This window comes from Nothobranchius furzeri, chromosome 5 (assembly GCF_043380555.1).
Source record: "Nothobranchius furzeri strain GRZ-AD chromosome 5, NfurGRZ-RIMD1, whole genome shotgun sequence".
Lineage (NCBI taxonomy): Eukaryota > Metazoa > Chordata > Actinopteri > Cyprinodontiformes > Nothobranchiidae > Nothobranchius > Nothobranchius furzeri.
The window spans coordinates 11,178,580-11,306,297 of record NC_091745.1 but is presented as its reverse complement, the minus strand read 5'-3'; the positions used below and the strand labels follow the sequence as shown (position 1 = coordinate 11,306,297).

At 42.0% G+C, this 127,718-nt stretch overlaps 3 protein-coding genes and 3 long non-coding RNA genes across 15 annotated transcripts; 5 read left to right on the top strand and 1 right to left on the bottom strand.

Moving 5' to 3' along the window:
* The first annotated feature begins 9,742 nt into the window (after nucleotides 1–9,742).
* znf281a (zinc finger protein 281a) lies at nucleotides 9,743–26,075 on the top strand. 2 transcript variants are annotated; one of them, XM_054740243.2, is made up of 8 exons: nucleotides 9,743–9,871; nucleotides 11,655–12,105; nucleotides 14,039–14,056; nucleotides 18,113–18,214; nucleotides 18,508–18,634; nucleotides 21,344–21,427; nucleotides 22,195–22,313; nucleotides 22,384–26,075. In XM_054740243.2, the coding sequence occupies exons 2-8, from the start codon at nucleotides 11,704–11,706 to the stop codon at nucleotides 23,917–23,919; spliced, it is 2,388 nt and encodes a 795-aa protein (XP_054596218.1). In that variant the 5' UTR covers nucleotides 9,743–9,871; nucleotides 11,655–11,703; the 3' UTR covers nucleotides 23,920–26,075. The 2 variants fall into 2 exon arrangements, with proteins under 2 accessions (XP_054596218.1, XP_015804306.1); XM_015948820.3 differs by lacking the exon at nucleotides 14,039–14,056.
* An 18,993-nt stretch (nucleotides 26,076–45,068) lies between these two features.
* si:ch211-198m17.1 (mucin-13) lies at nucleotides 45,069–82,183 on the top strand. 6 transcript variants are annotated; one of them, XM_054740242.2, is made up of 15 exons: nucleotides 45,069–45,251; nucleotides 69,917–70,747; nucleotides 73,107–73,295; nucleotides 74,440–74,538; nucleotides 74,617–74,723; nucleotides 74,807–74,865; nucleotides 74,970–75,100; nucleotides 75,178–75,312; nucleotides 75,868–75,910; nucleotides 75,984–76,021; nucleotides 76,111–76,198; nucleotides 80,320–80,509; nucleotides 80,757–80,789; nucleotides 80,859–80,974; nucleotides 81,091–81,195. In XM_054740242.2, coding segments are annotated over exons 1-15 (2,112 nt in total). In that variant the 5' UTR covers nucleotides 45,069–45,199; the 3' UTR covers nucleotides 81,092–81,195. The 6 variants fall into 6 exon arrangements, with proteins under 6 accessions (XP_054596217.2, XP_015804302.3, XP_015804301.3 ...); XM_015948816.3 differs by lacking the exon at nucleotides 80,859–80,974 and having other exon boundaries at nucleotides 80,323–80,509; nucleotides 81,091–82,183; XM_015948815.3 differs by lacking the exon at nucleotides 80,859–80,974 and having other exon boundaries at nucleotides 81,091–82,183.
* A 4,761-nt stretch (nucleotides 82,184–86,944) lies between these two features.
* LOC139069962 (uncharacterized) lies at nucleotides 86,945–88,376 on the top strand. The gene is made up of 2 exons (XR_011520627.1): nucleotides 86,945–87,341; nucleotides 88,191–88,376. It is a non-coding gene; the product is annotated as an uncharacterized lncRNA (long non-coding RNA).
* A 5,979-nt stretch (nucleotides 88,377–94,355) lies between these two features.
* LOC129163506 (uncharacterized) lies at nucleotides 94,356–99,127 on the top strand. The gene is made up of 2 exons (XR_008563375.2): nucleotides 94,356–96,087; nucleotides 96,176–99,127. It is a non-coding gene; the product is annotated as an uncharacterized lncRNA (long non-coding RNA).
* Nucleotides 99,128–103,025: 3,898 nt separating this feature from the next.
* Nucleotides 103,026–104,353, top strand: LOC139069959 (uncharacterized). The gene is made up of 3 exons (XR_011520624.1): nucleotides 103,026–103,317; nucleotides 104,018–104,079; nucleotides 104,168–104,353. It is a non-coding gene; the product is annotated as an uncharacterized lncRNA (long non-coding RNA).
* A 262-nt stretch (nucleotides 104,354–104,615) lies between these two features.
* LOC139069958 (spectrin alpha chain, non-erythrocytic 1-like) lies at nucleotides 104,616–108,893 on the bottom strand. Of its 4 annotated transcripts, XM_070551421.1 has the most exons (8): nucleotides 108,757–108,893; nucleotides 106,988–107,094; nucleotides 106,290–106,412; nucleotides 106,002–106,219; nucleotides 105,486–105,578; nucleotides 105,271–105,375; nucleotides 105,058–105,198; nucleotides 104,616–104,851 (listed from the first exon to the last, which is right to left on the bottom strand). In XM_070551421.1, exons 5-8 carry the CDS (start codon nucleotides 105,549–105,551, stop codon nucleotides 104,774–104,776), a joined length of 390 nt encoding a protein of 129 aa, XP_070407522.1. In that variant the 5' UTR covers nucleotides 105,552–105,578; nucleotides 106,002–106,219; nucleotides 106,290–106,412; nucleotides 106,988–107,094; nucleotides 108,757–108,893; the 3' UTR covers nucleotides 104,616–104,773. The 4 variants fall into 4 exon arrangements, 3 of the variants coding, with proteins under 3 accessions (XP_070407522.1, XP_070407523.1, XP_070407524.1); XM_070551422.1 differs by lacking the exon at nucleotides 106,988–107,094; XM_070551423.1 differs by lacking the exons at nucleotides 106,988–107,094; nucleotides 108,757–108,893 and having other exon boundaries at nucleotides 105,058–105,093; nucleotides 105,166–105,198; nucleotides 106,290–106,968.
* Nucleotides 108,894–127,718: the final 18,825 nt, after the last annotated feature.

The window sequence follows — 127,718 nt, the reverse complement described above, 5'->3', positions numbered from 1 at the left end:
TGCTTTGTTGGAGAATTCTAGAGAACCTGTGGTTCAAAAGGAGGCACGGACTCTTAACATCCTGAATCATTGTATGACAGGATGTATTATTTATTATCCTTTTGGATTGAGGTCATTGTTGGTTTTAACACAAACGTAAAAAGTTAAAACTTTTGTTGAACTTCAGTTTTAAGTTTTAATTAAAACTGACTGTTTTTTACTTACCTTTTGTTGGCATCTATCTATCTATCTATCTATCTATCTATCATCTATCTATCTATCTATCTATCTATCTATCTATCTATCTATCTATCTATCTATCATCTATCTATCTATCTATCTATCTATCTATCTATCTATCATCTATCTATCTATCTATCTATCTATCTATCTATCTATCTATCTATCTATCTATCTATCTATCTATCTATCTATCTATCTATCTATCTATCTATCTATCTATCTATCTATCTATCTATCTATCATCTATCTATCTATCTATCTATCTATCTATCTATCTATCTATCATCTATCTATCTATCTATTGTCTATCATCTATCGTCGGTCTGTCTCCATGGCAAAATAAGAGGAATTCTGGTAATGTAATTGCACTTTGATTATAAAAATCTCTGATCTTCTTACTCAAACCTAATCATCGGGTGAGAAATTCAACTCTTTCTACATTTTCAGACAATTGTGTGACTTTTTGTCCTAATTAGAAGTTAAATATTTCACTTGAAACTTTTTCAGTCCTGTGAAGAAATATTCCTAGATAAGACTGATCAGATAAAAGTCTAGCACTGACCCCAGCATGAGGCCTTAATGAGAACTTGAACTTGGAAGTGACTCAAACTGATGCAACAATCATGTAAGAAACATTCTTTTTTACATTTAAGCGCACACTGTTTCAACATGAAAGAGGTTTTTCCATGCTGCTAAGATGTAACGCGTAGCTCAAATGTTCTGTCATTAACACATTTCCTGCTTGTAGAAACAAGGATAAAAACTACCAATGAACACTGTGGCTCTGCAAGGTTTGTCTGGTAGCACATGGTTTTTTCTGGCATGGAAATGTTTAGTTTTGGACTTCATGAACTTTCTCATTTTCTAGTACAATATTTTTTAAATACTATATATACACACTCAACAAAAATATAAACGCAACACCTTTGTTTCTGCTCCAATTTTTCATGAAATGGACTCAAAGACCTCAAATTCATTCCAGATACACAATATTACCATTTCTCTCAAACATTGTTCACAAATCAGTCTAAATGTGTGATAGTGAGCACTTCTGCTTTGCTGAGATAATCCATCCCACCTCACAGGTGTGCCCTATCAAGATGCTTATCTGACATCATGAGTAGTGCACAGGTGTACCTTATACTGCCCACAATAAAAGGCCACCCTGGAATGTGCAGTTTTGTCTCACAGCAAAAGTGTATTGACCTTTCTTTACAATTTCTAGTTTTCAAAATGCCATGAGTGCTGTCCTGACTTTACATGTCATTGGGAAGCACCTACAAAGTAATCCATCACTATGAAAACATGTTGAAACCATTAGATTTTGTGACCAAAGATGCTGGTGTCCTTTTGACAGCACTGACACTTTGATAGACGTACTTGCTTTTGATTAACATATTATCCGTTTTGATTAAGGGACTTGCTTTTGAGGCATGAACTACCCATTTTGAGCTACTGAGTTGCTTTTTCAAAAGGTGACTCACTTTTGCAAGTTATCCACCATGTTTTGCAGTTTGCATTAATTGTTTTGAGAAGAGCCTTAGCAGTGGTGCAAAGTTCAAATCTGTTGTGAGAAATGCACCAAAGACACTGAGAAAAACTGTAACACCATCACATCTAAACATTATTTACTCTCATAACCAATTTTAGACATTTGTCCAGTGGTTTTTAAACTACAGAATTAATTTCAAGTACTTCTGTAGTTTATAAATCACTTAGTGGCATGGGGCCAGAATGCATCTCGGCTCTCCGCCCAGCAGGGCTCTAAGATCTTAGAAAACAGCTGGTAGAACCTCGGGTCAGAACCAAACAGGGTGAAGCTGCTTAGCTACTATGCTGCACACAGATGGAACCAGATTCCTCATGGCCTCAAATGTGCCCCAACTCTAGTCATTTATAAATCAAAGTTGAAGACTTTCATGTATTCATCAGCCTATGAATAACTGTTTCTTGCTGCACCTTATGCACTGTAACTGGTCACCCTTTAATTTTGTATTTTTTTCTGTTTCCTTAATCTCAAATTAATTAACTTAACTTGATCATAATTTATTTGTGTATTTTAATGCTGCTGTCACCCTGTTTTAATGTTCGTGCCATTCTCGCTGATGGAAAGCACACTGAATTGCCTCTGTGTCTGACGTGCTATACGAAAAAAGAAACTCAGAACATTAAATGGCTGTTGCATATGTTTAAACGAGAAAAGTAGTCTTTAAATTTGAAATTATTCACTCAATACTTACTCTTTCAATAAATGAGAAAAACGTTGCACACTAGTTAAGGTTTCTAACGAATGAATGTTTTTGTGTAAAAGCCTTTAAATGTTAAAGAACACCAGCCTAAAAAAGATATAACATTTTAAAAGTGGAAAATTAATAAACACACACACAGCAGTATAATGCAAAAAATGTATCTTTTTCAGAGTTAATTTGTAATTCCAGTCACTTAAAACATGATCCGCTGCTCAGGTAAGATAAAGATGAGAAAACGGCAGCTTAACAGGTGAAACGACTTGCTCTTTGAGATGCTTCCTCTGACATGTTTCATGTGATCTTGTTTCTGGTGATAAAACTCAGATCTGATACTTGCACTGTTGCTGGTGGAGATGATAACATTACATCATAAATCCAAATGTCATAGGAAATATGATCTAACATCTGACTTGGAGGAAGAAAATGACAGATCTGTATTGTAGATACATGTTTTCATGACACACAGAAGCAATTAATTTTCAAATTTTCCAAGAAATAAGAATACATGAAAGAAGGATAAACAGCATTCTTGTTTTAGGTGCTGTCATGGTTTAGTTTTGAACGTCACTGCATTTAGGCTGGTAGAAATCGGTGCGCTGATTGTGCACAAAAGACTGACACCCCTGTGCACAGCACCTGAAGAGGGCCTTGTTTTTGAGCAGAGGACACTCTTACAGCTGTGATCCCCTGAGACTGGAGGTTTAACGTGCAGCAGGATTGCCATCTGTTACACGGACAGCCACCAGGCTTCCTCTGACAGAGGAATCATGATTAGCATAACACAGAATTCACCAAACCTCGGCTTGTTGCTGTGCAGGTTTCTGATGAAACAAAGGAGGGACACTAATAATATTAAATTTGTTTTTGTTTTTTTAATGGGATTGGGGAGGAGGAGATTAAACAAGGACATGAAATATTACAGGATTTAGAACTGATAATCATCTTTAAATTTTACAAAAACCCTCTGAGATGAAATTTATGCTGGTTTTCCAGCTTTATGGTGCAGATCAATCGTCCCTTTCAGGCGGTCGCTGTAAGTCGTGACTCCAGCTCATGCAGGAGTCTCATTGTCTCTGACATTCATACCTGCAAACCCAATTGATGGGAAGTTGAGACAAACATTGACTTACTTAGCTCTGTTTGATATTGAACTGACACTAAAAGGACACCATGGCATTTTATAAACGTAGAATCATTAATATAAATGACCCAATATGGTCAGCTGGTTTTCAGCACATAAATAATCACAGATGACCTTCAGCGTTTGTTTGAGATTACAGATTACTCTAAATTATTCTTATCTTTATCCTTGAAGATAGAACTCGCCAAGGATAAATTAGAAACTTGCAGACGAGGTTACAGCCACATTCAATCCCACCTGTGACGCTGAATGATAGGAACCTGATGGTCATTTAAACCATTGATTCCTACAGCTGGGGTGTGGAGCCCTCAGTGGGCCGAGCTACAAAGATCTAACTAACTTAAAGTGACAGACAGTTGTATAAATCAGCCCTAACTGCTGAAAAGAGAAAATAGTTTATAAAAAAAAAGGTATAAAGTTATATAAACGGCCCAGTAGGGAATGTTTGTATAGTCAAGTCACTGACTGTGACTTTTATGTGTCAAAAGCTTAAAGATTTGTGAACCACACAACCAAATTACACGAGTGTGGGTCACACTTGTTGGTGGGCGTTATGTCCTCGTGGAAAATAAACAACTGAACTAAAAGTGCTTTAACATGAAGCAAAAGTGTAAAATTCAGAAGGACTTTCAGAGATTTGCTGCTTGAAATAACTTTTAAATCTTTGTTCAATGGGAGAATTTTTACACATCACACGAAATGTACGGCTACTGCATCTCACTTATGCCTTGTTTTATTTATTTCTTTTTATTTGTTGCAATGGCTTTCAATGCATTTTAACAAATGCTTTAAAGGTGTGGTTTACTTAAAAACTGTTTTTAATGATAATTTCTGGTTATAATCAGTGTCTGAGTTTTTCATGCAGGCTGAACATAAAAATAGTCTCCGACACCGATCTCCTACATTAGCTTCTGATAGAAAACAGAATAAAAGATACTTTATTGATCCCACAGTGGGGAAATTCACTTGTTACAGCAGCACCAACACTTAAGAGAATAATTTGAAGAAAAATAATAACAAGGTACATGTTTACACACATAGGACTGTAACCTTCGACCACAAAAAGCCACAAATAAAAAAAGGAAAAAACTTGGGTCCAACACTGTGCAGCATACTGCAATAGACAAGGACACACTATGTAAGTCTGGTATTGAACGAGTATTGAACACATAATGAATATTGCATTGATGGTATTGTGTAACAGGATAATGCCAGTGCAGCTGAAACTGAGGAGTTATACACTCTCACTGCAGAGGGGATGAATGACCTACGGTAGTGTTCTGTTTTACATCTGGGATGTCTCAGTCTGCCTTTGAGGGAGCCGTCCATGGTCTCCACAGTGGAATGCAGTGGGCGGGGGTTTATTTTTTTTTTAAGATGGAGGTCATCTTCCCCAGGATCCTCCTTTCACACGTCTCCTCAACTGAATCCAGTGGGCAGCTCAGAACCGAGCTAGCTTTGTGAACTAGCTTGATCAGTCTCTTCCTGTCTCGGTCAGAGCTGCCTGCACCCCAACAGACCACAGCAGAGTGGATAGACAGTGAAACTCTAGGACTAGAAAATCCTGACAGATCTACATCACACTGTCACTTAACACAGTGGTTCCTAACCTGGGGGTCCCAACCCCCACAAGGGGGTGCCAAAGCCTCTCAGTGGGTCACCAGGACCTCTCCACTTTAAGGGGCTAAAACTTCATTTATTACTTGTTTATAGCTAACATTTTGCTCACATTTTTTTTCATGAGTGAAAACTTTACGGATATTAAGACAGGAAATAATTAGTTCAGAAAAAGTAACACACTTTTAAGAACATTTTGCTCAGCTCACTGTTTTATTTTCAAGTGTCAAAAGTTCATCAAAGATAGGACTGGTTGATTAATCACAGCCTTTACAGTAAATAATCTAGTATTAACAGTAATATACACATTTAAGTACATTTTGTTCAGTGTATTTTTTATGTGTCAAACGTTTATTGAAAGGAATGATTGATTTAAGTGGCCGATATATGTTATTGTAGTGTTAATGCTCCTATATTGGTAATGAGATTTTGAATTTTACACATTTTGTAACCTTTTTAAATGTGCCATTAGCATGTTAATAAATACATGCATGAAATTGGAATATTCAGTTTTGTGTTTTTGATGAAAGTGTTGTTTGTCAGCAAAATGTGGGAAGGACAGCACAGTTGAATTAGTTTATAGAACTGAATTCAAAAGTTGATTCAACTTACAATATTAAAGCAACTGGCTGCAAACCCTTTTTGAGTTCAGTCAACTTTTTGCAAGTAGAAAGTTGTGCCAACTTTTTATTTTAAGTTTATCTGGCCATTGACTCAACTACTTATTCTAAGTTTAGAGAACTATGAATCCCAATTTTGCCAAACTTATTATTGTTAGTTCAGTGAACTCTTTATTCCTGGTTGTACAAATGTTAAATTTCAATTTGGTTGTATTTATTATTAAAAGTAAGCATAAAATGCACATATAAATTAGGCCAACTTAAATATGAGACTTGGCAAAGCAAGCACCTAAAAAGTTGACTGAACTTAAAATTGTATTGCAACTGGTTGCTTTACTTTTTTAAGTTCACTGGACTTTTTTTTTTTACAATGCAGTGATTACAAGAAACAATGTGTTCAGAAAAGTAATAGAAACTGTCAAGCACATTATGATCTGTTTGGTTTTGTTAATGACTTTGTTCTGTACTGGAGCCTACTATTACTGTAAACTATTGAATCAAAGCATATTAAAATGTGCTTGAACAATTTTATCATTTCTTAATACTGTTTGTACTGGAAGAGAGAATGGGAGGGGGTCGTCAAAAATTTTACTGGTAAAAAACGGGGTCCCTTATAAAGGTTGGGAACCACTGACTTAACATTCATGGACTCACCCATCTTGGCTCTCAACGGTGAAGGCTGTTGTGGGTTTAGTGTCCAGGGGTCTCATTTATCAAACATTGCATAGAATCTTTACTAAAACCATACTTAAAGGGGCATTATGCAAGTTTAAAAGTCAAAACATGTATAGAAATAATAAATGTCTTCTTCATACATTCTCCTGCAATGCCCTGATCCTGTAGAATGAGCCCTGGCATTTTTACTGTGATTGCCTGTTTTTCTGTAAAATCACAGAAAAAGAGAGCTGCTCGGGTCGAGCAGGCTGCTTCATGCGCGTTCACGCTCAGGCATCGCCCGTAGCATTTGCTATCCGTAGCTTTAGCAGCAGAGAGAGAGGCAGTGCCACTTTGTCGCTGTTCCTAACGCCCAGTGACAAAGCTAGCTACATTTCTGAGGACCCTTAGCTACTTTCTGAAGAACTTTCTTCTAGATATTTCCTGCAAATTAGCAACAAAATAGCCATTTTCGCTCCGAACCGTTCTTTGATCATTGTTTCAGCTGTCATCAAGGATATAAATCTAACAGTTAAGAAGCACATTATTGGTGCTTTTGCTCACATAGTAAGACATTGGACTCCCATGCAGAAGACATGGGTTTGATTCTGGCTGTAAACATAGTTTATTTAGAGTTTCTTTTTTACTTTAATGGTATATTTTTTTACAGTAAGATGCCCAAATTTTTATTTGAGACCTGCCAAATGGCATTGAATTCACAGATAAAAAAGATGTGGGTTCAACTTTCATTTTGTAACAGAGCATACAGGAGGACTGACCCATCTTAAACCTTTGTCAGCTGTGCTGAAGAGAAAGGTACAGAACCAAATTTTTAATTACTTAGCTGCGCATTCTCCTGTCCTCTGTCCTCCGGGCCACACACACAAGGGACTGTCTCAGCTGTTATTTTCGTTAAGGAGTGTGCACGTACAGCATGCGCGCCTCGTGCACGAGCCTACTATTGAAGCTGCCGTTACACTTTTGGCCTGAGGGGGCAATCGCGAGCATAAAAATTCAAAACTCCGTAAAGTCCCTTTAAGCTCAGCAAAAAAAAAGTACTTACGTCAAGTAGGTTTGTGATCTATCAAACATGGAGTACGCACAGCTGCACGCAATCTCCGCTTCATAAATCAGAGACCATCTAGAAAGGTTCTCAGCTGCTTTTTAGTCACATCCCGCCCTCATCATGCCCACTTACTGCCATAAATAGTCAATGCAAAGTGCCTTGTGGATCTCATGCATATACGTAAGCCGGCTTGTTGCAGCATTTCGATCACGACCGCAGATCAAGGAAGCGCTATTTCACAAGCAGAAATTGAGGGGAGGTGGAGAAATGAAAGGAAGTGCTTTTGCAAAACAAATAAGAGAAAATCCACAGAGTGGCACAGCGTTGCTGAAGCCGTCAATGCTGAGTTCTTCTGTGGCGGATATAAAAAAAAATGATCCGGTCAGGATTCAATCCCCAGACTCCTGGGTGAAAGCCACGCATGCTAACCAGTCAGCCAAACTGAGATCTCCCTTGTCCAAGTAGCCAGGGTGCATGTTCAATCAGGTCACAGTGACAGGACACACACTATCACAGACGCATGACATTCTGTCTCAGTCTGTCCCCCTGCTAATATTCTGCATTTCGTATTCTGCGCTTCAGGCTGTGTGTGCGCACGTGCGTGTGAGTATGCGCACATGTGTGTGTGTGTGTGGGGGGGCTTGTTCTGTGTGAAAATGAAGCAGTACAAGTGATAATGCTGCAGGATTTCATGATTTTATTCTTCTCAGCAGCAGCACTGCAGGTTCTCTCCATGTCCAAAATGTGCGTAAGCAAGGTCCTTAGTCAACTTAAAGTTGCGAACATTTTTCCGCCAAGTTTTCTTTCATAAACCCCAAAGTTTGTGTGGAAAGTTGCTTACGCAGTTTTCCGACCCCGTTTTCTGCGTAAGTAAGCTTGATAAATGAGGCCCCAGGAACCAGCAGAGAACATCTTGGCTAGTAGACTCTAACCGTTAGCATTAGCAACTCCACCACATGGCAGAACTTGGCTTGTGTTATTTGTAGAGATAAAACATCAATGTTGAGGAGAAAACAGAGCCAGTGGTAAAGTTGTGTTGCTGTTATCCAATCAGAGACAAGAAGTCCAAATGTCAGGAAATAAGACTCCAAATCCTGCTGTCTGAAGCTCAACTCTGATGTGGCTCATTTCTAGTTCCCAAAACAGGTGCGCCGGGGCCTTTCTCCTCCAGAGGATGACGTACAAATGATTCATTCCTACTAGAGACCACTGCTAAATGAGTTATCAACACCTTTAATGCAGGGGTTTCCATAGAGAAGTCTCGGCCCATTTGTGGTTCTCAGATTGATTGTGCATGATAGCAGATTAAGATGTTGACTTTCAATTTGAGATTTCATGGTGTGTTCCAACTACAGGGGATCATGCATAAGCCCCAAGACACACTGGAGGGACTATTATTCTCGGTTGCAGGAAACACCTCAGGATTCCCCCAGAGGAGCTGGCCCAAGAGGCTGCTCTGTGCCCCAGATAAGCAGGCCATTTTAACTTGGCAGCTTACAGAAGGTTGAAGCAGACAGAAACTAGTAAACATTTTATCAGAATCAGAATCAGAATAGGTTTATTGCCATTGTTAGTGAACAAACAATTCACAAACTAGGAACTTGCTTCGGTACTAATGTGCTACATATAACATGAATAATAAGATTAAAAATAGAATAAAATATAATAAAAACACTAGAATAAAAACTTTCAGCGATAAAAAATGGCAAAAAAAGTTATGTTACAACTTTTAATAATACTGATTTAATGTGGCAAAGGGTGGAAAGGTGGAATGGTCAAGAATAATGTATTTTACAGGCACATTTATAAATAGCATGCATGTATTCTGTTGTTGCTTGATTCATTTTGGTTTCAAGAACATTAATTAGGCAAGCACATAGCCTACAAGACTCTTTTTGTTTGGGATTAACACATTTTTTTCTGCAAAATTCATATTTAGTAATTTCATTTAAATTAATTTCCTTTTCTGTAATACTGATATATTTTCTTTTATCATTAAAAACACATTTTGAATTCAGCCTGTAAACTGTAACTCTGGAAATAAATCAACAGCTTATATTAGTTGACGGTAACTCAGCAGACTTATTACACACACCCCCCCCCCCCCCTCCCACCACCCCCACCCCCACCCCCGCGCGCGCAGACGCCACTGCGCTGCCTGCGGGACCCAGAATCCTCCGCGCCGAGGGAAGATGGAAGAACCCAGCTGCTGCGGGGCAACAATGTTTTGGCTTTAGATATTGAAACGGGAATCTGAGGCGGAACCACACCGACCACAGCAGCGGGTCATGGTCCAGCACCGGTAAGAGAATTTTATCCCGTTGCTGACGGGCTTTGGGACGCGGTTAAACATCCTGTGTAGGACAAAAGAGAAGGGAAGCGTTGTAACGTTACCGCTTGTTAGCTGCTAAGTTAGCCACCTCAGCTAATCGGGACGAGCATCATTGTTCGCTGGAGTTTGTGTGGGCCGTTTGTTGTGGCTCGTTTCTTTTTTCAGTTTCTCCCTCATCCTTAACCCAATATTCTCCGCCAAAGCAAAACCAACAACCCGAAGAGGGCATTTAAGGACACCGTTACGTTTCTTGTGTTTTCCAACCAAAGCATTTTCCATCTCGCAGATTTTAGATAAACTTTTTACTCAAAATAACAAATTTCAGGACAAAACCAACGTTATGGCGTTAGAAATCTGTTTTTACAAGATGAGGCTGTTTTGAACCCTGCTCGGTTTAGGTGGTTTTGTTCCCATCAGCCCTGATCCGGTGCCTTTTCTGTTCAGTCACATTAATTATTGGCTGATCCTGCATCACAAAGAAGACGGGCCAAATGGTTAGCCGGCCGCTAATTCCACTGCGAGCCAACGCTTTAGTTTACCTTCATGTTTTGTACAACTACCCCCCAAATAAACCAGAGAAAGCTGCAATAGCTCAAATAAATAGATTCATTTAAACTTTCTTTTTTCTAATAAAGTTGTAAAATTCTCCTCCATCAAAGTGGACGGCAGCAGCAGGACTCATGAGTCACCTTGTTTATTTTACTTTGATTCTTCCCGGATCCCTTTTAGTTTCAACTTGGTGAAAAATCCACTCTTGATTTTTTTTAATTAAATATGGCGTTTTCTACTTTTGCTCTTCACAAGCATGTCATTTATGTTTCATTGTCTACATGTTCACATACATAATAACAACAAACAAAACCAGAATAACCTGGTTCTTTAATTCCACCGCCACTTTGCATAACTGCTCAGTTTTCTCCCTTCCAAAATCAAAAAACAAAAACAACCAGATAGTGAAATGGCCCCATTGTCCTCCAGTTCGTTTTCAATGGTTCAACATTTAGCTGGTGTTTCAGCTCTTCACCATTCATCTCTAACATATCTTTTGGTTTAATCAGCCCAAAATTGAAAGTTTTAGACTTTGAACAAAATGAGCGTTTGTTGACTTTTGGGTTTCAAATTCCACGATTAAACCAGAAAAACAAAGTCCAGAAACACGAATTAAATTTTCTGACATGCGATGAACATCTGATAACATCTACAGATGTTTCCAATGGTCCTAATTCAAAGCGATTATGACAGTTTGTTTGTGCTGCAGCTGCGTACGTACACAAACAGCCATTCTAATGCAGCATGTGTGCACTCTCATTGGCAGATAAGCTTGTACAAATAGGATGACTGGGTCACACAGCGCCATCAAAAAGATTAACACACAATTTCCATCCCCTCATTCCTTGCCTTATGTTGTCTAGTTTGGCGGTCGCTGTGGTCTTTTTGCCCCCAAAATACCAAACGTACAAACTGCATTCAACCAGGCAGAGTTTAGTCCTGTGATTCTTCACCGTGCATTCAAATGTTCCACACTGCAGCCCTTTTGTTGACCTACAAACCATCAGTTTAATCCGACTAAGCACCTAGTTGAGATCAGAGGCCATGGCTGATTCCTGAAGACCAAATTTAACTGGCTCATAATCTTTATCTATTGTTTGTTTTTTTATAAACTGGATTTAAATCCTTTGAGATGTTTTTTTATGTGTTGAAACATGTTATAACACTGTTATAACATGATCATCTGCCATTGTTTCCTTCACAGGATGAATTTGATTTCCACCTAATAGATCAACTGCCCAGCAGCCTTCAGCATGAGCATTATTCAAGACAAAATAGGGAATGAATTCCTGCGCTCCAGCGGCAGCATGGACACCAATTTTGGAGGTGGCATGATCATGTTTAGCCACCTCCCTCCAGTGACCAGCTTCACTCGGGTGGCCGCTCACACTGTCATGCAGGAGCTTCCAACACATGATTTGATCCTGAAGAAGGAGCGCGACTCTCCTGACTGCAGCATGAGCACCCAAGATGGCAGTCGGGCGTGTGTGGTGGGCGACTATGTTCACGCCATGGGCATCAAGCAGGAGAAGTTGTCAGAGCACGATTATCGCCTGCCGCTCTACCCTGGAGGTCTGGGGAAGAACACAGAGATGCTGGAGGTGACTGTTGGTAACAGCCAGAAGCTGCTGGTGCACAACCTCAACATGGGCGGCGTAAGTTCATTCTGCTGTATTAGAGGTCAAAGTCACATCTTCTAATTAGGAAGCTTGGAGCAGAACTGAGTTAACACATTTATTACAAAGTTTTGACAGCAGCTGCTTTGGTAATCTAAACATCTTATATTTTATTTCCTTAACCTTTACGTGATGTGGGAATACACTCGTTATTTCATTGAATTAGCTGTTGTCTTGAGTACGAATGGAAGCCTTTGATTCGTTCTCTGTGGAAAATAAAAGCTCTGGCGCTCCTGTTTTAGGAAATAGAAGTTGGTCAAAGGAGAGAGGGGTGGTAAACGGCAGGATTTGGAGTAATTGGTATTAAGGATGGGTACCTTTGACATTTGAATCGATTCGGTACTAATTACCGGTACTTAACGGTACCAATTTTCGATACTTTTGAGTGTTTATTATTTTAATTCTCTTTTACAATTAAATATATATTTTCTCAATATATAACAATATTTGATAAATATCACGATAAATAACATTCAACTGTTTATATTTTAACATCGTCCTTGTAGTTTTATAAGCTGATAATTAAACTGAAGCAAACATCTTTACTGTGAACTAAATTTAGTGTGTATCTTCATTCCTTTTGCCGTCCTTTTTCATTTGATTTTTCCTACTGGAAAGTTAGAATTTCCGAGGAGAAAGCGAACGCACCATTAGCTGATAACAATGGTGGGAATGGAAGCTAACATATCAAGCTAACGTTATCTTAAACAGTTTATTTAACTGCTGGAGCAGATTGAAACGATGATGCCTCACACTTAGATCGTTGTCACTGGTTTCATTTTCATCCGTCGCATTTAGTGAAGTGAAGCCAAACTTTAGAGCGTGTTCATGTTCTTCTAGTCGGGAATTCGGAGTTCCGAGGAGAAAGCGAACGCACCATTAGCGAAACGGAAGCTAACATATCAAGCTAATTATATTTACCTACCGGAGCAGATTAAGATGAGGATGCCTTACTTAGATCGTTGTCGCTGGTTTCATCATCACCCAGTTACCCATCACATTTAGTGAATTGGACCCAAGCTTTAGCGTGCGTTCTTTTTACCATGCTGCTCTGTTTACAACTGGCTCGCAGCGAGCGATGACATAACGCTCTTGCGCATGCGCAGCTGTCTAGGCAAGTTCTCGTTATGAAGGACGGGTACCGAAACGAGGCACCGTTTCAAATGACGTGAATCGGTGCTCGGTCGGTACTGTGGAATTCGGTCGGTACCTTTAAAAAGTACCAAATTCGGTACCCATCCCTAATTGGTATTCATGATTTTCAGACGTCTCGCCTAGAACTGGGAGATCATAACGTTGCACGTAGTGATCACAATTATTTTCTGTTCCATCACTGTGATCAGCTGTGAGCCTACAGCCACGGCAAAAAAGATTAGGCCCTGTTCTGATATTGGACCGTCCAGGAAATTTTACCTGACTTTTGTGGCCATTTTACAGGAGAAACCCAAAACGACCATTTTCCCAACCGTTTCAATAACAGAAGTACCCTGAGCTGGAGTGTGTTCTCGGAATAGTCTGGTAGAGTCGCTGGGTGGGACTTGTGGTTACCTCATGCTGATTAATTGTAACTCAGTAGAAAATGATGTCAGCAGATGTCGCCAAAACAACCGGCCTCTTGTAAATTTGGAAGAGTTGCTGGTGAAGCGTAACAGTAGGAAAAAGCAAATAAGCAGCATCCACATTAGTTGAAAATATCAGTTTCTTAAGTCCCAAAGCCAAAAGATGCAAGGGGACCCTTAGATTTGGTTAGCTCCTACTAGATGTTCTCTGGTCTATCCTTGACACTAACCCAACATCAGCCTTCCCCCTCACGAGCCAAGATGGATGAGTCCATGAATGGTTATTTACAGCGTGACGTAGATCTGAGTGGCTTTTTAATCCAAGCTTTTCCCCGTTTGTTTTCTTTTGGCAGCTGATGCAGGAAATGCAGGTAGAAGACTATTTTCATGTTCGGCATGCATGTTAAACTCAGAGTGACTGTATTTTGAAAAGAACACGTTTATACTTTTCTCTGTGAAATGACATTTACACAATTTACACTGTGCTGCTAATTAAATTAGCTCCAGACAACCACAAACAATTAATTGACAAAAAATGTACGTTGTAAGAGTAGCAGTATGTCATTCACATTAAATGTGTGCCGATATTTTGAGAAGTCGCTGTTGTCGGGCTGAAGCCTTACATCATTAAAATGTCTTTTACATCCAGTCGGACCACGAGCTCCTTTTGATATTTTTTTACATGAATTGTCATCCATAAACCATTGATCAAAGCCTACTGGTTGTGCAGCACCAGGCTAAAGACCAAAGGTGACAGATCATCTGCTGCTGTGGCCCCCAGACTCTGGAACTCTCTCCCCCTGAGCCTGAGATCAGCGGACTCAGTGGTCTCCTTTAAAAAACAGCTGAAGACTCACCTGTTCAAGCTGGTTTATGAGTGACCCTCATCACTATCCTCTCTTCGTGCTGCAGTTTCTACCAATTCTGCCTTTCCCGGGACCCACTCATTATACCTCTTTCTTCTTCATTTTCTCATTCCATTTCTTCACATTTTTATCGCAATTTTTTATTTCTGTCATTTTTATGATTTTTTTTTGTCAAAAAAAGTTCTTGCGCAGCGCCTTGTGATTTTTATCTTGATGCGCTATATAAAAGATTTGTTCTTTCTTCCTCTAAAAGCAGACCCATAGTCAATTTATTCAACAAGAAAAAAAGTAGAAAAACTTCAGACCTAAACTAATGTCTGAATGTTACAAAATTCTACGTCTGAAATAGTCCCATCTTAAACAGGCTTGAACATTTTATGGTAGTTTCTACTGATGAATTCAAATCATTTAACAACTCAACTCTGCCATCTACTGACATCCTTTAAAATAGATTAATTATGTTAAATAATCGTGATTTTTGTGCTGGTCAAAAATAACTACATTTATATTTTTTGCAAGGAAGCAGCTTTACAAAATTGACTAAATTAATATGAAACCTGAAAAAACTGAATCAAAAACACAAAATTCACTACAAAAATTGACGGGCTAATCTACAGCATTACATAGTTGAAAAAAGAAAAATGTTTTTGTTTATCTCTATGCTGCTGAGTTCTTTTCCAACCTGAAACACTTTCTGTCTTTTTGGACCCACAAACCAGAGTGAATCGGTCCAGAACAGAGACCTTCCTATGAGCGCTGGATCATGGCTTCCCAGTCTCCGATATAACACAGTCCCTCAACTTCAACAACGAAGCGCATTACTTCACTGTTACTCTCATCTTGCATTAGCATTTTTTATGATGGATGCTATTTTTAGATCTTCCTTGCTGCAACACTAAAAAATGCTGATCTGCATTTGGAAATGCTGAGTGTTGCTGCAACGAGACGGGCTTTGAAACCGCTTTTATAAAGACAAATAACTGTGTGTGAACTGAGCAAATGCCACCTTGCATCACTGAAAAGGCTATCTTGAAATAAGTTTGTTGGCTTGTCTGTCACCAGATATGGCTCAAATTGTTCAGAAAATGTTTAAAAGAGGCAGCCTCTTGACAGAAAATGAAAAAAAAGAGAAAAAATAAGAATCCTCATTAAAGCCTTTGTCCTCATGACACTTAAAGGGACTATAAGGAAGTTTGACAGCCAAAACATGTATAGAAATAATAAATGTCTTCTTCGTACATTCTCCTGCAATGCCCTGGTCCTGGAGAATGAGCCCTGGCATTTTTACTTTGATTGCCTGTTTTTCTGTAAAATCACAGAAAAAGAGAGTTGAGCTGAGCTGCTCGGGTCGAGCAGGCTGCTTCATGCGCGTTCACGCTCAGGCATAGCCCGTAGCATTTTCTATCTGTAGCTTTAGCAGCAGAGAGAGAGGCAGTGCCACTTTGTCGCTGTTCCTAACGCCCAGTGACAAAGCTAGCTACATTTCTGAGGACCCTTAGCTACTTTCTGTAGAACTAACTTCTAGATATTTCCTGCAAATTAGCAACAAAATAGCCATTTTCGCTCTAAACCTTTCTTTGGATTGACGTTGTTTCAGCTGTCATCAAGGATATAAACGTTACAGATACATTAAATGTCACTGGCGCTTTAGCTCACCTAGTAAGATGTCTGATTCTCATACAAAAGACCTGGGTTCCATTCTGGGTGCGAACAAAGTTTATTTGGAGTTTCTTTTTTACATTAATGGTATATATTTTTACAATAATAAGACGCCCACATTTGTGTTTGAGACTCGCCGAACGGCATTGAATTCACGGATAAACAAGATGTGGGTTCAACTTTCATTTTGGAACAATTTTTCAAGCAAGGGAAGTGAATGATCTGAGCATGCAGGAGGACTGACCCATCATAAACTTTTGGCTGTGCTGAAGAGAAAGATACAGAACCAAATTATTTAATTAATTAGCTGCGCGTTCTCCTGTCCTCTGTCCTCTGGGCCACACACACACACACACACACACACACACTGCACGTTCGGCCGGCCGACGAGCAAGTGCAGCTGCAGAGACAGAGGCACATTATTTTATTATTTTGCTGTGCTCTTCTGTCCTCCGGGACACACACACACACACACACACACACGGGACTGTCTCCGCTGTTATTGTCGTTAAGGAGCGTGCACGTACAGGATGCACACCTCATGCACGAGCTTACTTTTGAAGCTGCAGTTACGCGTTAGGCCTGAGTGGCGATCGCGAGCATAAAAACTTCAAACTTCCTTACAGTCCCTTTAAAAACTATCTTGTCTCATTAAGCTTTTGGTGCCGATTTCAGCCATTTGTCCTAACCAACAACCCTAATCTAGTTTGGTTCAGGCTGTCATCTGAGAAGGAATAATTATGAGCCACAAGCCTCACTTTGAGCTACATTCTAGGTTGCATTGTTGTTTTAAATCCTGTTGTGGGGGGCACCGTGCAGAAGCTTATGTGAAACCAGTTATGGAGATATAAATCTCCTCACAGCTTGAGATGCAAAATAGTTTCTCTTTTTTGGGGGGCAGAAGGGTGATGTCATCCAGGCTCAGAGTGAATGAGAACGTCTCGGAAAGGACACAGCTGTCTTGTTTGAGCTCGCACTTCATTTCAGACATCTTTTGTACTCATTCAAATAGAAATAAACACGTCCACACTCTGCTGACAATAGCAGGCCAGCAGAGGTCAGCAGGCCTGGGTTTAGAAAAGGTTCAACCAGCCTCATGTTTGCTTCTTTCCTGTTTTATTGTTGGTTTTTAGGCATCTTTTACATATTTTTATCTTACTGGAGAGTTACTTCTACTTGGCTGCATTCAGCTGTCTTTGTTGTGTTTATGACTTCATAAACGGGTTTAAACGCATTTTGGTAGCCCTGGATATGAAATGTTCGGAGGATTAACAATTCCATAAAAGGGAGCGAAGCTTCTTGAGTTTGTTAAAAGAGAATAATTCATTAGAAATATTTTGCTATTTGAAAGTTGATCGTTTTCTCCACAAGTCCAACTGCTCTGCTGGGACTTGTGCTCCTTATTTTGACTTGATTCTTCCCTGTTTTCACTCTTAAACATTTGGTGGATGTTTGGATCAGCAGGTGCACACACTGGTGCCGTCAGCCTCCCATCTGGCAGCGAGGGGCAGTCAGCACACTGATAAAAAAAAGCAGAGTGGGATGACACGCAGCATAAAGAAAATGGGAATTAGAGCCTCTGTCCTTCCGTTCTGGTTTAATACTCTTCAGTGGGACTAAACGCTTTCTAGTGACTGCTCCTTCTGAATGCTTCAGTACGTTTCAGAGACACAAACCAGCCAATAAATTTGTGCTTTGTTGCACCGCCCACTTGAACCGCGCTTTCTTTTCTCCCCCCAAACAGTATGCACACGTTGTTTTTCATGTTTCGTTTGTTTGCATGAGTGACTACCGTCGACCTGTTTTCATGATCATTTCCAACAGGAGACCCTTGAATGAAGCAGTTTCCTCGTTATAGCCTGCTCTCACGGCTCTCCGTGTCCCCCTTTGTCAACCCCACAGCTGTCAAGTCCGTTTGAGAAAGAGGCCACAGGGAGGAAAGGTCAGAGGTCAAACAGTGATGGACAAGAGGGTAAACCAAGGAAGAAGAGAAGTGAGGCCAAGGTTTGTTTCACATTCATCTATTCCTGAATGCACTACACGATTATTAAATGTTAGTGTCTAAAAGTAAAACTCAACATGTTGATGTGACGCATTTTCTACACGTCTGTAATTGTAGTTCTACTTGGAACATTAAAACATACCGATTTTATTTGAGATTTGGGCTTTTCTGAAATACCGTATTGAGTTGATTAATGACTTATTCTCATTCATAAGCTCCTCTGGGGATAGAGATGTGCTTTTTAGATCCTAAAAGCATCCATGTGACTGACTCAGACCTCTCCTCTGTTCTGCAGCAGTCACTGATGCTGGATGCAGATGGAGGCAGTCTGTCTCCAGGAAGCAAACCTCACATTTGTGAGCACTGTGCTGCCTCCTTCAGAAGCTCCTATCACCTTCGCAGACATGTTCTCATTCACACAGGTAGAAATCTGTCCACAGTTTTATTTTTAGGCCTAACACTCCTTCTTTTTGTTCTCCTTTGTTTCACTATTTTTAAAAGCACAACCTTACGCTGTTCCATGTTGGGTACATGGACAATAGAGCCAATGTATGAAGAACCCCTTTAGAGTTATCGATCAATGACTACGTTTACATGCAGCCAATATCCGGGTTATGATCGGGTTAAGGTCGGGATTCGGGTTTCTGAGTTGATCAGAATAACCCGTTTACAAGCATAAATAGAAAGAGTTACCTCTAACTTGCATAACCCGATTTAAATGAATGCGTTGGGGTAGCGTCAGGACGTATGGACTACGTCCAGACGCAATATGCCTCATTTCCGGTTCTTCTTGTTCCGGTATCCGTGAAAACAACAACATGTTTCCCAGTTCGGAAGAGATAGCGACCGCGTTTGTTTGCGCTTTAGTTTCCTCGTCACTCAAAGTGTGGTGCTGTGCCGCGACTCGCCATGTTGCTCCCAACTTGTTGTTTACTTCCGGTGTTCTGGCACATACAAGACGTCTCGCTACTCAGAAGACCAAGATTCCTTGCGAACAGAGCATGTGCAGAACACACTCTTTGATGGGGAAATCCCGATATGCGTTTACACGACCAAACATTCGGGTTAGAAAAGGGTTACCCCAGGTGTAGTAACCGGGTTTTTAAAAACCCGGTTATGAGCATATCCGGGCTTTTGGCGGTGTTTACATGGACCTGCGGAACCGGGTTATTGTGAATATTCGGGTTTTAAAAGGGTTACTGGCTGCATGTAAACACACTCAATGATTACGAGTGTCTAGAAGCATAATGTAAAGAGGCTAGGGGTAGTTTAAAGCTTTCGCAGGGTAAATCCTTGTGGGTTCAGTAAAAATGGCCGCTGGGCTTTTATGGTTCTGTGAAAATGTTTTGCTTCTCCCTCTAAACTATTTCACAAAAATAAAGTCTGGTTGTCGTTTTTCTCTGAACCTGTAATGATGCTCCTTGTCGTCATCCTTTAGCGTAGAACTGGATCTGGTCTAGGGGCAGGGCCTGATGGATGTCCAAGTATTTAAAAACAAAAGTATGTGGTCACTGAATGGTGGTTTTTGTCTGTTTTCTCCATCGGGTTAAATAGTTCTGAACACAAAAAGGTGCCTTCCCTCACACCTGTGCCTTTATTTAAAGGGATCATAAGGAAGTTTGACAGCCCAAACATGTATAGAAATAATAAATGTCTTCTTCATACATTCTCCTGCAATGCCCTGGTCCTGTAGAATGAGCCCTGGCATTTTTACTGTGATTGCCTGTTTTTCTGTAAAATCACAGAAAAAGAGAGCTGCTCGGGTCGAGCAGGCTGCTTCATGCGTGTTCACGCTCAGGCATCGCCCGTAGCATTTGCTATCCGTAGCTTTAGCAGCAGAGAGAGAGGTAGTGCCACTTTGTCGCTGTTCCTAACGCCTAGTGATGAACCTAGCTACATTTCTGAGGACCCTTAGCTACTTTCTTCTAGATATTTCCTGCAAATTAGCAACAAAATAGCCATTTTTGCTCTGAGCAGTTTTTTGGATTGACGTTGTTTCAGCTGTCATCAAGGATATAAATGTTACAGATACTGGTGCTTTAGCTCACCTAGTAAGATGTCTGACTCTCATGCAGAAGACCTGGGTTCAACTCCAGTTGTGAACATAAATTTGTCATTTAGAGTTTCTTTCTTACATTAATGGTATATTTTTTTTTAAATAATAAGATGCCCACATTTTTATTTGAGACTCGCTGAACGGCATTGAATTCACAGATAAAAATGATGTGGGTTCAACTTTGATTCTGGAACAATTTTTCAAGCAAGGGACGGGAATGATCTGAGCATGCAGGAGGACTGACCCATCTTAAAACTTTGGCTGTGCTGAAGAGAAAGGTACAGAACCAAATTATTTAATTAGCTGTGTGTTCTCCTGTCCTCTGTCCTCCAGGCCACACACACACACACACACACACACACACACACACACACACACACACACACACACACACACACACACACACACACACACACACACACACACACACACACACACACACACACACACACACACACAGCACGTTCGGCCGGCCGACGAGAAAGTGCAGCTGCAGAGGCACATTATTTTATTAATTTGCTGTGTTCTTCTGTCCTCCAGGCCACACACACACACGGGACTGTCTCAGCTGTTATTGTCGTTAAGGAGTGTGCACGTACAGCGTGCACACCTCATGCACGAGCTTACTTTTGAGGCTGCAGTTACGCGTTAGGCCTGAGTGGTGATCGCGAGCATAAAAACTTCAAACTTCCTTACAGTCCCTTTAAGAATATTTGATCATTTTCTGGACCTAATCTCCTATTTCCCTGGTGTGAGAGTGTTAGTTTGGCTTTGGTGTGCTTATTGCGTTGTCACAAAACTGCCAGTTCAGTGATCTAGAAAACTGATGTTAAGAGTTAATAAAACCTGGAGGCCATGCACTATTGGTCACATTTAACTGTGGTGTGTAGTCCATATTTTACATGTTCTTTTTCCAACGTGTAAAGTCAATGCAGCTTTACACATTTTGTACTGGAATATTTAAAAAAATCTTTATAAAGGTTTACATTTTAATGGGAGAAAAGGTTTGTCTTTCAAGAAGTGCCCTCAGACTTGTGACGGATACACACCCATCACTTTGTATTGTGTGTTTAAGGGGAAAGACCCTTCAGGTGCAGTCAGTGCAACATGAGCTTCATTCAGAAATACCTTCTCCAGCGGCACGAGAAAATCCACAGCGGTGAGTAAGAAACGTTCAAACACAGTCGCAGAACTCATCATCCCTGGGCCACGCCCCCATGTTATGGGAACACACATTGTCAACGGATATGGCTGGGCGATATGGCCTAAAATCAATATCACAATAAATTGGTGGATTTCACCTCGATAACGATAAATGGACGATAACTACAGGTATGCGCAGAAACAAAAGTTGTCCACTAGATGGGGCTGTCACATGAGGTGGTACAGCTTCTTAAAGGGACATGAGCGTTGCCAACCTACACACTTCTTTTTATTTTTTTATTATCAAATTTATTGACATGGGAAAAATTCTCGGTAAGAGTCAGAATTTTTGATAACGATAAATTTTTGATTCATCGCCCAGCCCTACCAGAGGATACGAGTTAGCAAGTCCGAACGTATTTTGTTGTCCGTAACTCAAATGGTGAGTTTGTTTTTGAGTTGAAGTGGCAGCAGCCGGCCGTTTCTCCTTCTCTGGTATTACTGAGGGGATTTTTGTTTCCTTTTTTATCTCCACAAAGTAATTATATTATGTTAGAAATGGCATGAAAAAAAACAAACAAGATGGCGCTTTTTTTTTTTTTTTTTAATCTTTTATTTCATTCACAATGTATAAAATAAACACAAACAAATACAGGATACATTAACATATTGAAAAAAACCAACATTTTTGCAGATTTGCCATTGTAGCTTTAGTGGTGGTCGTTTTATCACTGCTCCCGCCTGAGTTGTGATTTAAATGTGAGCTTTGCTGTTGTCCTGCAGGAGAAAAGCCCTTCAGCTGTGATCAGTGTAACATGCGATTTATTCAGAAGTACCACATGGAGAGACACAAGAGGACACACAGTGGAGAAAAGCCGTACAGATGTGAGACCTGCCAGCAGGTTGGTAAAGCCGATAGATCTCCATCTGTACGGATTAAGTATTTACTAACATGGTGTTTGTGCGCGCCAGTATTTTTCTCGTACAGATCGACTTCTTAAGCACAAGAGAACCTGTGGAGAAGCCATAAAGAAGGGCATGAATCCTGGTATGATGGACCTGGGCTGCGATGACGTGGGACCGGGCAGCTATGGAATCGCTCAGGGAAACGTTGGGAGTACTGGGAGGAAAAAGGGACGGTCCAAAAATTCTACAGAGGGAGGACAGCAGAAGAAGAAGAAAGGAGGTGGAAAACTGGGCAATAAATTGCACCTGCATGGAGATGTATCTGGAAACTACAGTATCCATGATTACTCTGTGGAGAACCCAACCGTGTCTTCATCTACTGGGCCAGGACTGAGCATGCATCAGGGCCACCAAGCTCCAAAGATGGCCTTCAAAAAGGCCAACCGTAAGAGCCTGGAGAATGCAGCTCTGGCCAAGCCTGGATCATTGGAGCAGGAAGGCCTGGGCCTCATGCAGGGTAACGAGGCTAAGGTGGAGTCCTCCAGCAGCAACTATGATGATGCCATGCAGTTTGTGAAGAAGCGACGCTACCTTAACGCAGTCAATAATACATCCACTTCTGGGTCTGTGGGGCCAGGAGGAGCCAGCACTGAGTATGATGTCAATGTCCACTTATCCTCGCAGCCTTCAGACCTTCATGGTGGGGTTTCCAGTGTGATGGACAACGATGTTCCCCTCAGTCTGGACAAGTCCGGGATTCCCGATGAGGTGCTGCAGAGCCTCCTCGAGCACTACACCCAGAAACCCGACGGCTCACATCACGATGTTCACTTTGACATCAGTGACCATCATGTGGAGCTGAACCCCGACCCCGACGCCCCTAGCCCCTCAGGAGACAAGATGCACGAATACTCCCGCTTCCTCCTGCAGGCCCTGGAGCGCACCAGCCATAGTGTCAGTTTCTCCCTTGGTCCTGGGCTTCCTCCTTCAGGTCCCTTCAGCAATCCCCACCCAGGAAACCCTCTTTACTCAGACAAGAACATCTACACTACATCCCCACTGGACTGTGGGTATGGTCAGTCAGTCGGCTCGCCCTCGCTGCCCTCCTCTGTGCCAAAGTCTCACTTTGCTTTGCTAACGGGCTCCTCTCCACAGCACAGCTTCAACCTGAGCAGCCTGGAGGCCTCCACCCACCAGCAGCTCACCCCTTCTCAGGAGCTCACTGAGCAGATGGAGAAACAGCACTCTTCCACCTCCCCGTCATCCTACCAGATCAGCCCATCCGACCTGAACGGCCAGAAGGACCAGCCGTCACTTAAGAACGGCTCGGTGACGGTCTACCCTCTGGTCCCCTCGCAGGATCTGGCCTCTCTGGACTCTTCTAAAGCTTCCTACCAGATTGAAAACTTTGTCCAGGCGTTTGGCTCCCAGTTTAAGTCAGACAGCCACGGTTTGTCTTACGGCACTGACTCTGGTGGGGAGGTGGATCACAGGATACGGACGCCTGTGTCTGAATTTTCAGGGTATAGCAGTTTGTTGTCTGATGTCACTGAGCCAGTAAGTACTGGTTCCAAAACACCAACAAGCCAAAGCTACAGATGAAAGCCTGTCAAAGGTCTATGTCCTTGTCCTGTATTTTTTTTTGTGCTATTTTATTTCTAATATTATTTTTAGGTGACATCTATGTATTAATTATTCTGATGCTCAGTCTTTATGCCCACTCTCCTTCCTGCAATAAGCCTGCGAGGCATCCTGCTAATGCAATATTTTACTACTTGTTTTTGTGACCATAGTTCTCGTCGGTAATCATAAACGGAGTACATTTCAAGTGGGCGGAGGCAAGCACAGGACGTTTCTTTTCCATTGAGCGGACCATCGCGATGTGTTTGAGCAGATCCGTTTTGGAAGCGTAAAAGTGTCGTTTGAACGAAAGACCGCCCGATGGCAGGGAATGGCCCAGGATCGAGATGATGAAAAACACAACAGGAATGTCTGTTACAGGTATTACTCAGGAAAAACGGGGGAGAGGAGCTCACGGTGGGCAGTGGGCTCTCTTTTCAGACGAGTATGTTTATGACTTCTGAGGATTTTTTTGTTTGTTTGTTTTCCTACTTGTTGAGTGAGTGTGACAAAAACAAACTTCTGCCAGCTCATTTGAACACTGAAAACACTTTTTACTTGGCTATAGAGATTATGGTACTGTCATGTCAATGTGAAACTCATGTTTTCTTCAATAAGGGCCATAGAAATGAATATCTATATATATTTATAAGAATATATATTATGTAAAATAACAGGTTTAAACATGATGGAGGTTTGCCATTTGAAGGTGAGGAGAGTGAGCTGGTCATGGATTTTATTTTATTTTTATTTCTTTGATGAACTGATGTCCACGCTTGTCTTCAGCCTCTCGTTGTTGCTGTTGGACAGCAGTAGAATGGCCTTTTACATTTCCCTTTTCCTCGTTATTTATCTAAAAATGTCCGCCGAGCTGCCGTCTTAGTTGGATCGAGCTCATACGTGAGGACTGAACGGACTTTCTTTGTTGCTGTCGGGGAATTTTTAAAGTTGAGCTGATGATTGGGGGGGGGGCTTTTGTCTGAGTAGTATGGTTTATTATGGGATGAAGGAAAGGAAGGGTTCATATGTGAAGTGTTTTCTTATAGGGAGGGATTAGCTTAGAGTCGTGGGAGGGCGTTTTAAAGTGAGGTCAACTTTAATTGGGATAATGTAAATGTGATTCAAACCCCTAGATTTAGTTGCCTTGATGCCCGTTTTAGAGGGTTTGCATTTTATTGTCTACGAGGACAAAACCTGTTGATGCGCATATGTTTCTGCAGCCGTGTGCTGAACGTGTTTAAAACCGAGCGTAGTCTACGTTTAGATCGGTTTGCTTCTATGAGCATTTATCTCCCTTTAGAAACTGGGTGCCTCTTTCTCTAAAGAACAGATGCAAAATCTTTTAAAAGTTAGGTGTAACTTCTTGCTGACTTAGTTTTTTTGTAAGGAAATCAATACTTGCTGTCTTCCATAGTAATAACTGGCCTTGAGTGCTGGAAATGATCTCTGCTGCTCTGAGTGAGTCTTTGAACCTCTGTGCCCCGATGGTCTGCTACTTTAAGCAATCATTAAAATTGGCAGAGTAAATGCAATGCTGTCATATCAAAAATGAAACTTTCTGAGGAGCGAACCAATAATTAGCTTCTCGTTTACCTCATCTCAGTAAACCAGGGACAAAGGTGTGAAGGTTGCTATGTAACAGAAATGCGTGTGTGTGTGTGTGTGTGTGTGTGTGTGTGTGTGTGTGTGTGTGTGTGTGTGTGTGTGTGTGTGTGTGTGTGTGTGTGTGTGTGTGTGTGTGTGTGTGTGTGTGTGTGTGTGTGTGTGTGTGTGTGTGTGTGTGTGTGTGTGTGTGTGTATAAAATGTCATTTTTCTGTACGATTGTATTTAAAAAAAATGTGTACGTGACATTTGCGTCTACATGTCTCTTGCCAGTCAGTGTTTAGTTCATTCGGTTTAACCTTCTCTGTCCTCCAAATGACATCCAGTGTGTTCTGTCCTGTTTACAAAAACACTACATCTAACTTGAATGAGTCATTTTACTGCATTTCATCCACACACACTTTCTATGTCACCGCCAAATGTAGTAGCTCTGATCTCTTTTGTTATTTTAGTTTTGACACATTTCACACAGTCTGTTAGCAAATGAAAGGATGACAGAATGAGAGAAAGACAATAAAAACTGCTGTTGCCTCGATTTGTTTGAGATTTTGATGGTGGGAGTCCTCGTCTGAAACGTGCAGCTCTTTTTTTCTGCCACTAGATGGAGACAGGATCAGTCTTAAACCTATGCTTAGTTCTGTTTGGATCAGACCTCTGCTTTTTAATTTGGAAACTGGGCTAGTTTTTACTTATTACAAAATATGTTTGTGTCCATTTTATTGTAAACAGGATAAACTAGGCAACTCCATTTTATGAGATGCATCTGTTCAGTTGTTTACACTGTTTTCTAATTGGCCAATCACATGGCAGCATCATATGGGCCATTCCCATCTGTACCGGGTCGGCCCGGGCCGGGTAGCCCCAGTCGGCCCCAGCCTGGCCCAGATGATTCCACACATCCTTGTCTTAAGCCCATGTGGGCTGATTCTACCCACCAATCAGAGGCTTGCTCTAATGGAAGGTGTGAATTTGCTGTCAGCAGTGGGTGTGTTGGCCCTGGTCGGCCTGAAGCAGACCCCCTCGAGAAGAGGGCTGAGAATGAGCCTTGGTTGGCCCGGAAAAATACCAGGCCACCCAGATATGTAAACAACCTACGCTACCCGGCCCGGGCCGACCCGGTACAGGTGGGAATGGCCCATTATTAGACACCTAGACCTGGTGAAGAGGTGTTGGTGAATGTCTACGTGAGCGTCAGCATGGAGAAAGGGAATTGAGCTTTGGAACATGTGGTGGCTGTTCATTCATCTGGTAGGGACGGTGCAAATTAACAAACCTCTATAGAAGAATCTGTGAATATGCCATATTATAAATGAATGGGTTCCTAGGCAGGACACAGGAAGTTGAAACCAGTCTGGACAGCAGTTACAGAACAAACATCACAGATACTTTACATTTCTTACACGAGCAATTGGTCAAAGGTTAATAATGGTTACATGACTGGCTTGCTTTCAGCAAATGTCTGAGTAGAAATTTGAAAGTTCCTCTAAACCATCGATCCTGCTCAATGGTCAACTTTCCTCGCGGGGTCACGCCCATAAAGACATGTGGGAGGCTTAAAGAATGCAAAATAGAAATTTTAATACAGAAAAGATAAATAAATAAAAACACTGGCTAAATATATACCTTATGAATTCAATCACTTCTGAGCTACATGTTTGTATAGAAAACTTGTAAGCAAGATTAATTAGGTAAATAACAAAAACAACTTTGTTTATTTTCTGGGGAGGTTTATACTGCTTCCTGAATTTTCTCCAACATTCATTTAAATATTTTTTCCTTCCACAACTGTGAGCTCTGGGGAGGCCAAAGAGAAATGGTCAGACTGACTCAGCATCTGGGAGCCATAAATGAGTCTCAGTATTTAAACCCATGAAAGAGGAGTGGTACAATAAAAGGACAGATTCAAGGAATAATTTACATCATTTACCTTGATTCATATTTACTTTTAACTCAAATTTCAACATTATCAAAGCTCCCTCCTTCACTTTATTGCTTTCTGTCCCTGCATTTGCTACCGCCCTCTGTGCACAGCCCAATATGTGACCATTTAACAGCTCTGAAGATAAGCACATCATTCACGTCACTCTCACATCCACCCTGCCAACAGAGTCAACAAAAAGCACAGAGAACAAAAAACTCACACCCCGGGTTCACTCGGTGTCTGTGTGGTGGCCAGAAGCGGCTCTGTGACACTGTTCTATAAAAAAATAACAATCAAGAGACGGCGTCACATTACTGTCGGTCACACCTTTAAATTTTACAGACATTTTCACATTTCCAGTCAACAATGAGAACTTTCAACTCACAAAAAAGGAACAAACACGTCAGTGGCAACAAAGATCACAAGAGGTTTATTAACATGAAGAGAGTGGCAAGGCTTCAGGGGAGGAACGATGATGATGTAGAAGGCTCCATTTGATCCACCTCTTGTGTTTTATTCCACAGTGGTGAGGAGGCAGCCTTCGTGGTTCTCTTTTCTTTGAGGAAGTGTTTTATTTCCCCAAACAGGCTGAAAGGCAACATTGGTTTCAAAGGACTGATGTGGGACAGAGTTAAACGTAAAAATGTGCTGATGAGGAAAAAAGTGCACTCTGGTCCTGTTCAGTGCTCTCTGTCAAGGAAGCAACCAATAATATAGAAATTAGTACGTTATCTAAAACAGCCCACAAACGTGGTTTTAACCAGATCTTCAATGTTTTGAAAAAGAAACTCTGATTTTAATAAAAAAAAGGTTTTTAAAAAGCTTCTGTTGAAGACAGAATGTAGTTAGGTTAACATTAGAGTAAACAAACAACCAACTCCAAAGTTATCCGGCAGTTTCACTCACGCTTTAAAGCCTCGTTTACTTTCACAAAGTGTGCTTGATTTATCTTCCCTCGTAATAAATAACTCCTTTAACACACAAGGAAAACCGTGTTGAGATAACCCCGTCTTCAGACTGCAGCTCTGGGGTCGGTGTTTTATTGGTTGTGATGTGATTTTAATGGAGTGATTGTGAACCGTTTAGTTCGTTAAGAGACCCACATGAGAATAGGCCAACACGAGACATCTGAGCAGTCCGTTTAATCTCAAAATGTGGTGTTAAATGACGGATGAGTCCTTGATGTCAAAACAATGCGTAAGACTCACCAGCAACTTTATTAGGTGCACCCCGCTAGTACCGGGAACTCGTCCTGGCATCATTCTTTGTGGCGCAGATTCAACAACGTGTTGAAAGTATATAATTTGTTTCACCACATCCCAAAAGTTCTGGACCGGTCTGAGATCTGGTGACTGCGGAGGTCGGTGGAATCCAGTGGACTCATCATGTTCTAGAAACCAGTTATGGTCTGTGCTTTGTGACATGGTGCTTTATCCTGATGGAACTGGCCATCAGAAGATAGGTCCATGTGGTCATGAAGGGCTGGACATGGTCAGCAGCAATACTCTGGTGGGCTGTGGTGTTTAAACCAGGCTCAGGTGGTACTAATGGCTTCATAATGGAACAAGAACATCTTTCCAAACCATTACACCATCATAGATGTCTCAAGCATTGATGCAAAACAGGATGGGCCCATGCTTCCACCAAAGTCTAACCTGACCGTCTGAATGTTGCAGCTGAAATCCAGACTCGGACCAGGAAACATTTACCAGTCTCTTCTAGTCCAGGCTGGTGATCCTGCATTAATTAACATGATAGGTAGGTTCCTGTTCTTAGCTGACAGGAGAGACACCTGGTGTAGTCTCCTGCTGCTGGAGACCATCTGCTCCAGGGTTCAACATGTTGTGGTTCAGAGATGTTGTTCTGCAGAGCGTGGTTGAAGCCACAAGTTATTTGAGACTTTTATAATCCAGATTCAGTCTGCCTGACACTTTCACTCACGGAATATCCTCTTCTTGAGACCATCGTGTGTAAACCCTGAAGGTGGTTGAGGGTGAATCAGCAGGTTTTTGAAATGTGCAGACCAGCCTGCTTGATTCAAAACTCAGCTTCAAGAGCCACACTAAAGGAATATCTAATACCGTGAAATTCAATGTACACAATTTTAAACACATGTACCTTTTCTAACATTTGAAGCTGCTAAACTGTGTTTACATTCAAGGACCCGTCCCACATTGAATGCTGTATCACACATCGGTCTCTGACAGGTGGACATGTATGCATAATAACATAATCTCTCTAAGTCATTGAAGATTTAAAACATATCTTTGTCATTCCTCACGTAATAATTTACTCAGCACAATATAATATAGATGTCTCATGGTCTTGCTCCACAACCCATGTCTGACTAGGTAAAAAATGGATCACAGCAGGTCTCAGGACTCTTCTAGAGCGGACTGTGAGGTCCCACATTAATAAGATGTCTTCTAGAGGGGACTGTGAGGTCCCACATTAAGAAGATGTCTCCTAGAGGGGACTGTGAGGTCCCACATTAATAAGATGTCTCCTAGAGGGGACTGTGAGGTCCCACATGAATGATATGTCTTCTAGAGGGGACTGTGAGGTCCCACATTAATAAGATGTCTCCTAGAGGGGACTGTGAGGTCCCACATGAATGATATGTCTTCTAGAGGGGACTGTGAGGTCCCACATTAATAAGATGTCTCCTAGAGGGGACTGTGAGGTCCCACATGAATTATATGTCTCCTAGAGGGGACTGTGAGGTCCCACAGGACTAAGATGTCTCCTAGAGGGGACTGTGAGGTCCCACATTAATAAGATGTCTTCTAGAGGGGACTGTGAGGTCCCACAGGACTAAGATGTCTCCTAGAGGGGACTGTGAGGTCCCACATTAATAAGATGTCTCCTAGAGGGGACTGTGAGGTCCCACATGAATGATATGTCTCCTAGAGGGGACTGTGAGGTCCCACATTAATAAGATGTCTTCTAGAGGGGACTGTGAGGTCCCACATTAATAAGATGTCTCCTAGAGGGGACTGTGAGGTCCCACATGAATGATATGTCTCCTAGAGGGGACTGTGAGGTCCCACAGGACTAAGATGTCTTCTAGAGGGGACTGTGAGGTCCCACATTAATAAGATGTCTTCTAGAGGGGACTGTGAGGTCCCACATTAATAAGATGTCTCCTAGAGGGGACTGTGAGGTCCCACATGAATGATATGTCTCCTAGAGGGGACTGTGAGGTCCCACATGCATGATATGTCTCCTAGAGGGGACTGTGAGGTCCCACAGGACTAAGATGTCTCCTAGAGGGGACTGTGAGGTCCCACAGGACTAAGATGTCTTCTAGAGGGGACTGTGAGGTCCCACAGGACTAAGATGTCTCCTAGAGGGGTCTGTGAGGTCCCACATTAATAAGATGTCTCCTAGAGGGGACTGTGAGGTCCCACATTAATAAGATGTCTCCTAGAGGGGACTGTGAGGTCCCACATTAATAAGATGTCTCCTAGAGGGGACTGTGAGGTCCCACATGAATGATATGTCTCCTAGAGGGGACTGTGAGGTCCCACAGGACTAAGATGTCTTCTAGAGGGGACTGTGAGGTCCCACATTAATAAGATGTCTTCTAGAGGGGACTGTGAGGTCCCACATGAATGATATGTCTCCTAGAGGGGACTGTGAGGTCCCACAGGACTAAGATGTCTCCTAGAGGGGACTGTGAGGTCCCACAGGACTAACATGTCTTCTAGAGGGGACTGTGAGGTCCCACAGGACTAAGATGTCTCCTAGAGGGGACTGTGAGGTCCCACATTAATAAGATGTCTCCTAGAGGGGACTGTGAGGTCCCACATGAATGATATGTCTCCTAGAAGGGACTGTGAGGTCCCACATTAATAAGATGTCTTCTAGAGGGGACTGTGAGGTCCCACAGGACTAAGATGTCTTCTAGAGGGGACTGTGAGGTCCCACATTAATAAGATGTCTTCTAGAGGGGACTGTGAGGTCCCACATTAATAAGATGTCTTCTAGAGGGGACTGTGAGGTCCCACATTAATAAGATGTCTCCTAGAGGGGACTGTGAGGTCCCACATTAAGAAGATGTCTTCTAGAGGGGACTGTGAGGTCCCACATGAATGATATGTCTCCTAGAGGGGACTGTGAGGTCCCACAGGACTAAGATGTCTCCTAGAGGGGACTGTGAGGTCCCACAGGACTAAGATGTCTTCTAGAGGGACTGTGAGGTCCCACAGAGAAAAACTGGAAAAAATTGTCTTACTGCAAAGGCCAGTGAATTCTGGAAGTCTCCCACTCCCATAGAATTTAAAAAGCCTGACAGATCCATGTCACACTGTCACTTAACATCAATGGACTCACCCATCTTGACACACAAAGGCTGTTATTTGTTTAGTGACTAGGAAACTGCAGAGAACATTTCAACTGTTAGAAGCTACCTGTTAGCAGCTCCACCACACAGCAGAACTCCTCCAGGCTTAACATCCATGCCTTAGGGCAAGTGGAGTCAGTGAATGAGTCACATTTTTGTCACATCAGGAAAGACTCCAAATCCAGCTGTCTGAAGCATTGACATGAATATGTAGATGCCCCGTTGGGCACTGGAGAGCGTACCACCATATTAGATGGGTCTCCTCACTCTCCAAAGTCAGTGCAGGGTGGGCAACTATGCCCGTTTCTGTGCAGCCTACTGTTGCTACAAACAGCGTACTGTTGAAAACAGATCATGTGGGAAGACTATTCACTTTTCAAGCCTACCTGACTGGATTTTATATTTGAACATTATATTTATATTTTACTTGTCATGCTATACCATGTGTCTGATTCTGTGAAAAAGCTTGATGAAATGTGTTTTTTAGTTGGGTAAGCCCCTTCCACAGTTGAAAATAATGCACTGGAGCCGAATGGAGACCCATCTAAGATGGCTGCCGGCCACTACGGGAGCTCCAACCGGCAGCGCCAGTCTCCGAGGCATCTACGTATGCCTGTGGTTTGAAGAATAACTCTGATCTGGCAAACTTCTACGTCCTGAAACAGGTGCACCAGGGCTTTTCATACTCATAGTACAACTTGAAAGGCATTCATTCCTACTAGAAATGACTGCAAATGTATTGATTAAATGAGTGAACCACTCCTTAAAGTTAAAATAAGCAATTTGTTATCTTTTAGAATAATGGTTAAGAAATATATGAAGTTTATTATTACTTTAGGTTGATAAGGAAATAGACGAAATTATTTAATGATAGTTGTAGAAAATTAAATATTTAGGCAAAATATTATATCCTGTGATGAAAATTATATGTCTATATTTTATTTCCCGTGTCCTGTCCGGCCGTAAATCAATCAGAATTGATGTCTGAGTGTCGAAGACAAGCCTTACAGTTTTCCTCTCACAGGTGGAGCATTCAGCTGTAATGCCTCCTCTGATACTGATAGAAACATTTTTGGTTGTTTTAAATCCCAATGGACACAAAGACAGAAATGAAAGATGAAGGGGGAGAAGAGAGGAAGAAGTGGGGAAGAAAAAAAGAGTTCACAAAAATAAACAATAAAGGATGTACAAGAATGCACTTTTGGATCTGCAGAAAAAAAGAGAGACACACAAAAATATATCACAAGCAAAATATTACTGCTTCACCCGCATGAGGATATATAACAGTAACAGTCTTTTGAAACACATGGCAATGATTCATAGTGCATTTAGTGCCAACCATAGCCTTAGGTTGTATGTAAATAGGCCCTAGTCTGTACTTGTGAAAGCACCCTGTGAGCACCTGTGTGCATAAACGCACTTGTGTATGTGGAGTTTCTCTGTAGGAGTGTTCTATGGTGAGTATGAGGAGCCACAGACCTGCCCCCAAAGATATGGGAAAGATGGAGGAGCTCCAAGCCCCAGAGATCTAGAGGTCTCCCCCCGAGCGCAGAGATCCCAGAGAGACTGCCGCTGGAAAAGCCCCAGCCACCCTCCTGAGAGCCGCTGAGGGTCACCTTGAGGCGGCCAATCAGCAGCAGTGTCAGACGCCCAGGAGATAATAACAAGCCCCCAGACCTGCCTACAGCTGCCCACTCCAGGACAGGCTGAGCTCAGAACTTAGCGGGCTGAGACCCAAGGGCGCCCAACCCCAGTGGAGACCCAACAGAGCCCATGGACCTGGACCTCACCAGGCAGCCACTGGGGGTGAGGCGGGAGATGCCAAAAAGCTTCCAGCAATGTCTAAATAAATGTGGAAAACAATGAAGGGAGGTTGTATTGACCCAATTCTTACCCATATTATAACAATGATTGTATTTTCACCCAAGAAGCTGGCTGTGCACATTTCCTACCTGTATCAGGCATCAACTTAGACCCAAAACCCGGTAAATGCATGCAGAAAGTTTAAACATGGACCCATCAGCATGTGGTTTTACCTCCATAGATTTTAATACTGTCCATTTTAAGCCTGAACACAACAGAGAAGTATGTAAGTAGCTGTGAAAACATGCAGGAAAACATGAACATTTTCAGAAAGGTCTTCTCCAGATTCCAGCCATGAAAACAGACACAACTGTATCGACGGTGAAAGGCCTCAGTGGCTGCCGGGGTGAAAACGCACACGAGGGATTGAAATATGTTGCAACGTTTGCAACTATTTGCACGAGATAAGGGTGAGGTCAGAAAGGTGTATGTGTTTATATGGTGCTGGGTATTTGTTCGGTCTATGATAAAGGAGTGCTCCAGAACAGAGCCATAAAAACTGTGCCATGGCAACACATTTGCCTGGAAGAAATGCTTCATGCAAATAAATGAACCTGTCAATGATGATAACTGTTAAACAATAACACAAGCTGTCATGTATTCTTTAATCATTTGTCAATGCGTTTACTCACCTCAAAGCAAATTTTATCTTTCAAGCATATTTAAAACAACTTTCGCTGACCAACAAGCAGAAATAGCAAATAAAGAATAGCAACAATAATAACAATTAAATCAATCAAACTGGATTAAAAGCCAAAGAGGGAAAATGGTGCAATCAACGCTGTGCACTAGCCTCATCTTTAGAGCATCTAGGGAGGAGATCACGCTCAGGATGGAGCATGCACTAGATCCAGCATGGAGACTTTAGTCATTTAACATGTGAAAATGCAACAAGAAAATCTCCAACTCGATTCTAAAACCACCTGGGAGCCAGTGGAGTGCAGCGAGGAAGCGACTAGCGTTGTTCTGAACCTGCTGCAGACGAGAGAGCGAGGCCGGACTAACACAAGCATTCAGTAAGTTGCAGCTGGCAGGTGATATGACTCACCCTCTCAAAATCGCTGAAATGACGTTGTTTTGAATAAAAGTCTCGGTTTTTTTAAATTAACTAGAGTTTATCTGCCTCTCAATGTTAAAATTAGAATCTAAAAACGCGTCTAAACCTTTCACCTGTGACTTTCTAAAAGGTTGTAAAACACTGAAATTTCATTGGGAACGTCTGGATTTAAACACATGACCTCAGTCGTGTCCTCATTAAAACTGAAGGAGCGAGCCAGGATGAAGGTAGTAGTGATGCTGTACAGGCTGAGATCTTTTCAAGCACTGCATATTTTCCCTGTTGTTTTATCAGTAGGGAAGTAGGTCAGCCAGCCCGCATCATCGACAATTGAACAAATGTAGAAACAATCCATTTTGTTCAACAAATGAGTGATAAGTTCTACATCCCATAATCGTTTCCTGTTTTAAATCTTCTTCCTGAGCTACCAGACACTGACAACACTGCTGTGTTTACATGAGAATTTGTGTGTTGAACCAGGATCTTCAGCTTCAGCTCCTATTAGACATTTAAACAAGGGTTGAAACACTTGTGGTATTCTGGCGATAACTAACAAGACATTTTCAGTGATTACTTTTCACCTCAGATGCTGTTAATCAATGCCAGCGGTCACTTCCATAGCTGCTATTGCACCAGTCAGGATTTTAAACTATTTTAAGAAGCTCCTTGCGTTATGTTTGACACTCAAGGTGCTTCACATGAGCGGTGTGGCATTGATCAGTCAAATCACTCCATTTTCCCCTCACTCATGAATAAGATCCTGAGATACTTAAACTCATCCACTTGGGGCAGGACCTCATCCCTGACCTGGAGAAGGAATTCTACCCTTTTCTGACTCAAGACCATGGTCTCTGATTTAGAGGAGCTGATTCTCATCCCAGCTGCAAACCGCTCCAGCGAAAGCTGGAGATCATGGTTCGATGAAGCCAACAGGACCACATCATCTGCAAAAAGCAGAGACCGAATCCTCAGGCCATCAAACAGATCCCCTCCACACCTTGGCTGCACCTAGAAATCCTGTCCATAAAAGTTATGAACAGAATCGGTGACAAAGGGCAGCCTTGGCGGAGTCCAACTCTCACTGGGAACGAGCCCGACTTACTGCCGGCAATGCGGACCAAGCTCTGGCACCGGTCATACAGCGACCTAACAGCCCGTATCAGGGCCTGGTACCCCATAATCATGAAGTACCAAAGTGCCCCCTGAGGGACGTGGTCGAAAGCCTTCTTCAAATCCACGAAACACATGTAGATTGGTTGGGCGAACTCCCACGCACCCTCCAGGAGCCCCCTAAGGCTATAGCGCTGGTCCAGTGTTCCACAGCCAGGACGTTTGGCAATCCGATGGACCCTCCTCTCTGAATAGACCTTACCAGGAAGGCTCAGGAGTGTGATCCTCCTGTAGCTGGAACACACCCGGCAGTCCCCCTTTTTAAATACGGGGACGACCACCCCAGTCTGCCAGTCCAGTAGAACTGCCCCCGGTGTCCATGCGGTATTGCAGCAACCAACACAGCCCTACAGCACCCAGAGCCTTAAGGAACGCTGGACAGATCTAATCCACCCCCTTGCCACCAAGGAGCTTTTTGAACAACTCAGTGTGTAACTGCAGTTGCTGTTTATTTCTTCATTTATTTATTTTCCCATTTGTAAGACACTGGGTTAGTTGTGTTTCCTGTAATTTTATTTTGAAAAGCGACATGAGCTGCTCTGCCAGCCACACCCTTGATTTGATGGATACAAGCCAGGTGTGAGGAACACAGAACCTGGATGAAGTGCTAACAAGCAGACAGCTAATGGACTGCTAAAGAACTAACTAGTAAAAGGACTTAAAGGAAACTAGTAAAAGGACTTAAAGGAAGATGGATTCCCTTTGTGTTTTAAGCAAACAGCCAACGAGTTTCACGGTTTAAGAGAGGTCTAAGAAAGGAGGACAGAAGAGGTCCACAATGAAAAGACGTCCAATAAACCCGTAAAAGAAATCACTTGCGTCTGTGTTGCTTGGAGGGAATCATAGTGAAACTCGTCTGTTGTCAGCAAACGCCAGTGAAGTAACAAGGACCAGATGATCTTCATCTCTTGGACAACAGTGCATGGACTGGCAGATAAGTGGCCTATTCACACATAATTGAAGAAGACAATAAAGACTTTTGGTGGAAGACTCTTTTGCAACAAGAAACTTGGTTGATGAAAAGATTGCTGATCCAAATTGATGTTACCAGTGATTTGTTTGAGTACATATTGAACTGAAACTTGCTTTATTGTTGCATGTTATCCAAAGGTCAAAGGAAATGTAATTTGTTGCATATTTAATACTTGAAAGGTCAAGGTGTTTCAGTAGAGTGTAACAATTGAGTTTGAAATTCTAAGCAAGTTTATTTCATTCTTAAAATCAACATTTCCTAGCTAGATAATTGTTCAGCCATGTCAGAAAGAAATGAGCCTGCAGATGAGGATGAAGATAGTGCAGAGCCACTGCGAGAGGAAGAGCAGCTGCTCAGACGTGGGGCACGCCAACGTACTCTAACAGAGAAGGGCAAGGCACTACAAGAAGAGAAAATTAAAGCTCTTACACAAAGATTTAACTACATTTACAAAAAATGGAAAGCACATGTTAAATTCTTTAAACATTCGTCAAAACAGTCCTCAGAGCCTTTATCAGAGGGTCTACTTAATGATATCTTGGGGGAGGTTAAAGGGCTTTGTGCCGACATCCAGCGTGTTTATGAAGATCTGCGCAAACTCTCAACTCCAGATCAAGAAACACGGAGAAGAGTAGATTTGTGTGTGGAGATTTCAAACTTCATCCTTTCTAAAGCTTCACGTCACCTGGAAGGACAAGCGCAGGAAGAGGAGCAGGTTTGGCCAGAAGCTGGCTCCTTTTGGAGCACAAGTAAAAGTGAAACAGAATCCATCACCTCCGTCATGAAGAGCGCCACCTCTGAGCATTCAAAAACTTCTTCAGTAAAGAGGCAAGAAGCAGCTGCGGACGCTGCAGCAAGCCAAGCTGTTCTAAAAGTGTTAAAGGAACAAGAAAGAGAACAGTTGGAATTACATCGCCTGGAAGCAGAAGCCAAGAAGAGGATAGCAGCTCAAGAGGCAGCAGCTAAACAGCGGCGCTTAGAGCAAGAGGAAGAAGAGGTGAGGAGGAGAAAAAAGAAAGAAGAGGAAGAAGCTACAATGACAGCTAAAGTAGAAGAAGAACACACAGCTCTACAAATGGCTCTAGAAGAGAAACGAAGGAGAATCAACCATCTAGAAACCATGAAAGAGCTCAGCGCTGCACAGGCAAGAATGCAGGTATACGATCAAGGATCTGACATTAAGAAAGGGGTCAAGCGACCTATAAGCCATAAGATGGCAGTACATGTTAAGCCATCAAGTCAAACAAGCTGTCAACAATCATCTATACCCCTTGTTCCACAACAACCTCTGAGTTCTTCCTCAAACCAAGACACTGCAGGTTTAGTTAAGCTACTTGCAGATGCTTTAAATGCAAACAGAATTCCACTACCCGAACCTTCAATATTCAGCGGGGATCCGTTGAAATACAGTGATTGGAAGCTGTCGTTCCAAACCTTGATTGATCAAAAGAATATTCAGAATAAAGAAAAGATATACTACCTTCGTAAATATGTTGGTGGACAAGTTAAAAACGCACTAGATGGTTATTTCCTGCTTGGAACCGAGTCTGCCTATGTTTCAGCGTGGGAGATCCTGGAGGAGAGATATGGAAACCCATTTACAGTTGCAACAGCATATAGGGATAAACTTCAAGCATGGGCCAAGATTGGACCTAAAGACAGCACCGATCTAAGAGAGTTTGCTGATTTTCTACGGAGCTGCGAAGCCGCCATGGCTCATATCAAGGCACTGGAGATCCTAAATGACTGCAGTGAAAACAGAAAGATTCTGGCAAAGTTACCTGATTGGTTAACTGCAAGATGGAACCGAAAAGTGATGGAAATGGAAGAGGAGAATGGCCAATTCCCTTCTTTCAGTCAGTTTGTAAGATTTCTGACCAGAGAATCAAAAATTGCCTGTAATCCAATAACATCATTGCAATCATTAAAGCTAAGTGATAAATCCAAACAACAAAATGTCAAAGTCAAAACATTAGTCACACGTTCTAATGAAGAAACTATCAACATATGTGTTTTTTGTAAGAAGCATGGACATACTTTGCACACATGCAGAAAGTTTATGCAAGATGAAGTCTCAGACAGAGTTAAATTTGTCAAGGCTGAAAAGTTGTGTTTTGGATGCCTCAACTCAGGTCATTTCTCAAAGAGCTGCAACTGTAGGAGTGTTTGTAATATATGCAATAAGCAACATCCTACTTGTCTGCATGAAGAGCGAGACAAAAGAGAACAAAGGGCAGCACAAGTTAAGCAAAGTCAAGTTCATGAAACTTTTACTCAAGGAAATAATACAGTCAACCCACAAACAAGGCTAGCAAGAGACATTGTCACAGCTTCTACCTTCAAGGTCAATCAAATTGAAGCTACTTTCCAAACAGCTGCAATAATTCCAGTTTGGCTTTCCTATGCTTCACAGCCAGTTCCGGAAGTGCTTGTTTATGCACTACTAGATTCTCAAAGTGACACAACATTTGTGCTAAGCGATGCAGCTGACTCTTTGGAGGCACCCAAGGAACAAGTGAAGTTGAAGCTTTCTACAATGACATCACAAACTACTACAGTAAGGTCTCAACGAGTAAATAATTTACGAGTTCGGGGTTTCTACTCAAATAAAAGAATCAATTTACCACCAGCCTACACACGCGATTTTATTCCTGCCAACAGAGCTCACATACCAACTGACAAAACTGCAGAGGCTTGGTCCCACCTAGAGCACCTGAAATATGACATAGCACCCCTACAGGACTGTGAGGTAGGCCTGCTTATTGGCTACAACTGCTCACAAGCCTTTCTACCAAGGGAAGTTGTGTCTGGTCAAGACAAAGAGCCCTTTGCTCAACGCACAGATCTTGGATGGAGCATTGTTGGTCATGGCAATCCCTGTGTCGAGTATGGAGATGCAATTGGAATTAGTCATCGTATAGTTGTCCGTCAAGTGAAACCAAAGGTTGACTCTGCTCTCAATCTAAAAGGTGAAGTTCACTATGTGAACAGATCAAAGGTTAAAGAAATTACACCTTCAGACATTATAAAGATTTTTGAGACGGATTTTTCAGAGAAAAATAACGAGGACTGTGTATCTCAAGATGACTTGAAATTCTTGTCCAACCTTAAAGAAAACATAATTCAAAAGAAGGATGGACATCTTGAAATGCCATTGCCATTCAAAGGAGAAAGACCAAGGTTGCCAAACAATAAGATGTGTACTATGCATCGCTTACAGTGTCTGGAAAGGAAGCTAAGAAAGGATAAAACCTATTATAAAGACTATGTGAACTTCATGACTGACATGATTGCTCGGGGAGATGCTGAAAAAATTCCAGAGGAGGAAATCAATAGCAGTCTGGCTTGGTATATTCCACATCATGGAGTCTACCACCCACAAAAACCGGGCAAGATACGGGTTGTATTTGACTGCTCAGCTAAGTTTCATGAAACATCTCTCAATGATCATCTTCTCACTGGACCTGACCTAACAAACAAACTTGTGGGTGTCCTGTGTAGGTTCCGGAAAGACCCAATCGCTGTAATGTGTGATATTGAGAGAATGTTTCACCAGTTTCATGTAAAGGCTGAAGATCGAGATTATCTGCGTTTCTTATGGTGGGAAAATGGTGATTTGGAAACCAAACCATCCATCTACAGGATGAAGGTCCACCTGTTTGGAGCAGTTTCCTCCCCCGGCTGTGCCAACTTTGGCCTGAGACATCTGGCAACTCTAGGGAAAGGTCAGTACTCTGAAAGCACCATACATTTCATAGAAAACAATTTCTATATAGATGATGGTCTTGTAAGTGTTCCTACAGAACAAGAGGCCATTCAACTTGTCAGAGAATCAAGGGAGCTTTGTAACACTGGCAAGTTAAGACTCCACAAGTTTGTTTCAAACAATGATAATGTAATGGCATCCATCCCAGAAGGGGAACGCACTACTGTCAAAAATCGAGACATAAAATTTATTTATTCACACATCGAAAAGGCACTTGGAGTGGAGTGGTGCATCACACATGACACTCTTAAGTGTAGAGTTGAAGTCAATCCCAGACCAATGACAAGGAGAGGTGTCCTTTCTACTGTAGCCTCAGTGTATGATCCACTCGGATTCATAGCACCTTTTGTTCTTTCTGGAAAGCAGATTCTTCAGCAAATGTGCAAAGATAAGATCAGCTGGGATGATGAGCTTCCAGAAAGTTTAAGATCACGATGGGAGTCATGGGTCAGAGAATTGCCCACTCTAGTTGATATGGAAGTCAAAAGATGCTACTTACCTTCAGACTTTGGAAACATCAAAAGGTATGAACTTCACCACTTCTGTGATGCAAGTACTGTAGGTTATGGTGTATGTACTTACCTCAGAGCTATCAACGAATTCAATGATATCCATTGCGCTTTAGTAATGGGGAAGTCCAGAGTTTCACCAAGTAAAGTAACAACAATGCCGAGACTGGAACTCTCAGCAGCAGTCGTTGCAGTTCGAGTCAGTGACATGCTTCGGAAGGAACTGGAAATTGAAGACCTGAAGGAATACTTCTGGACAGACTCCACAATTGTCTTGGGTTACATAAGAAATGATGCCAGAAGATTTCAAGTATTTGTCGCAAATCGCATACAAAGAATCAAGTCAAGTACAAAGGCTGAGCAATGGGCCTACATTCCATCTGAGGATAACCCAGCAGATCATGCTTCTCGAGGATTGATGGCAAAAGAACTAAGGAAATCCAACTGGTTTTCAGGACCAACATTTCTCTGGCAAAATGAACTACCTGCTTCTAAATACAAGATAGAAGAAGTACAAGATGATGATCCTGAACTCTGCAGGGCTTCAGTGTTTAACACAAAGGCAAAGGAGAGCAGATCACTTTTAGAGCGCTTTGAGAAGTTCTCTGACTGGTCAAGATTAGTAAAAGCTGTTGCCAGATTGAAGAGACGAGTCGCGGAGCACAAAAGGTTGAAACAAAGAACCAATGAGGGTACAAGCTTGGAGGAAAGAAAAGACGCAGAAATTGCTATCGTCAAGCTGGTTCAAAGGGAAGCATTTCCAGATGAGATACAAAGCTTAAAAGCAAAGGAAGGTGTGGTTAAAACCAAGTACGGCAAGCTGAAAGGGTTAAGTCCCACCTTGGATGAAGATGGAGTTGTGAGAGTAGGAGGACGTTTAAATCAATCAGCGTTACATCCTCACATAAAACATCCAGTAATACTACCAAAGGACAGCCATATATCCTCTCTGCTTGTCAAGCATTTTCATGAAAGGATTCATCATCAGGGACGTGGAATGACCGTAAATGAACTCAGAGCAAATGGATGGTGGATCCTAGGAAGCAGTGGCATTGTATCATCACACATCTTTAAATGTGTTAAGTGTCGAAAGTACCGAAGATGTACTGAAACCCAAAAGATGGGTGACTTACCTCAAGACAGAATGGAAACAATGCCTCCATTCACCTACACTGGCATGGATTGCTTTGGACCAATCTATGTAAAAGAGGGAAGAAAAGAGGTTAAAAGGTATGGACTTCTACTCACCTGTTTATGTTCAAGAGCCTTACACATCGAAATGCTTGACGATATGACCACTGACGCATTCATCAATGCATTAAGAGCCTTTATTGCTATAAGAGGAAATGTCCGTCTACTTCGATGTGACCAAGGAACCAATTTCATTGGTGCAAAAAGGGAGCTTGCAGAACTCATAAAAGGAATGGAAGAAGAAAGGGTCAAAACTCTAAAATGTGAATTCCTAATGAATCCCCCAGCAGCAAGCCACATGGGTGGGATCTGGGAACGACAGATTAGGACTATTCGAAGTGTTCTCACAAGCATTCTGGACAATTCAGCTCAAAGACTGGACAGTTCATCTCTAAGAACTTTGTTTTATGAAATTATGGCGATTGTCAATAGCCGACCGCTTACAGTTGAGAATTTGAATGATCCATCTGCACCTGAACCTTTAACTCCAAATCACATTCTTACAATGAAGTCAACAATTATTTTTCCTCCACCTGGGCAGTTTGTCAAAGAAGACCTGTATCTGAAAAAAAGGTGGCGCAGAGTCCAGTATTTGGCCAATGAATTTTGGATTCGTTGGAAAAGGGAATATCTGCTGAGTTTACAACAAAGACAAAAATGGCAGAAAACCAGAAGAAACATGAAGGTGAATGACATCGTGCTTTTACAGAACGAGCAGGCACCACGAAATGAATGGAAACTAGCCAGAATAGCCGAGGTCTATCCAGGGTTAGATGAAAAAGTAAGAAAAGTAAGATTGTTGGTTGGTGATACCACATTTGACGGAAAGGGTAAACCTACGACTAAAACAGTGTTCCTTGACAGACCTGTACATAAACTTGTTACATTGATTGAAGCAAATGAAAGTAATTAAGTCTGACCAGCCCCTAAGTTTCCTTAGAAATCCCACACTGGGTTTTGTGTGATTTGGTGGGAGTGTAACTGCAGTTGCTGTTTATTTCTTCATTTATTTATTTTCCCATTTGTAAGACACTGGGTTAGTTGTGTTTCCTGTAATTTTATTTTGAAAAGCGACATGAGCTGCTCTGCCAGCCACACCCTTGATTTGATGGATACAAGCCAGGTGTGAGGAACACAGAACCTGGATGAAGTGCTAACAAGCAGACAGCTAATGGACTGCTAAAGAACTAACTAGTAAAAGGACTTAAAGGAAACTAGTAAAAGGACTTAAAGGAAGATGGATTCCCTTTGTGTTTTAAGCAAACAGCCAACGAGTTTCACGGTTTAAGAGAGGTCTAAGAAAGGAGGACAGAAGAGGTCCACAATGAAAAGACGTCCAATAAACCCGTAAAAGAAATCACTTGCGTCTGTGTTGCTTGGAGGGAATCATACAGTGACCTCAGCACCAGAGATTGGGGAGCCCAGCCCAAAGTCCCAAACGCTGCTTCCTCACTGGAAGACGTGTTGGTGGGATTGAGGAGGTCTTCAGAGAACTCCGCCCACTGATCTACAATGTCTTGAGTAGAGGTTAGCTGCACACCTTCCCCACTATAAATTGTGTTTGTATAAAGAACTTCTTTCCCCTCCTGAGGCGCCGGATGGTGTACCAGAAAAATCTAAATTAACCCTATGAACTAAAAGAGTACAAACAACATTATATACTCAAAAACTTGGGAATGGGGGTGGAATACTTGAACTAACCAGGGAAATCCAAGTGTGCAATGTTCAGTAGAAAACTTTAAAATACTTTAACTGGAATAATAGGCAGAAATAGCATTTTTTTTAAGCCAAAGTTTTTTGAGCGGTCCAACTAGTTAAATAACAACTGCAGACCTACGTTTATGTTTTTCATATCCTGTCAGAACTACTTTTGCATCAGTGGACAATACAATTTATTGGTACACAATAACAACTACAGAAAGGTTTCTGTGTTCCAAATGAGTTAGGACTACTCATGCACTTATTCTCTCTGGCTGATGTGGGCTGAAAAAAGACCTATTGAGACCAAAAAAAAAAATGTCTACACACTTTTAGAAACAAACCATAAAATCACCATAAGAAGAGACACAACCTGAAACTTCTACACCCCATTCTTCAGCATTAGTTACACATACTTGTTCAAATGCCAAGAAACCAAATGAATTTTAAAGCCTGCTGGTCCACTCTGTGATGACGCTGTAGCGGGACAACCTAATACAAACCTGCTGCTGTAAATCTGACACACAGAAAACACAGCAGGTTGAGCCTGCACCTCGAGGACAGGATGAAGGGATTCAGAACGTATAAAATAAAGGATAGAACCTCGTCTCAGAGTTTTGGGTTGACATTCTTTCTCGGTGTGATTTATGGATGGTAAACCCAGTTAAAAAGTCTCTTGTTGATCCATAAGAGCATCATAATGTTAGTTTTCAACTCTTTCTCTTGCAAAGTATGCTCTTACACAAAAGAACCGTATACCTGATTTTTTTTGCACAATATTCAAAAGATCTAGTTTGCATCTTTCGTTTGGTAAGAAACTAAATTGCACCTATTGTGTCCCTTTGTGTAAACACTGGGCTCAAAATAGACCATTGTACAATAGACGCTTTAGTCGCGGTGCTGGCAGGTTTCTGACCCACATCACTGGTCCATTGGGTTGGAGGCGGAGCCTTGCAGCACACCAAGGATGAAAGACAGGAGGAGTAGCCAATCAGAGGAGGCGCTGAAGCTTCGGCCCATCAGAGGCTCCGGCTGTGGGTCTGAGCCACCTGTAGCAGTCCGGTGGAGACGGCGTCTGAACGGGACCGTTATACTCACCACGGCGGCACACGGTGCTCCGCAAGCGGCCGGTCCTCCTCAAGAAGAGCCACAAACTCACCTGAAACATGTTCCTCAGATTTCTAATGGTCGTCTCCCTCTTTGGAGCTGTCACCAAAGGTGAGTGGAGTTTGGGTTTTACTCTGTTGTTACGCTAACAGCTGAACCCGTCTAATACACGTTTGTGTTAGCATGCTGGTTTAAATTCATTTAACCCCATTATTAATGCCATTATTATACCGTCATACGTCATTAGTGTGCAGCCACTGCTTTAAAACGGTGTTATATAACAGCAATTTGTGATTTAATTAGTAACAATGCATCACATGAATCCGTTTTAATCATTAACACTTAGCTTTTTTATATGAAAACTGTTCACTTTTATAAAAGGTCAAAAGGGTGTTTTATGTAAATGCTTTTAACACGATGCCCAAAAATCCAGTTACAGGTTAGAACATAACACACACACACACACACACACACACACACACACACACACACACACGCACACACACACACACACACACACACACACACACACACACACACACACACACACACACACACAGAGAGAGAGAGTGAGAGAGAGAGCGAGAGAGATCTTCCAGTGACCAACCCTGATTGCTGCTTTTTGGAGATATTTATTCACACACACACACACACACACACACACACACACACACACACACACACACACACACACACACACACACACACACACACACACACACACACACACACACACACACACACACACACACACACACACACACACACACACACACACAGAGAGAGAGAGAGAGAGAGAGAGAGATCTTCCAGTGACCAACCCTGATTGCTGCTTTTTGGAGATATTTATTCACACACACACACATTCACACACTGATGGTGATGAGATACGATGTAGCCACAGCTGCCCTGGGGCGCACTGACAGAGGCGAGGCTGCCGAGCACAGGCGCCACCGGTCCCTCCGACCACCACCAGCAGGCAAGTTGGGTTAAGTGTCTTGCCCAAGGACACAACAGCAGAATTCTCTGTTCGGAGCCAGGATCGAACCTGCAACCTTCCGATTACTGGACAACCCGCTCATCCTGTTGAGCTGCTGCTGCCCGTATTACCAGTGTGAATAGTTGATGGTGAGGTTGTGGACTGGGAAAATGTCAGATTATTTATTTATTTATTTTTTAGCATTGGTGTGTGGACAGAAGATCAGAGTTTGAGTTTGGTTAATCTCCGACTGAGTCGATCTTAATAAATAGTAGCTGATTCCAATCAATAGATGCTTTTTTGCGCATCCCTAACTATTTACATAACATCCGGAATCAAGACTAAGGAGAGTGGTCCCCTGTAGTTGGAACACATCCGGCAGCCCCCCTTTTTAAATCCACCCCAGCCTGCCAGTCCTGTGGAACTGCCGCCGTGTCCATGCAGTATTGCAGCAACCAGCACAGCCCTACAGCATCCAGAGCCTTAAGGAACTCTGGACAGATCTCATCCAGCCCAGAGCCTTGAGCTTTTTGACCACCTCAGTGACCTCAGCACCAGAGATTGGAGAGCCCAACCCAAAGTCCCAACCGCTGCTTCCTCCGTTTGATGAGGACCTCAATACAGACTCAATAACCAAAAAGTAGAAATAAACAAGCGGATATTTTCACAAAAAACAATTATGTTTTGATAAGATTTTACACATTTAAGCAGCAATTTTCCCACATTTGTGCTAATTATGAAAACAAATCCTATTTTTGTCACACTTCACATTTATAAGGGGTTTCCTACAACAGTCAGTGTCCCTTCAGAGAGACTCAAAGCTCTGTGAGGGCGGACAGATGCCAGCGACGAGGCATGGGTCAGAAAACCTCCTGCTCCCCTGAAGCGCTGCACGCTCTGCTCTCAGACTTTACTCTCTGGCCTCTTGACAGCCTTAAGAAGCTGCTTGGGGAATTTTGAGTTACTCTTCAGTGTGCACTGTGTCACTTAACTTCTCACAAACCCATTAGTCACTTCTCTTTCTGTTGTTATTTTGAGCTAAATGTTTCTCTGTGTTGTAAAGCCTCTCAAATGAAGGGCCTGTCATGTGCTGGAAGCCCCCAAGCTCCATGCTTCCCTTCCTGTCATGTGTTCACTTGTATAGAAAGTGTTAAACAGTGAAGATTCAGTGTTTGTGTGTGTGTGTGTGTGTGTGTGTGGAGGGGGGGGGGGATCTGAAGAAGCAGTAAAGAGGTCCAGATGAAGAGAACTCCTAAGGGTTGTGCTTCCCTTCCTCCTCTGAGTCTGGCGCCACACTTTGAGGAGCCCCCTTGTAATAAAAGTCACTCATAGAGGAGCAGGGCTCTCCGTGCGCCCGCCTCGTGCGCCACATGCTGAATCATGACTCCTCCACATCCAATCCAATCCCAATCCAATTTTATTTATAAAGCGCATTCACAAGGCATTACAACCAGACAAGGCGCTGTACACTAAAAATGTTGGTTAATTAAACTGGCGTTATACAAACATGTCGAACACAGATAAAAGATAAAAAGGAAATACAACAAAATTCCCAAAAATAACAGCTAAAAATCAATAAGACACAGGGTGAAGTAAAAATAGGAAAAAACATTTTACAAAGAACCTCAATAATACGGAAGCCGATAATTGTGGAGTCAGTTTATAAACAGTGCAGATGTCAGTGAGGTTCATAATTATGTTGTATAAGCTAGGTTGAAGTAGTGAGTTTTCAGGCGTGATTTAAAAATGCTAGCTGTTGGTGCTAGCCTCACTAGCAGTGGTAATGCGTTCCACAGCTGTCGTGTTTGTCAGCCAGTCACCATGAGCTCATAATCAGAGCATGAATGACCCAATCAGGCTGCTGCATGGGATCTAAAAAGTCAAAATTTTAATTTTGATAACAAAATAAAATAGGGCTGCACAATATATCGTAAACATATCGTTATCGTGATATCAGCGTGTGCAATATGCACATCGAAAAGAACAGATAAATATCGCAATGAAGGGTCAGCTCAAATGTTTGCTACACATGATGCATTCTGTCAATCAAACGGAAGCATGATGTTTTTTTTAACAAATCAAATAGAGCTCTTCACGCATTTGGCCAATTGGGTGTGTCCTCATAGGTCAGATGCCCGCCCCCGAGGCGGATGGTCTTTAATTTTGATGGTTCGCAAACACCTGAGTTAGCTTCGTTCTGCTCTTTTTTACTGATTCTGCTTTTCCTGGGATCCACTGATTGCATTTTCTTGTTCATTTTCTTTTTTGCTTTCCTCATATCTTTTGCTTTTCTCATTTTTATGATTTTTTTATTTCTTTGTTTTTGATTATTTTTGTTCCTGAGTTAAGTTTTTATTTATCACAAGTGATTGTGTCATCGCAACATGAATCACTGTTATCGAACATCGCAGGTTTTCCTGATATCGTGCAGCCCTAAAATAAAACATTTAAATGTTTTAACGTGCATGCTTTGATTTGCTTTACTGGTGTGAAACGCAGTATTTTGGCTCTCCATGCAGAACTATTGAGCTGAGTTTCTGTTTCTGAGTTCCTCCTCCTCATTTCTGTGAAACTCTGATTTTTGTTCCCCTGTCCTTTGAAACTTCCCCGTAAATATTTACCTATCTTCCTTGTTTCCGTCCCACCTGCTGAGCTTTATTGCCTTTTTTTTTTTGACATTTCATACAAACTTGTTGCTGTTTGTCCTGTGCCTTCCTCCCCTCTATCTGCTGCATGCTGCTGGATTAGACCTGCTTCAGGGCAGTAAATCTCATCCCGTAATTGGAAAGCATGTGCTGGCGGAGCTCTAATTGGATATGATATGTGCAGAGTCTCTGCGAGCGAGCTTCTGCTCCAGGGAGCCATCTGTTGCCTTCGGGTTACAGTAAAGGAGGTTTGTTTACTCCTTTGGAGAGACGACTTTGACCTCTGGAAGATGCCGCTTACGTCAGAGGCTTTCTGATGAGCAAAGAGCGAGGAAAAAGGATATTTTGAAGTCATCACTTAGAATTGATAGAAATGGTATGAGAAACCAGATTAGCCGTGTAATTGTGTCCTCTGTATTCAGACGGCCTGTGTTTGTCTGCAGATGTGTGTTTTAGGCATCAAGCCTAGCTTGTCTGCAGCAGGAAGAGCCAAAGTCCAAGTCAGGGTCGAGTTTGTGACTATCCAGATGGATCACAGCACAGAGCTGCTCTACTTGAACTCAGCACCCATCAGCACTGACAATTTATTCTGCTTATAATACAATTAGGAAGATTTGATTTATGTTTGGATAGAAGAATAATCTGTAAACAGGGATCCAGTGAGAAAGTTTATAATATCATATTAATAATAACTTTTTTTTTTTTGCTAGACATATTGTCCCAAATCTCTTTTTACGTCTAAGAAATCGAATAAAAACACAAAGAAAAAAAAACCCTGTTGGAATAGAAGTTATGTCTCCTTGGCAAAGAGGTAAAATAGCAACATGGACTGCTGCAGCAGTCGTTAGCTCAGTTTCTTAAGCTCTCTTTCTTTAACTGGAAGATTAGCAGTTTAATCCCCAGAGTGGGATGCTCCGTTTTTATTTTTATGACAAAGGTCATGCATTTCTATTGAAATACACAGCAAAATAGGGCTATACTGCATTTGAAATGTAGTTCACTGTGTGCAGAAGATAAGTTTATGTTTATTATCTGCACTAAAGTGAACAGCTGCTCCTATATTATAATTTGTATATAAGCCATAAAAAAGATTATTACAAAAATAAAGAAAACTAATGTTTTTTTTTTTTTTTTTTGCTTTTATGCATCTTTTTGTTTCATAGAAAATATATGCTGACAGAAAAGATGTGATTGAAAAAGGATTGAATTAGCTAGTGTTTTTTTAATGGGGGGGGGGGTCATTGAAGTTGTCACCCTTGTCACACCCACGGGTTTGCAAGTCTGAGATTTGCGCTTCAGACAGCAGGATTTAGCCTTGGATTGGTTAACAGCAACACAACTCTACCACTGACTCTGTTTACTTAGCATCACTGATGTTTTATCTCCACAAAAAACGCAAGCCTGGAGGAGTTCTGCTGTGTGGTGAAGTTGCTAATGCTAACTGTTAGCTTCTACTAGCCAAGATGTTTTCTGCTGTTTCCCGGACGCTAAACCAACAACAGCCTTCCCTGTCGTGAGTCAAGATGGGTGAATCCATGAATGTTAAGTGACAGTGTGACGTAGATCTGTCAGGCTTTTCTAATCCTAGAGTTTCAACGTCTGTTTTCTATCAGAAGCTAATGCAGGAGATAGGTGTAGGAGAATGATTTCAGGTTCAGCCTGCATGAAAAACTCAGAGCGACCTATTATAATCAGAATTAATCATTAAAAAATGGTAAAATATCATCAGGCTTTTAGTATCACAACATATTTGTGTTGTATATCATGTCACCAATACACACCCAACACTAGGTTTCAGTTGTTTTTATTTTTAGATAAAATACAATTAGCCAAATTTGCATCTGCGTTTCAGAGCAATACAAGTGTCAGAAATCTGTATTGGCCCTCAAAACCAGAATCAGTATCAATCCTTAAGCAGTTGACCTGTGGATTTGTCTAGCATACAAATCCGATTTTTATTCAACCTTTGGAAGATCTCATAGAAATAAAAAAAAACACGTTCTCAAGGGAGACCTGACCAATAAAGACAGCAGCAAGGATCAAAGCAAGGTTATCAGAATAACAGTTAAGAACAGAGTCACTGCAGTTTAAATGAAACAGTTTCATGTTGAGTCAACCTCAAGGACAAATGACCCAGTAATAGAATAGCATTTTGTTCTTCCAGTGATAACAAGGTACAACCTGACCCTAATTTCAACTAAAGAAGTCTAAAACAGCTTTGTATCATAATAAAATCCCCACCATTGGCAATAGAAAATGAATTAAGATGTTTTTTTCTGTGCTAAACTGCTTTATACTTTTGTTGTTTGCCCACAGAAACAAAAAAACGGAGGAAATTATAAAAATGTGATTGTTTTATTCAAACATAACTTTGATTTTAAGCATATGTGGTCTTTGCTGAGGCGTTCTGTTCTGATCAGGATAGTCAGGAGGGTGATTGTCCTCTGGTTAATGGAAATCAAACCTTCCTAGAATTCTGTCTTGCGAGGACGTTTCTGGTGAACCAATGTCTGGTGAGGTGCTTTGATGTGGCATCCCTCAGGCTTGTGTCACTTACAGCACTAAAGTACAAGCAGTCGCTGCGTATCTGTTGGGGCACAAGCTCTGATACACAGGAATGAGCTCCTTTAAACACCAGAATGTCATAAATCCGTCTGGTTCAGTCTGACTGTGCGGTTATTAGCTGAGAGGTGTTGCCCGGTGCCTTTTTGATCAGCGTGTTTTAGTGTGATACCGGATGGTTTCTGAAACACCAACACACACGTCAATAGGCCACCGCTCCACATGAATCTTTCAATTCAATTCAAGTTTATTTATATAGCACCAAATCACAACAAGAGTCATCTCAAGGCACTTCACAAAGTAAACATTCCAATACAGGTCAGCTTATTAAGCCAATCAGTAAAAAGTTTCCTATATAAGGAACCCAGCAAATTGCCTTAATGAGAACCTGCCTTTTGGCCCCAGGCTGTTTGGTCACAAACATGTCAGTTCATCCCCTGCTCTGTGTGCAGGATTTAATGGGACACCCTGTCATGCTGTGCAGCTGGATGCGATAAGAACTGCTTGCGAAATGACATTTTCACCATAGTTCAACTGTAATCTTAAAATATTCCGGAAACATTTGAGGAAATATGATCACTTGTGTTATCAGACCAAGTGGGATTTGCTCTGTAGGAGTGGCAGCTCTGATGGGAAGTTCAGAGTGTGTTTGGGGAATTGGATCTGGCAGTCAGTGTGTGAGCAGGTACTTCACAGGAGTGCCATTGTGTTGGGTGTATAGAATTCCCCTGAAGTGATGTGCAGAGCTGTAACTGGAGTACTGCCGACTCTTTCTGTTTCCGTTATGGCCAGTGACTTCGAATGAGTTGAAACGTTGGTGTCTAGAAGAACAACAGCATCTATGTGTGAACATACACAGTCCCTTAATCAATGTGTTTGAATTTGCATCCATTAGTAAACATAGGATTGATGCCCCCAACAGAATTGGATCAAAGCCTTACTCCTTCTGAGGGGGTTTACCACTTGGCCTTGGACCCACTTGTCCCTCTGCCTGACTCAGTCATCCCTTTTGTGTCTGCAGGAGATTATCCGGCTGTAGGTTAAATCCTTAAAGCCAAGGCTCTCAGTGAGACGTGCAGAGCACAGTGTGCTTTTAATTATTCCTCTGTTTCAGCATCACAGCATCTTGGGGTTTTTTAGAGGTTACCTCATGAACTTCTTAGATCAGCTAATGAAGCTCCTTGGATATGGAACAAAAGCAAAATCAAGATAATTTTGGTCAATTTTGAAATTAGGATTACTCAACTATTGACTGAATTAGGAAACGCACTATATATTTCTCTTCAGGTGAAAAGACACCAGGAACACTGCCGAGTGGTACAACTTCCAAGTGTCACCATGCCTGTTTGGCCGTCTTGCACACAGAACAAATAACTCCGTAGGATGAATGCCGGCTATGATATGATCTGTGATCACTACTACCCGAAGTTTTCCATCCTCAACTCGGTGTAGACTATTGTCTTAATTGATTCGACTGATTTAGGATTAGTACTTTCATCATAAATCAGCCACATCCAGTCATGTACATGTCTTCTGCCCTCTGGTACAGGTAGCATAGACCTTTATTAGTATTACATTGCTGTATAATTACATAGAAAAATAAAACAGATTATTAGGTAGTTGTTTGATTAACATCAGGCAATACACAGTTAAGTTTAAAAACACATTTTTGAAAAAAATCTTGTTTTGAAAAGTTAAATACTGTCAAAAAATTTACATCAAAACTCTTTGTATTGAAATCAGGGCTCTTCTGATTATGAGAAGCCTGAAATAGGCAGAGTTCACATTTTAAGGAGACTACAAAGAGAAACATAGTTTAGAAAATGTAAAAGTAGCTGTTTAGTGTAGATTAAAATTTGAGGGTGTAAATTATGAGACCAGAGTATCAAGGGGTGCTGCTCGTTTGCCTATATTTCTTTAACCGGTTATTGGCGCCTCTTAACGGTTAATAGCTGGTGAGCTGAGCAGAGACTCCACCTGGTTTTGGTCACAAACCTCTGCGACCAAAGGCCCTCCTATTCCCTGGGGGGGAATCCAGTCGATGCACCAGCTAGCGTGGGTTGATAGTAGAGACCAAAAGTAACAGAAAATACAAGACAATCCGGTTGTGGTAAAAGTGTGAAATTACATTTGTAAACTACACTTAAATGCAGATTAAACACAACACTTATACACTGTTAGACGTTACCTGTCCAGTTTACCGTAACAAACTGGCGTCACTGTTGCCAGCACCATACCGTGACGCATGCCTTATGGCCGATACCGATTTATGTATCGGTAAAAGTTAACAGATACCAGGAACCGATACCAAAGCAGTTGCTTGAAAATTGCTTCAATGTAACTTGTTATTTCTTTTCACCTAATATTTTAGTTTTGTGATGATGATCTGCAGAGAAAAGAAAGATGTTGAGCACAAAGCTGGAAAAACACTTTTTTAACATGTATACTTATCAGTCTGGACTCAGGGTGTCCGCGGGGTTTTAAAAAGTATTAAAAAGTGATAAATAAAAATAGTCAAATTTAAGGCCATTAAAAGTGTTAAATTTGGTCTCAGAGGTATTATTTTTTCCAAGTTAGGTATTATTTTTTTCAGACTATCAGGTGTCGTATTCTGAACATCGACATAGAAATATATTCCGAATGAAATGTTTTGAACGATTATAAAAATAAAACAAGCCGATTATTTGCTCCTCCCACTTGAGCTGCCCTGAGTTACAAATGAAGCGCTCCGTTGCCAACTTAGCGACTTTGATGCTATTTCCAACAGCTTTTCAGACCCCCTTCTTGACTTTTTAAATCTTAAAAGTACCTAGCGAACACCTCAGAAACATCTCTGGTAACTCTTAGCTACTTTCTGGATAACTATCGTCGACATTTCCTGCTGCAGGTTAGCTAAACACTCCGCCTGCGCTCCGGACCGTTCTTCAGGACATTAGGAAAGGGAATGATGTAGTGATGTGTCAGTCGCTAAAGAAACGGCTCTCGGAGCCGGCTCCTTGTTGGAGTAACCAGAGTGAGTGACACACACCGTACCTGCGGGCTCCTGAGCCACTAAAAACGGCTAAGTGTGCGCGTGCGGCGCGCTAAACACACGTGCAGCTTGCCCCGATTGCTGTGAGACCGGGTTGGGCGGTGGGGGGTGCAGCTGTGGTTGGGACAATTATTACATTAACTGATGGACTTGTAAATAAATAGTTTATAAATAAGGTAGAAATAAGTTCCTCACGCTGATAACTAATAACTAATCTCTCTGAGGACACTGTGCTGGTGTATTCTCCTACAGCACCTTGACATGACTAAATAAATATTATGCAACATTTTGTGAACATTAATTTATTTGCATTTATTTGTTATAAATGCCACTGTATAATTCTTGCTGTCAGTATTTGCAAGATATTGGTATTTGGGTCTGTACTGGTTAGACTTAAATGAGTTAAACCAAGGTCTATAGCCCTTGGGTCATAAACTATGAGCTATAAGTATATTGGTCTTTTTATACTGGGAATCAGGAGTTCTTTTAGTGATCATCTTGTTTCTTGTTTATTTTTGCCCTGATTGTGCCCTGAGCAGTTTTATGACTGAATAAAAATAAATAAAAAAAATCTACATAAATTGAAAAATCGTCTTAAATAATCGAGATCTCAATTTCAGTCACAATAATCGTGATTATTGTTTTTGCCATAATTGAGCAGCCCTACTTTAGCATATCCGGTCACATTATGATGACGTCATATTCAGCGGTCGTTCTGCATCATTTCAGGCCTCGTGCTCAACTGTCTGAACCGCTGAAAAGAAGTGCCTGGCACATTTTCTAAGTAAAATAAATATGCGCAATACGTTGTCAACATCAGTGAGTCTCTAAGTCTATGCTTTTTGTATGTTATATATGTTAAAATATGTGTAAATAGGTCGCTGATTAACACTTGCAATTTAGTGTTGTGATGGTTTTAAAAAAATTCTGAAGGTAGTAAAAAAAAGTATTAAAAAGTAGTAAATTTTACTTAAGGATTGCTGTATATACCCTGGGACTCTAATGTTCTGCAGCGAACACAGTTCAGTCTATATTTACATGAACAGCCTTACGTACCATTTGAACAGAGCTTCTGTCTTTAACTGCCTTTGTATGTAATAAAAATAACCTTTAGCCTAAAGTAAGCTAACTGCTTTATTTATTTTAGAAGATAAGAACAATTACATATTTTTGTAAATATTGGTCTTCTGTCACATCATCCTACTGTAATACTTTGTTTAATTTTTCAAAGTTGTAATCTAACCAGTTCAGACCAGTCATTTCTACTAAGCTAAATTAGCTTCTAGCTTAGCCTACATTGGTGATAAACAGCATCAACTCACTTTAAACTTAACACAAGAAAATGTTCTTTTTGTTGTCAAATTTAACTCAACAATAAATTTAGTTTTGAAAGTTTGGTAGATGAGATTTTTTGATTCATTAAACAAATAATATGCTTCACAGTCATTACTTACGCTCAGATTGTCCTCCATCTTGGAAGAGGTGGTGCTGTCTCAAAAACAATAGAAGCTTGAACCTGCAGCAAGTGTGAATCTGTGGTCTCCTGGTCTGCAGCCATACCCTTGTCCAGCAGGAGGAGTGGATGAAAGTCTAAATAAACTGTTAAAGGTTCAAGCTATTTGTTGCACATAGCATACCTCAAGATCTGATTTAGAATAAACCAAAAAAGCACCGGAGAGTACAAACCATGGACGCTATTTATAGATTATACTATATATTACTGGACACTGAGAATGTGGCCTAGTGGTAGAGTGTCAATCCTGGGACTGGGAGGTCAGGGTTCAAATCTGTTTAGGTCAAATTAAAGACTTTAAAAATGGGACCCAAAGCCTCCCTGACTGACACTCCGCTTTAAGGGGTTGGATTGGGGGTTAAACCACCGAATAGTTCCTGAGCGCAGCCACTGCTCACTGCTCCCAACAGGGAGGGGTCAAATGTGGAGATGTAATTTCATCAGTGTGTGATGATGACTAGCGGGACTTTAACTTTATAAAGGATCACTGGCATCATGTCAGTTTGCTGACAAGAATATGACATTTTTCAAAAATAAATCTATAAGTCTAGGCAGATATCAATCATTTATTTTTAGACAGTCAAGAGTTTGGACTGATACATCTGCACTGCTGTGACAGAGGAGAGTCTTTCTAGGCACTGGTGCCAAAAGTCCCTCTGACCACCACCGGCAGGCAAGGTGGGTTGGGTGTTTTGCCCAAGAACACAACAGCAGCATTTTCTGGTCGGACCCAGGATTGAACCTGCAACCTTCTGATTACTGGACAACCTGCTCTACCTCCGGAGCTACTGCTGTCCGTTTTACTTCAGCCTTAGTTAAAGTCTTCATTCTTTTTTCTGACTATAATTAAAATATTTCCAATTTGTTTTAAGGAATTCTTACATGTATTTGATAGCTCAATAAAAATATACATTTTGTGGCTTACTCTCTTTAAACATCTCAGTACATAGTATAGTTTATCTATCTTGCTGGTCTCACAAAGAGTAATTTTGTAAAGCAGTCTGAAGGACTTGTCATTTCTCTGGGATCTACTGTGAAAAAAAAACAATGGTGCTGACTGAATAGTGTCTGAATAATTCCCAGTTGTTGTATCTGCTGTATTGTACATGCTTCCATTAAAACAGTCAAATACTGTTAAAATTCTGTGATGCAATTAAATATATTCAAACCTACATGAAAATTACAGTACTACCCTAAACATGTTTTAGAGGTATTTTACAGTAATACGACACAGGAATTACAGCTAAAGCTGAACTGTGCTGTATTTTACATCAATTACCATTACAACAGTGACATACCGTAAAAACTATGTGATGCTGTTCAATTGACTCACAATTACATGAAAATTACAGTACTGCACTGAAAACACGTTTTAGACGTATTTTACTGTTGATTTCACGGTAATATGCAATGGGAATTACAACAAAGGCTAACCGTGTAGTCTGTATGATGTATAGATGGTTTTATTTAATAATCATGTTTTTATACATTTTTTGATTCCTATCTTCTTCCGGTGAGACTGTTGGGGGGTGGGGGGGGGGGGGGTGGGGGGGGGGGGGGGGCTCAGAGTCCTCTATGAACGACAAGGCATTCATTTATATTAGATCACTTCAAATGTGTTGAAAAACTAGTGAACTTAGTGAGAGTTTATGTGTTTGTACTGTGCTTGTCTGAATGTTATTTATTGCTGGTATGTTTATGTGAAACAATATGGAGAAGCAGCAGTAAAACTGACAGCAGAAAGAGAACCAAAGTGTTTGTTTTTGCCTTTGGATGCACGTCCTTATTTCTGCTACCTCTTTGTCCGGTACTTCTCCTTGTCTATATATAGGCTCTGTTAATGATGTAACAAAGCATCAGTTTTAACCTTCAGATCAGGAAACCTCAGTGTGTCACAGCTTCATTACCAATTGTGGTGCATAATGTGTCGCCTTGCATAACAAATTAAAACTGTAAAGGCTTTTTATTGTCTCACAAATGTTTGTAATTTAAAAGACGATCACCTGCAGCAAAACAAACATCTTCTCCCCGTTTGTGTGGTTTTGTCTGCGGTTTTACTTGTATTAAATGTCCAACCACACAGGCACTAAATCACCCAAAACATATCCTAATAATGGTGGTAAAGAGAGATATTTACCAGTTTTCACTGAGCTGATTGTATTTGACTTGTTGTTTAGAAATGTCCCTAAAATCTGAAACTCTTCCACTGCTGCCCTTTCTTTAGCAGCGGCACCCATCGATACCAACACCAGTCTCCAGATTTACTGGAACAGCTCAGACACCTGACTTATCTACTGGATGGAGAGTAAAGTACAACTCAGTGTCAGAAAAAATCTAAAAAATGTCAGAAATGGTATCACACGCTGACAGAAACTCTGCTGTAATATTTTCCTAAAGCTGTGCCTGCATGTAGCATGGAATGAAGGATTTCACTTTTGAGTGCTCATGCGGGTCTTTGCGAGTGTAGCAAAGACAGAATGGTCTAAACAAAGCCCGGTCAGCTAGATATGATCTAAGAGGGTTTTCATTCATCTCCTTATCCAGCGTGACTAGTCTGATTAATTTAGAAGAGTCGGTCTCAAACTGAGACAGGTGTGTTTTATAGCAACGATCTCATCCATCATTTACCAAACAGTGCTGCTTCTATGCTTTATGACCAACAAAAATCTCAGTCATCAATGTTTTTCCTCCTATTTTTACTTCCTTATCTTTCATCTTGATAGCTGAATTTCGTCTTCTACTCCCATATTGAATAAAATACAAAGGCGGGTACAGCTGTGTGTGTGTGCGTGTGTGTCAACAAGTGTATCATGGCCATAAATTTGCACTGTCACAGGGTGTGGGGTTTTTCATCTATCAATGAGGCTTGGTTACTAATTGATGAAGATGTAAGGTCAAACAGGGCTGAATATGATGAGACCAAGCTCCGGATCTGATATTAATCGCAGTAATTCAACCACTTCCTTGGAGGAAACCTTCTGGCCGATTGTTAGCTCTCTGGCTTTTGAAATGTGTTGATGCATATAAGGAGTTGATGTAAACTGTCATGGTCTGCGTCCTGCATCTCCCTCACATGTCTCCCTGTGTTCTCCATCCTTCTCTAGGTTTCCCTTATGTGCCTCTTTGTGTCCTCATGTGTCTCCTTGTCTGCAGCCTCCTTCATGTTCTCCATCCAGGTATCCCCCAGGTTCTGGCCCCTTTAGTTCTCCAACCCCTTCAGGTGTCTCTAGAATCCCCCCCTCACGTGTAGCCAGCTTCCTGTGCCCCTTCTGTCCTCCAGCTCCCACCAGGTTTCCCAGCTTTACTTATTATTTTTTGTATCATCTAGCTTATCTTTCCCTGTAGTTTTCTTAGGTTCAGGTTTTTTTCTTCTAGGTTCCTCCCTTGGTCCTTCCCTCTGATTTATTAGTTCTCCTTAGATCTTTAGTTATTTGTCTTTCTAGTCTTTAAGCTTTGTTATTATTCATAGGTCATGTTCTATTTCTCCCTCTCAGCTTAGTTTTCCTCTCCCCACTGGTTAATTGATTTCACCAGGTTTCTCTCCCCACCAAGCCCGCACAATGCCGGTCAAATATTGACGCAAACGCAGAAGTGAAATAAATTGCAGTTCCACCCTCATCCGCTGGGGGCTGGTGTCAGAAGCGAGCAAATCCTCATTGACTCCCATGTTAAAAATACCAATTTCACAGCAGAAATAAACATGTTTACAGCCTGGTACCAAAACATGTTTTTGGTTTAAATTATCTAGTTTACACTCATGAAAACTTCGGGGGGGGGGGGGGGGGGGGGTTGAATTTTTTTCTCACTCTTCTGCTTAAGTGTATTAAATGTGTCATGGCTGGGGGAAGGCGTCTAACTCAAGACATGCAGAACACAACACAGAGCAAGAACGGGGGTAAAAAATAAAATCATTTACAGAGAAGGAAACTGAGGATGCACAGAATTGTCTGTGGCTGGTACGGATACAGGAGCTCTGCGTCTGGAGGAGGAAGAACACTGGTGAGCATATGTTAGTTCCTGAAGTCCATTTCTTGTCCGAACTAGTTCAACAGAACTTACTGTAAGATGTGAGTTGCTAGCTGGAGGAGGGAGCAGGTTGAAAGCCGGGGGAGTGCAGGAGAGGGAGCACAGGTGGAGATAAGCAGGGTGTCCTGGTGGATGGGAGACACTGAGCCGTGATGTCTGAGGAGAGTTATGGAGAACAGTGAGTGGGTCCAGTCGGTTCTGAGTATCCAAAATCCTGGAGTCCTGAGGCAAGTATCCTAGAGCTCTGTGACCAGAGGGAAACACAGGAATCCTGAAGGAGACAAAGAATCCTGAGTAAGCTCCTGGAGGACTTAGCAAAATTTCCAAAAAGGTTCCAAAAACCCTAGAGTAAAGCCAAAAACACTCCACAAATAAGTATTAGCCTAGAGTAGACATGAGTGGCTGGGTACTACCAAGCTGAGGCAGTCTTTTGGCGTTGAATTGTGTCCTCCATCCACCTTAAGTAGGAACCACCCTGCTGATTGCTGATCAGGAACAGCTGGGTACTCCCTCTCCTGGCAAGAGACTCAAAGATGTTAAGGTGAATGAGGAGTACTCACCCCGGCTCATGACAAAATGCCTAAAATTCTGTATAATTAATGAGCATCAGACCCACGTGACCGCAGAGCTAGCTCCGTGGAAAGGCCTCAGTCTGAGCCTCGGCCTTGCCTGAAAACTGTTCGGTCATTTTCAGTCTCTCAACTTAGACCAGTAGTTGTAGTATTACCATTTCGCTCAAACATTGTTCACAAATCAGTCTAAATGTGTGATAGTGGGCACTTCTGCTTTGCTGAGATAATCCATCACACCTCACAGGTGTGCCACATCAAGATGCTGATCCGACATCATGAGTAGTGCACAGGTGTACCTTATACTGCCCACAATAAAAGGCCACCCTGGAATGTGCAGTTTTGTCTCACAGCAAAATGCCACAGATGCCACAAGCATTGAGGGAGCGCACAATTGGCATGCTGACAGCAGGAATGCCAACCAGATCTGTTGCTCGTACATTGAATGTTCATTTCTCCACCATAAGCCGTCTCCAAAGGCGTTTCAGAGAATATGGCAGTACATCCAACCAGCCTCACAACCGCAGATGACGTGTAACCCCACCAGCCCAGGACCTCCACATCCAGCAGGTTCACCTCCAAGATCGTCTGAGACCAGCCACTCAGACAGCTGCTGAAACAATTGGTTTGCATAACCAAACAATTTCTGCACAAACTGTCAGAAACCATCTCAGGGAAGCTCAACTGCATGCTCGTCGTCCTCATCGGGGTCTTGACCTGACTCCAGCTCGTCGCCGTAACAGACTTGAGTGGGCAAATGCTCACATTCGATGGCATCTGGCACGTTGGAGAGGTGTTTTCTTCACGGATGAATCTCTGTTTATATTGTTCAGGGCAGAGGGCGTATGTGGCGTCGTGTGGGTGAGCGTTTTGCTGATGTCAATGTTGTGGATCGAGTGGCCCATGGTGGTGGTGGGGTTATGGTATGGACAGGCATCTGTTATGGATGAAGAACACAGGTGCATTTTAATGATGGCATTTTGAATGCACAGAGATACTGTGATGAGATCCTGAGGCCCATTGTTGTGCTGTACATCCGTGAACATCACCTCATGTTTCAGCAAGATAATGCACGGCCCCATGTTGCAAGGATCTGTACACAATTCTTGGAAGCTGAAAATGTCCCAGTTCTTGCATGGCCAGCATACTCACCGGACATGTCACCCGTTGAGCATGTTTGGGATGTGCTTGACCGGCGTATACGACAGCATGTACCAGTTCCCACTAATATCCAACAACTTCGCACAGCCATTGAAGAGGAGTGGACCAACATTCCACAGGCCACAATTGACAATCTGATAAACTCTATGCGAAGATGTGTTGCACTGCATGAGGCAAATGGTGGTCCCACCAAATACTGACCAGTTCTGAGTCCCCAGACCCCCAATAAAGTAAAGAAAACTGCACATTCCAGTGTGGCCTTTTATTGTGGGCAGTATAAGGTACACCTGTGCACTACTCATGATGTCAGATAAGCATCTTGATGTGGCAAACCTGTGAGGTGGGATGATTATCTCAGCAAAGCAGAAGTGCTCACTATCACACATTTAGACTGATTTGTGAACAATGTTTGAGAGAAATGGTAATATTGTGTATCTGAAAGGAATTTTAGATCTTTAAGTCCATCTCATGAAAAATGGGAGCAAAAACAAAAGTGTTGCGTTTATATTTTTGTTCAGTGTATATCCCCACAGCCACGCCCTGGTGTGGGGGGTGCGTCGACATGGTCGGGACATAGAAAGGGGTGTGCGGCTAAATACGTTTGGGAACCGCTGTCCTATGGGGACTTGGAGTATATTTAATGTAATAACAAAGAATTAGCAGCAATCCTGTCAATTTTTTTTTCATAGTTTAGTCAAAAAGTTTATCTAATTTTTGCCCATTTTGATTGTCATGAACTGAATTGAGAACGAACACGTTGCAAATGCTTGCAATGAATCTGTGACAGTTTTAAAAGGAAATTTGTTATGCAAATGCCCACATCTGAAATTGAGGCATTTTGGAACCTCCCATACAAATGCCATTAGCAATTTGTCACCACCAGTAAAATACTGGCTTAATGGGAACACAGATGACTGTACCTTTCTGAACAGTGCCTCACCTTAAGTTTTGGCTCATGAGGCTGAGACTAGTTAGTCATGCCTTTGTGTTGGTAACAGACAACTTTTATGGTAGTTCCAATCTGCTGAGTCACAGCTTCTGTAAACTTTTCTGCACACACAATGGTGCCAAAACCTTCAGTAATATATTTTTGTTTGAAATTAACCTTTTTTAATGTTAAAAATGGTAGAAATGAACATTCCAGATATCAATGAGAACATTCTATATTGCAAGACCAATTTATCTTATATTCAACAGGTGTTTAATTGGGGTGTGTATCCAGAGCTTTGGAAGGAGATAAGGATCATTCCACCACCCAAAGATACCAAATCAATTTTATTGTTGTCCAAATAGCAGGCCTATAGCATATTGCCAATTCTAAGCAAGCAATTGAAAAAAAATTGTCTTTGAGCAAGTGCAAGATTACTTAACCAGAAACAATTTGGCTACCATTTCTCAGCATGCATTCATGTCTGGTCACTCCACCTGCACTGCACTGACTCAGATGGTGGATGTAACTCTATGCTAGTGGATTCAATACTACTAGACATTACAGGGAGTGCAAAATTATTAGGCGAGTTGTATTTTTGAGGAATAATTTTATTATTGAACAACAACCATGTTCTCAATGAACCCAAAAGACTCATTAATATCAAAGCTGAATGTTTTTGGAAGTAGTTTTTAGTTTGTTTTTAGTTTTAGCTATTTTAGGGGGATATCAGTGTGTGCAGGTGACTAGTACTGTGCATAATTATTAGGCAACTTAACAAAAAACAAATATACCCATTTCAATTATTTATTTTTACCATTGAAACCAATATAACATCTCCACATTCACAAATATCCATTTCTGACATTCAAGAACGATACAAAAACAAATCAGCGACCAATACCATACCATGTGTGTGTTCGGATTATCTGGTGACATTGGAAAAACCAACCTGACTACTTATATGGACACGCTGTTCAAAGATTTGTTCAGAGGAAAACTTATGCGTGAGCCAGAAGTGGAGTTGGCACACTGGATTGGACCTAGGAGAGACACAGTAGGAAGAGTGATGATGGTGCGGCTGCGGAGGCATACAACAAAGGAGGAGATTATAAAGATTGCCAGAGAAGAACGTGTTTTCCAACTGCGTGGTATGAAGCTGAAGATTTTTCCAGATCTGACCAGTGAAATGGCAAAAAAACGAGCTGGCTTCCGGGAAATAAGGAGTAAGCTGAAGAAGGCTCAGGTGAGACATGGCCTGATTCATCCCGCTACCCTGATTCTGACTTTTAAAGATGAGACGAAAAGGTTCAATGAACCGAGTGAGGCTGAAGCTTACTACAAGACCGTGATTGAACCAGGGATGAAGGATGGAGAATAATATGGACCAATTAAAAACGTTTTAATGAGTGTGAAGATGGACTGTTAGATTACTGTTTAGGTTATGTGAGGATTATGTTTAATTTTTATATAAGTATTAAATAACATCGCAAGATGGAAATGATAGCCCGCATTTTAAGAGTTATATAATTTGGTTATTTATGTGTCTAGAGCTGGTGTGTAAAAATGTTTTATTTCATTACAGTGTTTGAGTTTGAGATGAATGACAGTATGAATGTGTTTGGTAAAATTATAAAAATGTTACAGGAAGCTCAGTATGATTTTTGCAGGCAGGAATTTATTCTAGATTTTGGATGATAGATCATGTTTGGTTGCGGGAAAAGGGGTTTAAAATAGCTCATTTGAATGTGTGCAGTTTGAGAAAAGGTGGCGGATATTCAAGAAATTTTTCAAAGTTATAATTTACATGTGTTAGCAATATCAGAAACACATTTAGATGACACAATTAATAATGAAGTAGTAGAGGTTAGGGGCTATAATATTTATAGACTAGATAGGAATTTGTATGGTGGAGGAGTGGCCTGTTATGTCCAAAATCACATTCCAGTTAGAGTAAGAACAGATTTCATGGTAACTGGAGTTGAGACACTATGGTTAGAATTGCAGATTCCTCATTTAAAAGCTGTCATTATTGGATGTTGATACAGACCACCAAATGCTCCTATATACCACTTGGATCAGATAGGAGGTATGTTGGATAAGGCATGTGATCTGAGAAAAGAATTTTTTTCCCTAGGTGACTTTAATATAGACTGGAAATCAGGAAATTGTCCATTGAGGAATAAATTGTTTTCATTTACCAACATTTGTAATTTATCACAACTCGTGCAGGCTGATACTAGAATTCAAATGAAAAGTAATGGCAAATTTTCTACAACTTTGATTGACTTAATTTTTACCAATATGACAAATTTATGTTCTAAAGCAGTTTCGATTCCAGTGGGCTGCAGCGACCATAATTTAATTGCGGTAACAAGGAAAACAAAGATGCCTAAAAAAGGCCAATTATTTGTGTGCAGACGGATGTTTAAATATTTCAATGAAGATGACTTCATAGAAGATGTGAGGAAAATAAGTTGGACACAGGTTTTAAGCGAAGATGATCCATGTCAAGCAGTAGCAGTTTTCAATGAATTGTTCACAAAGGTGTTAGACAGACATGTTCCTGTAAGGAAACGTGCTGTGAGAAGGGTATCTGCTCCATGGTTGGATGAAGAATTAAAAGAATATATGAGGCAGAGGGATAAACTTAAAATGAAGCAGTAAAAACTAATAGTCCAGACAAATGGAAAGAGTATAGTAGATTACGAAACTTTGTAACTAAATTAAATAATCATAAAAAACGGTTGTATTATCAAAAAAGACTAACTGATGCAAAATCGAATAGTGCAAGATTATGGGGTACATTGAATGAAATGATGGGTAGGCATAATAGGTCAGCTCCAACTTTTTTGGATGTAGGGGGAACTTATCTCACTAAACCAACAGAAATTGCTAATTATTTAAACTAGTTTTTAACTAATAAAATTAAGTTGTTACGAGATTCTATGGAAAATAGTCAAACCAAAAATATTTCCTATCAACTAATTAAACAAAAAATAATGTTAAATAAAAACTGCCAATTTCAATTTGATAAAGTGACTGAAGACAAGGTTAAGGAGATAATATTAAAAAGTAAAAATAAACCATCTGGCATAGATAATATTGATATAAAATGGTTAAAGTTAGTAGTAGATTTTATTTCATGTCCTATTGTTCATATTATAAATGGAAGTTTTAAAGAAGGTATTTTCCCATCTCAATGGAAAACAGCAAAAATAATACCTTTAATTAAAAACAATAGAGAACCACTGTCTGGTCAAAACAGTCGACCAATAAGTTTGCTACCAGCTTTAAGTAAAATCATGGAAAAAATTGCATATGACCAAATTCAAGATTATTTTGAGGTAAATGAATTGAACACAAAATATCAACATGCTTACAAAACAAATCAATCACTCAACCACTACTGCACTTATTCAAATAACTGATTATTGCTTAGAGAATATCGATAATAATAAGCTAATTGGTTCTATATTTCTTGATTTAAGTGCATCTTTTGATGATTTAGATCATGATATTTTATTACGAAAACTTAAACACTATGGATTTCATACATCTGCTCTTAACTGGACTAAAGTTATCTTATTGACAGAGAATATCAATTTTATTTCAATGGCAGTTTTTCTGAAAAGGGTCTCATGGAATGTGGTGTTCCACAGGGAAATTGTTTGGGACCACTTTTGTTTTTGTTTTCTATTTTTTTGAATGATTTTCCGTGGGTGCTGCAACAGGCAGTATATGCAGATGATATTACTGTTTTAGCTTCAGCACATACGGAGAGTGCATTGAATGAAATATTAAATGAAGAGTGAAGAACAGTCGAGCAGTGGATAACTGCTAACAAATTAGTGATTAATGCAGGAAAAACTAAATGCATGGTAGTTGGCTCCAAACATACTTTACAGACGATGCCAAAGTTACATTTAACCCTGAGTAACAACATAATGGAACAACTAGAAGAAGTAAAATTACTGGGAGTAATAGTTGATTGTAAATTATCATGGGCAAGCCAGATTAATTATGTTTTACGCAAAATGGGAGAGGTATGGGCATGATTAAATTTTGTTGCAAATTTATACCACAATATTTACTTAAATGCCTTGTTCAATCATTAGTGCTTTCTTGTGTGGATCAAGCATCTATTATTTGGTCCAGTACAAGTGAAAATAATTTGCATAAGCTACAAGTAGCACAAAATAAAGCTGCTCGTATTGTTTTAGGCTGCCCTTACAGAACGAATGTGGGAACCATGCATGAAAAACTTGCTTGGCTTGATGTGAAGAGTAAATTGAAGTATTTCTTGGTAACAACTGTGAGGAAAATAATAATTACAAAAACACCAAAAATTATACATAGCAAATTATTGGTTTTTTTTTTCAGATAATCATACTTCTAATACACGACAGATAAATGAGATGAAATGTGTTTTACCACGCAATAGAACAAATCAAATTCAACGATCTTTTCACTATAAAGCTATGCTTGCATGGAATGCATTACCTAGATTTTTAATTTTTGAAAGTAATAACATTTCTTTTCATAAGAAACTGAAATTTTTTTTGTTTACACACTTAATTGTGTAGTGACTATGAACTCCGCAACGAAGGATTGAGAATCTGTGTTTGAGGTCGAATACTGGATATCGATGAACTATGATACGAAACAATGGACATGATGTCACCATTCTGTTATATTTTATTTTCAATCTTTATTGGTGTGATTAACTCCTTTCCCGATATTAGTTTATATATGTAATTTTGTTCTAGATAAGTGATTTCATCTTGAGCTACTGGTATTATGAGAATTAGGGATGTGTGTGCGTGAATGTGTGTGTGTTTGTGTGTAAAGGGTATTATCTCATGTAAACAATTGTATGAAAATGTATGAGACCCCAGGAAGACTAGCATCTGCACTTAGGCAGAAGCTAATGAGGATCTCAATAAAACGAAACGAAATGAAACGAAACCATACCATTTTATTTATAAAGTGCATTCAGCAAGGCATTACAACCAAACAAGGCGCTGTACACTAAAAATGTTAGTTAATTAAACCGGCGTCAGACCAATATAGCCACCTTTCATTGCAAGGACACTCAAAAGCCTGCCATCCATGGATTCTGTCAGTGTTTTGATCTGTTCACCATCAACATTGCGTGCAGCAGCAACCACAGCCTCCCAGACACGGTTCAGAGAGGTGTACCGTTTTCCCTCCTTGTAAATCTCACATTTGATGATGGACCACAGGTTCTCAATGGGGTTCAGATCAGGTGAACAAGGAGGCCATGTCATTAGTTTTTCTTCATTTATACCCTTTCTTGCCAGCCACACTGTGGAGTACTTGGACGCGTGTGATGGAGCATTGTCCTGCATGAAAATCATGTTTTTCTTGAAGGATGCAGACTTCTTCCTGTACCACTGCTTGAAGAAGTTGTCTTCCAGAAACTGGCAGTAGGACTGGGAGTTGAGCTTGACTCCATCCTCAACCCGAAAAGGCCCCACAAGCTCATTTTTGATGATACCAGCCCAAACCAGTACTCCACCTCCACCTTGCTGGCGTCTGAGTCGGACTGGAGCTCTCTGCCCTTTACCAATCCAGCCACGGGCCCATCCATCTGGCCCATCAAGACTCACTCTCATTTCATCAGTCCAGAAAACCTTAGAAAAACCAGTCTTGAGATATTTCTTGGCCCAGTCTTGACGTTTCAGCTTGTGTGTCTTGTTCAGTGGTGGTCGTCTTTCAGCCTTTCTTACCTTGGCCATGGCTCTGAGTATTGCACACTTTGTGTTTTTGGGCACTCCAGTGATGTTGCAGCTCTGAAATAGGGCCAAACTGGTGGCAAGTGGCATCTTGGCAGCTGCACGCTTGACTTTTCTCAGTTCATGGGCAGTTATTTTGTGCCTTGTTTTGTCCACACGCTTCTTGCGACCCAGTTGACTATTTTGAATGAAACACTTGATTGTTCGATGATCACGCTTCAGAAGCTTTGCAATTTTAAGACTGCTGCATCCCTCTGCAAAATATCTCACTATTTTTGACTTTTCTGAGCCTGCCAAGTCCTTCTTTTGACCCATTTTGCCTAAGGAAAGGAAGTTGCCTTCTTCTTCTTCTGGTGTTTTATTGGCGGTTGGCAAACAACGAATGGTGCATTACCGCCACCAACTTGTGTGGAGTGTGGTCTGGAACAGCGCTCATAAAACAAAATCAAACAGGGGAAAGAAAGAAAAAAAATACATATATATATATACACAAACATACACACACATACATAAGGAAGTTGCCTAATAATTATGCACACCTGATATTGGGTGTTGATGTCATTAGACCACACCCCTTCACATTACAGTGATGCACATCACCTAATATGCTTAATTGGTAGTAGGCTCTCGAGCCTGTACAGCTTGGAGTAAGACAACATGCATGAAGAGGATGATGTGGACAAAATACTCATTTGCCTAATAATTCTGCACTCCCTGTAGTGCTGCCTTTGATGTGATCGACCATGACATTTTAATCTCCAAATTAATCAGTTATGGTTTTACCTCCTCTGCTATCAAGTGGTTGACAATTTGATAGTAGATAAATCTCTCAGTATCTCTCAGAATTGCTTTTACCATATGAACCCTCGCTGCCTCTGCGCTCCTCTAGCAGCCAGCTCCTGGCTATCCCTAAAGTCAGGACACATACTTATGGTGTGGCGTCTTTTCAGTTTTATGGCCTTCGCCTCTAGAACAGGCTGCTGGAGGACCTCAGGGCCGCAGAGACCGTTCATGTTTTGAAGAGCAGGCTCAAGACCCACTTTTTAGCTTAGCTTTTACATGATTATTATTTATTGTAGAAGATTACTTGCTTTGCGTATTTTAATTAATCATTGTTATGTGTGTGTGTGTGTGTGTGTGTGTGTGTAAAGCACTTTGAGTTGCATTCCTTGTAGGAAAAGCGCTTTATAAATAAAGTTTGATTTGATTTGAACAAAATCAAACATGTGAAAGGCCGCAGGTCTGCATGTTTCAGTTGTTCTGCTGCTCCGACACACCTGGTTTGCATCAGGCTTCTACAGAAGAGGTTTAGGGCATAAGTGTTGAATTGGATGTGTTGGAAGACAAAAGACTACATCCTGTAGGACAGGTACCCATGAGGACCTAAGTCTGAGTAAAGTGTTAAAAATTAGTTGTATGTGTTCTATTGGGTGTGTTAGACTGTTGTGACTGTGGTAGTAATTCACTGGACAGATGAATGAATGCCAACATTAAATAGTTCCTGTTGTGTTTGTCACATTGCAGATTTTGACCACTTGATATTTTTATATGAGTTGTGTCAAACGTTGAAGGGATAAAGAGCTGACTTCCTGTGCTTTTGTAGTTCTTACAGACACAACAATAACCACAGAAGAAAGTATGCTCCCCAGTTCTACAGCTTCTGATATCACAACCTCAAGCAGCGGTTACTCAGTCAGCACTTGGTCGACTACAGCAGTGGTTATTACAACCCCAGACTATCCAACAAATACATCCACAACCGTGATGACATCTACTGTAGGGACAACCGATGGCTCTACCACTGCTGCGAGCATCACCACAGGAAGTCCAACTGACACATCATCAGCTTCTACTTCTGCAACTGCATCGGCAGAAACAAGCACTGCACCTTCAACTACCCACACAACCACGACTAGCTCACCAGTCACAACCACAACTACAGAAACGTACACAAGCAACAGCGTTCCATCAAGTGGCTCAACTGCAAGTGTACCCACCACAACCATAGGCAGCACAACTACGAACAACCACACGACCAATACACAAGTCACATTTACGAGTGACCACACAACTGCAAATGCATCCACAAGTACCAGCTCAGTAATCACAAATACTAACAGCCCAGCTACAGCCACCACTGCACCCAGCAGTGGTGCAACTATAACTACCTCCGTTACACACACAGACAACCACTCCACTATGGCTGCAGCCACCACACAGCCAACCATCAGCACCACTCCAGAGTCCCTGCAAACCAGCTCAGAAACTGCTGCACTAACTACCACTAACCTTCCTGAGTCCACTGCGTTGACTGTCTCTCCATCCTCCATGGTCACGGCTAACACAGGACTCCCATCCTCTTCACCTTCCTCCACCGCCAGCTCCCCAGGTGATAGCACCATTCTCCCTGATGGAAACACCACCAGCCCTGGAGGTAAAACCAACCTCATGATTAACATTCGTGTGTTCTAAATCTAATCCAACAGCCAGGTGAGATGAATTTTAAGTAAATCAACTTTTGTAGAGTTTGAACCAATTTTTAGAAGCTCTGAGGAAATTGTAAATAATTTGATGACAGGACAATATTTGCATTTCATTGGCATAAACATAATTAACCCTTTGATGCATGAATTATGGAATCTTCAACCATGATTTTTTTAACATTTTTTTTCCATTCGTCTTTAGGTGTGAATGAAACAAAATTTCAACAAATATTTTTTTGTAAAATTTTATAATTTACAAATAATTTATTACATGTCCACTTCAGTGGAAAACGTGCATTCTGAGCATGAAATATGTTGGCTTGGCTTACTGAAGTCCAAACGGAGGGGCTCGAATGCAATAAAGTCTTCAACAGCTGTGCTTAATAGCAAAAACAAATAAATAACAATTTTGAGTACCTGTCCACTGTAGTGACCATTATGCATCAAAGGGTTAAAAGTTTTTGTCTGTAGCCATTAGACTTTGTCTTTTCTATTGGAACATATACCAGCCTATAGGGAGCCTAAGTCTCCCCCCTTTCCGGTCGGCTCATGGCATTCTTGGAAGAACGAACAAATGAATGCAAGTCAACGGGGCTAAAAGAGCTATTTTCTACTCCGCTTTGCCTTACGACCTGGATCACACATATGTTGTTCTGCAATTTCAATGAAAACTAGGGTGTTTTGACCACACCAGTCACGTACTTTAAGATTTATCAGCTTGTAAAAGTTTGTAATTAGCATGACTACAAATTAGATATCGGCACCTCGCATATGTGACATCACAACAGAATCTCCTCTCCTCTAGCGTAGCTTCTACTTACCACACGACCAGATTTATGGTGGCCTTTTTCCTCCTGAAGGAAAGATTTTTAAAGGGACTTTACGGAGTTTTGAATTTTTATGCTTGCGATTGCCCCCTCTGGCCAAAAGCGTAACGGCAGCTTCAATAGGAGGCTCGTGCACGAGGCGCGCATGCTGTACGTGCACACTCCTTAACGAAAATAACAGCTGAGACGAAGCTCTGTGAAGCTGATGGGGGTCAGCTTAACAGAGCTCTGAGAGCTGACAGTCCCTTGTGTGTGTGTGTGTGTGTGTGTGTGTGTGTGTGTGTGTGTGTGTGTGTGTGTGTGTGGCCCAGAGGACAGAGGGCAGGAGGACACGCAGCTAAGTAATTAAATAATTTGGTTCTGTACCTTTCTCTTCAGCACAGCCGACAAAGGTTTAAGATGGGTCAGTCCTCCTGCATGCTCAGATCATTCCCGTCCCTTGCTTGAAAAATTGTTCCAAAATGAAAGTTGAACTCACATCTTTTTTATCTGTGAATTCAATGCCGTTCGGCGAGTCTCAAATAAAAATGTGGGCATCTTACTGTAAAAAAATATACCATTAATGTAAAAAAGAAACTCTAAAAAAACTGTTCTCACGCATAATCGAACCTGGGTCTCCTGCACGAGAGTCCGACGTCTTACTAGATGAGCTAAACCACCACTGGCATTTCTGGTATCTGTAATATTTATATCCTTGATTACAGCAAAAACAACGTTCAAAGAACGGTTCGGAGCGAAAATGGCTATTTTGTTGCTAATTTGCAGGAAATATCTAGAAGAAAGTAGCTAAGGGTCCTCAGAAATGTAGCTAGGTTTGTCACTAGGCGTTAGGAACAGCGACAAAGTGGCACTACCTCACTCTCTGCTGCTAAAGCTACGGATAGCAAATGCTACGGGCTATGCCTGAGCGTGAACGCGCATGAAGCAGCCCGCTCGACCCGAGCAGCTCTCTTTTTCTGTGATTTTACAGAAAAACAGGCAATCACAGTAAAAATGCCAGGGCTCATTCTACATGACCAGGGCATTGCAGGAGAATGTATGAAGAAGAAATTTATCATTTCTATACATGTTTTGGCTGTCAAACTTCCATAATGCCCCTTTAAGTTTGCCGAACTTACAGCCAATTTCCCTCAGCTTTTCTCCTTGTCTGGTTCGATGACGTCACTTTTGTGATGCGCATTTGTAGTCCGGGACTTATTTTCACCAAAACCTAAAATAATGTTTCCCCCGTTCAAAAATAAACACGTTCTTGGTATCAAAATGCGTCTTTAAAATTCACAGACGTCATATGTGAACTCCTTGGTAAAAAAGAAGCGGAATTAGAAAATAGCGTTTTTAGCTCCGTTGACTTGCACTCATTTTTTCGTTCTTCCGAGGACCCATGGTCCGGAAGTAGGTGGGCATGACTTAGGCTCCCTGTAGCACTGATTCTGTTATTTTCTAAGCCATTTTTGGGCTCACTGTCTAATTTTTATTGATGTAGTGACCACCCAAACCACTACAAACATCACAATAACTGATACAACAGCAGCCACACCAAGCAGCACCACTATGACCCAGCACACCATCACAACTGGGACCACCATGGCTGTCACCACCTTACGACCAACAAATACCACCACCATCATTACTCCATCTACAGCAGCTCCATCCACTCTGAGCCCAGTCTTAGGTTTGTACCACTTTGTTTTTGACAAGCTGATGCTTTCTTTAGGTCCAGAAAGAAATGTTTTAGCTGATTCAAACAAAAAACAACATAATACTTGTATTACCCACATGTGATTCCATTAGTGGCAAGAGTCAATGGATTCAGCTTCTGTTACTGATCATATAGCAACAGTTTGAGCCAGGAAGCAAACAATCATGTTAGCTTGTTTTCTTAGCGCTCCAAAACGAACAAGATCTTCTATTTTTAAATATATTTTTGTGCAGGTGGAAATAACACATTTAAGTCATTGTTTTCTATTCTTTACTCGGTCATCAGCAGAGACAAAAGTAAGAGTATAAACTAATATTAATAATAATAATAATACATTTTATTTAAAAGCGCCTTTCAGAACACCCAAAGTCACTTGACAGAAAATACATTAAAACAGCAATAAAACGCAAAGAAGAGAAACAAAGAGAGAAACAGTTCAATAAAATCAGAGGTCGTAGGCAGATTTAAACATGTGTGTTTTGAGTCTGGTTTTGAAAAGGGTGAAACTGTCGATGTTCCTGATGTCTGGGGGGAGTAAGTTCCGGAGACGGGGAGCAGTGTGGCTGAAAGCTCTGCTCCCCATGGTGGTGAGACGGGCAGAAGGAACAGCAAGATGGATGGAGGAAGAAGATCTGAGAGAACGGGAGGGGGTGTGAATACTTATAAGGTCTGAGATATATGGAGGAGAGAGGTTATGGATTGCTTTGAAGGTATGGAGGAGAATTTTGAAGATGGACCTGAATTTAACTGGGAGCCAGTGAAGCTGCTGGAGAACCGGGGTGATGTGGTGAAAGGAAGGGGTTCTGGTGATAATACGGGCTGCTGAATTCTGGACCGGTTGCAGTTTATGAAGTAGTTTGTTGGGGAGACCATAAAGAAGTGAATTGCAATGATCGAAACGGGAGGCGACGAGGCTGTGGACGAGAATGGCGGCAGCGTGAGGGGTAAGGGAGGGGCGGAGACGGTTTATGGAACGAAAATGGAAATATGCTGACCGAATTATGTTATTAGTGTGAGCTTGAAAAGAAAGTGAGCTGTCGAGGATGTTAGAGCATTAAGAATTAGTGCTGAAAGCTTGTGCTAAAGCTGGTGTTTTATTTCTGTATTCTGTTATCAGTGTGTCCTGCTGTCCCATGTCCTGCTGTAAGCATCTGTCTGAATGGTACTTGCCAGTGTCTCTCTGGCAGCTACATGGAGAACAACATCTGTAAACCTGGTGAGATTATTAACATTTGTAATGTGTTACTGATAAAACCGGTGTAGCGAGGCTGAGTCTGCTGTTTTGTCTTTTCAGCACAAGTGTTTCCAGGCAATCTTCACTTAAAGTTGAAGTTTGAAATGGAAATGAGCGACCGGTCCTCCAGTGTTTTTCAGAATACATCCTCCCAGATCTCAGCAGCAGTAAGTTGTGAGGTCCGGACCGAGTTGAGCTGCTCTTATAGATGCTCCAGTCTCACTCGTTAAATCATGTTTATTCTCTGTAGCTCAGAGACATCCTTAAAAGTGAGGTGGGGTATATACGCTCAGACGTTGTTCAACTTAAGTAAGTTTTCTCAGTTTTTTTATTTTTATTTTTTTTGCTGCTGTACAATTCAGTTCTGAGCTACAAATGTGGCCCAGCTCAGTTGGTGATCTCTATTTCTCCAGACCTGGAAGTGTGATAGCAACTGTGAATAACATCTTTGAAGACACTTCTGCCACTCAGCAATCTGTTGATCAGATCATTAAGAGCAGTTTAAACAACACAAGTGAAATTCTGAGGAACGCCGTCTACACAGGCGAGAACCAACTCGGCACGATCCAGTGGGTCAGATTAGATTATTTCTCTTAGGTGTTTGTTTATGATCTGTTTTAGGCACAAATCTGTGTGAGATGCAGCCATTACCATGTGATAGTGCCACCACACGCTGCACAAACAACAACGGCCGAAGTGTTTGCTCCTGTAGCGACGGCTACATCTCCATGGTCTACTCAAACACCAGCTGCAAAGGTAACTGCTGATGTATGCTAAAGTGTGTGTTGCTGTGTTCTTTCACAGGAATAAAATTTCATATGGCTGTGAGATATTTCCAGCTGATCTACAGTCATAAAAACTGTAACAAGACCTTCTTATCCTCACTCAAGTGTGGGAATGAGGGGCAGAAACAACAGGGAGCGGGACTCACAGACGAGGTCAAGAGCTGTAGCCTTTTCTCTATGCTGACCTTTGACCCTTTCTCCATTTATCTCTCCAATCTATTTCTTGTTAACTGGGATGTTACCTTGGAGACATGCAGAGGAATCACAGCTTTGCCTCTTGAGTGCACGGCTGTGACCATGACGATCAGCTGTAGGAAAAGCCATTAAAGAATACACTGCAAGCTGATTCTGCACACGGCTCCTCTCCCTAGAGAGGCATATTGTACTGTTGTGTGTTTGTTAGTAATCGTCTTTGTGCCGCCTCCATGTGGAGAGACGTGCACTCAGGCGTAGCGATTCTAAAACTGTAGCCTGTTCTGTTCTCATTGAACCAAACACAGTGTTAATGAGTTGTTTCTTTTTGCAGCCTGTCCTAGTGGGCAGCGTGCAGTGGGGGCTTCCTGCCAACCGTGAGTTCACTTGTGTGTTGATGGGTTTCTAGCTCCCTCTAGTGGACTAATCTTTACTCATTTTATCTCCTAGCTGTCCTTTTGGGTATGCTGGCTTCAACTGCAATGACTGTAAGTGACTTGACTCTATCTGATCTGACAGTCAGACATGTTTTGTTGTGCAGAACTCTAAATGTTTGTTTGACTCTCTCTCTCTACAGCGTCTCTGCTGGCAGTAGTGGTGGTCTCCTGCGTACTGGGAGGGATTCTGCTCATCCTTATTCTGGTGTTGCTCTTTCAGTGCTGCTGGTGAGAATCGCCACTAATCCTCCCCATTTTTCCAACTTACAGCTAACTTTCCTTTATTTCACACCCTTCTGCTTAAACGTTTGCCATTCAAAAGGTTATTTCCTAAAGAAAGAATAAAAAAGAGTTTAATGCAATTTACAAAGATTTTTATCAAGCATGATGGCCGGAGCTGCTAAAAGAGGCTTTTTGAGGAGCTGTGCTATGTGGACAGCTCTTGATTGGAGTCATTTTCATCCTCCAACAGGATAATGTCCTTAAACACTCCTTCAATATCTGTATCGTAAGGAATTATGTTAAAAAAAAAAACATTCAGCTACATTTCTGACCAGATTAAGACTCCCATCAAACTTGTCCATTTTGTGGGAGATGCTCTAGGAATTTTAGAGTGAAATCCCATCAGATTACATGTTTAGAGCAGGGTTGTTCAAAGTGGCCTATTACTTTCAGATCATACTAAAGATATTTGTCCTCAAATCCTGCATTTAGATGCACATTTGATGCTCCAATCAACCAATCAATCAATCGGCCAACCAAAGTTAGTTTATGGAGTGCTTTACCCAGCCAAAAGAGGCGACCAAAGGGCTTCACAGTAAGACACTAAAACCTGTTTACCAAAAAAAGCAGTAGAAATGAATATAAAAACATAAAAGAGCTCAGTTTGACCATAAGTCAAAAGGGTTTGGCATCTCCAGGGATTTATTCTTGTGATTTTTATCTTGAAAGACCATTTCTTCCTCTTCTACAAGCCCGATGGTAAAGGTATGTTTCAGACCTAATTTTACAGAGGGACTGATCTGTAGTGGTATGTAGATCAGGGGGAAGTTTGTTCCACAGCTTTGCGGTCGCCACAGCAAAAGAGCGACCACCTCACTCGCTGTCTGGATCTTCATCTGAGGATATCTAGGAACGGTTGACCTGACGACCTTGATACTCCGTTTTGCGTTTGTAATGATAAAATGTCGGTGATGTAAGAGGGAGTAGTGGCGTGAGTACTTTGAAACATGAACATCAACATTTTGATCTGTATTCTAAAACTCACAGAAAGCCAGTGGAGTGAAGACTGAACAGGTGTAAAGTGCATTCTTCCGGCTCTTGGAGGGTGCAGACGCTTTTTTTCCTCCTCTCCTCCATATCTTATCCTCAAGGCCTTTGTCTGTCTGTGTGTGCTGGGTGCACGACTGCTTCTGCATTTTTCTGGAAACTGAAATTCACTTAAATGAACCTTGTCAGTTGGTCTCTCAATGCGATTGATACAATTTTTTCAACAATGAGAACGGGAGAAGGGGCTCCCGGATACCCCACCGGGACAGACCCAGTTGGACACATCATGGACTCCTGGAAACAGTGGAACTTGATCTGTCTATCTCAGTTGTCTGTGGGGGACTTTGAAGACGTGTGGATATTCGTGGTGTTGGTGTCAGGTGTCCTGCTCATTGGCCTTGGAGGCTGCCTGGCTTACCGGAAAATTAACGAGCTGTTGAGGAATATTGGCCTGATCCCGGAGCTCAGAGATGGTTTGCACCGCGCTGTGAATTCACAGACTCACATAATTGTCGAGATGAATCGTAAGCTTGGGACTTTGGCCGAGATTCATTATTGGCACAAAAGATGCCATCAAGGAGAGAGTGGACGAATCAGCACGGATTGGGATAGATTAATGTCCATTATTGGGATTTTGAGAGGTTGAGGACCAACAAACTGTAAGACAGAGAGGAAATGATCTCTGTCTGGCCCCAAAACAATTTCTAATCGGAATCTGGCGTCCTTGAGCCTGCAAGGCTACAACGAAAACTTCCCCCTCAGAAGATTTGAGGAATGTGCCATCGCTTTGGCAATAGGGCTGCAACAAACGATTATTTGGATAATCGATTAATCGGATGGGGTCTCGACACGATTAATCGATTAATCGGATTACATAGGGACATTTTTAAAAACTGCCAGGGAAACGTTATTTTTCTCCTTCCTTCACTTTATTAAACACAACATTATTAGAAAACAGTTCAATAGCAGAAAAACAACATGCCATCACCTAAATTGTCTTATAAGGCGTATAGACAGAGACCCTAAGCTACATCTATCTGTGACCTAAAATGCTTGGTCCAAGTTAAACAGCTTAAAGAGCAAGTCAACCCCTACCAGAGTCTAACTCCACTCCCGCTTCATGTTTGAAAAATGCAACACATGCTGTTGCCTGGCAGACCGAGAGGGCGGAGCCGCTAACAAATACACACACACTCAGGCTCACGACAGCATTGTGACATCATAATGTACCAGTTTACATCATAGCATACTTCTTAGCCAATAGCGGTGGCAGATTTAAATTAAAATACAGTGCAGAGTTTTTACCTGACAACGGCACAACACTGCCAGTTTTAGGCAGAATATTTAAATTTTAACTAAGATGCACTGAAGTGCCAAATTATTGACGACACGTGTCTGCAGCACGATTAGACACTCGTTTATTTAGTTTATCAGCAAAAAAAAGTTTATTTGGGGGTGACTTGCTCTTTAAGGGCAATTCTCATCTGTTTTGTTTGATCTCATCTGTAGACATTATAATTGGGGATGTCAAACAACTAATTTTTAAATGTAATTAAACATAGGCTGTGAATTAATCAAAATTAATCACTATTTCCAAAAATGACTGAAAAATACCAAATAAAACAAAAGTAAATGAATGCCATCCTCCTTGCGATGATGCCCTGGGCAACTGCCATAAAGTCACATCAAGAAATGCTGCTGATCATTCCAATGATCCCAAATAGACTCACATTAGGCCACATGAAAGCAACTGAACCCAAAAATATATTAACCAGTATATAACTGCACTCTCACACAACACGCCTGCAGCAACAGTTAGGACTCCTCCCTCCCTTTTAAAAGCGTTTTTGCTTCTGAGGACATTGTGGTTGTAAAACCACATGTTAGTAGTCTGGCCCCGGTGTGATCAACCAGTTTCTGCGGGAATGTGACGGCGGAACCGGTTCGCAGCGGCGCGAGTCCCCCCCCCGACTATCAAATAGCGTCGCGCTTACAATTTTATAGACTTTTTTTACGAGCTTAGGGCATGTCTAGCCTGTGTAATAATCTGGGGCTTGGGTGAATCACTTTTGAAAAGTTTTTAACTTACCCGGACACCGAGCTCTCTCCTTCCTCGCTGATGATTCTGACATGCTTGCGTTTAAGACGCTGCATCATCTCCGTAGTATCCCCGTGCCATGCTAAGTCTGACCTACAAACGTTGCATGTCTTCGCCTGATTTAACTGAAAATGCTCCCAAACTTTAGAAGTTTTAACTTTTTTGGGGTCTCGCTGCTTCTGCCATGTTCCTCTTACAAACACCTGCCGGCTCTCCACCGGTCTGCGCGCAACGGCGGGCGGGAGGGGAGGGGGCTTTTGGAAGAGTTGCGCAACACAACGAATCGATGACGCAATTCGTTGCCAACGCTTTTAGTAATCGATTTTCATCGAATTCATCGATTCGTTGTTGCAGCCCTATTTGGCAACACAACTCTGTCTCCTTTCCCAGCCTGGACAGGACTGCGGGAAGGCAGCTGAAACGTTCCAGGGTCACTGCAACCCTCCAACCCTCAATGCTCCTCCCCCTATCCACACTGAGGTGACATGCACTGCTTATTGTGGCTGCAGGAACTGAAGTGGGGATAGTCCCAACCCACCACCCCACCTAGTGGGCACTTATGTTGTTTGATGTCTGAAGTCTGTTGCATATCTCTGTCAGAGGTGTTTTTTTGCAGAGCAAAGCTGCCCTCCTGGTGGAGGGTAACTCTGAAGTGCCTTTTTTTCCCTCCAGCTGAACCAATCCTCATGTAACCCCTCTTATCTCTATTAAGGTAGCGCGACTCAGGGTTGCGAATAATCACAGTCACCAATTCTTGTCATGTGTCTTGCCCATGTGTGTCTGATCTCTGAAATGTGTGTACTGAAACTCTAATTTCTCTCTGGGATTAATAAAGTATCTTTGATTGATTGATTGAGTATTAATCAGCAAACCAGCTTTACTCCATTTTTAGAGCAGCAGGATGCAAAATTTGGTTCCGATTCAGAAAAGTAAAGCCAGTTTGGTCTGTGAACCTGTGCACACATTTTCTATCCTCTGTCAGCAGCAGATGCCTAGGGAGACATCCCAGCTACACCACCAGTCCGTACTCAGATGATCTAAATAAGACCTGGGCTATCGACATCACCCCCATCCCTCGTGCCACCACCAACCTCGATGCAGCTGATGCCATGGAGATGTCAGAAAAGGACGGCTCTTACACTGTGGAGAAAAAGTCTCAAACAAATGGCATGGTAGGCTCTGACACTTGCTCCATCTTCACTGAACTCACTCATTAACATAATCACACAGCTAGGTTTTTCACCTGCAAATCGACACGTCCGACTCTAATTTCCTGCATTACTTTAGAAGATTGATCCATCATAAAGACTCCACTCAGCTGTTTGTTTGACCAATCATTCAGAATTCAAACACGGTGCTGCTAGCCTTAGCCCCCACCCCTGCTCCCTGCTTTGCCTGACTCACAGTGTGTTGCTTTAGGGGTCTCCGCTGAAGGCAACAGGATGGAAGAAGGTAAGGCCTGGCTTTGCATGTAGACTCTGATTTGCCCCTGATATCCCCAGCTGACGATTTAGACTTTAGGACTGTCGGTGGTGGTGCTTCTGGGTGATGGGAAACATCCGTCGTGCTGAATTTAGTGAGTTCAACGGGAGTCACCTGAGTAGAGCGTTGTTATGGGTGGTTACGAGTTCATGCTGGTGAGTTGGGTTTTTGTGTCTGTGAGTTTGGCTTCTCGGGGCTTTTGCATGTTCACATGTGGAGTGGCCACTTCTTAAAGAAACTGATGCACCCTCTGCTTCTGTTGACATTTCAGACTGGCTCATATGATCTGAACCCAGATGAAATGATGACTTTCAAGGGCAAATATACGTCCCGTTACTCGTATCTGGTCCAAGGCCACGAGAACCCGTACTTCCTGCCAGGAGACGAGAAGAAAAACTGAAGCAGAAAAGTGTACAAAGAGATCAGGATCAAAGAAAACTCTCGGATTTGAAACTCTGGGACTCTGTTTCTGAGCAGCTTTTTTAAATTATGAATTACGTTCTGAGCTTTTATGGATTTATGCTGGGAATCAGATCGTAACCAAAGGGATTCAGTTTTCCAAGAAGAAACTTTTGTTCTTATGTTAATGTCAAATTTATATCTGTAGCACACTTAAGAACTGCAGAGTTGACCAAAGTACATCACACGTTTCATTAAAATCAGGCAGAAAACATCCATCAACACAACAAAGAGAAAAATACGACTAAATGAGTTTAAAACAAACAAATAAAAAAACAGTAAAAGCTCAAACTGAACTTGGTTGAAAGCAAATGTAAAAAAGATATTATTATTAGCGTTTCTGCAGGAATGTTCATCATGTCTTTTGTCAAACACAAGCAGCAGATGTCGCTGTTGCTCATGACATTTTCCTCTAGGGTTTTTTTGAAAAACATTTGATTTGTATCTTTTTTCCTCAGAATAAATCACCCTGTAGTCATTCAGATGAAGCATAAGTTGCTAATTGCACTAAAATGTGTTGCGTTACCAGAGTTATATTTTCTGAAATCAAGTGTGGTTCATGGGGGTAAGGTTTATTTCTTCATTAGGGGCATGAATCCTGTCTGACGGGGCTGGCTTCCTGGTTTGGATTCATGCTGTAGCATCCTGAGAACGGGTCGCAGCTGCATTTGCTAAACGTGCCTGTTTCAGTAGTCCGGCTCATAACTAGGAAACATTACGCTACTCTGCTGGTGAAGCCTATGTCTCAGATGTGCCAATTATCACTTGTCACATTTCTTTTGACGATTCTCTATGATTATATTTATCTTTGTGTGTATGAGGCTATTTTATAAACGTGAGAGGTTTTTGTAAACAGTTGACTGGGAATGCGTGGTTTATTGTTTAAATAAATGCATTTAAACACAGCAGATTTGTTTGTCTTTATTTACAAGTTGCTTTGCATACCTCAGATGTGTCTTTTTATCCGATTATTGGATCTCTCATGCTTCAGTAGAAGGTGTGTAACTTTTGTAAGCAATATTATTTTGTTAAAGCAAGACGAGAGACCGGATGTGATTATTCGTTTGGGCTTGTCTAGCTTTTATAAACGAGTTTTCATACTTTATGTACTTCTGCCTCACTTGTACTTCCTGTTTTATTTTGAAACTCCCCATTGTTAATTATACTTCCTGTTTTTGCGTTTACACCTGTGGGAAATTAGTCAGTTATTTCATGATATGTTGGCTGGCTTATCGTTGAGTGTTTAGTTTTCTTAATTTTCCGTTTTCTTTTGATTTTAAAAGGCAAAAACTTTCAAATGTAAAAATGACTTTTTTCATGGATTATCGACTTCAGAACAGAAAAGTTGAAGTCAAAAGTAAAATATCAAAGTTGAAAAGAAGTATAAAAAAATATTTTTTTCTCTATTTCATCGGACTGGACTGGACTGGACTGGACTGGACACACACACACACACACACACACACACACACACACACACACACACACACACACACACACACTCCTTGCTCTTAAATTTACATCTAAGTGATGTAATCTGTTTTTGTAACAAAGACGAGGACAGATACTTTACAGTTTTGTCTGCAGAATAGAAAATAATCTGAAGACTTGACATTTGTTCCACTTCAGTGAAACTTTATGAAACCATGTAATTTGCACATTTGTTACATTTTTTAGGGCAAAAATTAGTCTTTTTGCATTTCTAAAACATCGTCTAAGTGTTTCATCCATTTTCAAATGGATTTAATAAATGATATTTTCCTAATCTCTGAAGTTCCTTTAAATCACCTGTTTGGGTCAGGTCCATGCAGCAGCAGGCCAATCACATTTAAGTTTGGGTCTTGTGATTATTTCCATAAATATAAAACTTCATTTCCGACAGAATAATTTAACTATAACTGATATAATAACTAGATGGATTGAAATAATACCATATTAGATCAAGTTCTTTATATTTTTCTTATGTTCCTTTAGATTTTAACAATATTTGTTGAGTACTTTCGGCTTTGGGGCTACGAGTCCTTGCCTCTGTAATCCTGTGGGTCCTAACCTGAAAAGCTTTGGGACCGCTGCTTTAGATAAAGCTACAGATTAAGTTGTGTGTGAGGACCCGAACTGGCCTTTAACACCAGTTCCTGTCTGGCGCTGGCGGTTCTTCTCATCATTAATGAGCATCCCTCTGTCAGCCAGAGCCTGATTCTTGTCTGTGAAGGAATGCTTTGTGCTTTGGAGCCAAGACCATCGTGCCAAGTCTGCAGCAGGACATCCCATCAGCCCGCAGACTCAGCTGACTGATCGATAGACCACTTAGCGGCTGTGAGGTCCACATCCCAGTCATTTGACCCGCAGGAGCTGTGGGAATGGACACACAATCCAATAAACACTGAGACACTGAAGCACCGGGCTGGGCTGATGACTGAAGGAACTTCCCTCCAGACAGATGCAGATACAGCCGTTCCTCAGACCAGGTACGTCCCAGTGTGGATTAATGACCATTGTTAGAGAGAAATAGTGCATAAATAATGATTAATTGTTTAAAGAGCAAGTCACCCCTTACAAGAAGCGGACTTCACTCCCACTTCATGTTTGAAAAATGCAACAAATGCTGTTGCCTAGCAGACAGAGAGGGTGGAGCCACTAACAAATACACACACTCACGACATTGTGACATCATAATGTACCAGTTTACATCATAGCATACCTCTTAGCCAATAGCGGTGTCAGATTTAAATTCAAATGCAGTGAAGTTTTTACCTGACAACGGCACAACACTGACAGTTTCAGGCAGAAAATTTGAATTTTAACTAAAATGCACCAAAGTGCTAAAGTATTGACTACACGTGTCTGCAGCATGATTAGACACGCATTTATATAGTTTATCAGAAAAAAATGTTGATTTGGGGGTGACTTGCTCTTTAAGTCAAATATATTAACCTGGCGTAGAGTTCAAAAGTTGCCGTCTTAATGAAACAGAATTGGTGTACAAATATAATAGCAGTCATAATAATTACACATTTTATCACTTTAGGACAAAGTCATAAAAATACAACCTCAGATGAAAAATAACTAATGACATGTATTTGTTTAAATTTCTAAATTAAAATCAGAAAGAATGTTGAAATACATAAGATTTTAAACAATGATAAAACCATACAGTGATAAATGTAAAACTTCAGAGTTGAAGCTTTAAATCACAGTTATTGAACACAAAACGGATTTAACGACGTTTGATGATAAGTCATGCCATGGCCGCCCAGATTACTGAGTTTTTCATGTAATTCCATAATGTTAATCTCAAAGGTTAAAGAGCATCCTTTAATAGTCTCTTTTTAAAAGCATTCATTGTAAAATGATTTCGAGCCATGAACAACACAACAGTCCTTGTCTGCAGTTTGTGTTTAATGCTGTTTGTTCTGCACACAGCTGTTTAACCCTGCTGGGTAGAATTCTGCCTTGCAATAATTTGATACACGTGAAATATTCAGCATGGTTTAACCGTATTTTTCCATGTGCATAAAACACTTCTATCCGGGGACAGAGTTCTGCTTCATCCACCCTAACAACAGACAAACTGCAGCATATGAAGCAGACGATAGTTTGCAAACACTCGAGTTTACGCAACAAGGCTGCCAACAACACAATCTCGTACATTTCTGCCAAAAATCCCACAAAGAAAGCTGAAGCCACCTGCTCTGTTGTTTAGCTGCTGCGAAGGAGCCGGTATGGGCAGCTTCCTCCTCCTCCTCCTCCTCCTGCTGCACTGAGTCACACACACACAAGGCTGTAATTCACTTTCACTAATGCAGCTCTGCAGCAGCCACTCAAATACATAAACACATTTCCCAGCAGCCGAGCGTGTCTCAGCTACAGCTCTTCATCCGTCATCAGAGCTCCGTTTCATATCTAAATACTATCAGGTTTCACTTTCTCTTAACTTTAGAGTTCTTATCTGTGTGTGAAATCCTTCTAAAGATCTGAGTTTTACAGGGGGCATCTTCAAGGTTCAAAAAATTATTGCATTTTTAATGAAATAATGAAAGTGTTCCTTCTTGATCAAGTTGATAATAATTCTACACTTTTGAGTTTTGATGTTTTATGTAGCCTATCTGCACATTAAATAAAAGAAATCCGTTGTTGTTTTTAGGCCAAAGTCCAGGAGCACTGAGACGAAAATAATTAGAACCTGATGATTTAGGCACACGTAGCCGGGGATCTGCCAAAACGTAGATATTTTTCTACGTTTTGGCCTGTCATCCACACGAAAACGGAGTTTTTTCACACGAAAACGGATCTTTTTAAAAACTCCGGCCAAAGTGAAGATCTGCGTTTTCTCCGTTTTGGGTGTCTGCGTGTGGACAGACAAAACCGGAGTTTTAAGGTCCGCAACGTCACTTTCCGCGACAAAAAAAATGCTGACATCACGTGTGCGACCTGTGTTTACACTAGCCGACAGCATGGATGCCCTCAGAGCTGCGCTCTGTCACTACCCGATCCATCAACTGTCCAAGCGCTTTCTGCTTGTTTGTTTTTGCAAGCGGAATTACTGCTCCTTGCGGAAGACCACAGACGAAGGACGAGGTTAAGAACGGGGGAAGTACTGCCGCCTACAGGTCTGGCATGTCCTTAACAACGTATTTATCCAGGTACGTGTGGACAGTTTGTTTTTAAAACGCGGTGGTGTGGATGCAAGTTTTTGGAGGGGCGGATATTCGTTTTTAAAAAACCCGGCTACGTGTGGACCAGGCCTTAGTGGAGATGCCATTTCACGTTTGTGCTGCTCTCCAGAGAGTAGTTCAAATTAGTTTTTCTTTTCTAATGTTGGTAAGTTTTTATTTAACTTTTGCTGCAGAGTTGGAGCTGGCCTAAATGGCGCCCTGTGCGAGATCCCCCTGTGTGGCACCTCCAGCGGCCCGCTGCCGCTCCATTTTTCATGGGGTAAATAATAGCTAATTTCCCAATTCCAAAAAGAAAGAATGGTCCTACCAGCTCGCCACTTCAATATGAAGAAGATCAGTTCAACATGGGGAAAAAAACCTGACCTGTAGGCCAGAGAAACGTTCATTAGCACATCGAGTTCTATTCAGTTTACCGGTAAACATATCACGAATGTACAACAGGTCAATTATTAATCATCTTGGCTACGTAGCTCAATCTATGCATTCCAGTAGCGTTTGCTACAAACAAATACAAAAACAACAATAAAGGAAAACAACTGTCTGACAGACAGCATAGCCGAATTCAAGGCAACACATAACAATAATAATTCGATTGCTCTTGGTTTCAAGTTAAGCCCATTAAAGTGCTTAAGTAAATAAAAGTGTTTCAAAAACAGCGTTTTTGAACCGGAGTTCTGCTCGCGGTGGGAACTCCGCCGAACAAGGTCATTTTTTATAGCGAAAACGATCGACTGGTCACTGACAAGTAAAAGGGTGTTATTGGTAAATGTTAAGAACACTTACCGCTGAGGTAAAATGAGAGTATAAATTAACTGAGGGGAGAAAAACGCTTTGTTTTCCAACCGCCGTACAAGCAACAAGCTTTCAGCCACGGCAGGAGAAGCTTTCATGGTTGCCGCGACGTGGAAGGAGCCAATCAGGAGAGGGACCTCACATCAGCTGACGTGGGTCATGTGACAGGGAGTAGTTGATATGGGTTACACTCATAGACTGTAAATACTGGACAAACGGATTCCATTGGCTTCAAAAACACGTTTGTTGTCTATAATGGGAGGTGGCCACCACCGCCATTTTGACCGTGTCACAGGTTCCGTCCAGCCCAGACAACTCCATAAAAGGGAAGAGAGGAGGCGCTGAGGGTGTGGCTGTAAGGCTGGGCTCGAGTGACGACACCCAGGCGAACTAGCTACGAGCTAACCTGAAGCTAACCCTGGCTAACCCAAAGCTAAAGCGGAGGTGGGAGCCGAGCTAACGGATGTAGCCACCTAGCTTCAACCCAACCGGAGCTAACTGGAACACCCATCGACCTGAACCTCACACGGAGTTTAGGTGGAGGTTTTCTGCGCCTGTTCGTGAGAAGTACCAGTATTAAAAAAGTTTTAAATCGGTAAGTTTATAATTTATTTCCGTAATGAATACATTTTGCTTTGAGCAAGTTTTCAGTACAGTTTTTTTCGGCGCTATCACTCCTGAGTCGCACCAGCCATTAAATGTATCATGAAGAAGAGAAAATATATTTAAGTCGTATTTTGGGGGGATATTTTATTATCTTTCTTACAAAATCTGAGACGAGGCATTTCACATTGCAACACAAGCACCGGTAACCATAACAGAATGAACAGCCAGCAGAGGAGAGGATGGCGGTGTTTGAAACCCTCCCGGCCGGCGTGTAGAGCTCATTCCTGGGCTGGAGCCGGCCCTCAGCACCCCGCCACAGGCTCTAACAGATGCTGGCGGTGTTTCATATATTTCCAAAACGTAATACTTGTTTGTATCTTGTACAGCCAACTAGTCTTTATTCTGGACTCAGTACAATTTACCAAAAGTAAAGAGACATTCTACAGATGAAGTAAGCACAAGATAACTTACTGGAAGACAGAGTTATCATCAGAACCAGAACAAGAGAGCCTGATAACAGTCATATGAAAATAACAGTTAAAAAGTATGTATGTATAATAGAAATAAAAATATATTAGAATTAGTGTAACTCACTGTGATCCAAACAAATCAGCCATAGCTGATTAGTAAATATGACATGAGGTCTGGGAGTTTTTAAGTTTCATTCTTTTATTACATTTTTTTCTTAGATCTATTAAAAGGTCTCCATGGCAGCCTGTGTGTCAACGTCAGCTACACAAAGCAGCAAGTGTAAGTACCAAGTACTTGTCTTGACCACTTTATGAATGGTTTTGTACTTTAAACAGCTAGGCCAAACCTGTTATTTTTTCCTCCATAGCCATTTGGATCATTGGAGACAGCTGAGTGAGGCGTGGTGCCCAGAGAGCTGCAGAGACAACCTTGGCCTCCCTGACGTCTGTGTCTCTTGGTTGGGTTGGGGCGGACCATCGACATACATACATGTGCCGACACTTTGCGCCCTGTTTTATAAACTGTAGTGTTAAAAATAAATGTTTTTGCTCAATTACTGGAATTTCTTTGGTTAAGACAAAAGTGAGGAATAATCATTTACAAGTTATTTGTACAACAGGCCCATTTTAAATCCCAACAGTTTCTTAGCAGACAATAGAAATGTGTTCTTTACTAACTTTACTTGGTTTGAAAATCTTACTAAAATAAACTTGAGTGCCGTATTGCAAAACCCAATCATACTTGTTATGTAAACATTAGCTTTGTAGATATTTTTTACAGATATATATTTGTGTGCAACAAAAACCAAACTTAAATAATTTGTCATTCTTTATTGAAAAACAAAAAAATACAGGTATACAGAAGTGTGGGAAAATGATAATGTGAAAGTATTGCACTATAAATGAAGTGAGATGAGATGAAGGTGAGATGAAGGTGGACGCCAGCGGGCTGGACGCCGGACGAAGAAACCTGGAGACGGATCGCTCAGACAGGAAGGGAAGAGCTTCTCTTACCTTGATGGAATTAAAGTTAGCCGTCGTCTGAACGCCCAACCGTACGGTCTGAGGTCAAAGGTCACAGGAAACACACACCAGTCAGCAGTCATACAGATGCATAAAGATAACTGTAGCCATGGCAACCAGCTGACATGTCCCCACTTTCACCAGCACCTGGTGCCTGCCGGGTCACCTGAATTCCTGTGTGATGTCAGCACGGTCGGCCGTGACTGCTGCCATCAGAGGTGACCTCTGATCAGCTGAATGAACTCACCTTCCAGGGTGACGCCGTGTTAGAGTCGGCTTCATCCTGTAAACAAACAAACAAACAAACAAATGAGTGGTAACATAAACACCACGTCTGGTTCTGGTGGAGGCGGAGGACAACATGCACCTTTCCAGGAGCAGAACCCAGATGTTTTTGTTGCTACAAACAGAGACGAGCAGAGTTAAACCAGGAAGTGAGAGGGACCAGCTGCTGCAGACAGGTGACGCTCACCTGAGCCTGAACCATAGGAGCCTCCTCAGCCATCAGACCTTCTGACTCCAGTTCAGATGCCACCTTGTTGTTGTCCCTCAGGCGGGACTCGTTGGCCTTCAGGTCCTGCAGGACAAAAGCACCTGCTGATTACCTTGTTGCGTTCGGGTTAACAGGTCTGGTGTTAGAACGTGGTGGATAAGAACGTTCTGACGGGCCGAGGGTTCTGAACTCACCCTGCAGGACTGGGCCTGCTCCTTCAGGGCCTGGATGCTGCTGCCGTAAGCCGACAGGTCCGACATCAGGGCCTCGTGCTTCTTCAGGAGAGCCTGTGGAGCAGAACATCAGAACCTTCAGCTCGTCTGACACAAGTGGAGCTTTCTCGCAGCGATGGTCCAATCGGATCCGCCACCGTAAAACAAACCCTGCTCAGTTCACCGCAGACGCAGCTCTGCGGGTGTTTAGTGGAAAAGCGTGAGCCTTCTGCCGGCTGCCACGTGTCATGGCTGCTCTGCAGCGGGAACACACATCACAGCTTGTAAACCGTTTGAAATAAGAGCGACGGGAACACGTTTGTCATCACTTCCTGTGCGAGGCCAGCACTTCTACCCCTAACCCATGAGACGCTCAAACGAGCAACGACGTCTGGTTGACAACCGAAGGAAATGACAAATACAGAAACACTAATTATGAAGGACTGGAAAGAGAGCAAAGAAAAGCGATTGGAGTTTCTCAGGAAGGGACTTCCATACCTCGGCCAAGTCCTCGTCTTTCCCTTAGTCTGGACTTCCAACGATGGGCTCCTTCTCCCTCATCCAGGACTCGGCCTCATTAGCATCAGCAAAGTACTGCTGGGCCTGCAGAGAGTCCTCCAGGTCCTGCCTCCTCTGGGACGCCTTGGCCTTCAGCGTGTCCCAACGTCTATGAAGCTCCCACAGTTTAGTCTTCACTTCCTCACCAGCGAAGTGACCTGGACCCAAAAAAAGTGAGCCAGAACCTGCAGACACCTCAGAAACATGTCAGGACCAGACCTGCTCTACCTTCTTCCACCATGGTCTCTCCTTTCTGGGTGACAGCCTTGATGCGAGGTTCATGACCTGTGATCTCAGCCTGCAGAGCCTGGTGCTTCTTCAGCAGGTTCTGGACACCAATCAGGTCCTTCCCTGAGGACACATGTTAGAGTTCAGCATTATGCAGTAGACAGACCAGTTTAACCCAGGGGTTTCTTTCTTCTACAATCTGCTCTTTAACTGTATTCTTTCCTGCTATTTCAGCTGTTAACTTTATTTTTTCTCAAAGTGTTTTTCTCCCCAGAAGAAGCTACAATGATGTTCTGCTGAGTTGTGGTGGCCTCATGGAGGGGGCCATCGACTAGCACACTGCTGCTAACCAATTAAACATTCTCCCTCTCCTGATAGTAACATTTTACTTTCTTTGATGTTGGATGTGGTGCTACTAGTTTACCCGTTTAATTATAGATTCACTAGGATAAATACAATAAAGTTTATCTCTCGCCAAATAGAATATTTACTGTGGCGAGCCCGTGAAGAGGTGTAGGAGAATGCGACAAATTTGTCTGTTAAAAAGTCTGTTATGTACAAAAAACACAATATCATCACACTATTTTGGACCGATACATGACGGTCAGGTCCGGCTTGGGGAGAAAATATGACACGTCTTTCAGGATGGACTTCATCTTTGGTAGCTGGCAAAGCCGGGAAAAGCAGGATCTAACCACCTGGCTAATGTGGGAGTCCATCCGCATCTCTGGGTCCAAAACCACCCCCAGGTTAGTGATGGTTGGCTTCACTAAGCTGCAAAAACAGGGTTGCAGGACAGGACTAACTGCAGTGGGAGAGGGAGGAACAAATATTCCAGTTATAAATATTAAATATTTGAACAAATAAATATTTGTTAAAAGGAAGAAACTGATGATGACTTTAAGATTAGAGGAATGTTCTAGAACGGGTCTGGAACCAACGATGGCCCTTTGGATCAAATTTGGATTAAAAAAATAGCTCATGATTTTATTTATGGATGGAATAAAAATACAGGTTGTAAGCATCTTCTCAGTATCTTCATGTTGCACGACTTTCCACAGCAGAAGGACACAAAAACTGCCAGAATTATGATAAGAAAGATTTACGTTTTAATCTCAGAATCCCAACTTTTCCCAGAATCTTCACATTATTCTATGAATTCAGAGAAAATTTACATTTTTCAGAGGTCTCGCTCCCCTGTTGTGGATATTTCTCAAAATTCAACCATTTTTTCTTTTCAAAAGCTTTAGTAAGAGTTTGGACTCTAAACAAGTTTTACTTTGTAGACTGCTTGTCTACACCTTCATCAGATCTGCTCATAATAAAACATTTGGGTTATATTTAATGTCTAGAGAAGATGCTCTTCCTGGGCATTAAGTTATCAAAAACAGATAAAAGTATTTTTTACCATAATTTTAACTGCTATCAGCTGATAAAAATAATAAAAAACAGCCTGATCATTAAAGGGGTGTAAGTGAAACCGCGCGGATCACACAAACCATCATGCTGTCTATATGACTTTGAAAATATATAGTTTAATTACAGTTTGATTTATTTGACATCTGTATAATGTTTATTATTTTGTTTTTTCCCCCTAAATGCCTAACGTTTTAGTTTTACATGAATATTAGTCATTCATCACAATACATAAAGTTACACATTTTAAATTTTAATAGGGGAAGACTGCAGGAGGGAGCGGTAAAATACAGAAATCCCCAGCAAAAACAAGAAACTTTACGAGTCTGATGAAACCCGCTGGAGTTCCTTCAGCAGGCCTGGTGGCAGCTACAACGACCCAGTGGCTGTGCTTGGTCAATGTTATCGAGCTCAGTCCGGCTCGGCCGTGAACGAGCCGAGGCGACATCCTGCTCTGCTTAAGAAGAAGTGTTATTTTCCGCTTCAGAAGAAGCGTCCGTGTTTTACGCTTTCTCAGAGACATGTCACGTTGCTAAGTTGTTAGCGCCGCGCGCTAACACGTCAATAGTGCAGCATAGCCTGCTGGAGGTTTTAAGGGTTCAGATGAAAACACCCTACCACTCAGGCTGCTTACACATCGATATTAAGTTGTCGCTGTTGCGCTCACGCCGTAATACAGTATTAGATGCGGTTAAAGTCAGACATGAAAAACTCCACGAGTGGTCAGGCCGCGCAGCAAGTAGGCGCCGGATCGGTCAGGCTGCCCGGCCTGACCGCTGGGGATTACCGGATGGAAGATTGGACACAGAAGTCTCCCTCTTAGCGCTCCGTCATATTTCAACCCATTTTTATCTTAAATGCACTGGGTTTTACCCTATTACCCATCTAAATATGCCCTATTAATTATTTTACCGTATTTTACATTTAAATTTCATGGTTAAACAGTACATGCTACATGTTAAACTGATAGTTAGCTAGCTACTTCGGTAAACTCAGCTAGTTTAAAGGTGGCAGTGACATAAATACGAATATAGATTTTAACTTACCGAAAAAAATGAAGTGGAGACTCCTTGGACGCTCTATTAGTGCAATTAATACCACTGCAAGTCATTTTGTCCAACAATTGCACCAATAATATCCAAAGAAGAATACACAAACACAGAGACTCAAAATGCCGGAGCAGTTTCCAAGCCAGACCGAGGCTGTACTGAGGCCTTTCCACGGAGCTAGCTCTGTGGTCACGTGGGTCTGAGGCGGCGGTCACGTGTGTCGGATGCTCATTAATTATACAGAATTTTAGGCTTTCAATACACTTAAACAGAAGAGTGAGAAAAAAATTCACCCCCCTCAGAGTTGTCATGAGTATAAACTAGATAATTTAGACAAAAAAACATGTTTTGGTACCAGGCTGTAAACATGTTTATTTCTGCTGTGAAATCGGCATTTTTAACATGGGAGTCAATGAGGATTTGCTCGCTTCTGGCACCAGCCCCCAGCGGATGAGGGTGGAACTGCAATTTTTCTTACTTCCGGTATGGGACCATTTTTAGAGCGGCATTGTGGGGGCTTGGTTACACTTTGCTGTGCTTTTATTACAGAAATATTATTATTATAATCACTATTATTATTAAGAACATGCGATTTCTATGTTTTGTTTATGTATTGGTTGATGCTAAAAAAAGTTTTTTTAGAAAAAAAAAAGGAAATTAAATGCCGCCCCCTGCAGACTGCCGCCCTGTTCGGCCGCACATGTTGCACATATCAAGCTCCGCCCCTGGCTGCTGCTGAGGCCGCGTGACGATGTTACTCATTCATGGACAGGTTTATCTTCAGCTTGGCGTCCAGCCGTACTTCCATAAACAGGCAGACACCTCAGTTAAATGGAAAATGTTTTAATCTAAAACAGGGTTTCTCAGCCTTTTTCTGCTACCCCCCCCCCCCCCCCCCGCCCACCAATGTCCCATGTAGAGCAATGGAAAGTTTTTTATACAAAAATCATATTTAAAAAAAAGAAATAATTCAGCCTTGAGTTTGAAACAGTTTCATACAAATATGTCATTAAAAATGTATCATAAAAAAAGTGTTTTTAGCTATTAGCAACGAGATATTGTAGGAAGCTAATAATCCTCGGTCCAGTAAATTCGAGCTTCGAGCAAACATACTGCTATTGCTACCTCTCTTAGAGTGTCTCTCTTTAATTACCTGAAAATAGTTCTGTTCCTTTGAAGCTTTGTCGGGATGCATTTTGGACTCCTTAAGCCGGGAGGGTTTCATTGCTTCGTTTCAAAAAACTTGTTCACAAAGCAGGCACATGGGGAGTTGTGGATTCGTGGATGAAGGAATAGATCCATACCGAAGGTAGTCCACATTGTACTGTCAACACTTCTTTTCATTCTGAGCCATTGTCTGTTATGAATGTCCTGTATCGCTAGCGCCCACCATTAGCATCTCAGCACCCCCTTCAGTGGCAAAAAACTTTCACCGCCCCCTCATATAGTCTTAATGCCCACTGGGGGGCGCTACACCCCCCGTTTGAGAAAACCTGATCTAAAACAACGTCAGAGTTTCTTTTTTTTTTTTTTTTTTTTTTTTTTTTTAAACGTGTCCTGTCTGGCTGTGAAGCAAGCAGAATTGATGTCTGAATGCTGGTAACAAGCCTTACAGTTTTACTCTCAGGTGGAGCATCAGAGCATCTGCTTTTAATGTCTCAGGTGGAGCATCAAAGAGTCTGCTTTTAATGTCGCACCTGATATTTAAAACTTTATTGTTATTGTTTTTGAATGCTTTGCAATTTCGACCAGACACGGAGACAGAGGCGAAAGAGAAAGGAAAAGAGAAAAGGTGGGGAGAGAGGGGGTTAGGTGGGGGGGGGGGGGGATTCAACAAAAACAAACAATAATGAACAAGAGTCTGCTTCTAGACCTGCAAAATGAGACGAGAAAAAAGCAAAACATAACAAAAAAATGGGACACAACACCAATATAACAAAATCAAGCTATCACTGCGTCAACTTGATGAAGAAATATATAATCAATCATTGTTTAACTAAACAGTCACACGATAATATACCACAGTGCATTGAGTGCCCACCATAGTCTCAAGACATGTGTTGAACGTGCCCAAGCCCATACTTATGAGAGCACCATGTGAGCACCTGTGCGTGTACACCATAGACTGTACATATACTGGACAATTCGATTCCATAGGCTTCAATTTCACGTTATCTGTCCATAATGGGAGGTGTCCACCACCGCCATTTTGACCGTGTCACAGGTTCCGTCCAGCCCAGACAACTCCATAAAAGGGAAGAGAGGAGGCGCTGAGGGTGTGGCTGTAAGGCTGGGCTCGAGTGACGACACCCAGGCGAACTAGCTACGAGCTAACCTGAAGCTAACCCTGGCTAACCCAAAGCTAAAGCGGAGGTGGGAGCCGAGCTAACGGATGTAGCCACCTAGCTTCAACCCAACCGGAGCTAACTGGAACACCCATCGACCTGAACCTTACACGGAGTTTAGGTGGAGGTTTTCTGCGCCTGTTCGTGAGAAGTACCTGTATTAAAAAAGTTTTAAATCGGTAAGTTTATAATTTATTTCCGTAATGAAAACATTTTGCTTTGAGCAAGTTTTCAGTAGTTTTTTTTGGCGCTATCACTCCTGAGTCGCACCAGCCATTAAATGTATCATGAAGAAGAGAAAATATATTTAAGTCGTATTTTGGGGGGACATTTTATTATCTTTCTTACAAAATCTGAGACCAAGCGTTTCACATTGCAACACAAGCACCGGTAACCATAACAGAATTTACAGCCAGCAGAGGAGAGGATGGCGGTGTTTCAAACCCTCCCGGCCGGCGTGTAGAGCTCATTCCTGGGCTGGAGCCGGCCCTCAGCACCCCGCCACAGGCTCTAACAGATGCTGGCGGTGTTTCATATATTTCCAAAACGTAATACTTGTTTGTATCTTGTACAGCCAACTAGCCTTTATTCTGGACTCAGTACAATTTACCAAAAGTAAAGAGACATTATACAGATGAAGTAAGCACAAGATAACTTACTGGAAGACACAGAGTTATCATCAGAACCAGAACAAGAGAGCCTGATAACAGTCATGTGAAAATAACAGTTAAAAAGTATGTATGTATAATAGAAATAAAAATATATTAGAATTAGTGTAACTCACTGTGATCCAAACAAATCAGCCATAGCTGATGAGTAAATATGACATGAGGTCTGGGAGTTTTTAAGTTTCATTCTTTTATTACATTTTTTTCTTAGATCTATTAAAAGGTCACCATGGCAGCCTGTGTGTCTCCAACGCCAGCTACACAACGCAGCGTGTAAGTTCCAAGTACTTGTCTTGACCACTTCATGAATGGTTTTGTACTTTAAACAGCTAGGCCAAACCTGTTATTTTTTCCTCCATAGCCATTTGGATCATTGGAGACAGCTGAGTGAGGCGTGGTGCCCAGAGAGCTGCAGAGACAACCTTGGCCTCCCTGACGTCTGTGTCTCTTGGTTGGGTTGGGGCGGACCATCGACATACATACATGTGCCGACACTTTGCGCCCTGTTTTATAAACTGTAGTGTTAAAAATAAATGTTTTTGCTCAATTACTGGAATTTCTTTGGTTAAGACAAAAGTGAGGAATAATCATTTACAAGTTATTTGTACAACAGGCCCATTTTAAATCCCAACAGTTTCTTAGCAGACAATAGAAATGTGTTCTTTACTAACTTTACTTGGTTTGAAAATCTTACTAAAATAAACTTGAGTGCCGTATTGCAAAACCCAATCATACTTGTTATGTAAACATTAGCTTTGTAGATATTTTTTACAGATATATATTTGTGTGCAACAAAAACCAAACTTAAATAATTTGTCATTCTTTATTGAAAAACAAAAAAATACAGGTATACAGAAGTGTGGGAAAATGATAATGTGAAAGTATTGCACTATAAATGAAGTGAGATGAGATGAAGGTGAGATGAAGGTGGACGCCAGCGGGCTGGACGCCGGACGAAGAAACCTGGAGACGGATCGCTCAGACAGGAAGGGAAGAGCTTCTCTTACCTTGATGGAATTAAAGTTAGCCGTCGTCTGAACGCCCAACCGTACGGTCTGAGGTCAAAGGTCACAGGAAACACACACCAGTCAGCAGTCATACAGATGCATAAAGATAACTGTAGCCATGGCAACCAGCTGACATGTCCCCACTTTCACCAGCACCTGGTGCCTGCCGGGTCACCTGAATTCCTGTGTGATGTCAGCACGGTCGGCCGTGACTGCTGCCATCAGAGGTGACCTCTGATCAGCTGAATGAACTCACCTTCCAGGGTGACGCCGTGTTAGAGTCGGCTTCATCCTGTAAAAAAACAAACAAACAAACAAATGAGTGGTAACATAAACACCACGTCTGGTTCTGGTGGAGGCGGAGGACAACATGCACCTTTCCAGGAGCAGAACCCAGATGTTTTTGTTGCTACAAACAGAGACGAGCAGAGTTAAACCAGGAAGTGAGAGGGACCAGCTGCTGCAGACAGGTGACGCTCACCTGAGCCTGAACCATAGGAGCCTCCTCAGCCATCAGACCTTCTGACTCCAGTTCAGATGCCACCTTGTTGTTGTCCCTCAGGCGGGACTCGTTGGCCTTCAGGTCCTGCAGGACAAAAGCACCTGCTGATTACCTTGTTGCGTTCGGGTTAACAGGTCTGGTGTTAGAACGTGGTGGATAAGAACGTTCTGACGGGCCGAGGGTTCTGAACTCACCCTGCAGGACTGGGCCTGCTCCTTCAGGGCCTGGATGCTGCTGCCGTAAGCCGACAGGTCCGACATCAGGGCCTCGTGCTTCTTCAGGAGAGCCTGTGGAGCAGAACATCAGAACCTTCAGCTCGTCTGACACAAGTGGAGCTTTCTCGCAGCGATGGTCCAATCGGATCCGCCACCGTAAAACAAACCCTGCTCAGTTCACCGCAGACGCAGCTCTGCGGGTGTTTAGTGGAAAAGCGTGAGCCTTCTGCCGGCTGCCACGTGTCATGGCTGCTCTGCAGCGGGAACACACATCACAGCTTGTAAACCGTTTGAAATAAGAGCGACGGGAACACGTTTGTCATCACTTCCTGTGCGAGGCCAGCACTTCTACCCCTAACCCATGAGACGCTCAAACGAGCAACGACGTCTGGTTGACAACCGAAGGAAATGACAAATACAGAAACACTAATTATGAAGGACTGGAAAGAGAGCAAAGAAAAGCGATTGGAGTTTCTCAGGAAGGGACTTCCATACCTCGGCCAAGTCCTCGTCTTTCCCTTAGTCTGGACTTCCAACGATGGGCTCCTTCTCCCTCATCCAGGACTCGGCCTCATTAGCATCAGCAAAGTACTGCTGGGCCTGCAGAGAGTCCTCCAGGTCCTGCCTCCTCTGGGACGCCTTGGCCTTCAGCGTGTCCCAACGTCTATGAAGCTCCCACAGTTTAGTCTTCACTTCCTCACCAGCGAAGTGACCTGGACCCAAAAAAAGTGAGCCAGAACCTGCAGACACCTCAGAAACATGTCAGGACCAGACCTGCTCTACCTTCTTCCACCATGGTCTCTCCTTTCTGGGTGACAGCCTTGATGCGAGGTTCATGACCTGTGATCTCAGCCTGCAGAGCCTGGTGCTTCTTCAGCAGGTTCTGGACACCAATCAGGTCCTTCCCTGAGGACACATGTTAGAGTTCAGCATTATGCAGTAGACAGACCAGTTTAACCCAGGGGTTTCTTTCTTCTACAATCTGCTCTTTAACTGTATTCTTTCCTGCTATTTCAGCTGTTAACTTTATTTTTTCTCAAAGTGTTTTTCTCCCCAGAAGAAGCTACAATGATGTTCTGCTGAGTTGTGGTGGCCTCATGGAGGGGGCCATCGACTAGCACACTGCTGCTAACCAATTAAACATTCTCCCTCTCCTGATAGTAACATTTTACTTTCTTTGATGTTGGATGTGGTGCTACTAGTTTACCCGTTTAATTATAGATTCACTAGGATAAATACAATAAAGTTTATCTCTCGCCAAATAGAATATTTACTGTGGCGAGCCCGTGAAGAGGTGTAGGAGAATGCGACAAATTTGTCTGTTAAAAAGTCTGTTATGTACAAAAAACACAATATCATCACACTATTTTGGACCGATACATGACGGTCAGGTCCGGCTTGGGGAGAAAATATGACACGTCTTTCAGGATGGACTTCATCTTTGGTAGCTGGCAAAGCCGGGAAAAGCAGGATCTAACCACCTGGCTAATGTGGGAGTCCATCCGCATCTCTGGGTCCAAAACCACCCCCAGGTTAGTGATGGTTGGCTTCACTAAGCTGCAAAAACAGGGTTGCAGGACAGGACTAACTGCAGTGGGAGAGGGAGGAACAAATATTCCAGTTATAAATATTAAATATTTGAACAAATAAATATTTGTTAAAAGGAAGAAACTGATGATGACTTTAAGATTAGAGGAATGTTCTAGAACGGGTCTGGAACCAACGATGGCCCTTTGGATCAAATTTGGATTAAAAAAATAGCTCATGATTTTATTTATGGATGGAATAAAAATACAGGTTGTAAGCATCTTCTCAGTATCTTCATGTTGCACGACTTTCCACAGCAGAAGGACACAAAAACTGCCAGAATTATGATAAGAAAGATTTACGTTTTAATCTCAGAATCCCAACTTTTCCCAGAATCTTCACATTATTCTATGAATTCAGAGAAAATTTACATTTTTCAGAGGTCTCGCTCCCCTGTTGTGGATATTTCTCAAAATTCAACCATTTTTTCTTTTCAAAAGCTTTAGTAAGAGTTTGGACTCTAAACAAGTTTTACTTTGTAGACTGCTTGTCTACACCTTCATCAGATCTGCTCATAATAAAACATTTGGGTTATATTTAATGTCTAGAGAAGATGCTCTTCCTGGGCATTAAGTTATCAAAAACAGATAAAAGTATTTTTTACCATAATTTTAACTGCTATCAGCTGATAAAAATAATAAAAAACAGCCTGATCATTAAAGGGGTGTAAGTGAAACCGCGCGGATCACACAAACCATCATGCTGTCTATATGACTTTGAAAATATATAGTTTAATTACAGTTTGATTTATTTGACATCTGTATAATGTTTATTATTTTGTTTTTTCCCCCTAAATGCCTAACGTTTTAGTTTTACATGAATATTAGTCATTCATCACAATACATAAAGTTACACATTTTAAATTTTAATAGGGGAAGACTGCAGGAGGGAGCGGTAAAATACAGAAATCCCCAGCAAAAACAAGAAACTTTACGAGTCTGATGAAACCCGCTGGAGTTCCTTCAGCAGGCCTGGTGGCAGCTACAACGACCCAGTGGCTGTGCTTGGTCAATGTTATCGAGCTCAGTCCGGCTCGGCCGTGAACGAGCCGAGGCGACATCCTGCTCTGCTTAAGAAGAAGTGTTATTTTCCGCTTCAGAAGAAGCGTCCGTGTTTTACGCTTTCTCAGAGACATGTCACGTTGCTAAGTTGTTAGCGCCGCGCGCTAACACGTCAATAGTGCAGCATAGCCTGCTGGAGGTTTTAAGGGTTCAGATGAAAACACCCTACCACTCAGGCTGCTTACACATCGATATTAAGTTGTCGCTGTTGCGCTCACGCCGTAATACAGTATTAGATGCGGTTAAAGTCAGACATGAAAAACTCCACGAGTGGTCAGGCCGCGCAGCAAGTAGGCGCCGGATCGGTCAGGCTGCCCGGCCTGACCGCTGGGGATTACCGGATGGAAGATTGGACACAGAAGTCTCCCTCTTAGCGCTCCGTCATATTTCAACCCATTTTTATCTTAAATGCACTGGGTTTTACCCTATTACCCATCTAAATATGCCCTATTAATTATTTTACCGTATTTTACATTTAAATTTCATGGTTAAACAGTACATGCTACATGTTAAACTGATAGTTAGCTAGCTACTTCGGTAAACTCAGCTAGTTTAAAGGTGGCAGTGACATAAATACGAATATAGATTTTAACTTACCGAAAAAAATGAAGTGGAGACTCCTTGGACGCTCTATTAGTGCAATTAATACCACTGCAAGTCATTTTGTCCAACAATTGCACCAATAATATCCAAAGAAGAATACACAAACACAGAGACTCAAAATGCCGGAGCAGTTTCCAAGCCAGACCGAGGCTGTACTGAGGCCTTTCCACGGAGCTAGCTCTGTGGTCACGTGGGTCTGAGGCGGCGGTCACGTGTGTCGGATGCTCATTAATTATACAGAATTTTAGGCTTTCAATACACTTAAACAGAAGAGTGAGAAAAAAATTCACCCCCCTCAGAGTTGTCATGAGTATAAACTAGATAATTTAGACAAAAAAACATGTTTTGGTACCAGGCTGTAAACATGTTTATTTCTGCTGTGAAATCGGCATTTTTAACATGGGAGTCAATGAGGATTTGCTCGCTTCTGGCACCAGCCCCCAGCGGATGAGGGTGGAACTGCAATTTTTCTTACTTCCGGTATGGGACCATTTTTAGAGCGGCATTGTGGGGGCTTGGTTACACTTTGCTGTGCTTTTATTACAGAAATATTATTATTATAATCACTATTATTATTAAGAACATGCGATTTCTATGTTTTGTTTATGTATTGGTTGATGCTAAAAAAAGTTTTTTTAGAAAAAAAAAAGGAAATTAAATGCCGCCCCCTGCAGACTGCCGCCCTGTTCGGCCGCACATGTTGCACATATCAAGCTCCGCCCCTGGCTGCTGCTGAGGCCGCGTGACGATGTTACTCATTCATGGACAGGTTTATCTTCAGCTTGGCGTCCAGCCGTACTTCCATAAACAGGCAGACACCTCAGTTAAATGGAAAATGTTTTAATCTAAAACAGGGTTTCTCAGCCTTTTTCTGCTACCCCCCCCCCCCCCCCCCCCCGCCCACCAATGTCCCATGTAGAGCAATGGAAAGTTTTTTATACAAAAATCATATTTAAAAAAAAGAAATAATTCAGCCTTGAGTTTGAAACAGTTTCATACAAATATGTCATTAAAAATGTATCATAAAAAAAGTGTTTTTAGCTATTAGCAACGAGATATTGTAGGAAGCTAATAATCCTCGGTCCAGTAAATTCGAGCTTCGAGCAAACATACTGCTATTGCTACCTCTCTTAGAGTGTCTCTCTTTAATTACCTGAAAATAGTTCTGTTCCTTTGAAGCTTTGTCGGGATGCATTTTGGACTCCTTAAGCCGGGAGGGTTTCATTGCTTCGTTTCAAAAAACTTGTTCACAAAGCAGGCACATGGGGAGTTGTGGATTCGTGGATGAAGGAATAGATCCATACCGAAGGTAGTCCACATTGTACTGTCAACACTTCTTTTCATTCTGAGCCATTGTCTGTTATGAATGTCCTGTATCGCTAGCGCCCACCATTAGCATCTCAGCACCCCCTTCAGTGGCAAAAAACTTTCACCGCCCCCTCATATAGTCTTAATGCCCACTGGGGGGCGCTACACCCCCCGTTTGAGAAAACCTGATCTAAAACAACGTCAGAGTTTCTTTTTTTTTTTTTTTTTTTTTTTTTTTTAAACGTGTCCTGTCTGGCTGTGAAGCAAGCAGAATTGATGTCTGAATGCTGGTAACAAGCCTTACAGTTTTACTCTCAGGTGGAGCATCAGAGCATCTGCTTTTAATGTCTCAGGTGGAGCATCAAAGAGTCTGCTTTTAATGTCGCACCTGATATTTAAAACTTTATTGTTATTGTTTTTGAATGCTTTGCAATTTCGACCAGACACGGAGACAGAGGCGAAAGAGAAAGGAAAAGAGAAAAGGTGGGGAGAGAGGGGGTTAGGTGGGGGGGGGGGGGGGGGGGATTCAACAAAAACAAACAATAATGAACAAGAGTCTGCTTCTAGACCTGCAAAATGAGACGAGAAAAAAGCAAAACATAACAAAAAAATGGGACACAACACCAATATAACAAAATCAAGCTATCACTGCGTCAACTTGATGAAGAAATATATAATCAATCATTGTTTAACTAAACAGTCACACGATAATATACCACAGTGCATTGAGTGCCCACCATAGTCTCAAGACATGTGTTGAACGTGCCCAAGCCCATACTTATGAGAGCACCATGTGAGCACCTGTGCGTGTACACCATAGACTGTACATATACTGGACAATTCGATTCCATAGGCTTCAATTTCACGTTATCTGTCCATAATGGGAGGTGTCCACCACCGCCATTTTGACCGTGTCACAGGTTCCGTCCAGCCCAGACAACTCCATAAAAGGGAAGAGAGGAGGCGCTGAGGGTGTGGCTGTAAGGCTGGGCTCGAGTGACGACACCCAGGCGAACTAGCTACGAGCTAACCTGAAGCTAACCCTGGCTAACCCAAAGCTAAAGCGGAGGTGGGAGCCGAGCTAACGGATGTAGCCACCTAGCTTCAACCCAACCGGAGCTAACTGGAACACCCATCGACCTGAACCTTACACGGAGTTTAGGTGGAGGTTTTCTGCGCCTGTTCGTGAGAAGTACCTGTATTAAAAAAGTTTTAAATCGGTAAGTTTATAATTTATTTCCGTAATGAAAACATTTTGCTTTGAGCAAGTTTTCAGTAGTTTTTTTTGGCGCTATCACTCCTGAGTCGCACCAGCCATTAAATGTATCATGAAGAAGAGAAAATATATTTAAGTCGTATTTTGGGGGGACATTTTATTATCTTTCTTACAAAATCTGAGACCAAGCGTTTCACATTGCAACACAAGCACCGGTAACCATAACAGAATTTACAGCCAGCAGAGGAGAGGATGGCGGTGTTTCAAACCCTCCCGGCCGGCGTGTAGAGCTCATTCCTGGGCTGGAGCCGGCCCTCAGCACCCCGCCACAGGCTCTAACAGATGCTGGCGGTGTTTCATATATTTCCAAAACGTAATACTTGTTTGTATCTTGTACAGCCAACTAGCCTTTATTCTGGACTCAGTACAATTTACCAAAAGTAAAGAGACATTATACAGATGAAGTAAGCACAAGATAACTTACTGGAAGACACAGAGTTATCATCAGAACCAGAACAAGAGAGCCTGATAACAGTCATGTGAAAATAACAGTTAAAAAGTATGTATGTATAATAGAAATAAAAATATATTAGAATTAGTGTAACTCACTGTGATCCAAACAAATCAGCCATAGCTGATGAGTAAATATGACATGAGGTCTGGGAGTTTTTAAGTTTCATTCTTTTATTACATTTTTTTCTTAGATCTATTAAAAGGTCACCATGGCAGCCTGTGTGTCTCCAACGTCAGCTACACAACGCAGCGTGTAAGTTCCAAGTACTTGTCTTGACCACTTCATGAATGGTTTTGTACTTTAAACAGCTAGGCCAAACCTGTTATTTTTTCCTCCATAGCCATTTGGATCATTGGAGACAGCTGAGTGAGGCGTGGTGCCCAGAGAGCTGCAGAGACAACCTTGGCCTCCCTGACGTCTGTGTCTCTTGGTTTGGTTGGGGCGGACCATCGACATACATACATGTGCCGACACTTTGCGCCCTGTTTTATAAACTGTAGTGTTAAAAATAAATGTTTTTGCTCAATTACTGGAATTTCTTTGGTTAAGACAAAAGTGAGGAATAATCATTTACAAGTTATTTGTACAACAGGCCCATTTTAAATCCCAACAGTTTCTTAGCAGACAATAGAAATGTGTTCTTTACTAACTTTACTTGGTTTGAAAATCTTACTAAAATAAACTTGAGTGCCGTATTGCAAAACCCAATCATACTTGTTATGTAAACATTAGCTTTGTAGATATTTTTTACAGATATATATTTGTGTGCAACAAAAACCAAACTTAAATAATTTGTCATTCTTTATTGAAAAACAACAAAATACAGGTATACAGAAGTGTGGGAAAATGATAATGTGAAAGTATTGCACTATAAATGAAGTGAGGTGAGATGAAGGTGGACGCCAGCGGGCTGGACGCCGGACGAAGAAACCTGGAGACGGATCGCTCAGACAGGAAGGGAAGAGCTTCCTCTTACCTTGATGGAATTAAAGTTAGCCGTCGTCTGAACGCCCAACCGTACGGTCTGAGGTCAAAGGTCACAGGAAACACACACCAGTCAGCAGTCATACAGATGCATAAAGATAACTAGCCATGGCAACCAGCTGACATGTCCCCACTTTCACCAAAACCTGGTGCCTGCCGGGTCACCTGAATTCCTGTGTGATGTCAGCACGGTCGGCCGTGACTGCTGCCATCAGAGGTGACCTCTGATCAGCTGAATGAACTCACCTTCCAGGGTGACGCCGTGTTAGAGTCGGCTTCATCCTGTAAACAAACAAATGAGTGGTAACATAAACACCACGTCTGGTTCTGGTGGAGGCGGAGGACAACACGCACCTTTCCAGGAGCAGAACCCAGATGTTCTTGTTGCTACAAACAGAGACGAGCAGAGTTAAACCAGGAAGTGAGAGGGACCAGCTGCTGCAGACAGGTGACGCTCACCTGAGCCGGAACCATAGGAGCCTCCTCAGCCATCAGACCTTCTGACTCCAGTTCAGATGCCACCTTGTTGATGTCCCTCAGGCGGGACTCGTTGGCCTTCAGGTCCTGCAGGACAAAAGCACCTGCTGATCACCTTGTTGCTGTCGGGTTAACAGGTCTGGTGTTAGAACGTGGTGGATAAGAATGTTCTGACGGGCCGAGGGTTCTGAACTCACTCTGCAGGACTGGTCCTGCTTCCTCAGGGCCTGGATGCTGCTGCCGTAAGCCGACAGGTCCGACATCAGGGCCTCGTGCTTCTTCAGGAGAGCCTGTGGAGCAGAACATCAGAACCTTCAGCTCGTCTGACACAAGTGGAGCTTTCTCGCAGCGATGGTCCAATCGGATCCGCCACCGTAAAACAAACCCTGCTCAGTTCACCGCAGACGTAGCTCTGCGGGTGTTTAGTGGAAAAGCGTGAGCCTTCTGCCGGCTGCCACGTGTCATGGCTGCTCTGCAGCGGGAACACACATCACAGCTTGTAAACCGTTTGAAATAAGAGCGACGGGAACACGTTTGTCATCACTTCCTGTGCGAGGCCAGCACTTCTACCCCTAACCCATGAGACGCTTAAACGAGCAACGACGTCTGGTAGACAACCGAAGGAAATGCCAAATACAGAAACACTAATTATGAAGGACTGGAAAGAGAGCAAAGAAAAGCGATTGGAGTTTCTCAGGAAGGGACTTCCATACCTCGGCCAAGTCCTCGTCTTTCCCTTAGTCTGGACTTCCAACGATGGGCTCCTTCTCCCTCATCCAGGACTCGGCCTCATTAGCATCCGCAAAGTACTGCTGGGCCTGCAGAGAGTCCTCCAGGTCCTGCCTCCTCTGGGACGCCTTGGCCTTCAGCGTGTCCCAACGTCCATGAAGCTCCCACAGTTTAGTCTTCACTTCCTCACCAGCGAAGTGACCTGGACCCAAAAAAAGTGAGCCAGAACCTGCAGACACCTCAGAAACATGTCAGGACCAGACCTGCTCTACCTTCTTCCACCATGGTCTCTCCTTTCTGGGTGACAGCCTTGATGCGAGGTTCATGACCTGTGATCTCAGCCTGCAGAGCCTGGTGCTTCTTCAGCAGGTTCTGGACACCAATCAGGTCCTTCCCTTAGGACACATGTTAGAGTTCAGCATTATGCAGTAGACAGACCAGTTTAACCCAGGGGTTTCTTTCTTCTACAATCTGCTCTTTAACTGTATTATTTCCTGCTATTTCAGCTGTTAACTTTATTTTCTCTCTAAGTGTTTTTCTCCCCAGAAGAAGCTACAATGATGTTCTGCTGAGTTGTGGTGGCCTCATGGAGGGGGCCATCGGCTAGCACACTGCTGCTAACCACTTAAACATTCTCCCTCTCCTGATAGTAACATTTTACTTTCTTTGATGTTGGATGTGCTACTACTAGTTTACCCGTTTAATTATAGATTCACTAGGATAAATACAATAAAGTTTATCTCTTGCCAAATAGAATATTTACTGTGGCGAGCCCGTGAAGAGGTGTAGGAGAATGCGACAAATTTGTCTGTTAAAAAGTCTGTTATGTACAAAAAACACAATATCATCACACTATTTTGGACCGATACATGACGGTCAGGTCCAGCTTGGGGAGAAAATATGACACGTCTTTCAGGATGGACTTCATCTTTGGTAGCTGGCGAAGCCGGGAAAAGCAGGATCTAACCACCTGGCTAATGTGGGAGTCCATCCGCATCTCTGGGTCCAAAACCACCCCCAGGTTAGTGATGGTTGGCTTCACTAAGCTGCAAAAACAGGGTTGCAGGACAGGACTAACTGCAGTGGGAGAGGGAGGAACAAATATTCCAGTTATAAATATTAAATATTTGAACAAATAAATATTTGTTAAAAGGAAGAAACTGATGATGACTTTAAGATTAGAGGAATGTTCTAGAACGGGTCTGGAACCAACGATGGCCCTTTGTATCAAATTTGGATTAAAAAAATAGCTCATGATTTTATTTATGGATGGAATAAAAATACAGGTTGTAAGCATCTTCTCAGTATCTTCATGTTGCACGACTTTCCACAGCAGAAGGACACAAAAACTGCCAGAATTATGATTAGAAAGATTTACGTTTTAATCTCAGAATCCCAACTTTTCCCAGAATCTTCACATTATTCTATGAATTCAGAGAAAATATACATTTTTCAGAGGTCTCGCTCCCCTGTTGTGGATATTTCTCAAAATTCAACCATTTTTTCTTTTCAAAAGCTTTAGTAAGAGTTTGGACTCTAAACAAGTTTTACTTTGCAGACTGCTTGTCTAAACCTTCATCAGATCTGCTCATAATAAAACATTTGGGTTATATTTAATGCCCAGGAAGATGCTCTTCCTGGGCATTAAGTTATCAAAAACAGATAAAATTATTTTTTACCATAATTTTAACTGCTATCAGCTGATAAAAATAATAAAAAACAGCCTGATCATTAAAGGGGTGTAAGTGAAACCGCGCGGATCACACAAACCATCATGCTGTCTATATGACTTTGAAAATATATAGTTTAATTACAGTTTGATTTATTTGACATCTGTATAATGTTTATTATTTTGTTTTTTCCCCCTAAATGCCTAACGTTTCAGTTTAACATGAATATTAGTCATTCATCACAATACATAAAGTTACACATTTTAAATTTTAATAGGGGAAGACTGCAGGAGGGAGCGGTAAAATACAGAAATCCCCAGCAAAAACAAGAAACTTTACGAGTCTGATGAAACCCGCTGGAGTTCCTTCAGCAGGCCTGGTGGCAGCTACAACGGCCCAGTGGCTGTGCTTGGTCAATGTTATCGAGCTCAGTCTGGCTCGGCCGTGAACGAGCCGAGGCGACATCCTGCTCTGCTTAAGAAGAGGTGTTATTTTCCGCTTCAGAAGAAGCGTCCGTGTTTTACGCTTTCTCAGAGACATGTCACGTTGCTAAGTTGTTAGCGCCGCGCGCTAACACGTCAATAGTGCAGCATAGCCTGCTGGAGGGTTCAGATGAAAACACCCTACCACTCAGGCTGCTTACACATCGATATTAAGTTGTCGCTGTTGCGCTCACGCCGTAATACAGTATTAGATGCGGTTAAAGTCAGACATGAAAAACTCCACGAGCGGTCAGACCGCGCAGCAGCTAGGCGCAGCAAGTAGGCGCCGGATCGGTCAGGCTGCCCGGCCTGACCGCTGGGGATTACCGGATGGAAGAATGGACACAGAAGTCTCCCTCTTAGCGCTCCGTCATATTTCAACCCATTTTTATCTTAAATGCACTGGGTTTTACCCTATTACCCATCTAAATATGCCCTATTAATTATTTTACCTTATTTTACATTTAAATTTCATGGTTAAACAGTACATGCTACATGTTAAACTGATAGTTAGCTAGCTACTTCGGTAAACTCAGCTAGTTTAAAGGTGGCAGTGACATAAAATACGAATATAGATTTTAACTTACCGAAAAAAATGAAGTGGAGACTCCTTGGACGCTCTATTAGTGCAATTAATACCACTGCAAGTCATTTTGTCCAACAATTGCACCAATAATATCCAAAGAAGAATACACAAACACAGAGACTCAAAATGCCAGAGCAGTTTCCAAGCCAGACCGAGGCTGTACTGAGGCCTTTCCACGGAGCTAGCTCTGTGGTCACGTGGGTCTGAGGCGGCGGTCACGTGTGTCGGATGCTCATTAATTATACAGAATTTTAGGCTTTCAATACACTTAAACAGAAGAGTGAGAAAAAAATTCACCCCCCTCAGAGTTGTCATGAGTATAAACTAGATAATTTAGACAAAAAACATGTTTTGGCACCAGGCTGTAAACATGTTTATTTCTGCTGTGAAATCGGCATTTTTAACATGGGAGTCAATGAGGATTTGCTCGCTTCTGGCACCAGCCCCCAGCGGATGAGGGTGGAACTGCAATTTTTCTTACTTCCGGGATGGGACCATTTTCTGAGCGGCATTGTGGGGGCTTGGTGTACACGCGCTTGTTTATGCAAGGTTTATCTATAGGAGCGTCCAACAGAGAGTGTGAGGGACCACAGATCCGCCCCCCAAAGACGCGCAGGAGACGGGGGGGAGCTCCAAGTCCCAGAGATCCAGGCGCTGCCCCAGAACACAGGAACCCCAAGGAGCCCGCAACCAGAAAGGCCCCCGCCCCCCTCGAGAGGCACAGAGGACCGCCCCGGGGGGCCACAACCAGCAGCCGGCAGAGCCCCGGGAGATATCAGCGGCAAGTCCCCAGGCCCGCCCGCAGCCTCCCACCCCCCAGCCGGCCGAGTCCGGGACCCAGCGACCCGGGACCCAGGGGCGACCACCCCCGCCGGGGACCCAGCAGAGCCCAGGGACCCAGACCCCCCCAGGCCGCCACCGGGATTGATCAGGCAGATGCCAAAAATCTTAAACTCCCTGACCCGGGAGCCACGAACACTCAGGCAGACCAAGGCATCACACCCCCACCAGGTGTGACAGGGGGGAGGGGAGACGAAGATCTATATCATCAAAGGAGGTCCCAGGAGAAGGGAGGAGTCAAAGGCCCCACCTGACATATACAGTCATACACAAACACAGTCACACACTCCCTCCCTCATGCTCACACATGCACATACAACCAAAGACTTACAAAAATACACGCCGGACACCCATTCATGCTCCCTATACACACCCTATTCACTCTGGTCCCGGTAATGCTGCACATGGGGTACAACCACCACCGGTTACCAGAGTTTGACCCTTTCTGCTGGGGTGCTGATGAGCAGGCTCCCCCGCCCACCGCCGAGCACAGCAACCCACCACCCCAGACCCCAACCAGACGGCCAGATCTCCCTCCTAGTCTCCAGCCCCAGGCAGCCAAGCAACAACAGAGGTGTGCTAAGACCCCCTGGTCTCCCTCCACCTGCTCCAACATAGTGTTGTGTGTTAATGAGGTGTATTCTATTGCTGTGGTGAGCGGGCAGTGCGGGCATTTTCTGGCCTATGCCAGCTGATGCCACTGCACCACCCTACTTGCACCCACAGCCCTTGGTGTCTAAATGCAGTTTAAAATTCGAAGTGGGCACCGGCACTCGGGAGGAGGCTGAGAACTCCCCCTGCCAAGTGCCGTTGAATGTGCTCACTCCCAAGGCCCTAAGTGTATGTTTGCGTGGAATGTCGTCGGTGGAAGTGCATAAGGTGCAAATAAAATTGGGGGGCAGGAAGCCACAGGAATGCGGAAATGGGGTCCATACCCGCACTCCTCGACTTGTCCACCCCCCAAGGTCCTATGTGCATGTTTGTGTGATGATGTGAGGGAGCAGGAGGAGAGAAATAAACGGGGATGGGGAGGAATGGCTGGTAGGGCTTGTCATACCGCCGCCCAGGGCATGGAGACCCCAGCCCATCCTGCCAGGGCCCAAAGCAGCAGCATCACAGAGCCCCACAGAGCCCGAGGGAGCCGACCCAGCCCCACCCCAGCAGAATATCTATGCCCATCCCTGCATTTGCACAACTTCCAGAATATATAAGACATAAGACATCCAGGTAAGGTTGGGTCCTCCCCCTCTTGGACCTCCCCCTCCCCTGTGATGGGACAACAGAGGAGCCAGGGCCTGCCCTACGCCCCCGAACCCGGGCCAGGTACTTCTGCGTATTCCTGCCTTCTTCCCGGCAGCGTACATGTAGGGACCCGACCCCCAAGGCCCAGCCCAGATCCCCACACGGGGCCGGCCACCCCAACACCCCGAGCCCCCAGGCCCCCACCCAGACCCACCCAGGGGCAATGCAGCCGCCAGGCAGTAACCCATGGCCGCCGCCAAGACCTCCAAGGGGCCCCACTCACAACCGCCAGCAGTACACCCCCCGAGGCAACCCAAGCACCTCCAGAGGGGGGGAACAGCCCCCCAGTGCCAGACATCCCCAGTGAACCCATCCCCAGGGAACATCCAGATACTCCAAACTCAGACCCTCCACCCCCCCACCCACATCATCCCGCAGGACATCATCAACGGCCCCCCATCACCGCTATGTGATGGAACCGATCAAAGGAGCCCAGAGAGATTCATCTGAAGTGGAAGCAGAGGCTAAATCAAGTGCAATATGATCTAACAAAAGATTTCTATACTGGTTAATGCAGAGATTTTCTCTATTTTTCCAATTCAAGAGGATAGTTTTCTTAGCGATGCATATGGCAGTCAGAACCACGTGAACCAAAGATTTTTCAATCGGGACATCATCCAGGTTTCCCAGTAAACAAAGAGAGGGGGTGATTGGGATATGACATTTCAGAGACTTTGACAGGTCTTCACATACTCTACCCCAAAATTCCTGGACAGGTGGACAGGACCACAGTGCATGAACGTAATTGTCAGGAATGTTGTTTGTGCAGTGTGTACAGATGTCAGACGACACAAACCCCATCTTGAACATCCGATGACCTGTATAGTGTACTCTGTGTAGAACTTTGTACTGAATTAATTGTAAATTGGGGTGTCTGATCATTTTAAAAGTTTTTAAACAAGTTTGGGACCAGAAGTTCTGGTCAAAGCTGACTGATAGATCCACCTCCCATTTTTCAATAGGGATTGCTATTCTATCGTCTATTTTGGACAGTGTCTTATATACTTTAGACAGTAGTTTAGGGGGTTTGAGATTGCAGAAGTCTAAAACCCTTGGCGGGGTTTGTAATTCTATTTTATTGAGCCTAAATTTTTGTTTGACTACAGATTTTATTTGGTGGTATTCTAAAAAGCTATTCTTTTCTATTCCAAATTGGGAGACTATTCTATTAAATGGGATGAAGTCCAATCCTTCATATATGTTTTCCAGGTATAGGATTCCTTTATTTTTCCAGTCCAGAAGGTTCATCATTTTATTATTTTGCAAAATATCAGGATTATTCCAGATAGGTGTGCGTCTGCATGGTACTAGTGAAGACTCTGTCATTTTAAGATACTCCCACCATGCTGTCAGAGAAGTGCTGATACTAATACTTTTGAAGCCTTCATGTTTTCTTACGCTTGAGCTAATAAATGGTAAGTCTGAAAGCTCTATCGTATTGCAAATTGTCTGTTCTATGTCTAACCAGGACTCATCTAGTGGGTTATCTTGCAACCATCTTGGTATATATTGCAGCCTGTTGGCTAAAAAATAATAATAAAAGTTGGGTAGATCCAGTCCTCCTCTGTCTTTGCTCTTCCGAAGCGTTTTTAAGCTAATTCGTGGAGGTTTATCCTGCCAGAGGAATTTGGTAATTGAGGAGTCCAGAGATCTAAACCAGTCAGCTGGTGGTTTGTTTGGGATCATTGAAAATAAGTAATTTATTCTGGGTAAGACCATCATTTTAATTGTAGCAACTCTTCCCATCAGTGATATTGGTAAGGATTTCCATCTAGCAAGATCATCCTCCACTTTCTTTAAAAGTGGGATGTAGTTTAATTTGGTTAGATCTGCTAACTTGGGAGAGACATTAATTCCCAGGTATGTGATATTACCTGACTCCAGTTGAGTATTAAGTAAATTGACAAAAGAGAAATTAATTGGTAGAACTGTTGATTTTAACCAGTTTATAGAGTAATCTGAAACTTTTGAAAAAGAGTTTATCAGTTCTATTGAATGAGACAGAGACGATTGAGAATTCTGGAGGAAGAGTAAAACATCATCTGCATAAAGACTGATCTTATGTTCTATTTTATTACACTTTATCCCTTTAATACCTGTTGTTTGCCTAATTGCTGCTGCTAGTGGTTCGATAAAGATAGCAAACAGTGAGGGGGAGAGTGGGCATCCCTGCCTGGTCCCCCTCTGAAGACAGAAGCTAGCTGATATTTGGTCGTTCGTCCTGATACGTGCAGTTGGCGAACTGTATAATGTTTGTAGCCAGTTTATGAAGAAGTTCCCAAAACCAAATTTATGTAAAGTTCCAAATAAGAACTTCCAGTTAACTCTATCAAAAGCCTTTTCTGCATCTAGAGATAATATACTAGTTTCTATGTTTCTACTGTAAGAGAAATCTATCAAATTAAGTAATCTACGCGAATTAGTGGACGACTGTCTACCCTTTATGAAACCAGTTTGGTCAGGGTGTATTAAGAAGGGGGTTACCTTCTCTAATCTTTTTGCCAGGGCTTTACAAATTATTTTGAGATCAACATTAATAAGAGAAATTGGGCGATAGCTGGTTGGAAATGCTGGGTCTTTGCCTGGTTTTAACAAGAGACTAATATTGGCTGAGTTCATGTTTGGCTGTAATCTGCCGCTCTCTTCGATTTCCCTCACCATTCTGAAAAATGTTGGAGCCAAAATGGTCCAGAATTCTTTGTAGAACTCTGCTGGGAACCCGTCTGGACCTGGAGCTTTCCCATTAGTCATGGATTTAAGGGCTTCCTGGAGCTCTGCTGATGTTAGTGGCGAGTCCAGGACTGCAACTTGGCTGTCTGTTAATTTAGGAAGTGTTATCCTATCAAGGAACTCATCGATCTCGTCATCTGATGGGTTTATCTGTGGTGAGTACAAAGTTTGGTAAAAGTCTCTGAAAGTGTTGTTTATTCTTTCAGGGTCATAAACTATATTCCCGGTTGAGTCTTTAACAGCAGATATGGTAGTTTTCTCTTTATTTATTTTTAATTGGCTGGCCAGAAATTTACCGGATTTATTACTATGTTCAAAGTTTTCTATTCGTAGTCTTTGTGCTAAAAATTGTGTTTTTTTGTCAATAATTCCATGAAGTTCTAATTTAGCTTTACGTAATTTGCTCAGTAACTCTTCTTCTGTGGATGTCTCTAAAGACTTAATGATTTCTTCTAACTCCTGGATACGTTTATTTTCTGTTTTTTTCTTATGTGATGAGAAAGAGATTATTTTACCTCTCATCACTGCCTTTCCTGCCTCCCAGAGAATAGATGCTGATGTTCCAGGCAGGTCATTATGTTCTAAATATAAAGCCCACTCCTTTTTAAAAAATTCTATAAAACCTTCATCTTTAAGCAGTGATGTATTAAACCTCCAGTTTTTGCTTGGTGGGATTGCTTTCTTGTTTACTAGAGTTAAAGAAACCGGAGCATGGTCGCTGACAACAATAGGGTGTATCTCAGTGTCTGAAATGTCAGCCAGCAATGAGCTGCTGACTAGAAAATAATCCAAACGTGAATGAGAGTGATGGATGTGTGAGAAAAAAGTAGACTCTCTACGGTTAGGATGAAGAGATCGCCATGCATCACAAAGCCCATAATCACTCATGTACTGTTTAACTATATAAGTGGATTGCCAATTGCGCCGAGTCCCAGCTGTACTGAGCCTGTCTAAGGAATGCATCCAAAAATTAAAATCACCTCCAAGTATAAGTGGACAGTCCAAGTGTTCGGAGAGTACAGAGAAAAAATTATGAAAGAATGGAGGGTCATCAATATTTGGACAGTATATGCTCACAATACATAAGCGTTGGTTCTGTATAGTTATTTTTAACATTATAAATCTACCTTCTGGATCAGAAACTGTGTCCAGTACTGTGAAATTGATGTTTTTGTGTATTAAAATAGCTACCCCTCTTTGCCTAGAGTTATAGCAGGCAGAGAACATGCTGGGAAACTCAGGTGTTTTAAGTTCATCTGCCGATGTGGCAGATCTATGAGTCTCCTGTAATAATATTACGTCTGCTTGCACTCTTTTTAACTGATCAAAAATCTTTAATCTTTTATCTCTTGAGCCAGTTCCATGTATGTTCCATGAGACAAATCTTAGTGCACCCATAGATGTGTGTGTGAGTAGCTAAAATATGACGCCTTCATGTGAATAAGATGGAATAAGTATCTAAATGTATAAAATAGTATGTTAATAAATAACAGAAAAGTAAATAATAATAAGGATTCAACAGTGTTTGTGGTTGTATTATTTGACGCATAAATTATGATATTGTGCTGTGACTTAAATATATCCATGTGTGTGTGTGTGTGTGTGTGTGTGTGTGTGTGTGTGTGTGTGTGTGTGTGTGTGTGTGTGGGTCTGTGTGTGCATGTGTGTGTCTGTGTGTGTGCGTGCGTGTGCGTGTGTGTGTGTGTGTGGAGTCTGACGCAGTGTTGGAAAGTTGTGTGGTTGTGCCATACAGGTGTAAAGAAGCAGATAAAAAGAGGAAAGGAAAATACAGAAACAGGTTAAAAAAGAAGAAAGAACTAAAAAGAAAAGGTGATGGGGTGTGAGGTGATGATGAACAGGTGAACTCATCATCTAAAACACGGATCTAGCAGCTGTTTATTACTGACGTGCTCAAACCCAGTGAATCTGATAAGAAAAATAAAGGTCTGACCTGATGTTGGGCTAATACAGCCAGTCTGTCACTCCTCGCTCCTTGTAAAGTTTATTATCCACATAAAGCTTATCCACTGAGATGACAGCTCTCTTCCCATCTTGGATAAACTTTTTACGCAGCGGAAAGAGAACTCTGCGCCGATCCAGAGTTTCAGATTTATGGATTTAAGAGTTACAGATTCAGTCAGATTGGTCATCTTGTCGTGGTTCTCTCCTGCGGAGGAGAGCAGTTAGAGGCCGAGTGCCAGCGGGTATTGTGGAGGAGTCCAGACCGGCGGGCTCACCGGTGAGCCAGGGAGAACGGTGAGAATGTTGTGGCGCCAGGTGGAGGTTAAAGGACATTAGGCCTCCCACTTCCAGACAAATGGCAGTGATTTGCTGAAGGGGAGAGCCATAAATCTGATAGTTCATATCAGAGAGAGGCGATACCTTCCTCCCTGTTAATCTAGCTCCACTCAGACTCAGCTAACACTTAAAGGAGCTTTCCTGTATGGTCTCACCTCAGGTTTCTTTGTTTTTGATTTATGTTGCTTTAAACATTTTCACAGCTCTAAGAAAGAAATGTGCAAAAAGATTGAATGTTTTATTATGTGTTCTTTCTTTGGACCCCGTTAGGAATCTGCTGCTCTGATTTAAATGTAATCATTTCTCTGCTATACTCACCAAAATGTAATTACCTCAAATGACTGCCTAAACTACCCCAGACAAAGCAAACGGCCATGTTCGCTAGGTGTCTTAGTTGAATTCTAGTCCAAAAACTAATCATTGGATTTAGAAAATGTGTAGTTTTTTTAATGTAACATACATGACACAAGTTCTTTAAATAAGGTATTATTATAATATTTAGTGACTGTGATGATAAGGCAGCAGTAGCTCAGGAAGTAGAGAGGGTTGTTCAGTACTCAGAAAGTTGTAGGTTCAATCCCAGCTCTGTCTAGGCTAACTTCTCCAAGCGGGAAGTACACACGTGCAGGCTAAGGTACCGCCGTGAAATGGGGGGCACATGAGGGCCATACTGAGATGAACCACAGTGGGGCCACAGGGGGCTGCCTCCCACAGATGTGGGCCAAGCCCTGTTGGGCCCCTACAGGTCATTTTCCAGAAGTTCTACTCAGAGTAACTCAGACCAATGCAGCTACGGTTTGATGTTTTCCCTACTTTCTCCCCTACTTTTTGTCGCTGCTCCGTTGCGGTACCTGGCAAGGCTGAGCTCGGCCGGTAGGTTGGCTAGGGGGCGGAGTCACTGGTTGCTGCGGAGTTTTTTGCTTTCTGTTTCAATGCCTGCAGCCTTTTCCTGGTTCAGAATCTGACAAAATTGAGCAAAATGTCCAGCACCCTTTCTGTGCTGAGTTGTGTTTCTGTGGAGCATACAGGTTACCTTTCACTATTTACTGATCAACCCCCCCCCCCCCCCCCCCCCCCCCCACACACACACACACACACACACACACTCACCTAGAAGGGGCGCTCCCACTTTCTGTCATGGAGCTGGCATGAGAACAAAACTACACTCAGATGGGCTGACTCAAACCATGCTGTAATGAGCTGTTTCATGCTGAGTAGTGCTCCTGGACAACTGGCTTATATGGCCCCAAATGACGGGGCCCGCATGTGCCCTACATTTCACTACGGCTGTGGGTCCCACTGTGGGCGACACTTCGTTGGCCACATTTTTGCCCAGAGAGATTCCACATGGAAGCCCAAATGGGCATGTTTGCTGGGGTTGTCAGAAGAGTTAGGTGGTTGTAGGTTCAAGCCCCGCTCAGTCTGTCACAGTCGTTGTTTCCTTGGGCAAAACACTTAAACCTTCTGGCCTGCTGGTGGTGGTGGGAGGGACCAATTGCACTGATTGTGGAGCAGCCTCGCCTCCGTCAGTGTGCCTCTGAGCAGCTGTGGCTACACTAGCTCATCAGTGTGTGCTTGTGTATAAATGATTGATGTGTTATAAAGCACCTTTGGGGGTTCTAGGACTCTGGAAGGCACTATATTAATTAGGGCTGCACAATATATCGAAAAATTATCGTCATCGTGATAACAGGACGTGCGATAGGCCCATCGCAAAACACGGCAAAAACAGCGATAAATGTTTGGTTCAAACATTTCCATCCGTGTCATACATCAGCTTTTTGTAAACCAGCTCTGTTTTTTTACGCGGAAGTATTATTTGACCAATCAAATGTAGTCCTTCTGAAATGCGGCCAATCAGATGGTCCCGTTCATGTAATACGCCCGCCCCCTACATAGACCCTTTTGGAAAGCAACACCCGAACAGAGTTTGCGGCGCCGTTCCCTTGTTCGTCATGCTGGCTCAGAGCAACGAACGCACTTTGTGCTGAGATTTCTGGATTCAGCGCTGCTTTCAAACGTGAACGTGATTCCACTCGGTGTCGGTAATCATTTTTACCGGGCTGACTCCGACACGTGCCGGTGAACCATCCCACCTTCATGTCGCTAGTGTTAGCCACAGGCTCCGGTTAGCTTCCAGCTAAAAGGCTACAGCACTCTCCTCCCAGTACCACCCTGCTAAAGAGGGCCTGGAAAAGTTCCCCCACACATCAAAGTGATTTTTCCTTTATGAGCTTTTAGAACCTTGTTAATCAGGATAGTTGATTTGCTGCCAGCCGGTTATCTTAAGAGGAGCTAGTTCAATTTGTTAGCTTGTTATCAGAATCATAGTTGCAGTTTCATCATCTGAGCTGCTTTTTAAGATCTAGGTAAACTTGTTCAATTTGGGGTTAAAAACAAACGTTTTCACATATTTTCCATGTAGCTTTTTTGCCAGTTCCTCTTCTGAAAGGTAGACAATTGTTTTTCTCTTTCCCTCAAAAATCTTAATATTCTCCTAGTTTGGCCCAGCACAGTTCACTTCCCAGTTGCAGCAACAGCCTTATATCATAACCACATAAGTGGAGAAAATGTTCAGTAGCAATGAGAGAATTAGCTGTTGCATTTCAGTGATGTTAACAATTATTTAACATTTAAAGTAATTTTCAGATATTTTTATTTATTCAAAAACCCTGGTAAGGGATGTTTTTCTGTATTAGGAGCATCAGAAAAAGTTTTATGGTGGAGGTGATGTTTTAAAGACACTGAGAAACTGCATGCATACAGTTTGTTGTTTTGCTGCTAATACAGTAGCAGGTGCAGCTGCATAATTTTGCAATAAAAATGTTATGTTGTAATGGAATTCATGCATTAGTTTTGTTTGCTTTGAACCCAGAGCAGACGTCACACACCAGACGACATCAACACTGCATACTTTAGTATTTGTTCATTTATCGTGAGTAATATCGTTATCCAAATATTAAGCGCTGTTATTGAATATCGCAGGTTTTCCTAATATCGTGCAGCCCTAATATTAATACTTACCAACATAAATTACAAAAAAAAAAAAAAAGAAATTTGAAGAACTTTATCTGAGGATGTTGAACACTTTAAACATGACCTTCTAATACATTCCATCCAAAATCCATTTTCATCCGCCTATCCGGAGTCAGGTCGCCGGGGCAGCAGTCTAAGCAGAGAGGCCCAGACTTCCCTCTCCCCAGCCACTTGGGCCAGCTCCTTCAGGGGAATCCTAAAGCGTTTTCCTGGCCAGCCGAGAGACATAGTTACTTTCATTTTATGATGATCAGCATCTATCTTCCATTGAGCCATACTGATTCACACAGTGAACAAACATCCTCAAACTCAGAGGCCATGGTTCCCAACCAGGAAAAGTTGGAATGTTCTCTTTAAGTTTGAAGGGTTTTAGCCTCAAATATGTTAAACACTTTGTTCATGATTGATGTTAGGATGGAGCCACAGACAAACATATAGAACAGGGGCCTCATTTATCAAGCTTGCTTACGCACAAAACGGGGTCGGAAAACTGCGTAAGCAACTTTCCACGCAAACTTTGGGATTTATGAAAGAAAACTTAGCGGGAAAATGTGCACAACTTTAAGTTGACTAAGGACCTGGTTTACGCACATGTTGGACATGGAGAGCACCTGCAGTGCTGCTGCTGAGAAGGATACAATTATGAAATCCTGCAACATTATCACTTGTACTCTTAGTTTTCACACAGAACAAGAACCCCCAGACACACACACACACACACGCTCGCACACACACACACACACACACAGCCTGAAGCGCAGAATACGGAATGCAGAATATCAGCAGGGGGACAGATTGAGACAGAATGTCATGCGTCTGTGACCGTGTGTGTCCTGTCACTGTGACCCGATTAAGATAAGATAAGATAAGAACAACTTTATTTATCCCGAGGGAAATTCTTGTGTCATGTACATGCTCAAAGCAGTCGGAGAGACAAAGGAACAGGTGAAATATAAATATGATATACAATATATACATTTAAAAAATGATCTACAGTAGTACCATGTAGGATAGTGCAAAACAAACAGTCGCATATCTCAATAATTAAATACATGACTGCATCCTTGTGAATAAGTAATTAAGCCGTCGGTGCAGGCGATTCACAAAAGTGATTAAAGTATTGTGTAATAGAATAAGGGTTTGTAGCAGCATATGATATCATGGGGGATAAAAACATATTTACAATCAGAACTCTGGTAATATTGCACAGTCGGTGAGGGCACAGAGTAACCTAGGTAACAGTATTAGGAGAATCACCTACAGGGTGAGGAAGAGTTAAACAATCCTATTGCCACCGGTACAAAGGATTTCCTGTGGCGGTCAGTTCTGCATTTCGGGGCAATGAGTCTTTTGCTGCGTGTGCTTTGATGGTCCATCATGTGAGCGTGCACGGGGTGGTAGGGGTTGTCCATGATAGAGAGAAGCTTTTTTAGCATTCTCCTCTCAGAAACCTTGGCTACTTGGACAGGGGAGATCTCTGTTTGGCTGACTGGTTAGCGCACATGTCTGGGGATTGAGTCCTGATTGGACCTTTTTTTTATATCCGCCACGGATCTCTCTGAAGAATTCACAACATTGACAGCTTCAGCAACGCTGTGCCACTCCGTGGATTGTCTCTTATTTGTTTTGCAAAAGCACTTCCTTTCATTTCTCCACCTCACCCACAGGTACCTCAACTTCTGCTTGTGAAATTGTGCTTCCTTGATCTGCTTTGATCTACGGTAGCCATGTCATTGGCGGAGCGCTGCAACAGCCGGCTTATGAGATCCACAAGGCACTTTGCATTGACTATTTATGGCAGTAAGTGGGCGTGGTGAGGGCGGGATGTGACTAAAATGCAGCTGAGAAACATTCTCGTTAGTCTCCGATTTATGAAGCGGAGATTGCGTGCAGCTGTGCGAACTCCATGTTTGATAGATCACAAACCTACTTGGCGTAAGTACTTTTTTTTACTGAGCTTAAGTACGGTTTTAGTAAGGATTCTACACAATGTTTGATAAATGAGACCCCTGATGTTTTAGGAATGAGGGTGTTACTCTGGTCTCTTGTGGTACATCTACATTTAAACCCTCATCTATGGTGATCTTGGACCTTTACAGACAGAACAAGGTGTCAGATACAAGCAGCTGAAATTAGCTTCCTCCGTGTGACGGCCCGTCTCTGCCTCATAAATCAGGTGAAGGATTTCATCATCTGGGGGAGCTCAGAATAGAGCTGCTTCTCCTCTTAATCGACATGAGTGAGCTGAAGATGCCTCTGGAGGTTTATGGGAGGAGACTCCATGACCAGAACTTACTGGCCTGGAATACACTGAGAACAGAAGCATGAGAGGAAATGACAGCTGTTTTATGCACAGCTGACACAAAGTAAATACATTACATGGGGCTTTGTTGGCCCTTTTACAACACAAACAGGCCTTTCCCCGAGGGCAGTTTAATTATGAGGCTGCACAGGGACACAAAAGCTGACATTTCTATAAAAATGTGATGCATAGCTTCTCTGAAATGAATTGAATCCTCACTTTTTCAGACAGGCTACACTTGGACTCAATCTGAACATTTAAGTTGAATTCAAATTTGGTCTCTGCAGAAAAAAGAGTGTTCCAAAGAACTAATAGCTTTGTGTAAAAAAAAAAAAGAAAGAAAATAAATCAATAAAAATGATCAGTTAAGGATCTTTAAAGGTAAAATTTAAAGCCCCTTTAGTCGCCACATACTGGTGAAGTTCATCTCTGCATTAGACCCATCCCCGTGGGGAGCGGTGGGCTGCAGCAGTGGCTGCACTCGAGGACTCTTTAGTGGTTTAACCTCCCAATCCAACCCCTTAAAGCTGAGTGTCTTTGGTATGACCTGACCGGGATCCCGATGTCCCAGGGCCAACACTCTACCACTAGGCTACTGAGAAGGTTTAGGTTAATTCAGTTTGATTTAGTTTAATTAACGGCCAAGAAAATCTCCAAATTACTTCAAGTGTACCTCACAAAAGATTTAAAGGAATTCTAAAGACACTTTAGTCTGTGAAATGTGTCAGTGTTAGCTGCACAGCTCTGTTTTGTATCCTGAAATGCACCACAAACAGACATGGACACATTTTTTGGTATTCTTCGGTCAATGAAAGAAAAACTCACAGTTGTCACTGAAATAACTTAAATCCGACAAAAGTAATAATAAATGAATATTCTATGAAATTTAACAGATGAAAGTCAGGCGTTGGTTTTCAACCATGTTTCAAAATAATTATTAAAAAAAATAAACGTATGGAACTGGCCTGGACAAATATGATGGTACACCTAACTTAATATCTTGTTGCACAATCACTGCAACCAAATAATTCCTGTAAGTGTCAGTGAGACTTCTGCACCTCTCAGCAGGTATTTTGGCCCACTCGTCATCAGTGCTCCAGCTGTCTCAGGTCTGAAGGGCGCCTTTTCCAGCCAGCATGTTTCAGCTCCTTCCAAAGATGCTCAACAGGGCTGGGGTCAGGGCTCATAGAAGGCCACTTTGGAACAGTCCAATGTTTTCCTCTTAGCCGTTCTTGGGTGTTGTTAGCTGTGTGTTTTGGGTCGTTGTCCTGTTGCAACACCCATGACCTGCTACTGAGACCAAGCTTTCTGACACTGGCCAGCACATTTCTCTCTAGAATCCCTCGATAGTCTTGAGATCTCATTGTACCCTACACAGATTCAAGACCCCCTGTGCCAGATGCGGCAAAGCAGCCCCAGAACATAACAGAGCCTCCTCCGTGTTTCATAGTAGGGACAGTGTTCCTTTCTTGATATGCTTAATTTTTCCATCTGTGAGCTGATGTGCCTTGGTGAAAAGTTTCATTTTTGTCTCATCTGTCCGTAGAACAGTCCTCCACAAGCTTTGTGGCTTGTCAACATGTAGTTTTAACATATTCCAGTCTGGAATTTCAGAACTTGTTTTAACAATGGTGTCGCCCTCACATGTGTTACTCACTTTGGCTCAAACAATGACCGATGGTGTGATCTGACACTGATGTTCCTTTGGCTTGAAGTTCACCGTGGATCTCTAGAAGTTTTTCTGGGCTCTTTTGTTACCATTCGGATTGTCCGTCTCTTTGGTTTTTCATTAATTTTCCTCCTGCGAGAGGTTGGCTACAGTCCCATGGATCTTACATTTCTGAAAAGTAGGTGTAACTGTAGACACAGGAACATCTAGCTGCTTGGAGATGGTTTATGGCCTTTACCCTTAACATGCTCATCTATCATTTTCTTTCTTATCTCCTGTGACAACTCTTTCCTTTTGCTTCCTCTGGTCCCTTTTTGAGTGTGTAACACACCATGTCACCAAACAACACAGTGACTACCTGGAGCCCTAGATATACAGTATGTAGACCCACTGACTGATTGCTAGATTGTAGACACCTGTGATGCTAATAATGGACACAACTTAAACTAACATGTCCCTTTGGTCACATTATTTTAGTCTCTTCTAGTGGTACCATCATTTTTGTCCAGGCCTGTTCCATGAGTATGTTTATTAAAATTTTGTTGAAACACGGTTGAAAGGCAACATTTGACTTTCATTTGTTAAATTTCATAGAGTTTTATTTATTATTACTTTAGTCAGATTAAGGTTATTTCTGTGACCGTTGTGGGTTTTCCCTTCATTGACTGAAGGGTACCAACAGTTTTGTCCACGTCCATATGGGCGCTGTGGAGTTACAATTTCAGAGATATTTAAGTATTTTTCAACAAGATAATGCAAAGAAAACCACTTTGTCCTTAGAGAGATGTAAATAAAAATATCAATAATGAAAAAATAATCTAAACACTTAAAATTCACCTTCAGATGAATTTCACACTTCTCAGATGTGTGTGTTATATGAAGATAAAATGATTGTAGACATTTCTGGCACAAACATAATCAAGCTGCATGGAGAAGGAAACAGTTTAATCTCCAGCAGCTGCAAGAAAACAGCTTCTTTAGTTAGAAGAAAATATGTTTATTTGGAATAATAACTTTTTATTCATCTAGAACAACGTGATGTAATGATTTTATTTACATCTATTTAAGGAACCATAAGATATGAGACTCCATAGAAAATATGAAATCAATCTTATGGATCTTTGGATAACTTAAACCAGAAGATTGGAACTTTTTATTGCAGGGATTATGTAACACTTGTATTAACTGAGAGACAAGAGAAGAGAGAGTCACCTTTAAAAAGTTCAAGAAGATTTATTTCTAAACAATTTTAAACAAGACTAACTCTAAATTCTAAGTGAATGGATGAATCTTAGTGTAAATGAGACGTGAGATGAATGGTGTATGTGTGAGTAATGTTTGTCATCAGAACTCTCGTATCCGGAGAAGCAAGTCTGAATGATGTTGTGATGTTTTGCTCTTAAGCTATGATCGGAGTTTCATAAACACATGAGACGCCATGTTGTCGCTCACACATACCCTTAATATGAGACCTCCGTACAGATCCAGAATGCCAGGTCCTCGAACCCCCCTTTCGGTACCGGAGCCGATGAAACAGCGTCAGCAGTACGACAGACTAGTCTTTGGATTGTCTCCAGGTAAAAAGCGACAGTTGGTTGACAGCGTCAGATGGACCCGGAAGGTCAATGAGTTCAGCTTTTATTCTGAAAGGAACCGTTGCTTGGTTGGTAAAATGCAACAGATTTTATCCAGCTTGTCGGTTCTTTGCTTAAAAAGGAAGTCCGCGTGGCCGGTCCGATACTTCTCTTAGAATGCGGTGAACTGAACTAAGATGGTGTGGGGACTGGTTTTATTACTCTGGATGTTTTGAGTTATGGTCAAATCAAAGTTTGACAGATTTATAAACACCACAGAGACTTTGCCACGCTTCAGAAAGGAAGGTTCCGATTGGATGAAAAAGATAAATGTGTCATGTGACTTTAAGCCTTACGTGAATCAGTATGTCTAGTGGAAACATTTAAAGTTATAATACTTATTATAACTTAATGTAGCATTGTGGTTTTATGCTCTTTTATGAAAGAGGAACCATGCTACGTATTAATTCGGAATATTAATTTTTAATAAATCAATAACCAAATTTTATATTGTTAAGAAGACTCAAAGGTTGTTTTCATCGATAAACTGCCGATAATATCTGAGTGTCTGTGTTTCAGTTCAATGAGGAAACCAGTTTGACGATTAAAAGTTTTAATTCTTCAAATTAAACGAATGATTTTGAAAATTGACAAACAGGAAATACAATCAACATTGGTAACTTTCTGGGACAATCTTTAACAGTTGATATGCTGTTCTTGCTCAAATAGACCTTCTGGTGAATTTATGAAGATTGAGAATGTCGTGACATGAATGCGTGTGTGCATCTGATTTTGCTTCAGGAAGAAACAGGTGTCTGAGTGAAGTGATGGTTTGGATAAACTTAGGTCTCATCAGAGAACTGCATCAAACGCTAAAAACCGTGCTCTGTCTCACCGAACTCTTGTGGGCCCTCTTTCGGATCCGGGCCGTGGAGGATGTTGTGGTTCATCCAGATGAGCCGTGGAGGATGTTGTGGTTCATCCAGATGACACCGGCGGCTGACAGGAGACGTAGGTGTCGAACGGAACCGGTCCAGAGTTGCCCTCGGTACACGTGGATGGTAGAGCGTTTTGTCGATGCGCTTTCTTAAGTTAATTCACTCAGAAATCAAAGACTCTGTATTGAGTCTGCGTTAGAAGTTGCGATTCAGCTATTCTGCCTGGCTTGGCAGAAACAGCGTGAAAGGGGGGGAAGAACGAGCCAACAGGCTCTGCCCCCCCTTTGGTTTTCAGGTCTGTTCTCTTTTGTTGTCCAACACGAACTGGAATCATAAGACTGAAACTTACCAAAAGCCTTTCTCTTCTCAAAGCAAACGTGTGCGTCATCAAATGTGTCTGGAGTTTACTGTGGGAAGATGTGTGTGGGTGTGTGTGAATGTTTGTGTGCTTGAGTGTGTGTGAAGGTCAGTACCAAACATTCTCAACATTATTTAAGAATGGATTCATTAAATCTCTTATAATTACCCCAAAGCATAATAACCATTCATTTGATTAAACACATTTATAATGAGCAAAATGATAATGGTTACTTTAACATTAAAATCAAGAAAAAGAAGTTTAAACTTTATGTTTTGACTTGGTCTGGGTACAACTCATGGAAACACATCTTCTGGTAGACTGCAGGTGGCTGATGTTATGGTTTCCTCCCAGACTCGCTGGCGTTCAGGTCTTAATCTGTGGGTGAAAGTTCTCAATGACCCAGCTTTGACACAGCTGCGTCCAGCACCACCTTTGTGACAGAAAAACCCATATTTCCTCACGTTACATTACTAATCATAACATTGTCATTTCACAGATTGGTTCACACCTTATTATTGGACTAATACTTTGTTTGATTAGCTTTATTAAAAATAGAGTTCTTTGATTTATTAAAAAGAAAGAGTTCATCTTATTTCTTCTCTTGAGCTGGAAAGGAAACCGTTTTAGAAGCAAATGCATGACCTTGAGGCAGTCTCATGCAGATTCGATCTTCTTGAGGAGAGAGGGTAAATAACCTTCGGTGGAATAGCTCCTTCATCACGTTACAGTGATAACAAAGTCATTAAAAATGTCTGTTTCAACCTTTAAAGAACATACAGGAACCATAAAATGCCAAAATTGAACAGCTGTTTATTTAAAAATAAAATTCCACTTCAAGAAGAAAAGAGATATATTGATCCATTCTGCAATGAAATCAAATATTATTGCCACTTATGTATGTTAACTAGTATTTTCCAAAGGATCCAAAGCTTCTTCAATTTATATTTCTTTATGTAGGTGAGTTATCAGCTATTACGCAGCTGCAGAAGTTGTTGAGTAAAACTAACGGTGAACGCTGCTTCCAGTTCCAGCCAGAAGGACTGATCACTGAGGCAGATTAATGCCATTACACGCTGATTTCTGTCTGCTCCAGTTCTAATTGGGTATCTGGACTTCTCCTTCTTATGATTGGTCTGCACATGGCTCAGAACAAAAGCTCTCAGTCCCCAGCATGTGCCATCTGCTGATGGCAGCTCCTTCCATGTTCCCCTCCAGAGAGGACAGAAGCTGCAGAGACCCAGTTGTTTGGGTCAGCACACAGCCTGGACCACCCTCCACCTCTGTAGGCCAACTTCAGTCAGATTTGTTTCTCCTCTCTCAAGGATGTTGTTTGAGACAACAGCTGGTAGATTTCAGGGATGTTTGGAGTTTAGAGAGTTGGTGAAAGTTAAAATGAAAGCCTGTGATTATTTGAGTGTGTTATTAAACCACAAAATGTTCTTTAATTTTAGAAATACTGACGATTTTTTTGCAACTTTTTCATCACATGAATCACAAAAAGTGTTCTAATCGTCTTTTTCTGAAAGGCCCTGCTCTAGTTTTAGTTACATTTGTTTTCAGATACACAAATGTTAACTAAGAAGTTCCTCTGAAACAGCTGTGCAGAAACCTTTCTGACATTCAGGACAGTATTTCTTGTAAATCCTGTCCTTGTAGAAAATGAATCATCTCAAAAGAGGCAATCACGTTGTAATCCCGCTGAAATGCCTCTGTGAAGAGTTTCTTCAGATGGAGCACCAGGTGAATTTTGCTCATTTTAAACCACAGCTTGGCTTGTGTTTGTAAAATAATGCTGCATAGCAGAACAAAAATGGAAAGCAAAGATGATTGCCATCTAAATTTGCCATTTGCACAACTGACCTCAATCTAACCAACTGCAGCATGCTAGTGTCATCCGCCGTAACTGGTCTGAT

What these genes read in the sequence shown, in the direction of transcription:
- znf281a (XM_054740243.2), top strand. Translation starts at nt 11,704, where the DNA reads ATGAGCATTATTCAAGACAAAATAGGGAATGAATTCCTGCGCTCCAGC. An exon ending in ACATGTTCTCATTCACACAG is followed by an intron (nt 18,635 to 21,343) that starts GTAGAAATCTGT and finishes TGTGTGTTTAAG; the next exon opens with GGGAAAGACCCTTCAGGTGC. An exon ending in GATGTGAGACCTGCCAGCAG is followed by an intron (nt 22,314 to 22,383) that starts GTTGGTAAAGCC and finishes TGTGCGCGCCAG; the next exon opens with TATTTTTCTCGTACAGATCG.
- si:ch211-198m17.1 (XM_015948815.3), top strand. Translation starts at nt 45,200, where the DNA reads ATGTTCCTCAGATTTCTAATGGTCGTCTCCCTCTTTGGAGCTGTCACC. An exon ending in TCAGACGTTGTTCAACTTAA is followed by an intron (nt 74,866 to 74,969) that starts GTAAGTTTTCTC and finishes CTATTTCTCCAG; the next exon opens with ACCTGGAAGTGTGATAGCAA. An exon ending in AGTCTCAAACAAATGGCATG is followed by an intron (nt 80,510 to 80,756) that starts GTAGGCTCTGAC and finishes GTGTTGCTTTAG; the next exon opens with GGGTCTCCGCTGAAGGCAAC.
- LOC139069958 (XM_070551421.1), bottom strand. Translation starts at nt 105,551, where the DNA reads ATGTCGGACCTGTCGGCTTACGGCAGCAGCATCCAGGCCCTGAGGAAG. An exon ending in CTCCTATGGTTCCGGCTCAG is followed by an intron (nt 105,199 to 105,270) that starts GTGAGCGTCACC and finishes CTCTGTTTGTAG; the next exon opens with CAACAAGAACATCTGGGTTC. An exon ending in ACACGGCGTCACCCTGGAAG is followed by an intron (nt 104,852 to 105,057) that starts GTGAGTTCATTC and finishes CTTTGACCTCAG; the next exon opens with ACCGTACGGTTGGGCGTTCA.